The sequence below is a fragment of the Puntigrus tetrazona genome, chromosome 7 (genome assembly GCF_018831695.1).
Source record: "Puntigrus tetrazona isolate hp1 chromosome 7, ASM1883169v1, whole genome shotgun sequence".
Lineage (NCBI taxonomy): Eukaryota > Metazoa > Chordata > Actinopteri > Cypriniformes > Cyprinidae > Puntigrus > Puntigrus tetrazona.
The window spans coordinates 15,578,411-15,722,589 of record NC_056705.1 but is presented as its reverse complement, the minus strand read 5'-3'; the positions used below and the strand labels follow the sequence as shown (position 1 = coordinate 15,722,589).

Genomic DNA, 144,179 nt, shown 5'->3' with positions numbered 1-144,179 from the left:
ACACAGGTCAAGTTTGTGGGATAACACAAACGACTGCTGAATGTTTGAACATTCACTAACTCTCATGAAACATTTCAGAGAGAATACCACTGGTTTTACTGTATGAGCTGCACAATTCATTCAATAAACAAGATTCTGATATGTCAAAAGCATCTATTAAAGCATTCCATGGATATCAACTTTTTCTATTTAAACACATTTTTTCAACTGTATATGTTGTGACTCCTGCATGCATCAAAGATGGTAATGCCTGATAAACATCGACTTGAGCTATGTAATGAACAAAATGTTTGCTTTTTTGTTGAAGATCAATTCAGTGTTTATCTGGCATTACTGTCTAGGATACTCTCAAGAAAATAACAATAACAAATGAAAAAGAAGTGTTGTTAAGATTTAAATATTGATTTTCAATCTATTTAATGTACATCACAAATGCTTTATTGATTATATCAGGACCATTAATCAGATCCACAATTTGACCTCGCATTGAACTGCAGGGATCTAACAGTTCAATTTATTTGAAGTGACAGCTTAGCTGGTTGTAATGTGATGAGCATATTCTAATAAACTGATGTCATTTATAAAAATTTGCATCTAAAGGGTTTTTAAGCGAATTATCCGCATCTGTGAAACAGTTAAATTAAGTATTATAGGAACACAGTGTTACTTATTTAGTTGTTTATTTAACAGGGACAATGCAGAATGCAGATTGCAGATGTTCTACATACACTCCTTTGAAGGTGGCTAATTTTCAGACTACAGTTCTCAGGGTTTTTATATATATATATATATATATATATATATATATATATATATATATATATATATATATATATATATATATATATATATATATATATATATATATATAACTAAATTGTATGCAATTTACCCAAATAAAATTTTAATTAAAAATCTGTTGATTTAAATTACATTAAGGGTAAATAATTGAAAGATCTGCACAGCTACAGCAGATAAAAACAAAAAAATATTAAGATGAATTATGCAGATGCTGATCAAATCGTACTCATAAAACAAACAGAGATGAAAGACATAATGGGACTGATAACTAAAGTCTGAAAACAAGTCAACAAATGCTGGCACATTGATTGATGTGCTTCCTATCATTGGAAAAAATAATTCCCATACAGATTATCCCTTATTGCAATTCATTTGATTTTGTTTTTCAGACAAATATAAAAAGACAGGTCGTGCAGACAATCAGAGTGGCTATGCTTCGGGTGCCTACAATAAGCATTTAAATGCAAATATGTCTGATGCACAAAGAACCTGCAACTTCTGTCAGTGGCAACATAATCAACCTGCAATTGTCTCCTGACTCTGAGTCATTTCCAGTGACAAGGTCTAAGCAGCAAGCATCTGTATTCAAATTACCGCACTATTTAAGGCCGCAGTCTGTGCAGGGATATTTTTCCTACGGTAAGTCGTGCTGAAAGTCAATCATATGGTGAATTAAACCAGAATGGAATCAATTGATCCAGAAAAGATCAGGTTACAACCAGGCCTGGCGGTTATGTGCAAATTATTTGTGTTGTTCTTGTTCAGACGCAGGAGTGTGTGTACGGCAATGTCCCATTTTTTAAATATTACATTTGCAACTGAATTGAAATCTTCACGGTTCGTATTCTCTATGAATGAACAGAGACAATTTAGATGAAGAGACGTGGTCAAGAACACAGATGAAGAAAAAGGAATTGTGTGCAGTACTTCCATCAGAAGAATAGAAGAAACCTTAGTTAAGTATGCCAAGAGAGGCCTTGGTTCCCCAAGGATGGGTTTTGTGGTATGTTAAATCTGAAAAATATTTCAGGTCTCGATATGAATGATGGAATAACAAAAAAGAGGTTACGACTCATCGGTACTTGCATTCTTCATGCACAAGTTCACTTTTAATTCTTTTACCAGCAAGCAGGGAGGAGCGCATTGTGCTCTAGGGTTTTGACCGGTGGCTTCACGAAAATCCAGAAGCATTCTGCCGTGTTTTTTCAGGAAGAGCAAAAATAAAGAAAAAAATCTGCTTTTTTTTTACTTTTAAATTACATCTTAAAGTTCAAGAGCATGATCAAATTCCTGCTTTAACTATGTTTGATATGGTTCAATAGGGCATCTGTTCTGTGAAGAAGATAAAATAATTCATGATGATTTTTATTTTTTGCATACATTTTCTCTCTTACAAAGTCTTACATCAAGAATGTCAGCATATATGTAAATCTTTAACCCTAAGAAAAAAAATGTTCTCTTTTAACAATTTTCTCTTAACAAATGACTATTAAAATCACCTCAAAATCCACAATCACTGAGCATATGCAAACAAATTCATTAATTACAGAAAAAAAAAATTTCTTCGTTCTTAATTTATTAAAGAGGAAAATGATTTAAAAGATGGACACAAATCTCAGTTGACAGGACTGGGAGTCGCTCGGTTTCGCTCTCTCAGCTCTCTCCCCTATAAGCTACAGCTTCGTACAGATTGTACGAGAGAGAAAGAGCTCCTCTCTTCTCCACGGTTCCCTTCTTCCCCCCCTCGGAGAAAACAAATGTAGTGTTTGAGTCACTGATCGGTGGTGTAATTGAGTTTAACACTCTTTTTCTGCAGGAAAAAAAAGAGTCTTTGAAATGAGGAGGTCAAATTACCTCTCCAGTCAGGCAATAAATAAGTCAAACAAGGTAAGGGCTCCTGCCAGCATATTTTAGTGCAGAATTCAATTAGTGAAAAACAAGAGATGCGTGGTTCTTCAGTTAGCTATTAGATGCACGTCCTTTCCCATGATGCTCTCATTCTGCACGAGGCAATCAGGCTGGAGTACACCGCTGATGGAGGACGGCTTTAAAGAAATCCACTCCGTTCCAGCGAATGTGGGGGGGCTTGGCGAAATTACAGCTCACATGACCAGTGCAGGCAAGTCGAAGGGTGAGTTTATTGTTGCTCTTTCTATGCCCTCTCAGAACAAGCCAGACAGCTATGATCTACCAAGCCTAATATTGTTAGAAAGCAACGATCCAAATAAAAAGTGCTGAAACTGGTGTTAAAGGGATAGTCTGGCCAAAATGTAAATTTTGTCATCAATTATGTGTTGTTCCAAACCTGTATGTGTTTAGTTTTGTTGATTTTTTTTTCATTTGAGAAACTTAAATAAGATTTTGTGTTCTTTTGGGCTGCACAAACTCTCTTCGTAAGGGAATAAAATCAATTAAATTAAACTAACTTTTATGTTGTGCTGAAGAACGAAATAATCACTTCGAAGGGATACTCTACATTAGTCACTACGAAGTCTAAAAATGGACAGGCATAGTGTGTGGCATAATATATCATTTTTTTCCATTATGGAGCCGATATATGGGGCAGTTTCCATTGATTTTAGCACGGGAGTGCTCAGTTCTGTGACGCACGTCAAGTGTGTACTTGACCGCGCTTGGACAACGTATAGAATTTAAAAGCAAGCTGGGCCGCAGACAAAAACGCACATACACAAACCCGCACTGCAACACACCCAACTGGCTACAATGTCGCCTTTGTGACATAATGCTCCTTGCACAGTGGATTTTTGGAAAATAATCCAAATTTTCCTATTCTACGTATCCAGCAATAACATCTGACATCACAGGTCCAACCATATGCCCTGTGGTGCTCGTGCACATTTTGCATTTTCTCAGCACGTAGGGGGGGTAAAAGAAACACTGTAAAATGGTTATTATATTCCAATCATGCCCAAGGAACTTATTACCGCATGGCACAGACCACATGAAACCCGAGGAACCTTAAGGAACACTGAAGAACCCCAATGCGCAAAACAACAAACAGTTGAAAAGCTAACAAAAAAAAAGAAAAAAGGAAACAGAAGAAAGGAAAAACAATCACCACAACCATGTGCATTTGTGAGATCTGTTTCTCTTATGAGAAACTTTTACTCCAAGGTCCGAGAATGTGTGTCAAACACAGGTGCCGGGAGATGAGAAGCTCCCCTGGTGTTGATACGCACACGCTCTTCAGCACCGTTGGCCGATGATGGCAACATGAGGTTAACATTATCAGCGGTGAAAGCGCGACAGGTGGGTCACATGAAAGGTCTCTAATTTTCTCTCGCTGGCGGGACACATGGTTCATATTATTCTCTAGAAAAGCTGACAACGCTCCAATGAAAATATCAGGAGGCTTTCACCAGCACTACTGTTCGCCACATACTATTTTCAAATGTATCTTAGATTATGTAGCAATGTAAATTTTCCCTCCCTACTGGGCTTCGAAGGGTAAATTCGGAGGAAAGCTGAAGCGTAAATAAATAAATGTGGGGAATTGAGGAGGCATGTGGGAAGGTGCCTAAGCGCAGGGGACGATGTGAATACAACACGACACAAGCTAAACACACGATTGACTCCTGCACCTTCTGTTCCAGCTTTCTCGAGAGTCGTGAGCGAGGTCGACTTGATTAGTGCTCACAAGACGAGGAACTCAAAGAAATGTAGATAATTAGAACAGGAGAAATTAGCCTTCACCTGAAACATCTGCACTTCTCTGCTGTTTACGTGGCATATGTGTACGTGCATGCTGAAAGAATTCCATCTGTATATAATATGGTAAAAGTTGATGCGGCGCTGCTTCTATTTTGTGCAGCTCACAACAGAGCCGAGGCTCAAGTGCACAACAACACAGGCGTGAATTTTTTGAAGTGAGGTGAAAATACGACTCTTTTCTAAAGTCTGTGAAAAGGCTGCAAGATAAGCAGCATTTAGCCATAAATTCAGAGTCGGTCCTAAGCTTTTTTATGTATAGCTCGCCGAGCGCAAAACCATGCCCTGCTGAAATCAAAAGCGGTAATAGTCAGGTTAGCCACTGTCATTCTAAGAGGGAAGTCGGTTGTGAAATTGTAAAATTGTGAGGCTCTCGCTGTCTATTTCACAGCCTACATATTATGAACGCTCGCTGAAATGATTTATAAAATAGAGGCTATCACATGGCAGCCAGTGTTTGAGGCTCACAGAGGTGAGGGGAGAAAAGGCTCAAGCAATCCTAATCTGCCTGCTGAAGACGGCTGCTAATAATACGCTCCTTTATCTCCTTTGCTTAAACAGTGCATACCTTGAAGTTCACAAAAACGTGTGATACTCATCGAGCTCTCCAAGTGCAACAGAGTGGAGAGAGAGAGCAAGAAAGAGAGAGAAAGAGAAAGAGAGATAGAGGACAAGGCCTTGCCATTTCCCCTTCACATTCCTCGCAGATTCAAGTCCAATTTGCTCTGAAAGTCCTCTGCATTAAGCCTGCATGCCTGACTGATAGAATATGAAAACAAGAGTCAAACTCTGTCCATTCCTCACTTGTTTTCTACCCATTCATAATCAGCAGCCGTTGTACATTGACGGAACTAAATCAGACGCTTCAAACTAGAGAGGGGAAGAAATTTACCCTTGAGATATTCAGTTTAAACCTTATGTTAATAAAAAGAATTGTGGTTGAATTGTGGCTTTGGTATAAATAATATATAAAAATATCGTTTGCACTCTCAAAGAAAAAGTGGGAAATATTTAACTTTGGAAGTACAGCCCTAGTCATTTTTTTGTAATGTACTTTTAACTTCCAAACAGCTAGACATTTTTTTACATCTACTGTTGTGAATAGCGCTGCATTACAGGGTTAAGAGAGAAGCTGAACATTAATGGGCCGATATCTGTATGCATATTTTCTGCCCAATAGCTAAAGCTGAAAGGGCCCAGATGAAATCTGTGTGGTAAAGATGATATCATAGCATTGTGGTTGCACAGCAGTCTGGCAGAAACATACCTCACTCCAGAGAGAGAGAGGAGAAAAAAACTAAACTCTAAATAATATTTCTCCTTGCCGTTCCCATTTGAATATTCATCCCGTTTCCACGTCCCCAGAAACTCTTCTAATCAGAGTCACTTCCCCTTTAATCACTGGGGCTGTAATTATGATTTGATAAAGCATTTTAGCGCACTCTTCAGTGTCACTCACATATCTATGCTTGGAATACCGTATTAAGAGCTGTCAGCCCTTAAGGGGAGCACTTCCCAAACAGTGCTGATCCAAATATGGCAAACACGCCCATCGGCTCTAATTGAAATTATTACAGGTTTGAACATGCTAACGCTACAGCTAATGTTTCCCCTGAAAGCGTGCAAGTCGAGGGGAAAGCAATGAGTCTAGCAGACTCAGCTAAGACTCCTCTACTTCCCTCTGATGTGCAGTAATTGTTTAAACCTGAGTGGAAATGGCTGAGTGCCTTTTTTCGCCGTACGCCAACAAAAAAAAAAGAAAAAGAAAAGAGAAACAGCCCTGTGTAGCACTTTCCTATTCTGCTCTTGCTTTCTAATTCCGTCCAACACAAGGATTGAAGGAACAGCCTCTCTGGTTCCATGTTCATCTTGGAAGAGCGAACGTTCGAGGATGATCGTTGACCACAAGTTGATAATGATGACGATTTAATTAGAAGCCTCTCTCTGGTCTGGAGTCGGCCCAAACTCCTCCACCCTGCAGATGGAATAAATTTAGCAACAGTGAAGAAGAGTAGGGCCATCTTTTGCTCCTTTCTTCCACCACTCCCTTCCCCCTCACAACTTCTCTTTCTTGTCATCTAAGTACCACCTCCAATCAGAGACAGAAAACATTCTTCCCCTCTGACACCGCACCGCAAGTCGTTCGTGCGCCATCATCGTTCAAGCTTGCATTCCCTTTGCGCGCATGCGCCTCAACGCTCTACAATTACCAACATGTGGCACTCTGAAATATTAATATAATGCTTAAATAATGCTAAAACAACATTATAATAGCAGAAGCTGCTAAAAAAAGGTCCAGGAGGAGAGGAGTGCTTTCAAGGTAACAGCGGGAGCAGTTCTCGGCTCCAGTACCAAATGGAACAAGGCAAAAAGAACTGGCTCTAGTGACGACCAGTGTTTTGGAGAAAATGTCTCATTTGCATCCTGGCAGGCCCTGGGGGTTTAGTTTAGCCCTGTGTCATAGTTTCGGTTTCTTTCCTGCTAGAGAAACAATGTGTGCTATGAGTACGCTCTTTTCAGCTGCAGGCCCGTGACGGAGCGCTGCAGGACGACTGTCAGTGGAAAAAGGGTGGTGGGGCTGTAAATATGCCAGGATCTTTCTTTATTCCAGCTTTTTGTAGAAATTGTATGTTCCTGAATGCTGGCCTGCGATGAGTGAGCGCTGGTATGCTGGTAGATGTCAAGAAAATGCATGTGAGGAAAAAAACGCAAGATTTTCTCCATTATTTTAACAGCCATCATATACATGTATATAAGCTCACCACATTAGAGCTCACTTATTCAGCTTGACTTGGCTTTAGCTTTAGATGAGTCCTTTGACACCGGTGACTACTCATAAGAAAAATCAAGACTTAAATTATGTTCGTAGCCCTTCTTGCCCAAAGATTTAACATGACAAACTAATGGAAAAGAAGGTCGATTTTTTAATTCAATTTCAATTTGTTTTCCACCCCTCCACAAGAAAATATTCACTTTTTCCAGTCTGGTGTTTTCACTTTGGTGTGGTTAATATATCCTGGCATAGCCAAAAAGAGAGCGGAAGAGAAAAGACTTCACTTTGAATATACTGCAGGATTAAACTGAAGCCACACTAAGTTAAGGCACACAAAATTACTTCAGTTCAATTTATTAAGTTCGAATTACGAATTAAGTCAGAGTTCACTAAGTCTTAAGTAAAAGATGCAACTTGCATGAATGGAACTGAGTATAGTTCAAACTACTTTGTTAAGATTTTATCATTGTCACACAAAATTCCTGAGCACCTGGATTCATATTAAAAGGACGGGGTGGTGGTGGGCTTGTCACTTTTTAAACCAAGCAGTGTTCTGTTGGTGAACCTGTCAAATTATTGTAATCAATCTGAACCTGAGAGACATTTGCGTGGGGAATTTTTTGGAGTACAAAATCCACACCACACAGATTTCTGCTGAAATGACTGTAAATGTGACTGCAGGATCTTCTGAAACCCCTTTTCACTCCATAGAGCAGAAAGTCCCAGCTCCACAGCCACGTCTCTGAATTAAAACATCGTGACATCATTAGCGGCTGCGTCCCTTCACGTGGAGACCACTCAGACAAGCAGCTCTCTAAACTGAAGGCAAGAATGGCAGATCACGCTAACATACAGCCACGCACACTCTCTCATCACATTAGCTGCTGTCACCACTTGACCCGTCATCAAAGGCTGTTCATGGACACATCCATAACGGTAGTCAAGTGCTTTCTCTCTGTCTGCCTGTTTACTGCTGCGCTACATCTTATTCCACTGACAGTCAGGTAGTAGCGCCTTTCACTTCTTCAGAAAGAACGAGAGAAGGAGATAAGTGAGCGCGTGTGTGTGAGAGAGAGAAAGAAAACACTTGCGGTTTGGTCTGCTGAAGCCATTTTCTCGTGACGCACATGTACATCGACGGCAGAGAGTCTTTAAAACTGCGAGCGGGTGCACATAATCGCAGAATAAGGAAACAAAAGGGGCTGGTTTTCAGAAATACTTCAGCTGAACTACTGTCAGACACACAGCCGCAGAATTCCTCGCCTCTCCTTAGCAACCTCCTTTGTCACTTTAATTTGCTTCTGGCTTTATGCATCTCGAGTTTCCATACATACAGTACACGCACAAAATAACTGTGGGAGATGTGATTTTGGCGTCTAATATTTCCACAAAATTTTCCAGACTTTCATATGTCCTATCAACTAGCATAATGAGTCTGCAATTAGCTACCAGCTTCAGTATTTCATCATTCTAGAGAACTCTTATTATCATAAAATACAAAAAAATGCTTAAGAAGACAGCAACAGGCTCTCTTTCAAAAAACAGAATAATCCACGACGATTCAAATGTCTTTTTGTCTTGTCAGTAACTCTGCTCTGAACTGCAGGGTGGATGTTTTTTTAACCAAAATATATCTATATTATATGATTGAAACACTCATTCCAGACACAACTTTTAATCTTTTTAATCACGCGTGTACTAAAGAGCGGGATAGAGGGCAGTTTGACAGCTTGATCCTACTTGCTCACATCTGATCTAATGGCACAGCATTCAAAGTGGGCGGAGTCTTCTGCTGGGGGCCGTACAGATCCCTTTGTAATGGAAAACATAGCATCTTAGGTTAATGATCAATTATTCGCTACTACGAAAGGCTGGGATTATCACAAATCCTGTTCTTAAAAAAAAAACGCCTAGCTCCCAACAAGAGCCTGATTCCCTTAATCTGTGTTTGACAAAGATTTAGGCAACACAGTACACTTTCACCATAAGATGGTGTAATATGAAATTTATGATCTGAACAAAAAGGTTTACATGGTTTTTAAAGCAGCATTTTTGTAGTAAAGCGATAAACACTGAATTGGGTGTTTAGCGGAGATTCAGACATAAATGTTACAGGGAATTACTAACTTTTAATTATAACAGTTTACTATTTATGAAATTTACCCATCAATACATGTCATTCATACCCCAATAAACCTGATGAAATCAGCAGCTTTCCTCATGCTTCTTCTTATTAATAATAAAAAAAAATGAACAAGAAGCCAATGCAAAATCATAGAACTTTCCAGTTATTTTTACGATGCCTATAAAACACATCATACAGACCTTTCAGCAACTGCAATAGTGAATTCCTTCTCCCCCCACAAAAAAATAAAAAAAATTAAATATAGAGCAACTGATCTGCCGTTCAGCAATATTTTCTACTAACTAGTTTGAGGACGAAAATGTTGAAGGGAAAAAAGCAAGAACAATTGCGAGCAGGGAAGGACTAGTCCTAAACACAGAGTCCATATCAAAAGATTTATTCTCATTATTTATTCATGCACCAATTAAAGGTTAAACATGTGCCAAAGCCTGTGTGTCAGAGAGCAGCTGTAGCGAGCGAGAGCGAGAGAGAGAAGGCCACAACAAGAAGGTTAAGGAAAAAGCAAACTAACTTTGTCTTGAAATGGTTTTGGCCTGGAGACAAGCTCTCCACAAAAGAGCACGGACTGGCATAAACATTTGTACAAAATTATAAGTGCATTTGGAGACGCATGCAGGAGTCAACCGCCTGCACACGGTTCCCCGCGCTCGCTCTCTCCCAGCAAACCCTCCACCCCAGAGCGCGTGTGTGTATACGGGCTCCAAACCACTGCATTTTAATTACTGCCAGCAAGCACAGCAAACCCCTTTGAAATGGAAATGGACCCAGAATCTTCCTCTGCACCGCAGAAATCTTCTTCTGATTTGAAAAAAAAAAAAACAATATGCTACACCACAGCCTAGACCTGATAATGCTGATTATAACCACCATAAAGCCAGTGTCAACAACCTCAAGCTCCCAGAGATCCCTAGCATTAAATCTACATATTCATGTATGCTTAGAAAAGAGCTATAGGAGAAAATATTCAATACTATCGAAGGTATATTCGTGATGCACCTAAGTATATTGTGCTAGCACATCCTGTTATCAAGCAAGTGCTGTGAGAAGATGAGGAAAAGAATGCATTTAGTAATATTTTGATGTGAAAAGCTTCTGTGTCTCCGCTTTATTGTGCAGAATCGGGCCGTAGGTGAGCATGTGTTTTCAGTAGTGGGCAAAAAGCATGCCCTTCGTTTTCAAAGGGTGTCCAAGACATCAAAGACGCATTCAGTTTTTTTATTCTCGCCTCATTGTAATGTCTAGACCTGAGGTTGCAAACGGGCAAAAAGCTATAAAAATTTTGTAAGAGGAAAAAGGCCTTTTTAGAGTGGACGGTCGCTGAAAGACACGGCCATATGTATTGGCATTTCACAAGGCCTCCTGAGCTATAGCTTCGCTATCTTTTTTTCAGATGCAAGACTGCAATTTGGGCGTGTTGTTAAGCCACAGATAAGTATAGGTTGGATAATTTGTACTTGCGCTGGAGGAAAGAAATACTTAAGTCCTAATGTTAAAGGTCTTCACAAGACTACAAATCTATTTATTTGCTATCTGTCATTTGATTGTTCCAGCTTTGATTTGATTTTAGTGTGTCCAGGGTCGGCATTCCTGCCTATGTTAATCGTTAAATCATAGAAGATACTGCCCCGGGGATCTGGAGCAGCTGTCAGCGTGCCATCTTCATTGATGACAATGGATCTGTCATTCTGTACGAAGGCAGCGAACGGCTGCGTGTGCTGCGTGCATTCAAACGTCAGCATGTGTACAAACACGGCCGGTTCAAAAAATTAAAATAATGTCATACGTGCAGTCTGAAAATCGCCTGCAAGAAAATGCCACCTTTCTTCTGTCTTCCCTGCTTTGCTAATTAGTAGCCTAAACTTACTATAATTAAAAGTGCAGCAAAGCTTCAATAACACATTCCAGAAACTTGAGAGATTCTGCCACAAAAGGAAAAAAAAAGCCTTCTAATAAACATGTTGCCATCGGTTTTGATCATTGTTGAAATATTCCACAGCAAATTAGCTAACACTTATAAAGACAGATGTCACAACATGTGCTGCCACATTTCCTCCTCATGCATTCCTCCCCTACGGCTGGCGTGCTGCTTACCTTTACCAGGCCTGCTGTTGTTTACCTCCAGTGTTGTTTATCATTAGGATTCTGCTGGCACTGTTCTAACCCCTCCAATACAAGACACAGGCAGACGAGATTTATACCTGAGCATCTTCCACTAAATACTAAATATAATACCGGCTTTTATGCACTACAGCATAAACATTTTTTTTTAACTATTATAAATTAATAAGATAAAACATTATTTTGAAATCGAAAATTGTGTCTGATAAGAACGTGATTGTTCGTGAATAAACAGCTGGAGATCCAAAAAATATATTTTTTAAATCGTTACACTTTGTTCTCACACTGTATAAATCCACATAAGATGTATAAATATCACTTCAACGTTAAAGATGAATTCCTCCACTAAAGTGAGAAACGATAATGCAAATATGTAAATAACAAACCTTTGCGATAAAAAATAAGTAAATGCTGGTTAAAAAACAGATAAAAACTCTAAATTGCTGGTAGAGAAATCTGAGACAATATTGCACAAGTACTAAAACATATGGCAGACAACCTCTGGAAACAACAGACTGTGGCACATGAAAGAGAATTATTCAAAGTTCATTTACTGTCCAGATTTTAGGACTGATAATGCATTCGACTGGTGCCAGTTTGCAATTAATTTCTCCAAAGAAGCAATCACAAGTCCCTTCATAACAGAGCTAAACATATGCAGCTGAACTTACAATACACTGCATGCAGAGAAAAGCTATTCCCTTATTCAAAAAATAAATGAATTAATAAAAATTAACGGTAATAATAATAGCACCGAATAAAAAGGTGTGACTTGTATTATGTACCTGCAAAATTAGGAGAACCGGTAAAACACATAATAAGGAATAATGTTTTAGCAAAAAAAAAAAAAAAAAAAAATGTTTTAGGGATAATGCTTTAGGGGGAAAAAAACTGCATGCATTTAAAGATTAAATTAAATGCATTTCAGTGGCATGAAATTACAGTCACTGCTTAAAGTCTCATATCGACTCTCTGCAACAGTCTTTTAACAATTCAGATTTAGAGATAAATAAATGTAATGCTTTAATTTAAAAAAAAAGGAGAACTGTAGCTGTACACTGTAGATGATCTAAAACTAAAATTAAGCTACAAGATTGAGTTAGAAAAAAAAATACAACCCAACTTCACACAGTTCAAGTGTTAAAATACATATTCCAGCTGTCAATATCTAGTCTATTCAAATTCAAGCGAGGCATCGCAGAGCACAATACGGTCCAAATCTCTGAACTTACTGGCACCATAAGCGTTCGTCTGCGATCTGTCGGTATCTGCTCGCCGGATCCAGTTAGGAAATGTTCTTTGCTTGCACAAAACCACAAGTTCCTCCCCAAATCCACGGGCAGAAGGTCCTGGAAAAAAAAACAAACAACAGAGATCGTCATTATCTCACACGCTTTAATCCCAGGCAAAATGAAACTGCGTCTATCTGTGTGATATCGTTGTGAAACTGCACATAAACCTTCATTCATAGTTCATTTCTGGCCAAAGAAAAAAAAAGGCATGCGGGAAAATCCAGCATGTGCATGGAAAATAAGGTTGAATGAAAACAGCGTTTAAACTTTAAACAGCGAGCCGTAAAGTTTGAACAAAAAAAAATATAGTTTACACCGATGCGTGCGTTTGTGGAGCGTAAATAATGAAAGAGGGGGGATTTTCATAAGTTCGCACCTTAAATTTTGTATTTGCAAATAACGCGTTTAAACGATTTTCGCATTTTGGTGAATTAACAAGCGTGTGTATTTTCAATGCATGACTTCAGAATAAGTGCATAAACGTAAGGGACAGGCAACAGACACCCTTTCTTAAAGGCAGTGAATAAATCTATCTCTATTGAGTGCAGCATATCCCTGTATAGCAATCAGGACAATGTGCTGAACCGGCAGTCTAATTATAAATGTTCCATTGGACTCCAGTGCCATCTTACCTTATGAGGGAACAGCTAACAGCAACTGCTCAAAACAAAATGCCATTACGGGCTCAACTTCACCCCAACAGAGGGACAAGCCAAGGGGATTGTTTTTCAAACAGCCCCCTCTCACTTAAGACAAGAATGTATTATTAGACACCCGGTTATTCTTACAGACTGGACACAATTTCGGGAGAGAAAAACTAGCGAAGTTAAGCTGTGTTTAATTAAGGTGTCCGGTTGCGTCCCTGCGCGAGAACAACAAAGCTTTTGTGTTTATGCCCTGACGTTTAAAAAGCCAAAAAAAAAGGAAAGCGTTCAGCTTTCTAGCGCCGGGAAAGTGTTGAACAATAAGTAACGCGCGCGCTTTAATTTTTGTGATATTTTAAATGACCCGGCTGACGTCTGGGGGGCTTCAGTGGTGTTTTAAAAAACCTTGCAGTTCCGTCACACGGCGTTCTGTGTCGTGTTCCGTATTAAAATATTATCGCATCTCGTGCAGCAGTCGAAAAGAGCTTATCTTGTGTCTACGAGGGTCTACTTTTGGGAAACACCCATGAGATGATGGGCTATCTGTGTCCCACAGACCGAGTTCACACACATTGCGCTCCATTTGTCCTCTCAATACCTCATGGCACTGTTTCTGGAAATCTCAAAAGCATCACGCAGCGCAAAACCAAAAAACAGTGGCAGAATAAGAATAAACGCTAACGCGAAGTGTAAATTGCATAGGACGCCAAATGAACGTTACAGGGTTTTGCTGCAATTATTTTGGAGTAGAAATTAAGCGCGGATGTCATTTTAAACAACTCTCTAATTTAGCTGTGTAAAGTTTTTTCGCCTGCCCTTTTGGGTTTACTATTAAAACGACAAACGAGTGAACAAACGTCAGGTATTTTTAGTAAGTGTCTAAATAGCTGAAAAATAAAATGTTACGCATTCTCATCAAATAAATAATCACGTAACAATTTCCGGAGTTCACTTACTTTCGGTCTGAATGCAGTGTGTTTCAAAGCACCGGGTTTTTTTTTCAAGCTGGGAGACTAAAGGGAGTCTGCTCTTCCAAGTTGCTCATTGTCTCTAAATGGATCAGCTTTGGATGAGTACTTCATTTTAATTTATGGCTTAAGCATTCTTCAAAGGTCAATATGCCTGACCTCGAGCGAAAGTTGAGAAACAATTCCCATGCTTGCGTAAGAACAATTTTGCCTTCAAACAATTTTTCTTTAAGTTACCTCTCTGACGGACAGCAGATGTATCCGATCTTAAATTCGCAAAGCACATCTGTTTTCATAAAAGACAAACTTAAAACGACGTCGAGTGGGATTTTTGCCAGTACTGTACCTATAGCGGCGCTTTTCCCGTTATTGTCAATGAATAGTACCGCTCTGTGGACAAAAGTGAAATTGCCTCCCGTGCAGGGAACTTATCCGCCGTCCGGATGACAACTACGGGCTATCTATTACTCAGAAATAAAACTAATTAAACAGCACCGCATCCGAGGTAATAAGCATACGGACGCTGTTAGTAATCAGACCTGCGCGCTTAATTATTGTTTCCGTTCGGCGCGTGCGTTTGCGAGCAAGCCGCACTACAATAGTTCAACAGCGGACAACGAAGTACAGACAAAACATTATAACGACCGGGGTAACATAAAACATCCACTTAGTTCGTGTCGGTTGAACTTTTTTCTTTTAGTCGTCGAGATTTTTGCAGTTTTTTAGGACGAAAAAAGCTCCTAATTGCTCCTCGTCACATCGGCGTACGGAGTCTCGCGCGTCACTCCTCGCTGAAAATGACCGTCAAGACAAATATCGATCCTGGACAAGCCGTGCGTTTCAAATAGTTTGGACATCTCCCTTAAAGCCTCTGTCGCGAAAGCCTTAATGCATCAGCGCGTTAGCCGCGGCGTTACGACGCGAAACGGCGATAAACGCGACACGACGGAGACACACGAAAATCACAGACGACAGGTTACCAATGATAAAAGTTTACCTTGATGTGAGCAGGGTACCAAAAACAAGCGCTCGTCTTCGCCGTATCCCGTTATCGGTATTAAAAGAGGTTAAAATAATGCGCGCTGATGTGTAGTAGCAGAGAAAGAAGAAAAAAAAAACTGAAGTGTATCGCTTCCACTGACCGTAGAGGGAATCCCGCTTTGGCTGTGTGAAGTTGAACTGTCAAAACTGCTGAGAGCAGTTGTAAGTATATTTATCGCGCTTTTTCCTCTCTACTCTAAAACAGAAGCGACAGAAGACGATGGTTACTGCTGTCAATCTTGGCAATCAATGCAAGCGGCCATGTCGCAAGTATTCAAAGCATTTCCCGTCGTGCAACATCAGAAAGTGAGTGGCCAGGGCATTGATCTGAGGAAAGAGGCAGGGCTCCCCCTCCCAGACAACACGAGAGAGAGAGAGAGAGAGAGAGAGAGAGAGAGAGAGAGAGAGAGAGAGAGAGAGAGAAATGAGTCTTTAACGGGGTGGGGTAGAATAGTGGAGATTGTGAGAAGGGAAAAAAAGTCAGAGCTCAGGTGATACATTTTAAAACACCAGGAGCTACATTCGAGTTATATATATAGTAGGCTATTTAGGATATGAATATATAAGATATCTATACAAGTCTTTTTAAATATAGTTATTGTTATGTAAATTCCACATAAAAGCAACATTACCAGGCTGCTTGCGATCATTCACGCGTCGTTTTTTAAAGTTAAGTTTTTGCGATATTTGGTTATAAACAAAAATCACTTAAAAGGTAGGCATTATTTGCATTTTAAACAGTGCATGGGCTACTTCTTGCTGATCAAGTAAATGGCTTATCTTTGATAATTTTTTTTTTTTTTTTTTTTACCGAACTCTATGTTAATTCTGTCGTACTGAATTAAGCTGAAGCTGCTCAGGATGCCTGTCAATAAACTTGGAATATAAACATGGACGTATGAAAGAGAAAATGTATAAATGGGTGTTTTTCCTCCACTGTGTTACTCTACTTTTGTGGAAAAAACACGTCGAACTAAGTTTAAGCGACGGCAAGCCTCTTTCTTTTTTTATTAGGAGTAAGAAATCAGTCAGTAGTATTATAATTATAAAAAAAAAATAAAAAAAAGAAAGATAGCCATAGACAAACTTGGTCTGCTTCAGAGAAATTGTCCTGCGAGCACTCTGGTAGAATTTGGAGTTACCTAAACTAAACCAGTCCTCACTGCAGATGGAAAATCCTAACATGTCCTTCACGCAGACGTTTATATTGATATTAAATTGAAAAATGGTCCATGTAGTTTCGCTAAAAGAATGATTGCTGCGTCTATTTATCCAACACACGTTCGTCTTAAAAGACTGTAAAACGATGTTTTACACCTGGAACGATTACTAAAGTTAGTATTGTGCCAAAAACCAAAGGCCATCTCAGGTCACTCCACAAAACCGAATGCAGAAGGTTAGTGTCTGTTGAAACAGCACCATGTTTGGGAGAATGTTTCAGTTATTACAGCAAATTATTTGATCGATATATTGATGCATTATAGAGACTGGGCATCCTAAACTCTTCACCTTTTGTGACACATTGGATCTAGGCTACTGGGAAATAATCATATTGTCTAATAAACGCAAAAAAAAAAAAAAAAAAAAAAAAAAAAAAATTACATTGTATTACAAATTAATTTCACGGAGACAAGCATGGATTCAACCATAGCATTCGCATTCAGGTAACCGATTTTGAAATGTTCACAGATGTTTTACAGCAGTTTAACTTGATTTACTCCTGTAATGAATGATTAAAAAAACATATATTTAACATAACAGAGTTTGATCTGTTTTAAGATGTAAAACGGTTTTCCTTACGCCGCTATATAAATATTTAAGAAGTTCCCAATGAAGTGCCTGAACAAAATCCTTTCACTACGGAGGCGTTCCTCTCCAAACAACTTTATTTTAAACGATTCGCTATATAATTACATTTGATTTAAGTTGTGAAGAAACTGTTCGCTCCTGAAACTGACACAGTTTGGATCAGATGAGTTTGGGCATTGACATGTACAGCGCACTTTAGGAATGCAGGTAACGCGGTCAATGAATAAAAAAAAAAAAAATCTACGACACTGACAGACATATGCAGAAATCGTAAACTGTAAATGCAGCCCGGATCGACACATACAATGGCAGGTAGCAAAAAGTCAGTAGTAAATGAAAAAGTAAATAAACGCATCTGTAATAAGTGTGAACTGTCGCGTTTTTTAAATGTAGCTAATTGCGCGCATCCTATTTTAAACGCGTGGGGTTTTTTTGTTGCTTAAAATATCAATACGAAATTAAACAATAGACACACAATACGATGTTGTACTTACAATGATAAGGGCAGATGCAGAAGAAAATGCTGTTTGTTAACTGAAGAGTCACACAGGGCTAAAGAGAGGGGGAGAGGGGGAGAGAGGGAGGGAGGAAGAGAGAGAGAGAGAGAGAGAGAGAGAGAGAGAGAGAGAGAGAGAGAGAGAGAGAGAGAGAGAGAGAGAGAGAGAGAGAGAGAGAGGATTAAGGATGTAGAGGGCATGCCAGAATAGATATCCTTTCACAACATCTCATCACATCTGTTCTGGCTCTTGTCTGTCTTTCATTTTCACATTCCCTTTTTTCCTGAGAAAAATCCTATCCACGCGTCACATCTTCATCCCCAGATACACCAAAGAGAAGATTAATTATTCAAACAAAGCATTGCCTTCAAGGCAATAACGCCAGAGCGCTGAAACTTTTCTCTTCCAGAGCCCGTTCCAGCTGACACCGAAAGCATTTCCCAAATACTGTAAAACAATGTCGGAGTCAAAAGTTTCCCATTTTCAAACAGCTGTAATTATTAGCCCGCTTTTAAATGTTAAACTCGTTAGGCTGTAGGAAATTTCAGATTAATACGTAATGGTGCAGGCATACTCTCTGACTCGTTCGGAGACGTGATACGCCGACGTTCTCACACAAGCTGAGAAAATGTAAACAGGCACGTTCAAAGTGCCACCGCGCAAACACTTCATAAAATACAAAAAAAAAATGCAGCCAACAGTCTTTTAAGACAAGTGTTTCCCTGAAGATAAACACATTTGCGTCTCAAGGTTGTGTCTCAAAACCTAGTGAACCGCCTCACCAGACAGCATTTTTAGGAGGTAAGTGTATTCACCGTCTATAGGTAGGTGGCTCAAACGATTTTGAGAGACCCTCGCAGACATTTAGTAGACATCTGGTAGCTATTATTTAACCGTTAAATTTTAGAATACATTTTGGTGTTATTTTTTTTTGACGCTTATTAGGTGTTGAAAGGAGCGTCTTACTTTTAACGCTCGGCGCCGCGCTGAATAGTGACTCCTGCAGAAGGCAGGTAGCGTCAGGTAGACGCCGCTCACCCATGTGTAGGACTAATGCGCCACCTATCGGTTGCTCGAGGAATTGCACCAGATTCAGTGATTTTGTCAAGCGGGGGGTTCTTAAATCAACCCTTGTTTTTTTTTTGTTTTTTTAAGTTAACGGTTAGGGTTAAGCTCCGGCACGACCCTCAAACACAATTTTATTTATTATTTTGCGTTTGTTTTTTTCTTAAGTGTTATCAAAAAAAAAAATGCAAATGAAAAACGCAAGTGGCTGCTAGTCACCTTATTCAGTAGAGGACCTACTGCACCAGTAAGTCTTAATTAAAAGAGAAATTCTGACTAATGAGTTTCAGCAAATTGCAAATCCGATAAAGTCGATGTGTAAAAGACCACCAAACGTATTAGAGAGCTGTAATAAAACTTCTTTTAAAACCAAATTCTATTCATGAATAAATTGTAAGTTTGTTTTATTTAATCCTTGGTTATTGCTTCTGATGTAGTTTGGCCTTGACTGCGCAAAACAGTCACTCAAATACTTATAGGTTTTAACAAGGACATGATTCATTTTCGTCTCTCTAATAGCGTTCAGGTCTTAACTAATTAGCTCCAAACAAATGTATAAGTTCTTTTTTGCGGTGCCTTTGACAAAATATAAAAATCACAAGGTCTTTTTCTGAACTATGAGCATGTAATTAAGCAGTTCGCGGTGTTAGAGAGCGGGTTCAAGCCTGTAGGTCTGGTCTGGACCAATGTTCTGTCCAGCTCGTTAGAGAAAGAGGCAGCATTCATCACATTAGCATATCATGAAATGCTTTGATGCATCGTGAAATTCAAGCCTAGCCTATTAATATTTTAAAAAGGCCTGCATAAAAATCAACATTTTTGTTACATTAAATTAACATGTGTTCTTCTCCAGTTCTGCATGTTTAATTAGGCCGCACTCTTCTGTCAAAGGAAATATGGAGGCTGCCATATGATTTGCTGTGATTACTTGAGAACCAGCAAACAACACTTCACAAATATATTTGTCTGGTAGATTCAAATGACTCACAGAGGATGCGCGCATACGAGAGGCCTCTATTAAAATCTCATTTCAGACATTTCCATATCTGCAGGAGCCATGGAAATACGTCTGATGTGTTTAATTAATGAGCGATACATTTTTAGCCGAAATCTACAGAACCGTGTCTTGTGTTGCTCCGTGAGATTTAACACCGGATGAAGACTCTCCAAAACATTTCCTATTTGAACCATGCGCGAAACAGCCCTGTTGTACAGTCCAGAGGGTTTCGGCATCACTCGGGGTCTGTGTAAAAAAAAAAGAGAGAAAATGACAAACTGCAACCCATTATGTGGCAGGAAACACAGGATGAGGTATTTTAAATGTCAGTGGTTGGAAACCCCAATCCATTATTACCTTTTGAAGAGTTTATGAGCATTTTAATTAAATATATAAGTATTCAACAAACGGACATGTGCATAGGATTTTTTTTCCAAACAACCTAATGATGATCTTCAATATTAATGCTTCGTGTGTAAATGGCCCACTGAATCATTACGCATGTACAAAGCTAAAGATAAGTAAAATTACACATTTAAATAGTTAGTTCACATCAAAATGCAAATTCTGAAATCATCACTCACTCTCAAGTCGTTCGAAACCTGTACGGCGCTCTTCTGTGGAACACAGTAGAAGATATATTGTAAGAAGCAAATCTGTGAAATGACAGAAAAGGTACTGGCAGCTCATTTTTGATTTTAATGAGCAAAACGGCGATAAAAATACAGAAAATTGAAAAATGAATATAGTACATAAATTACATTTAACACTGTGCCCTATTTGTTCTTTTTTAAATAATACAAATAAATAGGCTCTAAGCAACATTGGACCCCAAGGACTTTATTTTAGTTAGTGGAGGGAAAAAATGTGAATTTATGGATAAAGTAAACACAGTAACATCACTGCTGTATATATACAAAAACACACACACACACACACACACACACACACACACACACACACACAAACACACTTGTCTTGTATGATCAATCATAAAAGAAACAAAAAGAGCAGAGCATAGCTATTGTCTTTCAGAAAGTGTTTTAAAATGGCTCGGATAAGTGTTAAAATGTAAGTTGTTTAGTGAGAACAGTAGGCTACATTCACGAGATTTTTCAAACATTTGCCCTGAAAAAGACTCTTTAAAGATCTGTTTTGTTCTGTAAGCACAATCTTTCTGTGAGATTACAAAGCGAGAGAATAATGGCAGAAGAGCGTTGTGAAAGCGGTCATTATAAATCAAGCATGCTCCTCAAGGTCAAACATAAAATGGTTTTGTGACTTTGAGTCAGAGGACAAAGCTCTCTATCTTCCACATACTCCAGGATACAGTTAGCACAACAATCTCTGACAGGCCCCTTATAGGAAGCAAGAACAGCCAAGAAAGCATTGCACTTTTACAGTAAAGTTATGTAATTAAAACATGCCTCGTTTGCATACATGCAAATCAGCCCGGTCCCATTTGGATCTGCAAAGTGGGACGCTCTGTTCTCATTTGCTGACCTAAATATCACTTGTCACTCTACATTTCATCAGAGTTTTTATTAGTATTATCATTTATATTTCCTTTTAAGTTAACAAGGAACAGTTGATTGATTAAATGTTTAAAGAAAGCGCCATGACAGAGGGCCTCGGCTTCTTTACTCCAGGACGGTTTATGAATATGTTCTTTCCAATTAGTGTAAATCTACATAAATGCAAATCTAAATGATGAAGTCCCAGATCCCCTGTCGAGTCTTTGGAATTTGATCTGACTTTGATCAAACACCAATGGTGCAAGACTTCGTCCAAGTTTTACATTGGGACAAATCAACTTACCCTGTGTGTCTGATCTGACAAATGAAGGTTCAAGGTTCAAACACAGTGATAGCAAAACATTTCTGGTCAGATTCGACTATCGATCCTTAACCGTGCCTTTACGAACCGAAGCTAACTTTAAAGCGAAAGGCTATTAATATTGACCCTGGAAGAGAATTTTCAATGCAGCAACCCGGAGCCTTTGTTAATGGAGGGTAGATATGCACACGATCTTCCCATCCAGTCTGAAAAGCCCCTTCAGAAACGTGTAGCGCAGAGCTGGTGCAGAACACTAGAAGCTTTAGGTGAGCCTCATTAAATGGTTTCATCAATGATTAATTGGCAGGTTTCGCAAACACAGCAAGAAAACGGAGCCAAAGTGTTGTGTTTTTCTGCCTTGAGACAGTGCTTTGCTTTAATTTGATGTGAGAGGTGCAGCAAAAAGGCTTCCTGAAGTTAAAAGAACTGTTGGATCAACTGAAAAGCCCAAGGACATTTACCTCATTTATGTTTACAAAAAGCCCAATTTACTGTAGGTATTGTAAATGCCGGGCATTTAGGGAAAACGTCTCATTGCTTTGTTTGCGCACAGCACTTTTTACACACGCAGGAGTAATCGTTTGTCTGGAACAATTGCGTTTTCTCTCTCATCTCGTTCACTTGTTTGAATCGGAAAGCCGACGCGTTACTCTCGGCGAATATTAACATCTTTATTGTTGTCGAGAACAAACAAAGGCTGCTTGACATTTTAGATCGCGGGTAAATCTTTGCTCTGCTGCACTACTGAAGCTGTGGCGGGACTCTGAGGTATTATCCGCCTACATTCTGTTCCAGTTTTATCTATTCTTCTGTTAGATATGCAGGAATGTGTATAAAAGAACACTGAATGATGTTGAGCCGACCTCCTCAATTATTCAGCATCTCTCTCCGAAAATATAGATAGTAAATCAATGGTGATAAAAGAGCATAAGATACCATTTTGGATTCAAAGTACCTTTTGTATTAGAATCTCAGCCTCCCTTAGGTGAATGCATAAGTCAGATGCAGGCGTTATGAGAATCCCTGCAGTGTTGGGAACGCCATGTCGAAACAACACGAAGTCTTAAAACACAGTAATTGTGTGCCTTTGAATTATTAGCGCCCGAAGAGACGTGGCTGGATCCAGAGAGGAGTGAATTCGTGATTTCGTAGCTGGTTTGTTGGGTGCACACAATGGATATGGCAGCTAAGTCTAAGAGTAAGGGAAAGAAAATGATTGAGTGAAGGACAGGTGCATGGAAATCATTACGGGGGATATGCTACTCGCCTGATGTCTAACGTGAAGGATCGTCCAACTCAATACGCTCCTACACATCCAGGTTTGACTACAGCGTGACCCGTTCCACAATCTGGAGGAGCTTCGGGGTCTGGAGAGAAACTGAAACTAGTTCAGAGACACCAGAAAGGGATTCTTCATTCTCACGGAAGTTACAAAGATACTTTATTTGTATCGGCTACATTTGACTACGTGTACAAGTCAACGACTGAACAGTGAATGACTAAACAATTATTCTATGTCCTTATTTTCAAAATTATTAATTATAATAAATTATTCGAAATAATTATAATTAAAAATATCTACCCACGGCAATACGCATTATGATACCATTTCACAAAAGTAAAAAAAAAAAAAAAAAACAGTTTGGGTCAATAAGACTATTTAATAAGACTCAATAAGGTTTTTTTAAGAAAACCTTTAAAAACTATGCCTAAATATATGTAATACAGATTTATAATCTGTTTATAATATATAAAACATTTATTTAAAAAAACAAATGTGGTCATTTATAAAACATCTAGGCTTCCAGTGTTTTTATGGCTTCTTCTGATTAAAAAAAGACTCTTGAATTGCATATTACATTTTATCATAATGAGCCAAATTCTGTCGTGCTGCCAAAATACTGCAAAAACCAGGCCGAATTTTGTGCATCAACTTCATAGCATGCTTTCGTCCACGCACTAGGTTCACGGATTGTATTGTGCCTTTGACCTTACAGGGGCCATCTGCGGTGTGTCACTTCTACATGCTCTTTGTGAGCTGTTTTATCTCTGTTTATTCCACAGCTGGGCAGCCGTTCTCTCTCCGCCGCTGAAGCTTTGTCAGGCTCGATTCAAGAAAGCAAAGAACAGAGCTTTTTGTCAGGCTGTCAAACTCCAGGGTCAACTTAGCTTTCGTCCCTAAGACAAAGCGGGAGTAGTTCAAAACCGCTCCGGCCGCTCAGATTTCACTTTGAAACAGGTGGCCATTTACAGAATGGAATCATTTGAGCCACTCCAAAACACATCATGTTTTGACAAATTTATGGAGACTCGTAGAGAAATGCTGCGCACAGTTTCACGCTAATTAATTCAGTCACTTCTAGACATTTAGTAAACAGTCGCCTCCAATTCACCAGAGAGCATTTGGAGTAGTCCTGTGGAGAGAACACCACCCAGATTCATGTCAATATTGACAAATAGTCTATACTCAACTGCATATTTGTAAATGATTCTTGGCATAGACTACAGCTCTTGCCACGGACATTATTGCTGAAAATCCCCACAATCCTCCTGAGAGTTATCACATTTGGTTGGGGCGGTGAATAAAGAGCAATATTTTTTCCCCCCGCAATCTCTTCAATCTATCACTCATTCATTTATTCAAATGAAGGACATTTATAGTATTCAACTTTAAATACAGCATTCCTTCCGCATTTCCAAGGAACTTCTATTCTATGCTAAATAACACGTATTCATGCAAGAATTGAATTACATCGCTGACACAATAGGACCTGTGACGCGCCACAACTTTGGTATGGAAACACGCAGAAGATACTCAAATGAATTGGATTGAACAAAGGTTAAATGTTTTTCAAACGCTCAATGTCACTGAAGCCTTGGACGACAAAGCGTCTAAATACAGTTGTAGGCGTACATACATTTGTGTCTTTAAACTTCTTTGAACGAGGGTGAAATATTTTGTGCCGCATTAGTGCCTGAGACATTCAGTGCATTTAACAGAACAGGACAGAATTTGCATAATGGGTTTTTTCTTATTCTCTTTGAAATCCAGAGTGCGGAATAACAAATGTATATGAAATAGCAGCCAAACATCAATAAATGGAAATGCCACAATTCTCTGTGGATGGTCTTGGGTGGATTTCTGCTGGAGGAGGAAAAACAGCCCGCTTATTGCAAAATAAGCAGAAAAGCGGATGTGATCAAACTCATGCCCACCAGGCTCGCTAATGCACACACACACACACATACACACACACACACTGTATAGCCCACCTCTCACTTCTTCTAATCAGATGCAGTGAGATGTGGCAGCTCCTGCTGGGGAGCTATGGGAGGAGCAGCATGTCTCACAGGTGCTTTCAAAGAACAAGATACAGCAGTGGAGAGACTGTAATTACTCTCCAATTACAGATAAAGATCTCACTCGAGGGCTGCAACACAAAGTATCCTAACAGCCGTGCAGACCCACTCACACTACGACTTAAAAAAAGTCCAATCAAGAGCGTCTTAGGAAGTGTCCTTTGCAGGTACAATGATAATCACCATCATGCAAAGGATGCTTTTTAATTGCTGTGGTTTTCGTACTGACTCACTAACAGATAAACAAAAGTGCCATTGAGATGTGGGGTTGAGGGAAACAAGAATTATTTTTATATATATGTATGTATGTATGCATGCACACATACATTGTATATGTAAAGTGTGTGCGTTAATACAGTACTTAAAATACATATTCTACGAAACGTTGAATATATTAAACACGCTATATCATTCGTTTTCATTTTAATAAATATATTCGTGCGGAAAGATGCATTTATGTATGCATATGTGTGCAAATCAAAAAAAGTAAAAAGCTGTGCGAAATTAAAATCCTTTATCTTTATTACGTCTTACAAGAGAAAGAGATCAAAACGCTTAATGCACATTTTAAAGGAAATCCTTGAAGCAGTGACAAGAGCACATTTCACATTTATGGGTAAAAACCTTTGTTCCGTATAAAAAATAAGAGGTTGTTACAGAACTCGAATGGAAAAGGAATTTCAAAATGAGGTTCTCTCCGCATGTCCTTATATTTTATTCTTTTATTTTTATTCTTTTAACTGAATATGTGTGAAAGAAATAAAACACAAGGTGAGATCAGAAAATATTCACACAACGTGTAATTTCGAATTACTTTGCGAGACCGAAGTTGACGATTGTTTAATGTGATGCAAATGTAAAACCTCCAAATCATTTCATAAATTCCTTATGTGACATCATTTTTCTTTCGAAGCCGAAAAACTTCAAATTCTTTTCTCTCTTTCCTTCATTTTTTGAGAACAAAAACAGAATAAAAGACAAAAAGCTTGTTAATATCTTTAATATTTACAGTTTCTTTTAAAAAAGTATGTGACATTTCCCTCCCCGACCCCTTCCCCACAAATCCTGTCTGAAAATATTATTTAATGTTATTTTTTTTCCTTAACTTTGTCAACAAAAATAAAATGCATTTGGCAAGCTAACTGGAAACTGGCAGTGCTGGATACATAAAAATAATATTTCAAGTGATTTGGTGTAAGAATATCATCTGAATTGACAAAATACAATCGACATGACATTTCTGTACCGTTCATGTTCATAATGCGTTACACATGTATAATACTTTTTTTTTTTTTTGTTGCCATTACGTTACCGTTGTTTTCAAACTGAACTCCGTCCAAACATCTGTCTTGCCTCGAGAAGTAAAACATGAGCTTTGAATGTTCTCTACAATACGGTGCATATTAAAAGTGCAGTAATGTATATAAAATGGCTCTCTATATCTGGGTTATCATGGTTAGATTTTGTACAGCATATGCACAGCAGTTTCCACAGCAAAAAGTCCATATCAAATAATAGCTCTACAAAAATGCATTTCAGAAGTGAGTTCCCATGTGAGTCCAAAAGTGCGCTAAGGTCATCTCTAAGTATGAGCGATGTGATTCGACAAGCTGAGTTTAAGTTCGTTGGGGTTTTCAGAATGGGACAGCACCTCAATATCCAGACACAGCTTTGGCTGGAAAAGAGATAAAGAGCAAGAGATGAGAAATGTGAAGAAATAAAGCAAAACAATATAATAAGTAGAGCGTGCTAAAGTAATACTTTCTTCATTGCTAAAACAGAAAAAAAAGTTGATTAAAACCCATATGCTGCAGGTAGCTACATAGCGAGATTTTAAATACAATTTCTCATTTCATTTCATTTAGCTAGCAAAGTTGTTTTGACACTGTATTTTCCCTAGTGTAGTCTCTTCAACTGAACTGTAAATATTGTTTTTATAACCCAAGAATTACCTTACTAAATAGTAGACAGGTAAACACTCTCCACCCTCCTTCTCTCTGTGCAGCATGTTACATAGAGAAAATGCTGAGTTAAACACACTTAAACACATGCATGTTCACGACACATGCAGCATGCAGCCTACTTTCATACAAATGCTGCTGAAACAGCAGAATAACACGGCCAGCTCAGGCATTCACTGATTAAATGGATTGGCTAATAAACGTGTAAAATGTAAAGTTATGCACGGACTCAAATTTTTAGTGTAGTTTAATATAACCTCATCACTGTCCAACAAAGTACGGTACTAATCATGTAAGATCATGTATATATATATATATGTATATATATATATATATATATATATGTGTGTGTGTGTGTGTGTATATATATATATATATATATATTACCTTAAAAAAAATATATTTTTATATATATATATATATATATATATATATATATATATATATATAATACTAACTAAATATTGCTGTTAATGAGGTGTTTCAGTTTCATTTTTTGCGATATTTGGGGCATGTCTATATATGGTTTAAAACATGATTTTGTTATTTTCTATCTAGAAAAAAAGACATCTGTAATCAATTTATTTATTTAAATTTCAGCATATATACATTTATGATGATATTGCAGTCTAAAACCATAACCGCGATCAAGATTTCTAAGGCAAAACTAGCTACATTCATTTTTTGTGCTGCTTTTAAGACCAAAAAATGTACCGTATTTGTGGACAGTGCAACATATACTGCATATAATAGCTTATACTTGATTTGGGGCCGTGCTGAGAAGCAGAACACCCAATGCAGGTGGAGGTCATGCTCTTTCACGAACTGCACTAAAGAATAGCTTCGGAGAGATGCACACAGAGCTAAAGTGTCAATGGGCTGGGTTTATCCTTCCTTCATTCTGCTGTTTATTTCAGTGAGTCACAGTCATCGAAACACTAAAGCTCTTTGCAGATTACAGATGGCAAAGCAAGTGGTGTTTGGCAACACAACAGCATATGCTGCCTTTGCGATGCCCTGAGTCTTTGTTAATTACAAACAATTCACAAAAGACAGCATTTGTTTATGGCTGCTTAGCCTTATCGGCACACAAAAAGCCAATCTGCGCACAATTCACACACCTCTCCGTCTCCAGATGTGGAGGCAGTTGTTAGAGGGGGGCCAATTACAGAAGTTACGAAATACTGCGGCACAAGCCCCGACGAAGCACAATCATGCAGCATGCAGACAGAAAAGGTGCCAAAACACGCAGGGAACAATTAGCAAAAGCACATTTGCGTGCTAAATGCTCAGCAGTTAGTTCTTACTTTGTTTTTTCTCTGATTAGACAAAGGTGTAGTGAAATCCATTGCTCAAGGGAGAGGGAACAGACTGAGCCGTAGAGACGGCAACGGGAGCAGGGGGAGGAAGAGGAGGAGGTGGAGGAGGCTGAGGGAGTGAGGTGGGACTGTTAACCGGCGGTGAGGCTGAAGCACAAACAGGAACACAGGAGTGTAGTAACACACAGGGAGCTAGTGGCACAGTTCACACTACAAAGTGAGTGAGTGCACGGCGTTCTGAGGACATCAGGGATATTCATCAATGCAAACTTAACTAGCCTTAACTACTATGTACGACGTGCTTTTTGTGTTTGTATTGTATTGTGAAACACTTTTGCTGCTATCGAGGTGGGATGCGGGTTAGGGACCGGTTTGGTGGTATGGGTAGGTTTAAGGATGGGTTAAGTGGTTAGGGATGGGTCAGTAGTGTAACTATAAAAGTAACTGCAGAAATGATTTACATGTGTATGTGTGCAGTAAGATAATTGGACCAATTTTAAATTGTAAGTACATAGTAGTGAAGGCCACCTAATATAAAGTGGGGCTGAATATTATTTCACCATTCATCACTTCCGTGCCACTGCAAACCTGAACGACTTCCATTCTTCAATGTAACACAAAAAAGGACCTTTTTTTTTGTTTTCGAATAACATCGAATAACAATTTATTGAGAATAATAGACTAAAATCATTTAAAGTGATGTCAAATCTTAGCAAGCCTTTCGAACAGTTATTCATTTTCATCTGACTCAAGTTCAGCTCACTGAGAAGAATATCCTCAGCTAATAATGACTTTGGTTTGCTCTTCGTTTGACTTTAGAACATTAGGAACATAGCACATAAGTCACAGACCAATGATGGTGCTTTTGCATACTTACTGAAGATTACAGATTACTCCTTTTTTTTCCTTGTTTAAAAATAAAGTCATATGGGTTTGGAACGATATGAGCATTTTCATTTCTGGGCAACTATTCCTTTAACCAAGTTGGTCTACCAGCGTTAACCAGGACGTCCTTGGCTCCTCCAGCTAATAGTCCACCGAAACCAGTTTGGACCGGTTGGTATCAATTTTAGCTACATCTGGCTTTTTAAACCATTTATATTTATGGAACAGACAAGACAAAAACAAAGGGTTAGCGGAACCAGGCAGTGTCTCAAGTCGACGCGTGTTGCCCACATGCACACTACAATTGTTAAGAAAATGTACTTAAATGCCATAGTTTTTTTAGACGATTTCTCTCAGCACTCATAAACTCTAAATAAATTCTCAAAGTGGTGCTGAGGGTGATCAAAACCCTGACCTTTCTTCACAAATGAGATCCCTCACATGAGGTATCCTGACATGCTCACCAGTGGAAACACTGTGATAATTGTTGACTACTGCCAGCCTCGCACATTATTATCCATCAAGTCAGGACGAATTGACTGTAAATCTGTGTGACTAAGAGAGACACGCTGCACCCTGTCTGAAGGTTAGACCTGGCAGTGTGAGTGAGGCCTCTGTAAGAAGTAAAGATGAAACGATGGTGTGCTTTTATGCCAGTTCAGAAAGATGTTCAAAGTGCTGCCACGGGATGCAGAGTGAACAAGCCCCAGCGCATATTCAACTGGGTCATTGATCGGCTCTGAAAAAAATGGCCTCATCAAGAGATTCCTCCCAGCCTGAAAGATCCGACATGTCTCCCAATTAGCAAGCATCTTTACTCGTCAGATCTGCGCTAATAAGGAATAATGTTCAGTTATTAACGTTGCGGCTGATAGGCTTGGCTTTGCTCTTTCTTCTTCCTCATCACGCCTCCAAAGCCGATGTTTTGAAACAGGGTGGACCGTTTCTCCCAATATTCACAGTTAATCTGTAGTTGTCAGTGTGATTATTTAGGAACTTTTATTGACACAGTCAGATTTGCATTACAAATAACAATTTCTAAAGTGTTTTCTTCACATTTACCTTGATCTTTTCAGAGTATCTGAACTTGTCAAGGTGTACCACAGAGCATATCTGAAATCAGTCTATTCAAATGGAGCTCTGGCAGTCATACAGGTGCGAACTGTTGATTGTATGTTATTATGGGACTCTCTATCAGCGTCCTTAGCCTCAGCATGCATTGTGCACACTGAACTCCTTGTCCTTGCCCTTTAAAAAGACTTGTGCTTTTAACAATAAGTTTTGTCCGTGTAAGTTTTGTAAAACATAGTATGTGCTTCCATAGAAAACAGAGTGCATCAACAAGATAATTTCAGATATCAGTAAGAATTTAATAAATCGGTTTAGGATTGTGGTGATGCCGCTGGTTAGTTTACCTGCCACTTGTTTGCTCTTGAGCGAGGCCTCTGATGCTAAGGCATAGGACATGGTGATGATTCTCTCTTGCTCCTGTAGAGCTGAGTCTATGTCCGGCAGCACCGGCTTGTCTACAGCTGCTGGAGCAGGTATATTCTGGACACTTATACGCGCACAAAAAAACAATTACATTAGAGTAAACTCAGAGAAAAGTGTAACAGAAATGTTAGTTTGAAATAAATAGGAACAACTATTTCCAACATAAGACATAATTCTTGATCACCAGATCAGTATATTAGAAGGATAATGTGACATTGATGACTGCTTTGCCATCACAAGAATAAAATGCAATTTATTAAACACTAAACAGTTTTTTTATAAATTGGAAAAATATTTTAGAATACTGTTTTACAGTATTTTTGATCAAACCCCAATCTTCTGAATGCTTGTATATATAATCGCAAGAAAACATCTATAAAATGGCAATAAGAGCAGCTGTGTTAAATGAGAGTGATCTGCCAGTACCTAGACTTAGCCAGGATGCTCTTGATTCTTTCCACTTTACGATGTCTGGCCTCCATTTCCTGAGGGCTGAGGGGCTCTTCTGGATCCATGTCCACATAGCGCTCAGGGATGGCAACCTTCTGTGGCTTTGACAGCTGTACAGTAATTGAGAACAAACATACACTTGATCACTTAATACTGAAATCTAACATCCAGTCATTTAAGCAGAATATTTTTTGTCCATACTACAAAAAGTTACTATAAAAAGAATTTGCTCCCTGTTGTGTGATTTCAAACCAACATGACTTTCAAAAAAGAAAAGGATCAGTGTATTAAGTACCGGCTCACTCAACATTAACATTTACTGCATCTATAACTAAAAAGCAACATCTATAAAGCAAAATCACATGGTGACTGAGGCCTTGTTATGTCAGAATCTTCTTTTTTTGTGTAAACTAGCCCTTTAAGCAGTAGGTTTACCTCTTTGCTGAGGTCCAGCTGGTAGTCCAAAGGCTCTAGATCTAGTTCTCTCATGGGTGTGCTGCTCAGAGTGAGCCATTCGTCTGAATGAGAGCGCTGTCTCTCTTTGTGCTCGACTGGTCTCTCTTCACCCTGCACGGCCCGCTCCAGAAGCTGCAAATCAAAGTCCTGCTCTCTCCTCCACTGAAGGCACACAAACACATAGAGCCCTGAAATCTAGACCTCACATACATCTCGGAGCACGAAAATGTAATATTTCGGTTTTGAAATGGTTTTCACATGATTTATAGGACAGGTAACGCATAGAATAACATTTCCAGTTACACTGGGACAGATGTGACAGATTTTGTGACCAAGCTAAAATGACCTCTGTGCTTCACTTATAAACTTACATCCAACATTCATTCTTTACATGAAATAAAATGTTTAAAGAGGACAGCCCTACACATAAACAACAGACAAAACTGGGTTAAACTGCAACCTTGAGCGTAATGGTATATTGTCCCAGTGTGCTCCTGTACCTCTGTACCTTGCACAAGTGATTGGACTGATTGTTTGTGAAGTGTCTCATGTTCAAGCTCTCAAACCGTAGCGTACAGCACTCCTGCAAGCCAAGAAAGACGCAATAAAATGCTCCATCTGTGACTTCATTTACATGCTTCATTCCCGGGCTTTATTGTGCTTACTGAAAAAAAATAAACCAGTGTGTCGTGAAATAAACTGTGGTTTCACAATCACAAGTAAAGAGAAAAAGAACAATTGCCTTCTTTTACTGTTTTACTAGCAAAGTGTTTATTCATGTGCAAAAACCTACATAAAAGGTAAAGCAGAGCTGTGCAATTGATTTTCTTTTTGCAAATTATGCTACAATCTGCTGTTATATTATTATGAACATACAAGTGATTAAAGAAAAACGTGCTCAGCAAGTAGTACAATTATAAACAAATAAGTCATTCATACATTACCCAGTTCATTGTGTACACATTCAATACATTTTGGTAAAACAAGATGTAAAACTCTAAACATATTCAATAAAAAAGCCAGATAAGCTGAGACAAGTTGTAAAATCATGTTTTGTAGAATGACAATAAAAAAAAACAAAAAATGATCATGTAATTTATGCTGTGCACTCAAATTGCAATGATTTTGCAGGTTTTGTAAGACTTATTATTAGAAAGCTGGATATGAAAAGTGAAACTGGGTGACATTAGTGTAAAACAAAAGAATAAATGAGTGAGGTAAGCACAACGGAGTCTGGTTTCACATTTCAGTTATGCTCTTATTATTGCGGTTGAGTGATGAACAGCTAAAAGGTTTGAGAGCTTGAGCTTGAAATTTAGTTTAGATTATGAGCCCACTAATACAGCAGACCCCAAACCCTATAACTTAAGAGCATTAGGTTATTGTTATAGAGATGTTAAAGAGCATTTTGATGTTAGTCTTGGCTTTTGCCTATTAAAGACCCGTAAGTAAAAGCACACTACTTTGATTCACTATCCCAGAAGAACATGGAAGCTGCTCCCTTAAGGAGCCATGTCCCAAAGTTAAAATTAAACACTCAAACAAGTCATTAAAACATTTTGAAACTACATTAAGAGTGAGAATCAGTAGCATATCAACTTTCCTTATTAATCCTCTAAACACATTAGTCCATGTCTTTCTTCGGCAAATAGCTTAACTCCCATCGGTTCTTATTCTGTAGCCCATCCATGTGGCTCAGCAACATATAATAAAATCTCTCACGTCTCCTTCTGCAACACCTACGCGCTTACCTGCGGCAGACACTACTTCACAAAAATGCTGATCGTGTTAACGCCAAATCTTACAGTTCTCCATCAAAACACTGTAAATAGCTGAATGTGCATTTATGTCATGGCGATAGTTCTCTCTGGAGGATAATGTGTCATTGTGCTCTAACGTACTGATCCTAGGTCTGCAGACACAGGTCTGGATGTGGAGGAGGAGGAAGCACGAGACGAAGATGCCTGCCGCTCGCCCTGGCTGAGCGTTCTCTTGCGCTCCCGTACGAGGGCCTTTTGGTGCCGCTTCATCCTTTCCAGCTGTTCTTCGGCGCTCATGCGGCCGCGCTGCTGCACGGGTTCCCCAGAGTACAGCCGCTCCAAGGCACTCTTTGGTCTCTCCTAAGAGACACCAGTGAACGTGTAAATAATGCTGAAACAAACTGCACCAAAGACCAGTGTGGCGAGAGAAAAATCAAAGAGAGAAATGTGAACAATTTGCAGAAGGGAGAAGGGGAAGGAAAAAGAAAAAGGTTAAAACAGAGACCACTTAGGACATATCTGCTTATGCCTACAGTTTTTGCATGTAGTATTGCAATATACTGTATTTACTGTTTTATTTTTATTTTTTCTTAATTGCACGTCCATTGAACATTTTGAGTTTGAGTATTTAACTTTTGTTAAAAAGGAAATTAACTTCTATTAAGGAAAGATGAATTAAATTCTATAAACACTATCTATCACTCTATCTATTAAAGAAGGCTGAACATTTTTTTCTCAAAAATATACTTCATACTTCAAAATATTAATATTTTAGTTTATTTATAATTAAATAAATACAGTCTTTGTTAGCATAAGGGATACTTTTCAAAAACATTCATTCATTTTGTAAAATTCGTAAAATTCATTCGTTCATTTATAAAAGTTTTGATACATTTTCAAAATTCATGTTTTTTTCATTCTGCATTCCAATTAATCTCAATCAAACCTCCATTTGGTTATTCTGATTAGGTTAAAAACAAAAATACATCTAACTAACACAAGAATACAATAAAAACATGATTAAAAATAATTAAATAATTTAAAAAATGAAATAAAAGTAAGAGTTGCAAAAAGTCTTCAGATATGTCTATTTATGCATATATATATATATATATATATATATATATATATATATATATATATATATATATATATATATATATACACACACACACACACACACACACATATAATTTAATAAAATTGAACTGCTTTTTGTATGAGTGTAAAACAGTCAGTCAGAAAGAGAGAAGCAGAAGGAGAAAATAAAGTATCAGGAATAGAGGAGTTAATTTTGAAGCTCTGCTGTGCTCATTTCTGTTAACATTTTCTGCATGAATCCATCAGGGTGGGAGACACACACTGTGTTCACAGTCTGCATGGCAACACTACCGCAGTAATTCATTCGCAAAGTACAGTCTGGCCCAAGCCCACACTGGCTGCTTTTATTTCATGTGCTCAGCGGTTTGTACTGCTGCTGCATCTAATCAACCTGCTGTTTGTCAGCTCTGCCAAAGCAAACTATGACAGACTCTTTATGTCCCCCTGCCTCTCAACAGACACTTTCAGGACTTGTTTGGCTTCCTACCTTCAAGCTTGTGGTGGTGAGTCCTCTTCTGATGGTGACAAATGATGAAATGTTTGATGACTGGTTCAGTCTTGAAGATGAGCCTGTCAAACCTAACAGAAGTTTAACTGGATTAGGCAAATCTAATAGGATTCTAATAAAATCCTCTCTAAAATCCAGAGCTGGGAGTTCATACTTTCAAACAGCATTGTTAATTGTCAGCTGGGCAGTCTGATGTCACATTCACACTTGGTACACTTGCTTAATTGGATTTCTTCAACTACAGCATGGTCACTTTTGGCCATGTGGACTTATTTAAAGCACACATTTTAGTATGTCTACTAACAACACCCAGCAGCACGCAGACTACCATTTAAAGGTTTGGGGTCTGTAAAATTGTTGCTAATGTCTTTGAAAGAAGTCTCCAACTCCCAACTGTTCACCAAGGCTGAATTTACTTAATCAAAAATACAGAAAAAATCCCTCAAGGAATTGGCTGTATTGCTTAATTTGTGCCTAGAAACAGTGATACATATTTTAAGGACATTTTAACAACTATTCAAAATTTTACGGAATTTCTTTTTACTTTCACTTTTACTCAATTAAATGTGCCCTTGCTGAATAAAAGTAGTAATACCTTCAAAAAAATCATAATGACCCCAACATTTTGAACAGCAGCGCATCAAGCGAAAATTTTGTCATGAACTTTTTCACCACAGCATCGTTTCCAATCATGTACAGTATTGTGTTAAACATGATTCTGAAATGAAAACAACAGTGGTGGAAAAGATAAATTTGCAGCATTTTTGGTTACTTTGTAATGTTAAGTCTAAATTCATTTCTTGATTCTTATGTGGCGTAAACACACACAATTAAACATTACTTCAAAATGTGCAGAATTTGTCAAAATTTCAGCTCCCACTGGGAATGACGGAAATTGGGAAACAAGTCCACAAGCTACAACAAGAACATACAAAACAACTATCATCAATTTACTAATGGACTGTTTTATCCCCCTTTCCAAACAAGTGCTGTACACTAGCGCAGACTTGAGTCTGTGTGACATGTACAAGTCTGTGTGTACCTCTGTTTGGTAGAGTTTGGTAGCCACTGTCACGGCTCAAGCCACCAACTGCCAGCAGTTCAGGCTCACTCAGGAACGCTCGTATCTCAACCTGCGGAGCCACGAAAATAAAAATCGGAGGTATATTGACATTTTACCATATACACAGATGAAAACTGGCTCACTGAGTGGCACAAACCTTATGGTCTCCATTAGGGTACTGTCCGGTCTCCCGATCACGTTTCCGCTCATCAGACTGTCGTTTCAGGCCCCGGACTGATGTGTGGCGGATGACCGAGGTCTCTTTGGGGAGAGGGGGCACAGCCGGGGGGTGTTCGTCTGGACTGTAAAGTTGAGGAAGAGGGGGTCTGGGTGGAGCATCTTCTTCAGGCTGCATTATGTAAACGTGAAACTTCCATAAATACAGGTACATGAACTGAAGAAGCATCATGATTACACGTATGAACTGGGTTTCACTCACTCACCCATTTTGGCTTGTGCACTGTATGTAAGAGCTGCAAGGGCTGCTGGGTTGACAGCACAGGGCTGAGATGGGGGCTGGGCTGAGCAGTTTTCAGTTCACCCATGGATGGGCTCACAGAGAGAGAAGGCACTGCGGACAATGACGCTGAAGGCACGAGTTTCCTCTCTGAGTCAGGCAAATATTCCACCCATAGATATCATATGGGTAAAAAAAAAAAAGATTATCAGTTGCATCTGTATGCAGTAAGTGGCGTTGCATGTGGTGCTGTTTGACCTCAGTACCTCGGTCTGGGTTCCAGTGCATGGGGGTGATGGCAGGCAGAGGCCCACTCTCACCTGGATTACGAACAGAGTCAATGGTCACTTTGTAGTTGGCTTTGCTGGAGCTCAGGCCTGCAAGCACGTCCTCAATTCGCCACAGCTCTTTCCTCAGCTGAGATTTCTCCTGCTGCAGTAGCACAGAACAGAATCATTTTTATTCATTTAGAATTAAATAAAATAGATTAAACTTGAATAAAATAGCATACTTCAGTATTTAAGCAAATATCCTGTATTTAGCCAAACAGGAAATATTTCTGTAATTATATAAAACTCAATATAATATTCGATACACAAATAAAGTATTAAATTTAATTAAAGTTATTTAAATTAAGTTAATCTTAAGAAGCTATGAATGTAACATTATGCTTACGGTTTTCTCAGTATATATTACATTCAATATAAAATTAGTTTCTATCAGTTTATTAATATAATGTATTATACTATAATATATTAGAGAACAACAATTTCTTCAATAGAACCTAAAAGCTAAAAATGAGAGCAGAACAGAATAGAATAGAAAAAAGTACCTTTATACCACTGCAATAATTCTTTAAAAAATATGACAACCCTAAGGCTTGTCTTTGATTTTCTAAGAGGCAAATTTAGAGCTCAAAGGGGCACTGAAGAAAGGATAGGATTTTCTCTTATTTGTATTTTCAGAACAAGCCATAATTTATTGACTGTGTCTGTGTGTGCTCTCACACAAACACTTGAGAAATCAATAATCTTAGACACTGTATGCCTTGTTCTTACGGCTCTATCACGCTGATCAAAAACTGACATTAGATCTTCGCTCCGACTCCGAGAGCTCCATATCTCTTTCATCACTTTGTTCTTTCTCTATCAATTACCGGACTGAGAGATGCATGCTGAATAGAAAAGAAGGCTGACACGGTTTAACATGTTCTGATACACTTTGCTGCTCAAACAGTATTGATACTTTAGTTTGGAAGAGCACATTATAAAGAGATAAAAGCTGAAATACAATTTTGGGCTTTAGAAAATATTGGGTCTCATCTTTTAACTGGTTTTGACCTGAGAGAGAGCACTGTAGGTCATCTGGTCTTGAAGGGCTGAACGCAGTCTGTCCACATCTCTCTCCAATTGGCTGTAGTCTGCCCAAGCGTTCTCCATCTCCTGTTCAACATAGAAAAAGTCTCATTAGGAGTGCAATGAGCTAAACGTGATATTAGTGTTTAATGGACATTCTTCAGTCTTCTGCGAGTGTCCTCACCGTGGACACCTGTGAGATGTCCGCTCTGATGTGGACCACGTCCTCCCGTAACAGTTTCTGTTGATAGGCAATCTTCTCTGCATGGGAGGGCTGATCCTGGTACTGCTCCATCTGCTGATGGGAAACATCCAGAACTGACTCGAGCTTGTCCTAGATTTGGGTGAGAAGTTAGCAGATTAACAGAACAACTGTTCTGAGATATGACTGTCGTCTTCTGTGATTAACTTTCTGAGATAATTCTAGAAACAGCATTCCACTGAGGTCTAAATTTTGCTAAATTCTGACTATATTGTCAAAAAAAGATATATCATGGTGAAGTCATCTCACTATATTTGGTTAGAACAGATTAAATAGAAATAGATCTTCAAGCTAACAATTGCCCAATTACTGATGTGACAAACCACATTTCTATTGGTAACACTTTATTTTACAGTTACACCTATTGATTATCAGCATGCATATTACCAGAATATTAGCCATTTATTAGTGCTAAATAAGCACATATTAATGCCTTATTCTACAAGACCTTATTCTGCATCCCTAATCCTACACAACACCTAAACATAACAACAACCTTACTAACTATAAATAAGAAAAACTAATTTTTTGAGGGAAAAGTCGTAATTAATAGTTATTATTGTGTTATTGTCTAAAAATGTTATTATTGTTTTTTTTTTGTAACATTAACATTATCCTTACAGTCACTTTGGATTAATTAAATACATCCTTGCTAAGTAAAAGGGTAACAGTTTACTTTAAGCCTTTATGTATAATGCATTATAAAGGCTTATTAAAGGGGATAATACATTATAATTATTCATAATATGCATTGTAATACATTATATATTGTCATAAATAATTATAACCAAATTTAAAATGTATAATGTAAAAATGAATCGATAAGCATTATAAAGTATTAACTCTGGTTACAGTTATTCAATGCATAAAGTGCATTACAAGGCATAAATTATTATACTAAATTTCTAATGGATTACAGATAAAAGCTTTAAGTGTTACCAATAAAAATATTTTCAATAAAAATCTCCAAGCTTTTAAATGGTAGTGCATGCAGCCTAAATGATATGAAATGACAATTATAATTTCTGCCACAATTTGGGTAGCCCTGCCGAAAACTGAATGACCTTTACCATTCGGTTGATAGACCCAGTTAGAATACTTATTTAATATAAGGGAAAAAACAAAGCACCTTATCTTCTTTGAGTGTGCGTATCCTGGCCTCCAGCTCCTGTAGGATCTTGTCTTGCTCACATAACCTACTAAGCTTTACCTGGAAAAGCAATCACAAGCAGCAATAAAACATGGTCACCAAACAGAGGCCATGACTGAACTGAATCCATTATCACATACAAACATATCAAACACAGGGCCGACGGAATACATTCTTCCACTATTCCATATTCAACATTTCCCACTATTGAAGATATCCATTAGCATAAACTCCAAGCACCCAAGACAATTCTGGTGTCATTATTTGCAGAAACAAACAGCATTTTCTCAGCGAAAAATGGGTTAGAGTACGTGTGCAAGTGTGGGAGAGACATAAGCTGCAGAAGTGCCTTGTTTACAGTCTTCTTCACACTGCCTGTTTATTCTCCGCTGTTTATCATTCCCTCCGATTAATTATTAAGCTGTTATTATTTTACAGCCATATACTGTTGTTTTAACAACATGAAATATTCATCACGCAGATAAATCCACCAACAAAATTCTTATAAATTGTTAAACTGAAACAATGTTAATGATGAAAAGCCAGGACTTCCAGATTATTTACCTCCAATCAAACGAAAAACAGTGAGAGCACTGGAGTACAAAAATCAAACTGAAAAATTTACAAGCCCAAAGTATAAAACTCCCATTGCATGTATTTTTCTCTTTAAATTGAGCATTGAATATAAAAAACCCTCGTCAATAATTTCAATTTCTTCCTGACACTGAGAGAGAGCTTGCTTCTCCCCACAGCGTGTACCACCGCCTCACTCTGATGCCTGTGTTTACTTGCACAAATTTAGGCTTGACTAACAGCTTTCTGTGCAAAGCAAAGAGAGATCGAGAGGGGAGACGTGGCTCAAATATCGGGCTTTAATCAACAGAGAACAGAACTTACATCTATGTCACTTTCAGCTATTTTAACCGGCCGAGGTGGTCGATCTTTAAGCGAGTCGCGTCCAGTGACCTGTTGACAAAATGCAAAAGCTCACACACTTTCCGAAACATAAGCATCGACATCAAGACTAAGAAGCTGTAAGGTTGCACCAATCAAGCAACCATTAAGACTGCACAGCCTACTGACAAAGGGTTGTCGAAATCATACAAACAAACTGCGCTTTAGCAAACTCATAACATCTCGAGATGAACAAAACAAAAACAACGGAAAAACAAACCAACACTCTTTTTGGAAGCTCTGCAACGTGTTTACATACAAACAGCAACTGGGGTATTTGGGGAGAGCCGCAACGATCCACCCAAAGCGCTGCTCTTGATTTGGCAAGGTATCAATACTTTTCATCAGTGGTGAACTTGACATGAACCATGTGGGAGTGAAGCCTACAACAAGCTGCAACCCACTGAAAGACTATCATTTAGTGATAAACAGGGGTTAGCTAAAGGATATTTTATAAGTAAGAGCAGCTGTCTGTAAACGTTCGCTCATTAACAGAAAACCTCAGACCCTAGGGTAATTCCTTGATGCCTAATGTCTTCATGGAAATAAATTAGCGAAGCCTTTATATAATGCAACTGCTATAACAATCCCTCATCAGAGCAGTATTGATATTTTACCTAAAGAACAACCTTGGGTGTCCTTGAAAAAAAAATTAAGCTCTCAAATGACTCATTTCCACTAAGAGGTACGGTTCGATACAGTACGGCACGGTACACAATTATGTATGTTTCCATTGTGAATGGTATCAAAATAGCGAACGTATCACTTTTTGGATACTTAGCACAGGAAAGGGTTATATTTAACTTTGCATAATTATTTTGAACTTTACAGTAGTACAGTGCTGACTTTTTTTGTTTTTGTCTTTCCTCTTACCCCTCTTATACTTGGCTATTATTGTTCATTAAAACTGCGTTCTACAACGTTCTCTCATACAAGACGTCTATTAAGAAGGGCACCAAAGGCAGTAAAAACGCAAGCTGGATTAGCGTGTTCTGTACCGAATCATACCGTCTCGTACTGTACTGACCCGTACCTCTCCATTGAAACAAGCCAAAAGCAGCACATGCTCATAGGAATGACTCTGCAGAGCAACGGTTTACATCACCACAGCAGGTGAAGGCATGAAATGGTCACATTTGGTTACACACAACATCCTTACATTCAGACAGAACGCACTGTGTACCGAATAGATGAGAGGTTCAATACTTTTCATCTGTTTGAAATGAAGATAAAAGGGTTTTTGTGAACCGTGGGTATAAATTTAGGCAATGTATACATTTGAATTATGAATTAATAATTAAAGCAGGTGATGTGCTCCATATCAAACAGGATCGGAAAAGTCTGTGAACATAAAAGGTAAAAGTGACAAAAGTGGGTAAACTCTATACAAGAGCTCTAAAGGCCACTGATGCCACTGAACATACGAAAAACAACCCAGAATCAGATTCTGGTAACACTTTACAGTAAGGTTCATTAGTTAACATTGGTTAAAAACATTAGTAAACATTAACTGAGAATGAACAATACTTCTACAGAATTTATTAATCTTAGTTAAATTCAGCATTTACTAATGCATTATTACAATCACAAGTTCTTTTTGCTAACATTAATGAATGCACTAAGGCGAATAAAGAATGAGCAACTGCATTTTCATTAACTAACAATAACAAAGATTAATAAATAGTGTAATAAATGCATTGTTCATAATGCTTGTTCATAATAAATTAACTAATGCTAACAAATAACGCCTTATTGTAAAGTGTTACCCAGATTCTAGCCAAATCATCCAAGCATCTGCAAAGACTTTTATTGCTAAACTGCAGCATAAAATCAGATTTTTAGCAGGAAAGCTTAAAATCACACATTGCTCTCTGTGAATATTGACTGATGTAAATTTATTTAATCATCGATTTCAAAATTCACTCTACACATCCTTCAGGGTTAGAGAGCAGGGCAGCTGTTATAGAGAATAAGGAGAGGGGGAAAATCAGGAAGAATTTATGCCTTGAGGAGAGAGGGAGAAGATGAGAGGAGGAGGTAGGTGAAGGCAGATCCACTAGAGCCCACCTTCAGGTCTAGATACTCCAGGTCCTTCTTCAGCTGGATGTAAGTGTCATCTGCCTTTAAACGGGAAATGAAGAAACAGGTCACATGACACATGGTTGAGAGTATAACGTGCACGACTGAGACTGATTTTCATGCACACTGTAAATCCAAATGCTGTGCAAGTGCATGTTATAGTGATGGTTATTTCAAAATAATGGTTATTTAAAAAATACACTGCTGTTCAAAAGAAGAAATTAACACAATTTTTAGCATACAATGTAAGACCATTTAGCGAAGGTGCATTTAACTGATTCAAAGTAACAATAAAGATATTTATAACGTTGCAAAAGACATTTCTGTGTTGTTGTTTTGTTTTTACTTTATATTCACCACAGATTGCTAAAAATGTCACAGATTCCAAAAAAAAAATGTAAATACTAAATACTCTTATTATTAAATAATAATAAGAAATGTCTCTTGAGCAAATCAGTAGATGTCACGTTCAAGACTGGAGTAACAGCTGCTGGAAATTCTGCTTTACCATCACAGAAAATTACATTTTGAAATATAACAGAAAACACTTATTTTATTATAAATTCTAATAACATTTCAGAATATTAGTGTTTGAACTGTATGTTTGTGAACCCAAAATATGGCTTTCAAATACTTAAGAAAGAAAATGTACTGCTCCCAAACTTCTGAACAGCAATGTACACAATACATTTATTTTGTTCTTTGGTTTTTGTTTTTTTCACAGCAAAAAAAGTAACTGACAATTGCATCTGAAAGATCATTCAGTGTCCCTAAACTTCAGTCTAAACTATAAATGCACTGTGGTAGGGGTCAAAGTTCACTAGATGAAGTATTTTACAACAACACAGCAAATGTTGAAGAATGCTAGTTAATTTTTACTGTGCAACACTATGCACGTATACATATATAGACATACTATATATATGTTTGTAGTGGTTCAGTTGATCATATTGTAGTTTTTGAGTCACAGATCGGATGGTTTTTCAGATTAGTAAATATTTAATTCAGGCATTATATTTAAAGATTTTTTCTGCGCTGTCTGAAACACGTCTCTATGCTTGTGCGTGCTCTGGGTGTGTGCGAGAACAGCATGTGCTTAACAAATTGAGCTCTCTTTCATTTCTTCTTCTTGTCCGTATGTATCACAAATCAACCGCAATCCATAGCAAGCCTTCATTTTCATATTAAACATTTACAAGATAGCATTTACATACAATGAAAATACATAATAATTATAAAAATCATTAACGCACAATAAATAACAAAGTGTCACATTCCACCAACATTCTTGGGGAAGCAACTCTTCCACAGCGACACGGTAGTTGGGGACCTCTGCTGAAACTCATGTACGCCAGAGATCTAGATCTAGAGAGTAGAATGTGTCACAGCTAATGTCTGTTCTATCAAATGTTTACACTAATACTTGTGTAACTTTCTGACATTTCATATCCAAAACTACATATAAACAAGCAAACCAGTGATGGTTTTAATACATTTTCTGTTCATGGAAACATTCGATCATGTGAATGCAGGCAAGTCAACAAGCAACATGCTGTTATCTGAGGAGCAATCTGACGATCCAAAATACAAGAAAGGAAGAATCTACAAAAAAAGTCCAAAAAATGCAAAATGTGCAAGAAAAGATCTTCAAAAACACAAAACAGACTGTTACATTAAATTGCGCAGCCCAAGCTGTAACATTTTATTGCAGACTCCATGCTAACGGAGAGCTAACACCAAACCAACGCAATCAGAACTAATACCAACAGCGTACGATAGTCAGATGAGCACAGTATGGGAGTTAGGAAAGGAGGGCATGATATGCTCAGATGGGAGGGGGCTCAAGGTGGGTTGAGGGGGAAATGTGACCCTCTAACCTGCAAACTGGGGCCCGAGAGGCCGTTGTGCTGGTTCTGCAGGTGTGTGAATGTGTCGCTGCGCACGCTGGCCATCTTGGCCCGGTGTCTCCTGAGCTGGATGAGCAGCAGGGTCAACTCCTCCGGCTGCAGGACAGCGGGGAGATGGGAGAGAAAGCACTTCAGGAGGTGACCACCAGGGCAGCGCCAAGATGTTGTGAATTTTGCCCAATAGAAGTGGAGAAAGGCGAACTGTATCTGCGTGATTTTAATGATACAGCTCAACTCGCTGTCTCAAAACTAAAAAGCAAAAAGCTCCTTGTGGCCAAAATGTCATCTACCAAGCACATCCCCTATTTTTCCTAGATAGTTTGTATGGAAAAATCTACTCTCTAAGGAAGTCTTACCGTTTTTCCATGCAGACTCGGCGCACTGACTGTGTGTGTGATGTATCCCATTGTTGGCATGGATCTTCTCTCTATTTGTGAGGTCTGTAAATACACAGAAGTACCAAAAATGTTTACAGTGAAAATTGAGAACATCGCAGTTCAATCACTATTAATCTCAAATAGATATTGCACATTTTTCAAGTTAATTAAAAGGCAGTTTCAAAGTAGAGCACATTGTACTTATTCATCTGTTCAGTTCAAGCTAAGAAACTGTGTGCTTGATTTCAAATGTGCCAAAGGGCTTTGAGGGTTTGACAGTTTTGCTTAACATACAAAATTCTTCATCTAGGCCCATCGTAGCACCTCAAAAGGACACAAACAACAAGAGATTTAATTAACTACACATAAATTATCTTTAACCTGCTTTCTTAAAATAACATTTGTTTGCTACCAGCAGAGTAGCACTGTAGACTCTGTTTCCAATGCGAATCCCACGGCACTGCATTTTTGCTGTATAATAGGTTTTTTATTTAAATACAAGATCAGAAGAGAGAGACCACTGCTGAGGAGGTTTATAGGGGCTTTGCTTAGCCTTTGGCGAATCTTATCAGCTAAACACAGTCTAGTTATCATCCACAGAGGTATGCTCCACGACAGCAGCTATGAAAACACACTGTACGAAACACAAAAATCTCAACAGAACAGCTCTACGAAACACACTCTAATCTTTGAGATTTGCAGCTGGGTAGTCGATATCACAAGTCTAGCAGTAATATATTGCAGAACTTGCTATATATTACTGCTAAACTTTTGATATCAGTTCTGATGTAGAAATCATCATTTCTTATTCTTTTCTCATTTTTTACATGCACTACTTATGACTTTCAATTAATTAATAAAAATAAGACTTTCGATTAATTAATGAGATACTGCAATATCTGTACTTTTATAAATGCTTGAATACAGTTCAAAAAAGAAAAGAAAAGATACTATGGAACACTCTAAACTTGAAGGCAAACAAGTCATTGAAACTTTTGAAAAACTTGTAACGGTTACAAGCTTTAGCACCTAAAATAGATATTCTCCCACTACTGTTCAAAAGTTCATGAGAATCTTTTAGGTTCCACTTTTATTTATTCAAAAATACAATAAAAACAGTAATATTATTAAATAATAAGACATCTTTATTTTATCATTTAAAATATTTAATTATATATTGTCATTTATTTTAGTTTTTTAATATTTATTTTAGTTTTTACATTTTCATACTTTTTTGTTATAATAAAGCTGAATTTTCAGCAGCATTTACTCCTGTTTTCAGTGTCACATGATCCTCGGGAAATATTTCTCACTATTGTTCTGCTTTATAGTTTTTTGTTTTTTTTTCAAGATTCAAACATTCTCAAATCATGCTAATCATCAAACTAAAAATCACCCTAAAATACTATATTCTCAATTAGCTGTAAATTGTTATGCTGTAATATAATATGTAATGAAGCAATATTTACATTACTTTCACTTGCAGAATTTTAGATTCAGCTGTATATTTTTTGTGGTGTCACTGCACATTGATTGAAGGTCTGTTTTTGACAGCTTCTGTGAATCTTTCTGTTGGAGGCATTTAATTAGTGAGTTCACACGAGTCCTGACGTATGCAGAGCAGAAATGGTAGTGACAGTATGTTAACTTGTAAGAGACACAGAGGCTTCTGTGACTGCTGCCGCGTGTGAACGTGGAGCTGGGAGCAGCGCTCTCATGCGAGGGGGGGGTGTAGCTGGCAGATGCTACTATTTGTCACACAAGCATCTTCAGCGACACACACAAACAAAAATGCTCTCTTTTAACACACCCTCTGCACCTGGAAATCAAGGCCTGATTGAAGACTGTGTGAATCCCGTCACAAAGTCCAAATCAAAGCTTGAGTAAATGGAAAGTCGGTTTTCCCATAACCCTTAATGCCTTTGGTGGTCAACGCGTCTGTGGTTAGAACAAAGAAAAGAACTCACCACAACTAATTTGAAATTGTGAGATTATGTGAACTGCTCCACGTTCCCTACCTTTGAGATCTGGGAACATATTCCTCTGGGAGAACCCAAACTGGGAGTGTCTACGGTGGCGAAGTCATCCAGCGGGCGTACCGTCACCCTGTCTGCGGGCGTGTGGGGCCTACGTGGGGACAAGGACTTGGAGGGGTGGCCGGGTGGGGGTATGTCACATGGTGATGGTGGCACAGATATGGATCGTGGCATTTCCAAAGTAACTCTGAAGGCAGACGTGTCCATGTAGTCAGGGCCGGTGTAGATTGGTGCAGTGGGGCTCCCATGGCGGAACTGCTGGCGCTGCTGCCACTCGTACAGCTGCCACACCATGCCCTCTTTAGTGGCCAATCGCTCATCAGTGGACATACGGAAGTGACTAAGACGGTCGTGGGCATACTTGTAGTCACTAGGCAGGTTGCGGGGCACTGGTGGGGAACTGCCTCCGGAGTGGTGGCGAGTGGTCTTTGGCAACGACTGGTACGTCTCCATCATGACGGACTTAGGCTGGAGAGGTGGTGTCCGTCTGGGTAGGGTGTACTCAGCAGTGGGATGGCTGTAATTTTGATAAAAAAAAAAAAGTTAGCATTCATATACTACACACAGTATTTTTATATTGTTTTAAAATGTTCTGGCCTGAGCTGTAAATTAATTTATTAATTATGTAATTATTTATTTATTGATCACCACTAACAATAATAGCTAATATACTACCTATTATACAAACAATAATGGTTTAATTGTGCCTTATGAACTTTCTGGTGACAATAAGTAACTTTGCACATACACGTCAACTAACTTTCCTAAAAGTTTTAGAGTATTTGTAAACTGGTAGTGTTAGGGTTAGAATAAGTTGGCGTGTTCTTGAAAAGTTACCTATAGTCAATATAATGTCTGTTGGTAGATCATCACAATAAAGAGTTTTGAGAGAAATAATAATCAGACAGTGTACTTATACTCTAATAAAGGTTAGCTGACATGCAGGTGCAAAGTTACTTAGTGTCAACAGAATATTTATAAGGGACCATAATAATAATAATAATAATAATAATAATAATAATAAGTATAGTATATATATATATATATATATATATATATATATATATATATATATATATATATATATATATATATAAAGAATTTCATTTTAATAATATAATAATAATTTACAATTTATAAATTGAAAAAAACCTAAAGGTTAAGGTAACTTAAGGTAAAAGGTTAAAAAAACTGAAGGTAATTTTACAAGGGTGTTTTTCTGTCCCTTTTATTTTAAGTGCAATAGTGTAAATGTTATTACTGGATGGGTTTTACAAACAAAAAGAAGAATGTTTCTACAAGACAAAACACTGCCTTTAATATTAAGTGAGTTTACATCATAACCACTAGTGGGAGCTCCTTCATAAGAAGAATCTATATGTGAACAGAATGGCTTGAGTTCCCAACGTTACATCATTTAATTAGAGTATTACATATAACCCTGTATGCTTTTCAAAATGTTTTCCCCTTATTACAGCACAAACACACAAAACTGACCTTTTGGGGTCTCCTTTCTGCACCTTCACCCAGTGCTCGACCTGAGCCAGCGCAGTTTTTCTTTGTACCTTTTTCTCTGTGTCTGTTCGGGGAACAAGGCCCCTCTTATACACCACGTTCCCGTTCTGATCAGGAGGTATGCCTGTGGGGGGCAGCCCGTTCCTGTGAGTGGGCACTGTAGAACTTGGGCGAGAATGGGCACCTGATTGGGAAATCCCTTCCATCTCCATCTCTCCAGAGGAGATTTGAACAGGATCCTCGAACACTTCCTTGCTGTAAACATAGCAGTCCTCCCCATCTCTCTCCGGCCTCAGCTCTGCCACCTCTACATGTGCTGTCTGCTGGAGGCCCTCGGCCTGGGAGGAGCTTTTAATGCTGCTGCTGAAATGGTTGCTCTGTGGGACTGCATGCTGCTCAGGTTTGAAGCTTCTTTCGGCTTCTCTGTGAAAGGGAAGAAAGTTATGTAATGACCTTCAACATGAGATATAGCTTAAGACTTATTTATGATTATGTATCATTATTAGGAAGCAAATAGCACAGAAGTGAGTTTAGACATTTGCATTAAATCTAAATCTAAATCTATCCTAATTGCAACATGACATTACAAACATATATGACATTCTTTCTTCTGTGAAACATCAAAAGAAAAAATTAGCTTAACATCTGAGCTGTTTCTACTACACACTAAAAGTGGAGTAAAAGTACAAAACTATGCCATAAAAAAAATCATAAAAATTGCTCATGTGACTCATGCACTACTTTATACACTGTATTATAGATACTAATATTTAAAACACTGAGGTCTGTAAGATTTTTGATTTCGATATAATTATCTAATGCTTACCAAAGCAGTATTAATTAGATAAGAAATACAGTAAAACAATAAATATTAAAATAATTTTTAATACAATTTTTTAATACAAAATATAATTTTTATTCAAAACCGAATGCATTAATCCAGTTTTCAGTGTCCACAATCCTTCAGAAATCATTCTAACGTGTTGATTTGCTCAAGATGTTTTTCTTATTACTGTTGAAAGCAGGGGCTGCTTAGTATTTTTACGGAAGCCAAACACTTTTTGTGCCCAGATGAAAACAGATTTGGTTTCAAAATCATTACATAGCTATCAACTATCAATAATTTCATCAGTCCGTTATAGCTATTTAGCTATTGATTTTAAAAGCTTATATTCAATCATACGTTTATATTTAACTATACGTTACCTTTAAAAGTTTATATTCTATTAAACGCATCAAACATTAAAAATCGAATTGACAAGGTAAAGCCACCGCATGCAATACTGTCAATCTATCTCTAGATGGCACTGTTATATTACATTCAAAACCTCCCTCAAACAAATCAAGGGCCTACAGAGAAACCTCAAAACAGTACAGTTCCTCTAACATTGACATTTCACCCCTCACCGTGATCAGACAGGTCATCTGGCATCAGATTGGCAAGCATAGCAATGCTCCACATTTTGTGTAAAAGCATTTGCCTGCAAAATCCGACCAATACAGCCACTACACTAGACCCACCATAAATGACATTATAAACCACCTATAGGGTTATTAACCACCTACTCTACTTTTATGTATACTATAAAAGCCCAGCTATAAGAAAAGCCCCAGGGACAAACCCTCTCTGCACTTGGGGCAGCACATTAACATCACGCCCCGGTCTGAGTGCTGTGTTCTGGGCTGGTGGCCCACAGTCAGCTGGCTGCAGCGTGCCGCAGTGATACTCCTCCCCAGAGCTGCAGTGTCAAAGTGTGCACAACTATGGCACTGTGCCTCTGCACCAGCGCAACAGCAGCAGATGAACTGTTTTCGCTGTACCCCTGATCTATATACATCACCTCAGATACGAGCTTTAACAAAACGTTCACCTAAAAATGTACATTTGCCGAAAATGTACTCGGGCTATTCAAAACGTAGATGAATTAGTTTCTTCATCAGAACAGATTTAGAGAAATGTTGCCTTCGATTACTTACTCACCAGTGTATTGTCTGCGGTGAATGGGTGCCATCAAAATGAGAGCTCAAAGAGTTGATAAAACATCATAATAATCCACAACATAAAGTATTATTGTCAAAAGAATGTTTCTAAGTGAATTTCAAGAAGTTGAGAAGCAGCGAATTCAAAAATACAATGAAGTCAGCACAAAGAGCAAAGCTGCAGTCATATTGAGCCTAGAAAATTACTTTAAACCCCAAAGTCCTGCAAGTAGTGCACTTTTTAGGTTTGCGTATGCTTTGAATTCAGCCAAGATTTCAATTTGTGATGTTTAGACGCTCTTTATAAGATAAATATCTTTGTGCTTTGTGAATTCGCAGTTCAGAGCTCACCAAACTTAAATTTGAGCGCACGGTGAAGGAAAAGGGTTTTTTATTTATCTTTTTTCAAGTGCGTGCCAGCCTCCTGAACGAATACAAATGAATGGAACTCAAAGTCAAGAATGACTTTGACAAAAATGACAAGAATGACAAGAATGAACTCTGATAGATGGCTGACACCATTGGACAGCCTTAACTAAATAATCTTAACAGTGGTGTAGAAACCATTAAGACCACTTCACTTCTAATGTGTATGAAATTCTCATAGCTGTAAATATCAGTCATCACACTACATTACACACAGGCCAAGGCAAAAAAAACATAATATCAAAGAATTAGAAAAAATAAAGTTTAAGTGACTGCAATGAGTGTTAAATAGAGGAAAGTCAAGTGCAAGAAGAAAGCAGTGGAGAGAAAAATCAATACTATACTGAGTTATTTTATCAAAATGTCTAAAAGCCAGTTTTAAAGAAAAAAATGAATAGTATTAACATTTTAATATGACATTTATCAGAGAAAGAATATGTAAGAGAACATAAAGGGACATCTGAGGCATTCAAAGGGGTTTGACTTGACCTTGATGGAGTAAAACACATTACAGTGATATTATTAGGTAATGTTATTTTTCTTGGCCAGGGGTTCTTTTTATTAAAATAAAGTATATTTCTATCAATCCAGCACAACCAGGAAGATATGTTAAGGAAGTTTTTTAATCCACTGGTATATACAATTATTTATTCATTTTTGTATTTTGGATGCTTTTATGTATTTATATGCATTTGCTGTCTGCTTTTCTCGTTTTGTATTATGTCTGACAAATAAAATCGCTATTTGAAAACACATTTAAATGAATAAAAATGTAAGGGTTATCCGGTAAACACACTGATCTTGTTTCTAGACACCAGCCCTGAGAAAAGATTTGCAGCAGCAGGAGGTGACTGACCTCTTCACGCCATGGCTCTGCATCAGTGCAGCCTGGTTCATGGCCCGGATCCAGCCATTCATGTCCTCCTGTGTGTCGGCGCTGAAGAAATAGGTCCTCATGCCACAGTGCTCGGCCTGCGAGCCAATCAGAGAATTCTTATTGTAAATGTAGGAGCGCATTCCCGTGTGGCAGGCCTGAGGGAGAGACAGAAACAGAGGGGACCGTCAGCTATGACCATACATAGAGTTTGCACGTGCATGTGAGGCCCCCGGACCAGCGGGGTCCAGTATTGCTGTGACAGCATCACTGTAGCAAGCTCAGGAGTCATGCTCAACTGGTCTGTTTATTTTGTTCATCAGAGCTGAGGAAATGGCCTTTAAGAGGATTACCAACCAATGATAACTGCATTATCATTGTTACAAATACTACCATGCACTTCAGTCAAATGACCTGCACTAGTGATCTGTACTGTGCAAGCATTTGAGACTTTTGTTGAAAAATAATAAATAATTGTTGTACTGCAGTCAGGCTATGCTTCAGAATATGAAATCAGCCTGGGGCAAAATGCTTATAAAAGAAGTCTACTTCTCAGCAAGGCTGCTTTTATTTGGAAAACAGTAAAAAAATTATAATTTAATAATAAAAAAAAATTAAATAACCATTTATATTTTAATATATGCGATTCTTTGACTAATAAAAAAGTTATAAATTAAAAGCTTAACATATATATGTCAATCTTGATCAATTCAACATCCTTGCTGAATAAAAGTATTAATTTCCCTTATAAAAATGTGACAAACAAATGTGTGGTTTTTTTGAGCTATAAAATCACAATTCTGCTGTACCTGGAAGAAATACATTTGTTATATGGACATTAAGTAATCGGTAACCTTTTACTTTTTTAACCCTGAGGTAGAACTAGGCTTCCATAAAATAAAAACCCATCAATGTCAGAAAATCAGCACCTTTAGCACACAGCAAAGAAATGATAAATCAATAAACTTGAAAATAGAGATGACTGAAATTCTTTTCTATTTATTTCACATATTCCAGGAGTATCATATCATTTACTTCAGCAGAGGGTTTGCACACAAGTGTGTCTGTGCATACCCTCCCTCTCTTCAGTTGGTTATCAAGAGTACACATAAGTGTTCAAATACTTTTTGGGTCAGTTGTATATGCCAAACACCGCACAAATGTTAAACAAACACAATGTTAAAGATGCACACAAATGCTTAATAATACTTACATAAACAAAGCTGTTAATTCTCTTACTCTGTTTAATGCCAGGGTTAACGCCCCCCTCCCAGCCCAGCTAAACTAGCTCCATGCACCTTCTGTTCACTAAATCTGCTACTGCCAAAATGCAACTGTTGGTCTAATCTCTCTGATGGGGGTACGGCCACCACTCACACGTCTAAACGCTTACAAACACTGAGTCCAGCTCAGCGCTTTTGCCAGTCCCACCCAGACCCATTCAGACAGGCGGCAGACCATCCCCTCCACCTCTACGACAACACACACACAGCTTACATCTGGTAACATTGACTCATTCTGTAGAAAGTCAATGCAGGGGCCTTTGGGCTACATCGAAGGTGCTTCTTAATTCACAACTCGACAGCTGCAGCTCTGCTCACGGCACATCTCTTCTGCCTCTCAGGAGTCTATTATCCTGCCTGTCACACACTAATGGCTAAAGCAGCCCCTCCAATATCCGATATTGGCTCCTGAAGTCTCCATATTATCCTACTGTTTTCTCATTGACTTTGTTGCAGTTCTTTGCCCGACAGCACACATGCGTTGACCAGAGAAGTCTATGTGATGTGTGCGTTGTCATCTGAAAAACATATCAGCAAATCTTAACACTCAAAATGATTGACAGACTGTCTAAACAATAGTGTCCTGCATTCTTCTGCAGTTTACAGAACCTAGGGTTGTCAAAGAGACATAGTGATAGAGATAGTGATCTGTAATGACAGAGTAAAACACAAAAAAATGTCCCTATTACAAAAATGCATTTAAATTAATTTAATAAAATATCTTACTCATATATATGCATCAACACATTCAAATATGAATAAACTAAATAAATTTGCAACCACAGAAAGCAAAAACAATGCACAAATCTTGTAACCATTAATAACATATCACGACAAACAATGAGAAATGGAAGACAAAACCTGCGCATGAAAAAAGTGATTTCAGTGCCTGTTGTAATATATCATATATCAGCTGCTGAAGGAAAGCATGTCTGCTGATATATATTCTTCTCACATGCCTGTCTTTAAGAAGTTAATGAACTCAGATTACCCATCTAGTCCTGGGCTTTCATTCAGCGTTATCCCTCTAAGAGGGATATGCAGTAATTAATCAGAGGAATTTGCTCAATCACTCAACTCCTTCAGAGGTTAAAGGAATATTCTGGGTTATTTACTACTTATTATCTATGGACAGTATCTGTGGCACAAAAAGCAATATTCCTAAGGTTGTGAAAAATGACCAAAAACAGAACTATAGTTTAACTGTTATGAAAGAACGCAAAATATTCAACTGTTGCAAAAGAACAGCCATAAAAAAAAGTTACTGTGTTTTTGTATTGTGTATTTAAGTAATGTCCGATATAAAAAAGATTTTTTGTTCGTGGGACAGACAAACGGGATAAATCAAAGTTAAATCTGTGGAATTCAAAATCATGCTACAAATGTTGTCCACATTCTTTGAAGTTAAACATTCAAGACACTGCATACATACATACATACATACAAATGTTTAATTCCAAAACCTATCCTTTGTCTTAATGTCTGTGAGAAATTAACATTTGGTTACACACATATTTTAATAGTACAGAATAACAATTCAGATTTGTTATATATTAAAAGTTTGGGGTCATTGCTTTTATTTAAAGAAATGAATACTTTCATTCAGCCAGGATGCAATAAATTTGTCAAATGTGACAGGAAATGTTATGAATGTTACTATGCTGTTATTTTGAACTTACTATCACAGTTTTCAAAGCTGGTGATAATAAGAAATGCTTCTTGAAAACTAAATCAGAATATCAGAATAATGTCTGTAGAGTAATACCGGCTGAGAATTCAGTTTTGTTGTCACAGCGATAAATTACATTTTAAAATGCACTGAAAATATGAAACATGTAATATTTCACAGTATTATTGTTTTTACTATTTTTAAAGCAACAACATTAAATAAATCTTACCGACCCCAAACTTTTGAACAGTAGTGCATATACATGTAAATGTAACTTATAATTACATTCACACTCAACAATAGACATACTTCACATTATAGTTACAGTACTGAAAAATGACTGACAGCATATGAGTGTAAAAATGTGTGGATGATAACCACCACTGGAAATACTGATGCATGTGATGAAGTGAGAAGAGGAACTGAGCAATGCCAGTCTGCAACAGTCCTTATCTTTACTATGAGTTTTACACATTCATAAAGGCATATCAGCATATCCAATATTCACATCAGGGAGATGAATTGAAAAAAGGGTTGTCGATCTGGCATTGCCTGTTCCTGAGGAAGCAGAATGCATGCTGAAACACATCAATGCACATGAACTATGTGCATTTTTCATTTTCATTTTTCTGCCTAGGAAAATGCCATACACGGGATGGTGATGGAGTGGAGATCCGCTGATAGTAATGAATGGAAATTAAAGTACCTATTCATGCAAGAGGCTGACTCAGGAGACGGCCCTTCCACCAGATGCACCCGGTTCAGCTCCCATAATGCACCAGGTCACAACAGGAAGCAATAGGCCAATAGGAATGAGAGAATAAGAGTGAGTTGTGCAAAAACAGAGGGAGGTGAATCACGGCCTGTGTGAAAAATGTTAACCAAAACTAGAAGATGTGTTGAAATGTCCCCGGTTGTGAAATATCAGTCAGATAAGCAGGGTGAGTGGAAACGCAATTAACATTAGAGGCAGCAAAGCTAAGCAGAAATACGCCACTGGGAGAGCAAAAATACAACACTCCAGAGAACAGGACAAGATGAGTAAACTTTGTAATATTTAATTGCTGCAGATGAATCAATTAAAGCTAAGAATACTAAGCTTGAATTCAAATACATGTTATATAATTTCCTAAATGAAATATAAGGATTCATAACTGCCAACTCCTGTATTCCCAGATCTGACAACTGATTCTCTTTGAAAGCTTGAATACCCCAAAAATTTGGTTTTCAAGCTTTCAAAATACTGCTCATATCACATTTACCATTGTTCTGTGAATTTCCTATGTGCAAAATCCAGGCATTTCATTAGAAATTCACACACAAATTCACAATATTTTCCTCATGCAGATTTGACCAAACTCACTACCGACATTTTTAAAGACAGACAGTTTATTACGAAAAATAAACATGCAAGACTCTTCTTCACATGTACAATATGCAGACAAACTAATTAATTGCCGACTAAGAGAAGGCAGTTAGAGCAGAAAACATTAGACAAACAGCATACCTCGGGGTCTAATTCACATAAAAATAAAGCAGCCAGATGTTCAAATAGCTGCTGGCTAGTTTCACTGATAGAGATCTCCTAACTAACAACCTGCTAATTAACACCCAGAGCGCAAATGAGAGAACAAGGTCTCTCACCTTGCTCTGGAACATTACAGACTGTAGGGCAAGTAAGAGGGAGGATATTAGAAATAGAGTAGATGTATAATTAATCTGCCTGCTGGCACAATAGTCAAACAAATTCCAACACTGGGGAATACGGGCAGGGTAATGGAGTTTGAACGATGCACTGTGTACCCAAAGGGAAGGATGACTGAGCGGAGGAAATGAATGAGCTGCAGTGATGGGATCAAACATTCCTGGAGTATTGTTCTTCAGAAGAGGCTTTGCTTCAGGAGGAGACTGAGGTAGATTAAGCAAAAACGCAAAGCTTGACACAAATTTCAAAGTTAGAGGTTAGCTATCAGTGGAAAAAAACGCCGTTTTTTTTCCACCTCCGTGGTACAGGGGTTTAAGCCAGATTTGATTTTCTAGAGCATTAGGTATATTAGGTAAATGGTTTTAAGACTTCTGGGATATTCCGTTCTTAAACATTATTTCACCGTCCGCCAGACCGCAGTAAATAGTGGGAGGAAGTTTGTGAGGCTCAGTGGAAGCTTGCCAGCCATAGGCCTCACTCAGAGAAGGGTTTAGATAATGACGTTCCCATGTCTGCTCTGTAAAAAAGAACAGGGCTGTGGAAAACTTGGGTGGAAGCTCAGTGCGAATTCCTGTGAGCAAACAGCAGATTCGGTGATGACAACATTGTGATAACAGACATCAAGGGGAACGTTACCAGTTAAAAAGAGATAGGCTTCCTTTAAAAATGCAAAGAATAAGTCATGGGAGGCTGCAAGATAGAGTTTAAGTACATCAAACCATGCTGGTAAATGACACAAAGCTCAAAAAGCCTAAAAAAATGTTGGCATCAGCACTAATTGCATTTAATTAAATATTGTATATACACTTCAGTAATAAAGTTAGTAATGCAGTATAATATATTAACATAGTATTGAAGTGATAGTTTAGCAACAAAAAAAAAAATGATGTCATTAATTGCTCACCGTCAGATATTTCTGATGGATTTCGAGAGCTCTCTGGCCCTCTCAGATCAAAGTGTAAATAATGACAACAGTGTATCCGTGTATAGCGTTCGTGCAACATGACAGCATGCGTTATTTACATATGTGACACTCTCCAAAACAGAGCTATAGGATGACTCGGAGGAGACAAATTGTTGGAAAAAAAGCTGTTATTTTTGTTTTCCTTGCTCTCGGAATGCATCAAAAATATTTCAATTGATGAACGAAGGTCTTACAAGTTTGGAACGACATGATATTAAGTAATTAATATCAGAATTTTCATTTTTGGATGAACTATCTTTTAATAACTACACTGTTTAAGGCCACTAAGCATTTTAATTCATTTTAGTAGTATTTTAACAGCATTTTAATTTATAAGATGATATGAGACATATAAGATGCTTTTAACTTGGCATGCTCTGAGGGTCTTGGGTTCTTCACCTCTGTGACAAGAATATATTAAGAGTTGAGTTTTAATTGAGTACCTTATGAGCTTGTGAGCACCCTAAGCAGAGAAAGCTTACTTAGTTATTTGTCACATTAATCAGTCATCCCCTGACTGCTGCCCACACAACACCACTGATAATATGCCACATCACACAGACTTCCTGAAGGCGTAGTCAATGAAGAGAACGAAGGTGAGCCTACACACAGGAACAGAGTAGCATTAGAATGCAGATTATCATGACGCTCTTACCTTGAAGGCGTACTTGCGGCTGATGTGGTCCTCGGGTCCCACGGGGGAAATTACATAGCTGGGCAGAGGAATGCTTCCCAGAACTGTCTCTTCTCGACTATCTGCGATCATAGTACAGATTTTAGGCGAAAATGTTGGAAAGTGCTTAAGTTACAATTAAGAAATGGTTAGTTGCTTTGTTGGCAATATTATTAAACAGACAGCGAGACTCCACTCTGCCCACCAAAATGATTAAAAAATGTGCTACTTAATGTGAACTGCGTTAAAAAGCATATGATTATTCAACATGATATGTGCAAGCAATAGAGATAAAAACAGAAAATGAAAAACCCTGCTATTAGGTCATAAATTATAGGTACTCTCTTAATAATGTATTAAAGAATTCTTGATTATTGCGCAAAATAATAAGAGATATTTTGTTTTGATATTTGCAACTAATTAAGGCTGAGTATTATAACTCACCTTTATAGTAAAACAGGCAGTAATCAGACAACACAAACCATTTCCTCTTCCACAGTCTCATGCCTGAGCTGTCCTGATGGTGGAAGAACAATAATCAGCTCACAAAATCATTTTCGGCAAATTAAAAAAATTACATAAAAAAAATTAAGAGTCAGTTCAGTACAAACCTATGTAAAGATTATTATTGCCCCTCTGTTTAGACCGAATATTTATTTATATGCTATGTTAAATAGCATGTTCAGTTAATCAGCTTATTGCATGTAGGTCTTAATTTATCAATTTATCATCTAACATCTGAAAATCATTCTGTTCAGATGAAAATCTGATTCTGTAATCACTTGCGTTAGAGTTTCACTTTTGAGGGCCGCACCTGTTTGTAGAGCCATCCTCTCACCACCACTGGGACATTAGGGTTCCTTTTGATGGAATGGTCACGCTTGCCAAAGCAATGCACCTTCCCACTGGGTTTCAAACTCTGCGTTATTTAAAAGAAAAAAGAAAGTCACTTGCTTCATTTAATTTGATAGAAAATGCTGCATACACAGGCATCAGCAAGGCAAAATGGCATCCAAAAGCATTTGGATGTTTGACTTTGCTGTTTTTATGTGCGGCCAAATTGTCAAAAACAATCTGGGACCAATTTATGCTCAAGGAAAACACTTTGACTGCAAAATGCTTACAATAACAACGTTTGTTGCTTTCATTAACCTACAAAGTTCAATTTAACTGAACATTTGTCAACCCAAATGTGCACAGAGTGTTACTTGAGAGTAAAATCAGATTTTTATTTAACAAAAACTTTAAGACACAATGACCAATGCCCACCAGGAGCCTGGTTGTGTGCGTGTGTGTGGTCCTGGTATACCCTACGTTACAATGACAGAATGTCAATATACGGGCAAAATCCAAAATCCTTGTGCAGACATTTTTTTTGGTCCTCGTTTGTTTTATTATTAAAATGCTAAAAGCGTCCTGTGAGGGGTAGTTTTAAGTTGGAGGGCAATAACAGACACAGTTTGTACAGTATAAAAACCATTACACCTATGAAATATGGCATGCATGTGTGTGTGTGTGTGTGTGTGTGTGTGTGTGTGTGCGCAGAGATGAGGGCCTATGGGATTGATCGATCGGTTTGTGAAAGCTCATATGATGCTGACACAGTCCTGTCATTGACAGGCCAGCATCAGACTTTTTACCACACAGTGACAGCCAATGTGTGTCAGACCAGGCCATTAAAACTTTAATGTGTCAAAAACACTCTCTAATAGGGAGAAATATCTGCATATCCACGTTCTCATTACCAGTGAAACTTGAGAAATGTATGTACGCATAGAAAATGTGTTATTATAAACAACATACATGTTATCTAAAAATGTGTGAAAAAAAATGTATGCTTTAAAAATGATATTAATAAAATTGTGCATATACGCGCGATTATTGTAGATAGCTATAAACACCCACTTTTATACAGATATTACTTTTAATTAAATTTACAATACGATTTTATTCATGACATTTTCAAAATGTATTAAAAATTTCAAATGAAAAATGCTTAAAACTGAAATGAATGAATGCTTAAAGCCTGAAATGTAAGAGCTTGTCGGTTCTTCAACTTCTAGTACAGCCCTTATTCTGTAACACCTGGAAAAACTCTATATATGGCAGCGTATGTTAATGTACTAGACCAAGAAAGAGTATTAGTGGCACCAGTAAAACAATTCTGCTGCATTTACACCTAGAGTGTAACTGTGCCACACGCGTTCAGATTTAATTAGCAGGAAGTAGCGAGATGCGTTCTGTGCATTTCTCTATCCCCTGCAGATGTTCTTTGCAGTATTAGCTCATGACCTCTGCACAACGCAGCCGACCTGCACAGGAGATTAAGCCCAGCTTCTCTGGTGCTAGAAAAATCGGTAACCTCTTACACCTTCGACTTGGGTCATTTATCAAAATTGGAGGAATATAGCAAAAATAGATGAGGCTAATTTAGTCTCCCTATTACCTATAAAAACATGATCAGGTTTCAATGATTTAATAAGAGATAAACGCACACACATGTTAGTAATGGTGAGTCTTGCTAGATAATTAGCCAGCTTGGCACTTTCAGGAAACGGAAGTGCTTTGTGTAAATGTTTGCCATTATTGAGAATCGGTACTATGACGGTCTCAGATGAGCAGAAAACGAGGCTGGGCTTCTCACCCTGGATCCTGAGGTGGGGTCCGCAGGGGATGAGGAGATGGCGACAGAGGACTCGCTGACCATACTGGGAGGCCTCGGTTCTGGTGGTGGCTTGGACATGCGTAAATTTGCCCTGAAAAAGTCAGAAATAAAAGACATGATCTTCACCAGGTACAAGGTGTGGTTACTAGTACATGGTGAAATCTTCAGTGAAAAAAGCACATTTTTGTAATTTAACAACCAGCAAAGTAAAGTAAAGCCTGGAGGCACAAAGTGTTCAAGAGAGAAAGAGACTCAAGTAACACATTGACATTTCCTGAGGGCAGACTACTCAGAGACCAGAAGACCTATAAGTCAGTCTATTAATTATTGTATCTGCATACCTACATATTTATACTTTATATCTATATACCAAATTTATGTACTATAAATATCTACCTACCTATACAGTACCTATGTCTATCTATTTATCTACAGTATATATACCTATCTTTTTCTACCTACCTTGCTATATCCACCTACACCTAGCACCTACCTATCTACATACCTATATCCAACTAGAAATGAATGAATGAAAAAGAACTGACTTTCTTCACAAAGATTTTGTCAACATTTTTTTTCATGTTATCTCTGCATAATGCCTAATAGTTAATAGTGGTAAACACTGTATTGCTACTTGTCCAAAAGCGCCACCTAAAATTACAGTGAATTCGAATTTTCATTCAGCACGTCTGCTGCTTTTGTTGCTGTAAGTGTCGTTTATTTTAGTACTTTGTTGGAAAATAACAACAACTTAATTAAAATGATATCTGGAATTATTTGATTGTTTGATTAATAAGTTAAAGAAATAGTTCACCCAAAAAAAAAAAATCACCCCATATTTTACTCGGTTATCATATGTCCTCTGAAGCAAATCAATGGATTTTTTAACAAAAATATTTCTAGTTTTAAAATTGTAGCATAAATTATAACTGACTCTGTGAGAATGCATGATTCGACGTATGATACAACTTACATCATACATCACGTCTTCTATATTTACCAAGATACCTACCTACATAGCTACCTATCCATCCATCCTCCATCCACCTAAATACTTAGCAATCTATTTACCTTCCTACATCCATCTACCCACCTGCTGACCCACCTATCTAGTCACATGATTAATTTGAATTGTAACAGTGTCTCATTTGGAAGCTAGAGAAACCCCATATTTAGCTCATCTTGTTGTGAGCACTCTGTCAATGAGAAGAGCGGAGGAATGCACTGCAGCTAAAGAATGCAGGGTATCTGCAGAAGCCACATTACAAGTCACGGTCAATACACTCAGTCTGACTCTGCATGAGTCTAACGGTTTCACTGGAATAACAGTAAAAGAGAGTGCAAAAAATCTAAAATCATTTTCTCTTTAAATAGGCGTTTAATAATAAATGATTAACCAAATGTTTGTGAAATGCCATAGCCATAATCACTGTGATACAAATGCCTCAATGCCAGGCTGCTTCCTGGAAGTATTTGGGTCAATTTTCCTTTCCTAATAAGGAGAACTGCATAAAAAGCTGCATTAAGATCCAGGGAATGCTAATGTAACATTTCGGGCAAATCAGCAAAGAGAAGAGCAGAACATCAGAGAGAAGGGGGGAATAGAGGACAGAAGAAAGGTGAAACAAACTGTCAGAGCTGCCACTGCAGATAACAAATAAAAAACTTCTTCCATACACCGACAAAGAGAAGTGTCAGATTCAGAGACTGCAGGGAAAGGTATCACCTAGAGCAAACACCACCAGAGAGCTGCACCATTCAACCAGACATTTGACACATTTCTAAATCTCCTTCAAGGAAATGACAAGGTATTTTGGACTGGTACCCAGGAAGCTATAATTCATTGGATAGACAGTTGCCTTTTACTATAAAAGTGCAAAATTAATTTGTTATTGGCTTAATATGATGGTCACTTTGAAAACAAAATAGTATGAGCTTACCAAGAGCCAGAGCCAGAAAGCACAGCCACAGCGTGCCTACAGTCTGTCTGATGCATATTACACACAAAATTGCAAAGCCCTGGCTGAAATAGCCTACTGCAATGGGATTGGCTTGCTCAAGACATCTTGCAGAAATAAGGATGTATAGGTTTTAGGGTTTTTTTTATTTATCAATGTGCCTGGAAACAAAGCTGTTTACAAGGCACCAGACTGCTCACACTTCATTTCTTTTCCCGTTCTTCTACCTTGTAAGCTCTGCTGTGTTTCAGAGCAATACATACTCGTGGCATCTCTGTAAGATAAAAGTTTAATTAGAGGCACTCACTAGCAAAAATCACAGGGGTCTTCCTTACTTCAAGGACTTCAGACGCACTACAAATAACTTAAATGACAGTTCCTAAATGATATGTAGAAAAAAAACAGATTGCATTTGGTGTCTTACTTGCTAGACAGACGTGCTTCCTGTTTAAGTGGTTGAATTAATAGTAAAAGTGCAGCAGACAGTCAAAAGTCTGGCTATACAGGCCTACAGTAAGTGAAATAAAAACAGCACTACTGGTACTCGAGCGTATAATTGAGTCTGTAAAATGTAGTAGACTCTCAGAGGCCTTCAGAGTAGTAACAAAAATCTTTTACTAACAGCTCTGTCTCTCAGGGACACTCTTTTAGAGAATCATCTGAAACTCACACCATCACTGATATTACACAGAAGGTGTGGACACATATGGTGAACTCTGATGTATTAGTGTGTTAAATCTAGAACATGCCAAAGTGAAAAACCTACTGCTCTTAAATCATCAGCTTCATATATCAAATAACACACAGGACGTAAGGGTTTAACTGACCCGATGTGAAGGGAGAAACTTTGGAAAAAGCTGTAATAGTGTACTTGAGCTGTTAATCACAAACTTATAAGTATTTAATAAATTATTAGTATTGTATATTATGTAGATTTAAGTTTAAAATCTACAAACAAAACATTCGGTTATAACTCAATAAAATATAATAAAGCTTTGTCAAAATTATGAATCACATTTGAACCCAAGGCAGTATTTTTTTTTACCACAAATCTACAAATACAAGTGCTGATAATGGAAAATAAACCAGTGAGAAACAGGAATGTATGATGCAACTAAACAAGGTCATCAATCCAAAAAAATAAAAAAAATAAATAAAAAATTGATTATGCTGCTAAAACTCACCAAAGCAAGCAGTTTTCCAAGCCACATGTCAGGCTGACTCCACGCTTTTCATGGGTGCTGGAGCTTACAGTAAAACACAATAACCCTGTCCAAAAACCGACACATGCGCACACACAGACAGCACCTCTACAAAATCATAAACAGTTTTTTTTTTCCTGTGGAATGTGAGAAGTTCCTGCAGTGTGACAAAGTCAGGAGGTGTCTGTGGCCCGTGCACAACATCAAAACAGCAGGAAGCTACAGAAGCATTGTCATGGGAAGAGCTGCGGACTGAAACAACGCTTCTTTCTCCCCCTCATTTTTCACCTCACAAACTGGCTTCCTCCCAAAATTGTTTTGAAGTATGTTTGCACCCTGGGAGTTACTAGTGTTTTATCTTGGCTTCACATTATTTACCTGCACTGTCTTTTGAATGGATGGGCACAGAGGGCCTTTATTTTATGCTGGAGAGATGAGAATGATCCTGGCTGAAGCTAAGCAAGATCTTAGGCTAAAGAAAAAAATTCCCACATTCTGTTCCCAAATGCTCAGTGCTCCACAGAGAGGGAGCCTCAGACCCAATAACCTGGTTAAGCTGCATAATACACAGCATACAGTGGTATATAATGAGCTCTACTTACTTTACATGATGATACAGCAGTTATCAAACTGCTACCAAAAATAACGACAACATAAATGCCAGATTCAGATGCAGTAGTACTTTGTTGAGTACCATGTACTTAGTGATTACTATATTACATAAACCGTGATATTTAATGGTCATTTCTTAGTCACGACTGTATCATAAAAAGAGAAAAAGAAAACAATGACCGACTGCTACATAATAATAAAAAATAATAAAGTAATAAAAAATATAAGTGTTAGAAATATAAATAATATCCAATATGAAATCTATTATATATATATATATATATATATATATATATATATATATATATATATATTACAAACTAATTTTATTTTTTTATTAATATTATATGATATTATATATCAATTAATATTTCATACATTTTCATACTGAAAAACTGTTCATTTATAGAGGAATATTTGAGATATTTTTTAAAAGTGAAATGAACTGTAATAAACACAAACTGAGGATCTGTTAAAAATGTACTTCATTAATTAAGTAGATAAAGTCACCAATAAGTGTTGTATGGAGTTTAGCCATTAGAGAAATGAATAATTCAAACAAAAAGACAGGCAGCCTTTGTGGCAGACAATGCACCATATCCTGGTGTTTGTTGAGATGTGCACTGTGCTCAGATTAGCCATTCAGATCAATAGTACTGCACTACCAGGGGATCAGAACACTTCTATCACTGCACACGTTTCCACTGACATCACCACCAATGGGATCGCAGAACACATTTTAGCCCTTCAGTGAGAAGGGGTGGGAGTATGCAGCGCTATTAAGGGCACTCAGATCAACTGAAATATCAGTATACTACATATTTAGGCAGGGTGTGTCTGTGCCAGTCAACCATAGTAACTACATATTCTCTAGATTTCCCAACATCCAACTTGCTAAAATACATGCATGGCAACATCCTGGTTATGATGAATGATTTTGATAAGACTCTGCTGACATCATGACATATTTCAGGAGGCTTTTCCAAAGGTTCAGCACTTATCACAGCTGTTAGGGTGAGGTTAGTTTCCATAGCTAGATTACTAGAGGAAAAGACAGGGTTGATGGAGAGAGAAGAGCGAATGAGGCCGGACTTGTGCTTAAAATAGCACTTATGAGCAGCCAGGAGTGGTAAGTATTCCAGTTATGTCCTGTAACTTTACTATCTCTCTCTTCTACAAACCACAGGCATTTGAGAGCCCACAGAACCTTAAGAGTCTCGCCGGCTTATCGACACAGCTGCGAGTGACAAACTTCCTCTCTCACTTAACACGTTTGGTCATGACCTTTATCTCTCAGGCACTCAAACAGGTCTGTAAGCTGGTAAACTAATAACTAGATCCCTCTGTGCCACAAAGCTCAAGTGACACTCCAGATGATGGTTAATCTGAGCCTGAACCTGGCACAGGGCCTCCACGCACTGTGCCCCTAATGAGAAGCATCAATCAACCCTGGCAGCAACATTTACTTACCTGTCATCTGTGTGAGAAATGGTCTTCATGGCCGTGTGCGATATTCCTACGAGAGCCCAACATTCTGAATCCATGAGCCCACCTCTATATGGAGAACATGCAGCGCTAATAGGGAAATCGAGGTAGGCGGCTGAACTTCGTAATAGTTTTCACCTGGGTTTATTTCAGCAGGCAGCAGAACATTCAAAATAAACAGCGAACCCTCGGCTCGTTCTTTCCTCTGGCGTTAGCGAGTAACAGAATGAGATCTGTCTCAGTGGGGCGCGTAAATCTGAGCTCTCTTAACCCTCACAGCACTGATGAGGAAGAAATCCCAGCTCAGCTTACTGGCATATGGGAAGGCAGAAATTAATGGGGAGGAAGAGGACAGGAATAGGTGCTGCGGTACACATTTTAATGGAGTAGTAAAGAAAATGAACAATTATTAATATTATAGCAATTTAACTTTGATTTACTGTATATTTATGGTTGATAATGACAAATCATTCATAACAACAAGCCTCCAATTATACTGAACTATTTAGGTTGTTTATTGATTCCATTAACATTCCCCTGGTTCTCTGTTTATTCCTAGTTGGACATGAAAGTATCCGCAGTTTAGCGACTAAATCAAGAACCATTCTGAGTTGACTGATTGATTCCTACCAGTACTTAAGGATGCATTTGAAATAGCATACTCTGAGTAGGTACTCACAAGAGTTCACAAAACACAAAAGTTCTATATAGAATAAATGTAATTCAGATATTGTTATTCGTAGTAAAGCAAATCATTTGTCATATTGTCATTGGCAGTAAAGCAATGCAACTGATGCTGGTAGGTCATATGACATTTGCAATTCCTCCCTCACTGCCTCAGGGGATAGGACAGGACACTTCAGAATCTTGCCAGAAGCAGTATGCAAATATTTTTGTCTACACTGTTTAATTTGGACATACTGCTCTTTTCCCATACCTTTTTACCTATGGAACAAAACTATGTATACTTGGATGCAGCCTAACACTTTGTCCTAACTACATGTGACGCAATGCTCTGACTTGCAAAAAAAGTTATATTTTCCATGTTAATCAGTTTTTGCCCAATTAGCCACGATAGCGTCACACGAAATTTCTCATTTAGAAATGGTTTCTATTTCCGCAATGTTGCGGATGGAACAATAACATGCATACTATGCAGTTTACAATGATTATGTGGTTTATTCAAAGTTAAACGTGTGTAATATGAGTTTAAATATAATTTTGCCTGGCCTTATAGCCAAACTAAAAGCAACAACAGATGTTTTTTACCGCCCACACATGCTTCTGAATCTATTCATTAGTTTGCAAACTGTTCTACATAAGTGTGGGTTTTGTCCCTCATCGTGTTCAATTCAATGTAAAAACTAAAATAGTTTTATGTGCTGTACATTTTTTTATTTATGTATTTATCTAATTTATGTTAGTAATTTAGAACAGGTAGTTTCAAATGATCTTCCCCAACACTGTACCCATCTTCTTTACAGTAAAAAAAAAATACAGATCACCAGATATCTTCAATTCAGATACTATTTAGTCGTGCATCTTCAAGCAAGAAAATGCCTACATCATCTTCACAGGAAAATGCAATAATGGCTATGTCCATCGTTACCATTACCTCTGGACATTTCCAGCCGATTTGCTGATTCCAGCACAGGCATACGATATCAATGGCTCATGAATCATTACTGTCATCACTGTCATCATTACTGTACATCTTATTACTCACAAATCTGTTAAAGAACAATTAAAATATCTTGCAGCTAATCTTTTAATCCAAGGGCCTTAAGAACTTCATAAACATGGCTAACCATACAAATAACCTGCACTGACCTCTTAACCACTTCCTGCAGAGAAAGCAGGAAGTGTGCATCCATTTTATGCAAATAAAAGGAAGAGAAGCACTCACTGGTCGTGTAAAACGAATTCAGTGTTTTCTGAGGAGATGTGTCCCGTCACAGGATGCCTGAACGTCGTCGTCCTCAGGTTGTGGCTGCGTCCAAGAAGAAACGGAGGCAAATAAGGAAAAACAAGAAAGAAAAAAAAAACAAAATGAGCAATGCAATATTAAATGTTTAATTTGGCACTTCCCTCCCCCGCTGTGGGTACTGTAGCCATAAGATCAACATTCTACAGGAATACTCTAAGTTTGAAGGATTCTGACGACTTTTCCGCAGGAGGGCAGAATGTGGGGCAGCGCTGAAGCCTGGCCAAGCCCACTCTTATTATTTAACACAAAGTGTGGGGCTAAGCACAAACCGCTGCAGAAACTTTATTGATTTCAATTACACAGGGTCATTCACTGTTTTAACTAGAGCATTAAAACATCTCACTGTCATCAGGTGTAATAAGACAGAGACAGGGGGCTTCTAAGGGTGAGAGGACTGTGAAATAACACACATAATATGCCTGCTGTCATCAATTCAATTATTCATTCTGTCTTCACACTGCGTGTTTGGCTGAAGGGAAGCGAGTGGTGGTAATTTGATGAGTAAAGAGGATCCCCCCGTGAGTAAATGTGGTCCTATGTGAGGGAAAAAAGGCTCAACCTCAAGTCACTTATCTGCCTATCATCATTTCCATTATGTTATATTAGGTCACTTTGCCTCAGCAACTCTCTGTAGACTCAAGGCTGATAGATACACTTAAAAAAACTGCTTCAGCAATTGTACAGCAAAGCAAAGATGTCCTTCAGAGTAGACAGAGGTTAGAACAGATTTTAAAACTAAAACTAAGCTATATAGTAATATATAACTTTTTTACTACAGTTCAAATCTGTTAACATATCGCTCGACACTTACTGATATTAAAAACTTTTAAATAGAAAAATGTGGGGTTTTTTCAAGCACAGACTTTCAAAAACAATCTGTTTAACACAAAATACATTTCTTCAATTTTTTTTTACTGTGAATGGGCCACAAGAAAAAAAATATTAAGGGAATAAATTAAAACTATAATTAAAACCGCTCTATCCCTAAAGTTTAGTACACCACAAATACAATTACATGTTTTTTTATTACGTACATAATTGTAAGAATGTTTGTAGTATACATAGTATTAAATACATGTAATTAAAATAATTTTTTGTCAATTTATTTTGCACTAGGTTGATGAAACAAGGCCTCAGCAATTAACTGAAGTAAGCCAAGTGCGTGTAAACAAAGGACCAATGGAAATGTGCTAACTGTGTATGCAACTGGTATGCAAATGTTCATACTATTGTAAGTGTACAAATGTTTATTGACAGAGTACAAGGTGACCTTTAGTCCAAGACAACAACAGCACTCAACACTCTGATCTGGAGATGATTAAAGGGTCCACATACAAAGCAAGCAACACTGAATAGAACAGAATTTATTATTCCTCTTGGCACTTAGTTGATTGGAACACAAAACATTAACAGCAAGGGATCATCCCCCAAAAACAGCCTCTCTTACAAGCCTTCCTACAATGGTGCTGGTGGCACGTTCAGCGTGACAAGAAAGCTTAGGCATGCGTCTTTCACTGTACACTGTCAAATTTAACAGGGTGTGGAAAACGTTTTTCTGCCTCTGAGAAATATGTCGTCATACACCCCCAGTGACACAACACTGTCAAGTTCATTCTTTAGTGAACAATCATACCACAGGAATCTGAGGTACACACATCCTCATAAGTTCAGCAGAATGCAAACATATGTCTCCAAACACTACAACAAGCTTTTATCTCTAATTGAACATTTAGTGCATCAGCAAAGTCTGCTGCATAAAAGCTTTTCAGTGACTGCATGAAAGAACACTTGACATGAAAGCATGTATTACAAAGCCTTCACTACAACAGTGGTTTTATGCAGTTCCCGAATAAACGCAACTATCCTGAAGTCAATTCTGCCAACGTATCTGTGTGATTAATGTAATGATCAATATCATCATAACAAACTAAATAAAAATTGTAAATGTGTAATGGAATTTTGTAAAACCTTAATAGCGTTATCAAATACAAAGCGCAACAAAATAAAACCTGCATGAAAACAAACCTAGAATAAATATTGGCAAATAATGCAGCAGAAGTGCTCCTGAAATGCTGCATCCTTGGTTTTGCAGTGAGCATGGTCAGTCCATCATTTTAATGTACGTTAAAAGACCCTCTTCTGAAAGGTTCTTCATCACTACAGGGCTCTTAGCCATTTCTTAGGCAGCCTGACTGAAACCAGGCCTCTCTTTTTTAAGTATGCCATCCACATTGGAAAGGAGACAGCCCACAGACCTGCCATCAGACTTTATTAAATTAAATATTCCAGTTTTTAAAACTTCATGTTCCCAATAGAGTCGATATAAGTTATATAAGAAACTGAATAATATATTCTAATGGATTATAACAGCTTGAATAACAAATTGGATTTCACAAAGTGACTTTAAACCCCAATCATTGTAACGAGATAGAATGCATGGCTCAAAAAACAACAGAGTAAAAAGAAAATGTATATACACATTAATATATGAAAGCTACCATACAGAATAAAAAGAAAGTTCAGTTCAAGTTTAACTCAGATACAAACTTCCAATTGCAAGAAAAAAAGATTTGAAAAGAAATAAAAATGACAAATACAAGTGAAATTATTTTATACAGACTTTTTTCACATCTCACAACATTTATACTCAAAACTGCAAGAAAAAAATTAGCAGGTTCAGTAAAAGAAGTGATAAATAAACCAAGTGCATTTATTTTGTAATTCCATGAAAAAACTAAGCTTCCATGCTACTGACAACACTGCATAAAAACCCTTCACGTCATAACACAACCATGGTAATCTTATTTTTAGACCACCAAACACAACAAAGCATAAGTGCTGATTATCTGAGAAGCAACTCTCTAGGTCACAAATTACAGTAAAACAAACCAGAAGTGAAACAAAACGATGATGCACGCAAGGTACTGTGCCTCGCTCAGTCGTCATCAGCCTGGCAGGCACAGACTGGGGCACCTTCCTGCAATGGGCTACAAAAACACAAGCACATTTCCTCTTTCCCTAGCTTTGTTCCAAAAGCATCATGCCATGCACTTGTTAAACTACATCGGCCATATACAATAGTTTTGCTATTTTCCACCGTTAATTAGTAATCTGCATTCTTTAGCTCTTTTGTTCTCATCATATTACTTCCGAACTACTTGCTACGGAATTCCCTGCATTAGCATTGGAGGATAAACAGAATGGCAAACAGTAGTGCTGTTTGTTTAGCCATGATGCATGCAGCATATGACATTATGAATGATGATTATGAATTAACTCTTGTTCCCGTTGGACTGCTACTTTGTCTTAGTTCTAGAGACAAGAAAATGGTAAGGCATATGATTAATAGGACAAACTAGAGGCGTGTCAACCCCTCATATATATGTTAACGGCATAATATATTGTCACATAGACCATAGATTTTCCTAATAAAACATTAAGGCACACTTTCACAGACAGGATTAGGCCATTGCTCAATTAGGAAATTTAAGTAATTTTATAGACAAAACAAAGGCACTGATATATTTCAAGACCAGTCAGTGCAAGTTTCTTTCAGTGAAAACTGGTCAGACTTACACTTCAGTCTAGGCATAAGCCTTGTCTGTGAAACTGGGGGTAAGAGTAAAAAAAAAAATATAGAAATATGATCAGCATTTAACACACATTATGTCCAGTATTTCAGAAACCACAGGAATGCTGACATTTCAGTGGAAGAAGTTGTGTAGTAGTGCAGTCTGGCCTGTTGATGTTCATTAGATTAAAGTCCACATAGAGAAGAATTACCTCACCTCTCCACTCCCCTAGTACTATGACAGCTCTTCCCTGTGGGATGAACATATCATTTGGCATCTCACAAGAGCCGAACAAACAATTGTGAAACCAAAAGCTATGTTTATATAGAGCTAAAACACCACATTATTTAACAAAACTGCTGATAACAGAACAGCTCTACAAAACATACCCAGATTTCTCCTAGTACTGCAATTCCAGTCATAATGCAGTAAAAAAGACTCTACTGGTACTGCACTGCATCAACAAAAACTTTATGGGGCTTGTCAATGTTTAAGGTCTGTCTCTAAAAAGAGTTTTTGAATTAATATTATTTTATTATTCAGATCATTCAAAATTGGTTTTTAAGAACTGTTTATTGAACATTGGTACTTCAAAATCTTCAAAATGAATCGCTGCAAAACACATTTTTAAAAGTGTGTATTTGAATGTGTGTTTTTCTAGCGGTCACCTTTAATGGCCGTACATGAAAACACTATAAAAAGTAACAGGCACTTTCAATGCCAAATCAAGATAGCATTATCACAAAGCACTATCAAATGTGGTTTCCCAAACTGATTATCCCAATTTTAATTCCCACTCAACACAGTAACACCTTAAAATAGCAAGAGCAAAAATAACAGCACTTAATTTCCAAAAATATTGTTCAACCAGTTTTTAACTTCATATTATCATTGGCACATTCTACTTTCTCTGCTATAAAACGCCTTCCCTTAGCAGCCAGCTAAACAACTAATTTTGTTTTTTAAATAAGGTTTATATTTTGTCACAGCAGAACTGTCATCTAGCAGGCTCTATGAATTTCATAACGAACAAGCTCGGGGTAATTCTGTACCAAATGTACCAAACTGATACTTATCTTAGTATTGAAGGTTAAATGGCTAATCTAGACACTTCATAACTTCAGGCGCACTGTAGGGAAACAGAGCACAGTCACTCTTACGCAAAACATAAAGTTTTAGAGTTCTCATTCAACCACATTTTTAAGTCTTTATCTTTTGCAGAGCATTCCACCCTAAACGTTGTCTCACCTGCAAGAGCGCAGAGTTATCTGCTTCTTCCTGGGCACATTCCAGGTTTCTCTGAAACGGTGGCAGGATGAGAGAATCTGATGGGAAAGTTGATATCCTGCTGAAGTGAAACCGCCAAAGCTCTCCAATCTCCACAAGTTCTCCTGAGAACAGCCTGCCAGGAGTTTCACTCACCGCAAAGTATTTGACAGCCGTTCAGAGATCAAACTCTTTCATGACCAGAACCGAGCTGAGCTACACAGTTTATCAGATCTAGCCCTCTTCTCTCTAACTTTCCCTCCCTCGGTCTCTCCAGCTCCCACCCTCTCTGTCTCTTGCCAAACTACAGCCCATTAATGAGGACGTGAGTGGGCAGAAAACTAAATTGGGAGGAGGTGTTTCTGTCCCAAAATAAATATTTCCCTGAGCTTTATAACCTAAACCAACCTGGTTCTATCGCACTAGCCTGTCACCCTCCCAGAGAGTATCTATTGTTTCTACAGTATTGCCATTTTCTTAGGCAAAAGATAGCACAGATCTGATCGTTTTATTGTTTTGAGAATTTCCTGTGCAAAAATTACAGGCAGTTGCAGGAAAAAGCCCTGAAGTTTTAACAGTGTCACCATTTTTACTGTAAATTGTACCATAATCGACAGCCTGCAGAGGAATGTGTTTCCCCTCTGTTAACCAGAACCTTGTTCTGAGTCAAGGCACACACCACTGCACCTGCGTCAGACTCTCTCCGACAGCATGTTTGCCATTTCAACCTACTGACCAGACCGTGGGCTGTAAATACTATTAGGTTAGCTCACAGAAGATAAAACATGAGGTATGCAGTCCAGAAAAGCAGGTGTTATTTGCACAGCTCCAAAGCAAATATTGAATCAGATTCAAAAAAACCTTCAGCTCAATGGAACAATGGCCTTTACAGACTTATTTCAATTACAAATGTAAAATAGGTTTAAAATGCATTTGGATAGGAAACTACAATGAGTTTGCTTTGATTAATATGTATGTTTGCGTGTAGTACTACAGGATTTGATAAAAAAAAATGGTGCAACAAAAGCACTGAATAAAATAAAGCCTAAGTCAGCAGCAAAATAAACATGCAACTTTGTACAAAACTCATCACATTAGCCATGAGTTTCACTGAGAAATATACTCTACACTATAATAATCTATAGCTTTATGAACATTATATATCTTAGTCAAGATGAGAGAAGAAAAAGATCAATTGTAAGAGGGAGGCACTGTGGGATTTGGTTACTCAGCCTTGCAGTGAATTACTTTAACTGTGCTATTTTTCAAAAGAGGAATTGTCCAATTGTAATTCATTTGCCAAGCTGGATTCACTGGATGATTTTAAAGGTTTTATATAGTGTATTCAAAAAGTCATTTTATAGAGCTCTAGATCCTATTATTCACAAGTAGTTTTTTGTCCCCATATGTTTTGAAGGCTATGGAAGAGTCAAAAAGGGTCTATCAATGAAATAAAAACATACTTCGTCACGCTTCGACACGATTTCGATACACCAAGGAAGAAAACAACACTATGCTTGGTTTCTTTTTATTTATTTTGAACAGACAATAGTACAAATTACTTTTTTCCACCAAGATGTGAAAATCTGAAATATTATATTACATTATGTTATATATAATGTGCAGTACAAGAAATACATTTCTTGAAATTCTTGAAATACATGTATTCATACATGTATTTCAAGAATTTCAAGTCAGGCCTAATGACAATATATCACTATTTAACTATATATATAAAAAATTATGTGCAGATTAATTTATCAGGCTAATCAATTTTTAGAATACTCACACTAAATTATCATGTAATTAAATATTTTTATACTTATTATACATTATTTAAAATATATATTTTATTAATGTAAACTGTAATAACAAAATATTTATTTAGAATATTAATAAATGATAAAAAATTACAGAAGTTTTACAATTAGGGGTGTAAAAAAGTTTTACAAAAAGGGGTAATTGCTGCTACTTTAAGTCTCTACTTTAAGCATATTTTGATTGTGGCACTGAACACCCTGAACCTCCTTTCAGTAAAAGCCCCTAATCTGCTGATCATGATCTCAGCCCTAGTAAAGCCAAAAAAAAAATCTGCTTCAGGTTGCCTTTACCAATGGGCAAAAGAAAACAATCCCTCCCTTCTGACTACCTTAAGCTTTCGTGATACAAAGGAGAGTTTTCCGATGTAAGGACACTTGGCATATAAAAGACCTCACAGGCTCAAATAGGCCTTGGTACAGGGGATTCAGAGCCCACCCTGTTCATTACACAGCACATTTCAAAAGATATCCCCCAGTTCTGAAGAGCACCCCGGCAGAAAGCTAATTAGAGCGGAGTGAAAGAGCAAGAGTCCCGGGACAACAAATGGGAGATTTAGTTGGCCACAAACACAAATACTGTTGTTCGCAGCGCCTGGTTGCTCACAGGCTCAGCTGCAATACCCAGTCCACCGTGCAGCGTGACGGACTGAAGATGATGTACTAAACAACAAGCAGTGAGCGTAAAGAGACAATTAAAACGCAACAAATACGAAAACGTAATTACCGAAATGATTAGGTCAATTTTCTACGCAAACAAACAGTAAAAGGCAGTACAACTACCCCATCACAATTTATAAAATATCAAACCTCTAATTACGCAGAAAATAAACCCACATTTCATTTCAGATGAAACAGATTAAAATGAAAATCTGATCCGACGCTTTGCTCGCTAACAGAGCATTACCATGACAACATTTGCTCTGATGACCTGAAACCCCGGAAAAGCTCGTTCCAGAGCGCCTGGAAGGAAAACTACGGAAAAGTCTTCAGAGTTTGAGAACAGCTAACGAAACAAAAGTTGAAAAAGTTGAACCACTGGCCTTGAAACAGTCAACATCCTCGTTTACAAGGTAGAGCTTCATGCAGTCAGCACTTTTGGTGGGTCTTTTAATAGCCTAATATTAACAAGCCCATCAAACAACTTGTCATTAGTCTGCAAAAAAAGTCTTAGTTAAAAAACTACTAATCAACAATGCGCTATACACACCCCCTTTGTCCATATACCCAGATCTTCACGATGGCCTGAGGGAAAAGATGCACCCGTAGGAATACAGCAGCATCAGCACTTCCATCACTTCACTGGCACAAAATTAGCCTGCTGATAAATATTTATAAAGAACTATTTCACAGCAATTTATCACAGAAATAGCTGTTTTATGGCCACCCAGACAGTCACAATGAAATGAATTTCAAAGGCACTTAGAAGATCAATAGCGACAGCAATTTGTGTTCAGTGAAAAAAAGTTGAAGTTACCAGGAATGAAAAAAGAATGGGGGATCGATAGTGAGTTTTGCAAAATCAGGGGAAACAATTAGTGAAACACGCCCAAACCTGCTTTATCTAAATCAGGAACGGCGACCTGTGCCGGGTTCATTAAGAAAGTGCGCCGACCCCAAAGACAGCCTGCAGCATGCCTCCCGAGTTCATCTCAGCTTGGCACTCAAGCCGCCAGGAAATTTTAGCTCCACTTCTGAAACATTGATTCACATCAGCTAACAGCTCACGTCTCATAGCAGAGGCATAACATTAACAAAAACATCATGTAGCTTTTATGGCTTCGCTAACACGTATGGCAAGATGGGATCTAATGACAGGAGAGACGGAATGAGATGGACATGAGTGGCTTTCACAAGTAATTCTGAGTCAAACAAATGTCAGACAGGCAGAAAAAAACAAATAAAGTCACAAACCATAAAGTTTTCACATCAACCACCCGACAGATGCCATGTCTAGGTTTAGTACCTCGGTATCTGCAGTAATAGCTGCAGGATAAGAGTGACGTGCCCTGAGACTGCAGCAGAGCAGCAATATTTTCTGCCATCTTTTCCTTTCCATGGCTTGAATGCTGTTACATTCTTCACTCTTACAATTTCGTATTATACATGTTGAAAATAGTAGCTGTTTTATGTGTAAACTGTGACATTTTTTTCCCCAGAATTTTTTTCCACATTTTTTTTCCACATAGTTTTACTTTAAAAATTCTATTAAATTCTGTGTTTTGCATTAATTTTCCAGATTCCATTTTAATAGTTTCATTCAATTAATTTATCATTAAAATAACTTAATAATCAAAAGCATCTCTAAATGATTTTATTAAAAAACAAGCAGGATTTATATTTAAAGAGTGGTTTAATATTTACAGACACTAGTCCGTGTGATGTTTTTATTGAAGTGTACAGACTTTTGATTTATCCATCCAAAATTTGGCAAATTCTGTGACATTCTGCATTGTACAGTTTTAAGACCAGACTTTGTGATACCGACCGTCTTTTCCGCATCACAGAATCTTAGGGCCCTACTTATACCACATAGGTGTTAGCACAAGGACAATATTCTTTACAAATGCATTCTCTGGGCAACAATAAGATGCTCAATCTTGACTGTGTGTTGCTTGTAAGTTTAGAATTGAGCGATCGTGGAGCTCGGTGATCTGACGCAGCTAACCAGTAATGACAGAGTGATTGGGCTGCACATTTGTCGCAGTAATAAGAAAGAATGCGGCCTGTAGTCTTAGACAGCCCCAGGCACCACATCACCACTGCCATCCAAAATGAGGCTGTCATAGAGCGAAATTAGAAACGCTGATACTGATTGTAATGCTGCAGATTAAATTCACAGGTGCTTTGGAAATAAAATATCAGATTCTATTAAAATGCAAACACTCTGGCTCATTTTTCTTTGTAAATAGGACTGTTCCTACTTAAGATTTTAAGCCCCCTGTGTGTTTTGTGCTAGCCTGAGAGCACAAACTATAATTCCTTCTTCCGCTAAAAGCCAGGTAATCAACAGCAGCGAGATTCATTTAATGGCTCAGCATCAGGAATACGCACAAACAAAAATTAAAACAACACATTTTTACTATTAAAAAAAATCTGGATATCCCGGGCCCGTATTCATGAAAAATCTTAGTGCTGAGAGTTGCTCCTAGTGACAAAAGTGTAAGACAATTCCTCTTAAAATTAAAGAAAAGATCCTAGTAAAGAAAAAAACTAACTCAGAAAGCGATTTAACCATTAAAAGAGGTCTTAAAGTCTGCAACTGTTAAGTGTATGGACAAGGACTTTTCTTTAGCGGTTTAGAAAATGGATGAAACATGAAGAAGGAGAAGACATGTTTTGCATACAATGAGAGTTAATAAGACGCTACACATTAGATAGTCCAGAGATCATATTTGTGACCAATCTTATTAGAGGCACGCTAACATCTTCGACATCGCACAGAAATGCCACAGTGCCGGGAAGTTGAAAAATGCAACTACGCATCACTGATGATTTGGGTCCATCACAAACCTTCTATAAGAAAAGTGATCACCCAAACAATTACAGCACTTTCAGAAACGTACTGTTTCATTGTTCATTTCCTATAAAATACGTTATGTATGACAGCATAAGGTAAAAGCAACCAATCACAGTCTTCAAATGACTATCCTCCTCATTTACATTATTATAGCTGTCAGATGTGGGTTTCATGTTATCAAACCTATATGCACAAACAGATATGTAAAAACACTGACTTTGTCATCAAAGCATGTGACTGCACCAGTATTCTTGGGATCAGTGATATTTAGAGCGGCCTGCCAGTGACCTGAGAAAATTTTAACCCGAGATTAAATCTGAGATGCAATACCTTCTTTCTGACTTTCGGCGTGAAAATGAGATAAAGATGAGATGATGAGATGAAGAGACAATACATTGTCAGCAGAGTGCTGGAGAGGAAAATATTGCTGTGGCAGTTGTTCTTTGGGCATAAACATGTTTCTGTGGCCTCCACAGAGTCAACATTAGAGCGGCCCTGAGAATGTCTGCAAGGACACGGTCTCAACCTCTGCAAAAGCACAGAGTCATACAGGAAATGCACATTCCTCTCAGACCACGCTCTTACTGCTAATAAGAGCTGTCAACCGCCCATCATACAGACGGCATACAGAGAATGCTAATAGTGTACTTTAAGCTCACCCTCCAACTGAAAACTCCTCACAGATGTGTTTTTTAGGACATTTTGGAGGTCATGAAATGTAAATATGAAATGTTTAAATGACTGGGGTTTAATAAAAAAGGAAGAAGAAATTAACAGGTATATTTTTTATTCAGAAAGAAAGTATTAAATTGATCAATAGTGACAGTAAACAGTTATAATCTTACAAAAGTTTTCAATTGTAAATAAATGCTATTCTTTTAAAAATCGAATTCATCAAAAAACTGCAGAAAAATGTATAATGGTAAGCAGCACATCGCTGACAGTAAAAAATGTTTGCTGAGCACCGAATTAGTATATTAAAATGATTTCAGATTTTTTGAGTAATGGCTTCTGAAAATTCAGTTAAGCCTTGCCAAAACTAAATTACAGAAAATGTTTATATATAAAATATTAATAAAAATAAATGTTATGTTTAAATATTTCACTGCAATTCTAATAAATAAATGCAGCCTTTCTGAGAATAAGATTAACAGAGAATAATAATAATATTTTATTACAGGTGACAGTAAAATTTAAAACTTCTGACTTTCAACTATTTCAGAGTCTAACTCTAGGGAAAATTCAAGTTAAAGAAAAGTAAACCAAGGACAAAATCAAAAGAGCGGCACAGGAAGAATATATTCCCCCTGTCATTGCAGGTCAGATGAAGGCACTGAATTATGTGTGTTTCTGTAACTTCAGACATCTTGTAATCTCAAGTGCTTTGCTTCTGACAAGTATTCTGTGCAGTTTTCAGCTCATCTCTTTAGATTAGAAATGTAAGGTCCTGTGCTATTTTGGGATGCTCTGGAGTTGAGGTTTCGACAGGCAATGGCTTCAGTTCAGCCAAACACTTAACTGCATTTATCACTGATGGTTCTTTTCCAAATGTAAGCAGACTTGTCGCAACGTTAGGCTTCACATTGCAATAAAACAGATTTACAGCATCCCAAATACAGAATTGCCAACACAGCCAGTGCTCAACCATGCTATTTGCCAAAACCGGTAACTATGGTAACACCAGTGATGGGGTTTTAAAAAACGTTTTAACTCAGATCAGCCAAAGAATGACCATTTAGACAGTGACCTCTTATGTTTGGCTGTTAAAACAAATTATTACTTCCTATTATCTAAGTCAACGGGCCATTAGATTTTCTAGTAGTAGCAACGATGCCTTAAACAACCAATTACAGCATGGAAAAAGGGGTAAAAAAATTACAAATCTGCTTTTCCTCAATATAAGGACTACATACTAAACAAACCGCTGATAAAATGCTCAAATATGCTGCATTTAACATCAGGACCTTGTGTTTTTCACTACTGCACAATGCCATCCATTAGACACTGATGCTGTTAGACTAAATCCCCAACGTGGAAGCAGAAGAAAGTTTTTAAATGAAAATACACCAGCCTCAAAGAACAAGCAATGACTCAAACTTAGCTACACATTGTTCTATGTATAGATGACTGTGCTGTACCTGAGCAGCTGTTTTTGGGTTATTTTGAATTTAATTCGAAAAAAAATTTAGCTTTTGGGTGCGATAATGACTGGCCAAAAAAATAGAAAGTGTGCTTCAAATCATTATTACCACGTTTTCTATCATCGTAAGGAATTTCAATTGATCAAAAACTTCTTTTTTTTACTATTTTGTATGTTAACAACCCTTCTCCCCACAGTTAGTGGATCCATTCTGAGCCACAAACACATATAAAAACACAGAGCACATGTTCACATTTGGATTATCTGTTTCATCTCTGGTCTAAATCTAAATCTTTGGGGTGGGGTTGGGGGTTATGAACTTAATCCCTACAGAATCATAAGTCATTCCAGCTTTCAGAATCTTAACTACATCTTGAAAAATCTATGTTATATTGTTGATACTAAAAATGTTCCTTCAGCAATATCCACTACACATAAAGGCCAACACAATCCATTATGTATAAGGAGATGTGGCTCAGTCTAAAGCCCCTGACTCCATGCTCTACGCACTGAACAATAAATAATCACTGAGCTCAAATGGAACTAGCACTAACAAGTCAATTAAAAAAATCAATATATTGCCAACTCACACTAAAGTCACAGAAGCCACAGGACTCTCGTGGTATTACAGGGTAATGTTTGTAGTTGCTGAAACGTTCTAAATAGTCTAATTTTGGATTTTCATCATTTGGAAACGGACCTCACCTTCACTGCATCTACATGAAGTAAAGAGCTGCAGTCTGGCATCTCCTGCTGTTCAGGAGCAGAGGTGAGCTGTAGAACAGACACAGACTCTATTTAACAGGCCCTTAAGGAGATAGACACAGACAGAAAGAAAGCTGTCTGATGTCAGACACAGTATTCATTTCAGTGAGTCTGCCAGAGGTCTTCTACGATTCCTCAAATAAATAAAATAAAAGAGAAAGAGCCCACTCATAGAGATGGGTACTTTATCTTAATTATGAAGATGAAATATGTATTGCTATGACACTAGATACAAGAAGCAGAATTGCAAAACCATGACCGTTGTCAAATGGTGTCTTTAAATCCCTGTCTGCCATTGCTCACACAAACTCACGCCATCTCAGGAAACATTACAGAATGCAGAAGCACTAATAACGCAGTATTTCAATCGTATTTCAATCATATGATTCAAATCATATTTTAATACTGAAATAAAATACTTTTTTTTTTACAACTCCTAATAAGGAGTCCCATATGTAATAAAAGAATATAATCTAAATGTGATATGGCTTGTTTGATTATCAAATAGCAGTTGTAATGTTTCAAACTGAAGAAATGAAGACATTTATTAGTCAAATATTAATATAGCAATCTATCACGATTTTTATTTTTGTGATGCAACCTTACTTTCATTATAAAACTGTGTTTTCCCTTTAGACATGAACTGGCAATTCTGGTAACAAGATCTGTTTCACTTCACGCTAAACTCTACCTAGTATATGATGCAGAGCAAATGTAGCTATGAAACAGTCATGCAAGATTACTGAAGAACAATAAGCATGTGACCTACAGCCAAGACATGTGTTGATACCATAATAGGTAGCATTTCTGGTCTGTTTTAGGTAAAGATTTTAATCATTTTATTATGAATAATCAGTTATTTTTTCCATTGCGAAAAAAAAGATATTTATTGAGAGTGAAAACAGTGTTAAAGGGATATAAAAACAAAACATTCATAATCCTATTCAGATTCAGCTGTTGGCCTTCTGTCACCTCCAAGTCAATACTGTCACAGACACAACACACTGAGCGCCATACACACCAATCCAGTTATAAAACTGCCGGTCTGGTTTTAAAGCATATAGATATGTATTAGCCTTGTGAACACAGTCCGCTCTGACTAAAAACAGCACCGATCAGATAAGGACAGGGACACTGCAGAAAGGTCAGTAAGTGGAATGTTTGAGCTGAACGAGGTCTGATGACTGCAATGTAATAGTTTAGAACAAGGAAATATCAGAAATAAAAAACAAACACATAGTACAGTCAGACCAAAAAATTGTTATTTTGGTATTATCAGCCTATTAAATATTATTTCCTGCTTGATTCTAACTGTTTATACAGCTTTATTTTACTGTACTCTCTCTCTCTCTCTCTCTGAGTTGAATATCCATAATGAGTTGTAATCAGCTAATAAAAGGAGAGCAACCACACGGATGAGTGAGACCTATTCTCAGCTTAGACTGCAGTGAGGAAGACATGCTTTCCTTCCCAGAAGAACCTTTTCTAACATGCACCAGTAACTCAACCTGTGCTTCATTAGTTAAAAGAGCAAATAGAAGTCACCACTGAAACACCAGTGAAGAAGACAATAACCACAGGGTAAGCCAGCGTGACATTAACAGATTACTTTAACAAGTAAAGCTTTAATTGTAAGTGGCCAATCTGATGAACAGACATGAATGTGACAGATTCCTGAAACAGCGGAAAAAACAAACAACATAGAGTGCAGAAAGTATACCTGTCAAATTTGCAAAAAAGTATATATATATATATATATATATATATATATATATATATATATATATATATATATATACACATACAAATGTACATTTTTACTATAAAGCTTCATTTCTTAGTGTCCCTATAGGCCTTCTTAGCCAGTGACATAAAACCAGTACCACAGGCAGCAGAAATGTTGTTTTATGCACTATTTTACACCCAGCACCCCATAACACAGCGCCTGCTAATATAGTGGTTGGCTTTTATGTTGAAGCCCAAAGCACATAAAGTCTAACAAAGATAATAACACTTAATCACATAATTTTCAAGCCGTTTACTGTGAGTAATGTACTATGGAGTAGAGTAAAATAGTGCATGGCACTGCATAAAGCCAAAACAACTGATGCATATGTAGTCAGGACAGCAAAATAAAAGCATTTCAAAGTGGAATGGCATGTCAACTCCAGCTTCCTACTACCCAGGCCCTTTGTTCACAAATAATTCCCTCCCAGGATCTCAACAAAGACATTCTGGAATTTTGGACAATTTCCTGGAATTCCAGATTCCACTGTTAAATCACTTGAAACAAACACAGGTTTCACGATTCTATTCTAGAAATATCAGATCCAGGCCTTTCCTCAAAGGTGTTTTTCTGTCTAAAACCAATGTACCCATGACTGATTGATTGAATTCCCCCCCAGTAAAAACACTCTCTGCAGCTCCTTCCAGGATCCACATTAAGACCCAGTGGCTGTACCACAGATGACGACTGGAAAATGACATGAAGTCTAGGCCAGAGCTGTCACTGGGGTTTCACAGCAGAGGTAACAGGAAGGGCAGCCAGAGGGGGGAATGATAAATAGATAGGGTTTATTTTTTCATAACCTGCTCTGTGACACCAAGACCCTTTTGACATCATAACAATGAGCAGGTCAAACAGTATAATGACAGAGCAGGCAGGTTAAAACTGTGAAAATGCAACAGTGTAAAAATAAAGGTAAATAATGTAATAAGATCATTTAAGCAATGTCAAGGCATGAGACTATATTTAAGAGATTATATCAATGGGACCAATAATCCATTGTAACTTAAGTATATTAAATATGTTCACTGCATGTTAAAGTTCTTAAAAAGTTATTTATGGATGATACAAACTATATATATCTTATAAGGAATTATTTATGCATTGCACTGCATTAAAACACCCTTATAATGCATTATAAACACAAGCTTCGAAGAAAATTTCACCAAACTGGTTGTTTTTTTTAATAACTTGCTTAAAATGTAAAATAACATTTAGCTATCATGGCAGACCAATGGTAGGCAGGTGAGTGAAAACGTATTGAAAACAATATCTATTTTTACAATTCCTTAATAAAGCTATAATAAAAAGATGATAATAAAGCTACCTTAATAACTCTTCTCTAAAATTAAAAAAGTGCAATTAAATCTTTGTTTGTAACAATAATTAACAGGCCTGTGATATACAAAGAAGAGAATTCAGGAAACAGTTTAGCAAATATGTGGTTGCGAGAAAGATTCAATGAGAAATGTGTGTAAGTAGCGAAACAAGAAAGATAATCTCAGCTTGATTCTCACTAGATTTGCCTCCATATCCCAGGAGTATCTCATGGCTGTATCAATAAACCAGAAGCCTGAACAGATCCCACGCAGAATGTTCCGCAAATGACCCTTGAATATTTCACTTGCATAATTCAAACGATCAAAGCGGATACAAGCAGAGAGCACACAGCTACAGCAAGCGTGAACAACCACATGCTGTATTCCTAAAGGAAAGCTTTGAGTCAACATCAGCAGTGTATTAAAAGCTTAACAGTACCATCCTAACGTTAACCACCATGACGGGACAGTTGTCGACTTTCGCGTCTAAATTGTACGCAACATGCATAAGTCAGTGTAACTGATTCAGGTCTAGATCTGCGGATCTGTGTTTCTGAAGCTGGAGAAACAGAGCAGATACACACCTGTGCGGCACATTGCAGGAGAGCTGCTCGGATTCAGGGATGTGCTCAGAATAACTCGCCCGGTTCCACATGCTTGCCGCAGGTCTGCTAGCTTACGAAAACACTCCTCTGAGCGGAGCACAGCTGCTGTTACTGCTGCAGACAAGCACTGCCCAGCTCACGAGTTTCATTTAAACGGCCTTCCCGCTCCCGGGATCTCCCACTCACCGAGAGACACGGGGGGGGGATGGGGATGGAGCACAAGCAGCTAGCATGCACATCAAAACACACAAGCGCAAGAGCGTTCCACCTCTGCTGCACCTCGTACTCTTTCACGCTCACGTTCGTCACGGTGAAATGACGAGAGGGTCTCTATATACTGCGGAACAGGAGACGGCGGCGACATTAGCGGAGATTGGGATGATAGAGATGCAAGATGAGGAAAAAGAGAAGGGTAAAAGGACACAGAGTGGGAGGCGGGAAGGGAAAGAAATTAAATGAGACAGTGATAAAAGGGATGAGACTCAAGATTGAAGTAGGCAGGGAGCAAAAAGGTTGAGACAAAGAGAGAAAAGAACTGATTAAAATAGACAGAAGGAGAGAAGAAGAAAAAAGCCCTTTTAAAAGAACAAAAAGGCACGTTTAAAGCCGCAGAGTAAGGGAACTGGCACGGCTCCAACTGGCGAGACTGATTATAGGCTGTGCAAATGGGCGCTATCAGCTAATGAAAGAGCGGCTGCAGGTGAAGGATGAGTCTCGAGCTATGAGGAAATCCACAGGCACCGGCTCTTCGCTCCTTGTGCTCGTCACAATCCCCAATGAAGAAACCCTCTCGTACCCCGGGTCCCGTTCAGTTCCCACAGCCCAGAAGTAAAATGAGATTCAGTGAGCATCCACAAGTATGAGGTCCGGCCCTCAATTACAGTGAGGTCCAAATGTCTGAAAAACGACACTGAAAATTAGGGACTCAATATTATAGATCAAACCTGATAGTTTCAGGACTACACCAATAAAACAATGAAATATTATTATGTAAAATGACAAAAGAATCCAAGGTCACATAACAAAATAAGCAAAAAGAAATGAACCAGTCATGCTATTTTAAAACCATAACAGATTAATTAGTGGCGGTTTTTCGTAGAGTGTAAGTCTCCAACAAGGATCAATATTAGGGACCATTTTCTAATTATTGATCTATTTCTAGCTTTCTCACACAATTATACTGAAAGTTCAATATGCTACAGTAAAACTTAACATGCACTTGCATTTTAATAATAACATTTAACATATTTACTCACCCAATATGCCATGCTAGATGAATGTTTTTTTTTTTTAATCCATATAATTTGAATGGACATCTGCCACAAAGCTGACACTTAAACCACACAAAGCAAACACAGTGGTAATTTATAAAACACCAGTGGAAACAAACGATACTTTTAAAAAAAAAAGAATATATTTTATGGTATTATTTAGCTACAAAACATGGCCAAGTGTCATGTGCCCATTTGCTTGACACATATGTCAACACACTGTGAAGGGTAATATAAATAATTTACAGAAACTGATTATTTCGATTTTTCAGTGAAAAAAAAAAAAACTGAAACACTTATGGAACTCAGCTCAGTCTTTTGGTCCCCATAGTATGTCATTTTGAATGCAAGGCAAGTTGCACTATAACTGGCAAAGGGCAGAAGAGGGAAAATGATAGGAGGATCTCATCTGGTTGAATTATGAAGGATGCTCAATCATGCACATGCTTCTGGCACTCACCTGAGTGAGTAATTAAAATCAAACATCACATATGCCGCTCACTAAACCCATTACTGTCTTATAGCCCAAGGGGACCTTCAGCCATTAGCAAGGTGGCAGCCTCCTCCATATCCATGCTGCATAAGGCGCTAATTTATAAGTAATTACACAGCAAATGAGAGGTTATGAAGCAATTACCTCAACATGTATGTGGCATAAAACACATTCTTCAAATTACATACAGTTCCTTGTAATAATATTACTTTAAAAATGTTTTCAACTTTTCTGTAATTAAAAAGGATTCATTTTCTCCTTTCCAATTTTGTAAAATGAATGGTAACTCAGGAGATGCTATGGGGACTGGCAGTCCAAAAAAAGTTTTTATTCAAATAAAATGTACATGAATTTCAAATACATTTCTTAGTAAAATCTAATGACAATAATGCCAAGTTATGGCACTTTAAAGGAAGCAAAAACATCCGACCATTTATATAAAATTCACATCACCAAGGTGAAAAATTTAAATGGTTCAATATCGGGTTTACAATAAAATACAAATTCAAGCTTTTCAGAATTAAAAACGAACATTTGTCCATTCACATGGTGACTGTCCCATATTTCCTTAAATGTACTTAATTACCTAGAGAGAGTTTGTAACATTTCTATGATTTATTTTTTTAAATGACCAAAAAACTTTAGATCCTTCCAGGTTTTCAGGTATACATTACATTTTCTCTCTCGAACCATACTTCATTTGTCATGCTTATCATTAAATCAGCCTTGAGTTGCCCTCCACTGACATCTGATGTCTGGCAAAGCAAGTTGCAGATCTATACTCTTGTATGCCATGATGAAATCCCCAAATGCTTCCTTGATAAGCTTACTTTAAAATTCAACAGAGGTTCCCTGCTGTTCCCATCATCATCTGAATGCAAACACCTTGCCATTAAAAAAAGTGGATACGAGTGCTTACAAAATGCCAGCAAATGTAATAAGAACATAATACTGTTTTGCTTTTTTTGCAAATTAGACCTCTGTGATGTGTCAGGCAGTACACATAAAAAAAGATCGGTCAGTGCCAGAAATTGTTTGGGTACAAGGGTAGTTGTCTGACAACAGGAAATAGGAAATGAATCATCTGAAAATATTCCGCTTAAAGCCCTTGACTTAGACGCTACTGTCATACAGTCATTCCAAGAAGATGACTTAATCACAATTATTACAGAATAAGCTTCATTCTCACATCCAACAGTGTCAATATAAAAACATTATGTTGTTAAATTTAAGTCCCACAACCATGAAATTGTTTTGAATTTATTTAGTTTCAACACTTAATAAATGCAAAACATCTCATTTTACTTTGGCAGAAATATATCTGGAACATTTTTACAATTAAAGATATTTTAGAGTGTGTCCATCAATTTCATTTTAAAAGATAAACTTAAAATAAGTTCAGACGTCATATTAACATACTGAATCCATTCTTGTTCAAATGAGCATTTTACACTCATGCAATCCACATTAAGTGTTAAATAAACAGATAATGGTTCCATTTTTGAAACTATATGATATATTAACCACTGCCATAGCCTTAACAGATTTCACAGCATCTTTTCGAAACTTTATTGGCTAACCAGTTAAGCTGTGGTAATACTGAGCTATAATGATAAAATCATCACTGCTTTAGACAATCTTTAGAATAAAGCAATTTAGTCATTTGGTAATTAATGATCCTTTGTTAAATATAATCTCCTGAGTCGACATCTTCCTGTCGATAAAACCCTGATGGGAAATGACAGAGTTGTATGGTACTCACCACTTATTTGGCCTTGAAGACCTAAGGACACGCCACAAAAGACACAACTATGCACAAGTGTTATCTTCAGTTTCTCTTAAGTATATGCCCCAAGAAGGTCAGGATATCGGAAGATGAACTTTATCCACAAATGGTTGTTCTCTCCTCCTTTATGTATCTTCTGGCACGTGCTTTTAGCATCCAAGAAGACTAATAGTTCTGAGCTTCACAGCTATCCAAACTCACTGAAATGTTACTGAAGGTATATGCCAGAATGTCTCATGTGCCAAAAATATCCTGGTGCTAATTGCTCATATGACCTCTGTTTGCTCCAGTCTCTTCCCACAAACCCCCCAGCCTGTCTGTAGAGGGTGTGGAGTACAGAGTTGGATGGGCGAAATTAGTGCTGGATCAGCCTGAACTGAGCCGCCCCCAGTCACCCAGAGTCAGCCCGTCAGCACCTTCTCAATCTCCCTCGTGAGCCTCTACAGGATGAGAGGAACAGAAAAGAGGTCTCATCCCTAAATTGAGCAGAGAATGAAGGGTCTGACCATACGCCCCCCATCCTCAGTGGTCTCACGTTACACCTGCTGCAGGGTTATCCATAGTGTGCCGCTTCAAATCAGCAGTAACTGATGAGCTTGCTGTCCAGATGCAACCAGAACCCGCATTTGTCTCTGCCTTCAGGTTTATCAACTGATGCAGAAGGGGAAAATGCAAATTCTGCACTAAATAATATTTGTGACCCACTAAAGAAACTGTACCATATAAACCAATAAATTCTATATAACTTCGAGAGAAAATCTGTTTGCATTCCTATTAATCTCAACAAAACCTCTTGGAAGTACACAAATTAAAACCTGCTGTTTTTGACCATCAGCACACAACTAAAAGTAAAAAACCTAATAAAAAATACAATTAATAAAAAAATGACTACAAACAAACCCACAATAAAATATCAATAATACAATATAATATATAATATAGTTAGTACTGTCAAACAAATAATCGTAATTAATCACATCCAAAAAAAGAGTTTTCATTTACATAATTCTTTAAATTTTTTATACAATTGGCTAAGTGGTTAATGCACCATTGCTTAAAAAAATATTAATTTCTCAAAACCTGTCTATCTATCTATCTATCTATCTATCTAATCTATCTATCTCTGTCTGTCTTAATGACTCCAACAATAGTTTAATTTACATTGTTAATTCAGAATGCCAAAGCTTTTTTTGTCCAAATGGTGTAGTTCCAAGCATTTACCTGCAGGTCTCAAACTACTTTGACATCTTGATATAATATAGAAGGGGAATTAATCAAAACCAAATAACAAAAGAAATGAGAAAGGAACTCAGATCAATTATAAAAAGCAGATGGACTTGTTAAAATGCATCGCTGCACTAAGCCAAAGTTTAGAGCCAGGACAGACATGGCAACAAAATCCTTGATGGTCTACTATCAGTCATGTAAACATTAAAGGATAAATAGTAAGAGAAAAAAATCTGAGATTATCCAAGATTACTTTTTAGGGTATGGGAAAACACAGGCTAACTCTATTTTAAATTCAATAAATTGGATATAAATTATAAATGAGGAAAAGGGAAAAGCCTCTGCAAGCTGTCCGTTTAAATCCTGAATAAGAGTCGGTCCATTGAAAGGAAACTAATCCCCCCTCTCTGGGGCCGTCCACGTGTGACCTATGAAAGTCAAAGATTCAACAGCATTCCCTGGTGGTTGTCTCGAGCACAGCAGAATGTTACTACATTCCACACCACAACTCTCATGCTGCTCTGGCCCAGCAGAGGATCATTGACTCTGACAGAAATAACTTCATTCTCTCACTGTAGATATTTCATCCAGGCTTTAATGTGGGCAAGGTGGGAAACTGCTGTAGCTTAGAGCCGGGGCTGTTTGTCCTGTGATCGGTCCTGACAGAGTGAGTTAAGAATGTGTGTGGAGGTTAAAGATGATGGCTCTGAGAGAGCTGCGCTCAAAATTTGCACAATTTGTTATTAAGCATTTACATATATTTGAATTTATATTTGAAAATAATATTTTTTACAAATGTACTCTGATTACTTAGAATCAATATAAATATGTTGACTGTCGAAACTATTAGAATTAATCCGTTAAAACTTATGAATAGCGTTTTTTAGTCAGATCAAATGAGTTTAATTGCACGAAATTGGTTTTCATACAAATGCAATCGTTTGCCATCCTCCAGTCAGTAGGTGGCGGTACTGCACAATGACGTGTCTAAAGTGGCTTTGGTACTGCACATGTAAATTCACAAAAATCTTCACCAGAAGCATTCCCCTGAATCTCCTCACCATTTTGCATTGGAGCAGCCTGCATCATAATCTGTCTGCAAGGTAAGATATAGCTTAACTGTACCCAGTGTATATTATTTGACAGATTTCATTGTGTGCAGGTATTATTTGGTTGATATCGTATTACACTAATATCAATGCACAGACTATCGTTTATTTCACGATTTGAAAAATAATAGCATATTTGCAGCTGTCACAAATGGATAGCAATAAGATTCAGACAAAATAATGGGAAGATGCCTGACGAATAAAACTTCCTAAAGACCCGTTTCTTTTGGTTTAAGCTTATGCTTATATCCATTGTGTCCTGTAAGCTCTTTCATTTGCTGCGGTCATCATATCAGTATTTTATTTTCCGAGTTGTGTATTCTGAATTGTCTAGCTCACCGAGTGCAACCATTTTATGTCACACTTCCCACAGTCCAAAATATGTATAAAATGATTTACGTTATTTTAAGTCATAATACCCAGGGTTCCCTTAGGTTCTCCAGTTCCATTAGAATTCTCTCCTCCTAATATAGGTAATATAGTTCACAATAACTGGCTATACATTTAATTCTTTTATACTGCCAGGCTATAAAGGTCACTATCTGGATTACAAACATAATGTTTAGGGATTGATTCATTACTTGAAGTGATTCATATGTTTCTGGCATGTTGTGTATTTGGCAACAATTATTTTTGTAGCCCTAACAATCATGTTCTTGTGTCAATTTAAGTGTTAAAAGTTTCAAATGTAGATGTAGAATTAGGGCTGGACGATATGGTCAAAACTTACAATCACAACAAAATTCGTAATTGCGGTCGATACGATATTATTCCAATATCGATATAAACAATATTTTAAAAAGCCTTATAATAAGAAAATTAAAGTGTTTTTGACCTTGCATGCATGTCTTAAATGCATCTGTTGTTTAGGACTCACAAAACCAAAATATGAACCTTTCATACCCCATGATAGGGGCACTTTAAGTGTCCTCGACAATAAGCACAAAAAAGTACATGAGAAAATAAGTTCCAATATAACTGAGCAACATTTCTACACTAATAACAACTTATAAAATGTACTGTTCACACTACAGTATGTCATTCTTCCCACACAATCTATGCTGCAGACATGAATGATAGTTTAAATACTGTGGCTTAATGAGGCGTGGTATTACTTTAAGCAATCAGACTTAACATTGTCACCTGGTGGACAATAAAGTAGACAAAAAAAGGAGATATGAGTTATGGACTAAAACTAACGCAAGTGTAAGCTGAGCAAATCATATTACAAAGGAGCATGGTGAGCTCACCAAAAATGATTAAAAATATATATATATATATTACTATTATTATTATTATTATTATTATTATTATTATTAAAGAGACTCCTATAGCTCCAAGAATAGCCTTGAAACCACACAGATGCATATTAAATGCAGTATTCACAGCACCCTACTCTTTTCGACATGCAATTACTACTCACATTTTATTTAAAAAAATGTACAAATCTAGTTCCGGTCATTATAATGTTATAAACAACATGACTGAATGAATAGCATAGCATGCAATTTAACAGCAGGCTGATCATTTCAACTCAAAGTGCAGTGTTAGTGCGGCTGTGTGTTTTTGAACGTCTGGGCAACTTCACCGTTCGCTGTGGAGCCTTGTGGTCATGGGCAGGAGCTCTGCCACACAAAACTACGCAAGCACGCTTTTACTCGCTGATTTGAGAAGACATGTATGCTTCCTCCGCCTTCTGAGATGCATTTTTTTGTTTAGAGAAATACTGTTGACTCAGCATATCTGTTCCGCTAATACTGATTGGTTCATGTTTCTCCTCTCAGCTTCCTAGAATCAATTATCAGATGCTTTGAGAAAAAAGGTTGGTGTTCCTACAACACACTGCCAGCAAGAACTCTGTAAATCATGTCTTTAAATCACTCTAACACAGGACACAGCACAACAAAACACTAAAGTCCTGCCCCAACAACAACTCACTTGCAGGAAGACTGCTCTCTCAAAAGTTACTTGGATAATTCCCAGTTAGTGCGACTTCCTGCAAAAGGAAATTAATGTTTTTCTGGATTGATGACCTTCCTAAGAAAGCAATACCGCATTCACCTGCCTCCTCTGACAATGCATCCTCCTGAGAGTGTCTATGATTTAGACTAATTACACATATGGTCCAGTGTAATGTTTTCTTTGAGGAGTCAAAGCAGCAGTCATCAATAGCTTTAAAAAAGACAAATGGTCCTCCGCACCATTTTAGAGAGCACATATTGATTTTTTTTTTATTCATCTGGGCTACTTCTACGTAAAATACAGCCCAGACTATTTATGGTATCAAAATGTTAAAAGCCTAATTTGGAAATGCTGTTCACACTTAAAGAGAAAAACATTCAATACAAAAACATAAACCGCACCTTTTGTATAAAAACACCACGTACGACCCAGTCATTCGGATTAAACTAAATATTTGAGGCTTTTCTTCAAACACGCACAGCATAAGACTGTGAAGATCATAGTTCGATAACAAAACCCTGAGTATTAGCCAGTGGAATTTCCTTTTCCTTTAAAAAAAAGGAGGCCAGCTTCATGGTCTGAAAAGCATAATTCCTCATTCTAAACCCCGCAGACTGAAATGGCTGGATCAGAGGGGAAAACACATTGTTTACAAGTTCAAGTCATCTCAGCAACTTCTTTTATGTCTGAAATTATAGCGAGAGAAAACTGCAGTTCTGCAGTCCATTTGCTGAATCTCTCCTGACAAAACGCTGCAGGAGGACTGACATCTGTGTTCAGTTAAACAAAAATATATCAAACTTTCCAGGACTAGGCTTTTTGAGTCAACTTCAGTGTTTTTTTTATTGTTAACTTTTACTAAATCTACTAAGTCAGATGCAGTTTGACTTGTCATATTTAACTCTCCAACCCATAAATGTGTCTAAGGTATAAGAAGTCATTTTACACAAGAAATAGTTAAATACTTTTCATTAATTAAAATATAGTTTTAATTGGCAACCAACTAAAGTAAAATAAGCTTAAGGAAAAAAAAACAAGCTTTAATAAGAAAAAAAAATTGTTACAAAAAAAGTTTAACTGAATTACAATTAAAATAAAGAAATAAAATACAAATTTAAATATTAAATTAAAATATTAAAGAAAAGTAACAGTACATAAACTAACATCAGGGAATCTGAGAAATAATCATTTATAGACAGAATTGATTCATTCTGATCTTACACAGCTGTTTACTTTGTCATTGAGTATCAAAACTATTAACCTACTGTGTATAATATAATCATTACCTTTCCTCCACTGATGTTGTTTCATCCTCTTCCTCTCTGATAGTCTCCAGTTCAAGCTCTGTCTCCTCACGAGCAACATCCTGCTTGTTTACACAGCCCAGCGGCAGGCAGCTGCACGAGGTACCCATGCTGGCACTGGCTCTAGCATCTCTACGGCCCCTGTGTCTGCTGTTTCTCCGGTCTACAAACTTTCTCATATAGTGTGACTTGCATAGTTAGATCTCAGACACATTTATGAATTCAGTGTGGGCTGGAGGGTTAAATACGACAAGTCAAACTGCATCTGACTGAATGGTCCTGGTGACATACTGCAAAACATAAGCAGCCACTGTCCCTTCTCTCAATCCCTTCATTGTCTTTCCTCTGTCCTTTCCCTCTCGTCAATGCTCTGTTATTACACTCAGTCCCATTTGTTTCAACTAACACAAACAATGTGTTTTTAAGCCTGTCGTGGCTTTCATTTGTCACGGAAGATGTGACGGTACCATAGCACTTTGTATCTGGTGCCTATTTCTTTCTCAAAGGAAGTGACATACGGTGTCTGGACAATATAGATTGCTTGAGGCTACAATACAACAGTTGTAAGCAGAAAATCAGCACGACTGGTCTCCTACGCTGCAGATTAGATCAGAATGTGGCTGAGAGCTGCCCTCTGGCAAGTCATTTAAACTGGACTGGGTACTCCAAGGTTGTGTGTGATTCATTTTGATTTCACAATATGAATTGAATTTGGGTTGCATAGGATGCTGAAAAAGTCAATGTCAAACAATGTCCCACAACACATCAATACATTGATACTGTATGTTGAATAAAATCAGGTTATAAAATACCTAACATTCATATCTGAGGTCAGTACGTTTAATTAATTAATTAGTTAGTTTCAATATTTTTTAAATAATGCATTTATTTCTTTATTGTTTATTTTTCTTAATTTGCAGTTATGACTTTGAAAAGACCCCAGCAACCCTAAAGCATATTCTGGTAGGTTGTAAAACCAGCCTCACCCAAGGCAGGTACACGTGGAGACACAACCAGGTTCTCAAGTGTTTAGCCAACAAGATTGAGAACAGGAGGGTATCCATTAATGCCCGACCCTTCAATAAGCAGTGCGCGCCAACACCTACTATCCTTTGTTCGAGATGGGGACAAATGGAGAATTTGCTCATCAATCCCTGATTTAAGCCCATTAAACATGTCCAGAGATTGGCAGATGAAAGTGGATATGGATCAAAAGCTCACCTTCCGACCACCCTGAGACCAGACTCCTGCCATCTTGCCTACATTATCAAACTTACAGTACCCCGGGAGGATGCTGAGGAAGTTTATGAGTGGAAGAAATTGCAATACTCCGACTTAGTATTGCTGAGGCAGAGAACAGGGGCTGGAAGATAAAGGTGCGCCCAGTGGAGCAGGGGTATAGGGGCTTTGTAGCCAAGTCAACATCAAAGACCCGAAGACACCGCAGAGAGGACTAGTCACTGGCTCTGGAAGAAAAGGAGTGACACCAGCTGGGCTGCTAAGGCAAATAGCTAACCATGTGACACACACCCAGGCCTGATCATCCGTATAGGGCATCTTGTGATGAATGGCCAAAACGCCCTGTGAGGCTGAGGTACACAACTGATGATGTGTCCTGATGGTAAAGCCGCAGCCATTTTTCTTCAAGAACTCCCTATTTTTGATCAGTATCGGTGCAACACCAGGGACTGTAACATCTAGTCCTTTGATATTGAATTTTAATACTTTCATAGATTAATTCATCAAAAGTGACAGTAAAAACATATATAATGTTACAGAAATGTCTAGATTAAATAAATGTTGTTCTTTTGAACTTTAATGAACTTTTTGTTCAAAGAATACAGAAAAATGTGTCACCGTTTGCACAACTGAACTGTTAAACCAGTACAGTAAATCAGCATAATGAAAATAGCTGTTTTAAACTGTACTAATATTTCACAGTATTAGTATTAGTATGTATTGTATTTTTGATCAAATAAATACTGAATGGAGTGAAGTTCTCTATAAAAAAATGTGTGTCTATATATATTCTTATGACGCTATCTGAAAATAATGAGAACATACTGTCATGCACATTGCGTGAAAATGTTTTAGACATATAATAGGCATAGTCTGAATAATGCCTATAATTAAATAAATAATAAAGAAATAAATATTTTATGTTGCACAACTCGAATCCTTCATTTGTGAAACTCCAATTCAACACATTTATCTTTCTGTCATTCTGATTCAAATTCCACTTCAACCTCCTGTGAAACATGGCCAATTCAATTGTAATTCCTGCTCATGAATGGAAAGGAAGCCAATTCTTGCATTTTTCCTAACCCTGTACCGCTGAAGGCAATCAGTCATGCCTGGATTCATAAGCAGACCCCCCACATTTGCTGGTGAGATACAAATAACGCGATTTCCACAAGATAAATGATTCATGCTGCAGGTAGTTCAAAAGGAGCACTTCTCTTTTTTTCTCATGTGCAGTTCAGTCCACTGCGGCTCCACTGCGCACAGCCCCCACCGCAACAGGAAAACATTAAGCAGTCCCATCACAGCGAAAGGCTCCTGCCTCACTGAAAAACGCAGCATAATCACTTTATCCCCTATTCTCTTCAGAGAAAGAGGGTAAGGGGGAAAGAGAGAGAGAGAGAGGTAATACTGGCACAAACATGCTGTCTCATAATGCCTCATGCGTATGCTGAGAAACATCTGAGGGATCAAACAGAGCTAGTGAACAAGTCAGAACTCCTCGGATTTCAAATCAATCTAACTGAAGTGAACATCTGCTACCGAGTAAGCATCCATCCTATGTAAACATTATAGTATGAAGCAGCTGAGCGAAATAAGCCAAAAAGAGCTACTGCACCTAAAATATTTGCAAAACCTTGCTTTCGCTGCAATATTTTGTCTGACGTACTGTGACGAAGCACAACCACTGCACTGAGGTTGACTACAAATGTGAGCCAATCACATGTAGGAATTTCACAAAGGAAACAAACACAGTTCAGTGGAGAGGATGTCAAGTAAAGGTCACACACATACACAGTATTCCTGACACGGCCAAAAAAAGTCTAATAATGCACAGCTATAACCAAAATCACACACCAGACAGAAAATACATCAAGTAACTGATGAATAAACTGATGAAGTGTTTATGTGACTGTATTTGCTTTATCTAAACACTCGGGAGGGCATTATTTGTTAAGTGGGCAACATCTTCCAGTTGAGTAAAAGAAGATAATGAAAGAGGTCAGAAATATTATTTTACAGACTAAAGGCTTGCACAAAGAGTTTGAAAAGCCTAAATAAATAAAGGGGATCAAATTTTCATTTTTTGAGATAAGAGTACTATTAAAACCCAAGAGAGCTCTTGGATTTCATCACAAATATCTGTAAGGGCGAGTTATTACAACAGAATTTTCATTTTTGGCTGAACAACCCCAAAGGCAGAATCGTAATAATACTTAAAAAAAAACAGTATTTGCACTGGAACCACTTAGTGAATTTGTTTGCTGGCTGCCACAGTAACGGTAATAAGCTAAGGAATTCCTTTAAAGTACTTGTTTTGCATACGAGAAAACGTGCTTTTATAATTTTGTGGACAAAATCCTCGGAATTTAATCTTTTTTCAATGCAGCTAACCTTGCGTTGCTTCACGCCATCTTCCCACTCATTAACTATGACAGGACCTTTACTGCAAAAAGACAAACGCTGCGACACTCTGAAGTAATAAAACCAACTTTTAAAACTATTTTCAGATTTTTCTAATTATATTGTTGGCTTTGAAAATATGTAAATACGCATATGGCCAGTAGACCGCTGTAACCCTTCTAGCCTTAACCACAAATCAGACCGAAGAGAAGATTAACTTCGGTCGACTTAAATTTAATGTGGTACGTTCCACGATTTAAATAAAATACTTTGATAATTCATTTTCATTTTGTGCTTTATGTAAATATAAAAAAGAAAATTGGTTCACAAGTTTGAATTGAGGCAATACAGTGAATTTAAAAAGCAATTTAAAAAGCAATTAGAAAAAAAATTCTTCCATTTCTTCTGTCAATAGTTTTTTGATGCCATGTTGCTGCTGCTGTTTTTTTTACTTCTGGTGGCCTCAACCCAAGCCGTGCTGCAGTTCAGATATTTAGCACGCTAGATATTTGTTTGTCATTGGCAAAGCGCCTGCGATGCGTCTCTGAATAGTTCACACATTAAGCGCCGATCACCTCGTGGTTTTCCCCCGATTACAGACGTTAACTTAAAACACTATAGTGTGAACTATCTTTTAATCCTGTCTTGCCACATATCTTCTCTAAAGGGAGGGATAAGCGGGGAACCAGCCGTTGGTTGCAATTCGAAATCTCGACCACTAGATGCCACTAAAATTTACAAGCTGCTCGTTTAACTCTGAAGAAAATCAGGACGTTCTGGTCCATCCTAATAGGTCTCCAGGTTAAATTATAATTACAATATCTAGAGTAAAGAATGTAATTAATATCCAAAACATGACAGTTTTATGCAAAAACAGCCTGGAGAATGAGTGTATTTTCACTACATTTCAAAGCGGTGTGACAGCAGCTAATGTAGCATGACTCTACACCATCAAAAAATAAAAAGTCAAAAGGTCTTTTTGCAGGATGAGGAAGTTTTGTCTCTGTAATAAAGGTAAGAGACATAAAAACATATCTTCACAGGAACAGTGATGTGTGGAGGGGGACCGCTGGTTTGGCACAAGTGCTGCTTCACTGACATTGCTGGGAGATGGTGCCTATAGGGAAATCCATCCTCTTTAATCAACATTTAAAGTGTTTTGCCTCCACTCTACCGAAACACATCATGGTTAATTAACTGATGGCGTCCCAAGAACTGCAGGAGGCTGAACCAATAGTGGGGGGTGGGCTCAACACACCGTGAGCGGATCTGGAGAGAAAGGGCAATAGAGGTAAAAATACCAAAAACTGAAATTCTACATTTTTTCCCAAGAGTTCCAACTGTGGGAGTGTAGGAGAGCTGGTGTTTGGGAATCTGATTCTCTGTAGGCGGTCAATTTAGGGCTACAGTCTCATGGAAATACAACACTTCCACTGCAGCTCCAGTGGGATGTAAACCCAAATGACAAAAAGGATATTGTCCCAATAGGACACCATTGTGTCTAAATGCCTTTGGGGAGATATAGAATTGCACAAATTCAGTACAGAATGACTTTTCTGAGTATCCGTTGGCTTTTTGGAGTGGAAAAACTGGGAAATCCACATTGCAAACTTTTCCAATCCACTGGTGCTTTTCACACATGCTAATGGCTGTTTACATGTTTCCAAAGTAAATCAGATATAATCTATAATCTATAATCTATCATTAGAAGTGAATACAAATATTAATTCCTTCCCGAAAAAAATACAGAGCACAAACTTTTGAATGGTAGTGTATGTTCTCAAGAGGAGGCTATATTCTTCCTGCAACAGTGCTCATGTAAATGAGTTCGATTTTACTACGGCCGCTCACACTCAACAGTCCCACCATTGTGTTGCCTCCTCTTATTTCCAAAAACCTGCTGCACAAGCAGCGGCTGTTGTCACGGCAGCGACATGCAGACTTGGCCTGAGCTCAGGCTGTTGGATGAGCAGTGAAGTGAAAGAAGGGGGTCTGGAGTGGGGGGTACATCTCAAACAGAGTCAACATAGATCTTATCATCACGATAGACAACATATTTCATTTCATGTGAATGAAACGGCAACAAAAATACACCTTTCCAAAGAAACATTGATGTGAGACTCAAACAACTTTACCTAGAACAATTTCTATTCCGAGTAACCTGAGAAACGTGCTCTGAGATAAAATATTAAAGTAACTGACACAGGAATTGTTAGTCACTTTAAGATCCTGTCACACTCAAGCAAGCAAACTCGATCTTAATATTCTATTTCGCTTCTGTTACAGTAAACACAGGTTCACATGGGTTTGCCAGAGATTCGCTAAAACACTGCCTACCCAGCTACCTCTAAATTTCAATCTGTGTAAGTAAACCAAAATATTTTGCAAGAGAGTCTCTGTTAAACGCTTGTTAAAAATATATTTTATACAACTGGACACACTTTAAATCTCTTCCTCCACAACAGTACTGCTAACTGCAGCAAGAGAGTGTTGCAGCAAGCAAAACACAGCTAAACATTTTAAAAATCGTGAAAAGAAAAGTGAAAATTATGAACTCCCCGTGGGACCCAACACAAAACTTGCAAGAGCCAGGTTGTTTTACCTTTACTGGGCAGTCAAAATAAATCAGCTCCCACCATCCCACAATTTGGGTCTCTGTCGTTTTGCTTTTTTATAGAAATAAAAATGAAACTCATAGCTTTACTATTTGCAGACACAATTCAAACATGTTACTTTCATACCTCTGTTTCTTTATAATTACTTCAAAATCAATGTTAAAATTCATGCATTTAAATACATGATCTTACCGGGCATGTTGAATGATGAATACTTAATGATGAATGCATTAAATAATTTAATGCACAGTTAGCTGTAGATGACATAAATGACATTTGTATTCTTAGATTTAACAGTTGGTTGGTTTGTTTGTTTATTTACTTATTTGTTTATAGTTTTTATGTAACATTACTAATACTAATAATAATAAAGTTATATAGAAATAATAAAATGCTCAGTTCAGTCTCAAGCATTACTGTTATGTTGGTCCATACAAAGCGTACAAGGACGTCAATGTTTTCATAAATCATGAGAAAATCAAACTAAAAACATACCCATAAACAAACCAAACTGAGTATGGTTTGCTTCTGTGTCCTTTTAGTGGGATGTGAGATAACATTTTTGTTCACATAAACAACCATAACCGCTCTAAGAGTATTTGTAGTGCTCAAACAAGGGTGTGAATACATCCTTAAAGTAGCCCAATTCCATGGAAAAACATGGACTTGACAACCCTGCATCGAACATGAGGAAATAAAGTCAGAACTTCAATTTATAGGTGATCTAAACTCACAACACAATTTCAGCAGTCATTCTTGTATCTTCTGAAGCTGCTGTAATTAATCCATCCCCACAATCAAGAGAATGCTGAAATACTGCCTATTGGTCAGTAATAAGCCAAGGGCAATGGTTTAACTATAGAATATCACAGCACGCACTAATTAAGACCTCTGTCCACTGACCTGTCAATATGAGTCCTTGGTAATATGAAGGACAGACAGTCACTCTGATAAACAACACTGACCCTCAAACCCTTCTGAAAAGCTGCTGAAGCGAGACAGATGTGGAGTGGAAAGGACAACTCCTGCACATCCACCATTCCTCACACGTCTGATCGTCCTGGCTGGAGCAGAGGCCTGCTGAGACCTCCTGCCATTCACTATCGGAGGCTTCAATGCAGGCTACAGAGATGAATCACCTTGACTCTTTATGACTCAGCCAAACCCTTCTGATGTACACTGCATTCAATAAAGCATCCCTCACGCTCAGCTGACCTTTGAGGACCTTTCAGAGATCGTTTGTCCTGAGTCACAACCTTCTACTAAAGTCACATAGGTCATGCTACAAAACAGCTGTATGTGTTCCTTATTTATTTACGTGTTAAAATTGTGATGAAAAATGTATGAAAATAATTGTCTCTAATGCTGATGCAAATTCAATAAAATACTGTAATGGTGTGAATATTATGACAATTTAATTTTTAAATAATTTAAATGTAATTTAATTTAATTTAATTTTCAATATCTATTACTCTTGTCCTTATAATCACATGATTCTTCATTGATTCAAAACAATCTATTATACAGTTATGCATCTTATAATCTATTCATATGAAACTGCATAATTATAACACTAACGGAAAAAATATGCTTTAATTTAAGACTGGAAAAGACACCTGTTTCAAAAAATGATCACTTTTAAAGTCAACCCAAAATCCACCTTCAGTCTTCTCTCCAGCATACAGTGATGGAGAACATGTGCCTCTGTTATTGGCAGCAATGTCTCAAAATGAGTGGGAACATCTAAGATGCTTTCCCCCCATTCATATCGCTTAATTAGATGAAGGCTGGATGGGTACAGACACAAAGTAAATCCATTAGCTATACATTTTATGGGGCTTATTAAATGTTTGGCATAATTCAAGCCTGCAGTATATCAAATATAATTTGGATAATAATCCAGTATGCCGGATACAGAGCAGTCCCTTATGAACCACAAAAATAATAATCACATCAGCAGAAATGATGGTCTCTGAGAGTGCCTAATGTAACCCAAGCATGCTTTGTCTCAAGGACAGTCTGAGCATCACTCTCACCCTATTCCCTTGTGCTCCACATTTAATAACATTCAGTACTCTACACTATGCAGTCTATAGCCATTAATGTTGATTTATAAAATTACAAGGGAAGAAATGAAAAAAATATTTTTTCTGAAGTTTGAAGTGAGGGAATACACACACCATTTTCCTGACACAAATGGTGCACGCTAAATTCTTTGGCATAAGTAAGTCAAATAACCAGTATGCAATGCAATTTAAACCACGAAATAGACACATTAAAGGGCTGGTAGGCACAAGCCATGCCTAAAAAGGTATAAATAGGCAACAAGCGGCCTTTCCTATTTTAGCATTTTTCAACTAAAATAACAATCGGCTGCCTTTTCTAGCCCGTTAACACAAAATGACACAAAGACAATGTCCAGCAGGATCAAAACAGGAACCGTAATGTCATTTAGCCCACAAATAAGTGCATTACTTTACAGTCTTGACATTTCAGCTCTCTAAGGCCTCTGAGCTGCACTGTTCAGTATTTGACTGTGCCCAGACGTAGCACAATGAGTCCCTTCACATGGCCCACAATAAAACTGTCAGCAATAACACATTTCTAAAATCATTTTCTTTGACCTTTAAAACACCCCCTCTCACTATAGCAGCTTTGACGAGATGCAGTTTTCTGGACAGACACCAGTAGAGCATTAAACTAACAAATAAACAGCTTTATGGGAAAGTGGCGTTATTTAGATGCAAAGCAGAGAGCAAGACACACATGGGCTACGTTGGTGGCGTTTTGAGATAACTGGGTGATTACTGTGATATTCTCAAAGGTAGATCTGTCAGATCTAGCGGCTGCCTGATATTTTGGCATCTGTGCGCAATGAGACTCATGTTGAATAAAACAACTTATGCGCAAAACAAAGAAACAATACATCATGAAAAATTTTAATAATAAAACTGGGTTACCAAAAGCTCCATCCAATACGACCAAATTTTTAACAGCCCTGTTCCGTCACTGTAGGATTATGCACTTTATATTTACTCTGGTGAATGAATTCAAGGGCTCTCCAAAGCGAATACTGAAAATAAGCCACAAGTAAACATTTGTTTCACTGCAATCCTGCAGCAAGTCATTGCATGGTAATTGTGCAGAAGACGGGCTCTTTACCATTCAGACAGAAATCCGCAAGGAAAAAATCTTATCTAGCAGCTTCACATTGTCTCTCATTCACTCCTGCTGCCTCAATTAGTTTGTTAATATTGCACTGTGCAGCATAAAGTGCAATCACATCGGTTGTTTACTGGCAGCTGTCTTGTTGATTTCTCAATTTAATTAAACAAGCCAGTGCGTGCTTATGATTTACTGAAGTACTGCAAACAAACTCTTACTGTATATTTCAGATGGAACAGGTCATACAATGAAGGACAGTGAATGAGATACGTTGACTGTGATGGTGGTAGTCTGGTTGTGGTTTCCACATTAGCAGAGCCGAATGGGTAAAGTGACTTTGGAGAGCAGAGCCACCACGAATTGGATGTGTGATCGCACCATACATCTCTGTCATTCCACGGGCATATGGGCACACGCACGTACACACGTACAGACAGGGTACAACATCCGCTAAACGGGGAAGGTTAAGGTCCATTGCCATACATGAGAAGAATTTTAATGGGAAAATCCATCCTTTCTTGCTGGGCAATGCCCTTCGTTTCCTCCATTAAGTGGGCACAGAGAGGGATAATGGGCTGCATGGGTGACTGTAAACAGTAGCGAGGGCTCTATAATTAACTAGTATTGCTGCAAAGACAATGGCGAACGGTTCTGCTGTCACAGTTAAGAACTCTTTGTCATCATGTAGCTTAGGACAAAGCCATTATCAACTGTCTAATCTAAAGCCAACTAGACAGGTAAAGCTGCAAGACAAAAATGCAGTGCTGATACAAGCAATAAGCAATTGTAAGTATGGCAATGATCTGACATTCTACCAAACTATAGCAAGGTTAAAAATCGCGTTAAAGTAATGAAATGTTTAAATAATGCAATGCCGAAATATTTCTCATATTCTAACTTGAATAAAATCCATTTCAGAGGAAAGACTGAAAATAGAATCTACTGGTTCCAAGGGAAATCATCTTTCAGAGCATGAGCTGGTTCGTTAATACGAAAGTATTTATTACAATTACACTGAATTATCTTGGGAAACCTTACATAGGGAACAGCTGCAATGTTCACGACATCTAATTGCAGGGAGGATATTAGATATTTTGCTTTAATTTCTGTAATATTCATACTACCGAAGCATCTTTAGAGAGGCTTTGTTTAAAAACTGATCACACCACAAAAGGAAGAGCACGGTGTCAAGATCTATGTAAGAAATTACTGACTGTGCCAAGCCACACATTCTGTCAAATTCGGGACAAATAGGCAACGTGCTATACAGCAGCACTAACCACAGCCCCAGAGGCACTCCAATACTCTCACGCTTATTCGCACCAATTTTATGGGATTGCATCCTCTCTAAGTTCTGCCTGCCACTGTCATTGAAAATGATTAGTGTCCTAGCAGCAATTTTTTTTTTTTTCAGGCAGCTCCCTAAGCAGTGCTCCTCTCCCTGCCACAGTCCACTTCATCTCACTTTTGCCACTCACTATCTATATGTGAGTCTCCTCACCTGCTGGACATGGTGGAGAAGGATGTTGACGAACAGACTGGATGTGCAAATAGAGAGATAAGATGGGTAGATAGAAACAGACAAACTAGAATAAGAATAATGAACATTTCTAAATATGCTTTTTATTTTACCTTGCCATTAAATTGCAAAAAAAAAAACAGTTGCTGGGAAAATGCTAACGTTTAAGAGAGAGATATTATTTCAAGTTGTGGAAATGCTACTGTGTGTGTGTGTGTGTGTGTGTGTGTGTGTGTGTGTGTGTGTGTGTGTGTGTGTGTGTGTGTGTGTGTGTGTGTGTGTGTGTGTGGAGCAAATCAGAATGCAAATATTAAATTTGTTACAGAAATGTAACAATCGTTTACAGTTAGAGAAGGATGGATGAATAGAGATAGACATATATATAGAGATGGATGTGAAATATATATATATATATATATATATATATATATATATATATATATATATATATATATATATATATATATATATATATATATAGTGACACTGATGAATAAATAAAATAAATAAATGACAATTAGATGGATCGCAGACAGTTAACTGTTAACTGGACAACCCAACAGGCAAACAAACTAATAGCTGGCAACCATTCGCCCCATAATTTAGGTCGAAGAGTAAATCAACAGTAATCATTGAGTCAAACCTCTGCCTGGATTCAGTTATCAGGTAGCAGACAGCGGACACTGATCAGCGCGAGAGGCGAGAGAGAGTGATCGCTCGTTGGGGAGGGCTTTGCGGTTGCACTCGCATCCCCGCGGTCTCACAAGGACACAATCAGAAATGTACTATCGCTTACTTTATAAAGTAGCTGGCGCCTTCCTCGGTGAAGCCCTCTTCCCATCCCCGCGGTAAATCTACGAGGAGAGAAATATTTGTACAAAACTCCATTAAGTTCTTAATGAAACAGAAAGTAGCCAGCCATCAGTTATGCAGAGGACGTGTTTCCACAGTTCACTTTAAACACATGTCCCGCAGTATCCGACTAAGGGTGCAAAGTTTAGACTAGAAAGCATAGTTTGTTACCGTACCTGATCGTATCATGTGTCCTGAGTTGACAGGTTCACCAGTGCGGGGATGGAGCCAAGTAGTGCTGCGAGTTTTGTCGCTGGAAAACAGAAACACCTGTTACGAGACCCATCGGGAAAGGTGCGGATTCACCAGAACCACGATCAAATGCAACGACTGCGATTAAACCCTTCGTAGGCTGCTTACTTGATGAAAAATACCCTGCCATCCCTGCACACTCCGTAGGACCAGTGCTCAGGTAGTGTGTCCCGCCCGAGCGGAGCCGCCATGATCCCGGTTTAAAGTGAGAGCTGCGCCGCAGAGTTTCCAGGGAATCGGACAGTCCGATAATCACCACTAGGGCTGCACTGCTGTTAAAGGGGCAGGCCAAACTTGGAGAAAGTCTTTGTCCCAGTTATAAGCCGACAAAAAAAGAAACAGGGCATCATTAATCAGGCGGGATGTTGATGCTGGGAGTGCACAGATGTCGCCGACGAAATTCTAGCTTTTATTAAACCAAAGCCAATTCTGTAAGAGTGTGACTTCACGCAGATCGAGTTACACTTAGAAACCAAAGACAGATTAACATTCCCGCAAGTCACACGCGCATTCTGAAACAGTCGGATACTTGTTTTTACCTTGCAAGATTTGTAATAAAGCCAGACTCCATTTGGACATGTGTTGTTGTGTTGCGGTCATGACAACAGCCTTCACTGATTTGAGCTTTTTGGCAAGTCACAGTGGCTAATGATTTAAATGACAATAGTACGAAGTGAGTGATTATTTTAGTCAGGTTAGGCCTGTCTGTAAGGCAAACGTTTCTCCTGCGTGTTTCCCAGCCAAAAATATCCGACTGAGAAAACATATCTTGCGGAATAAACATTTTTTTCTTGAGTCCTAGACATGCTGAGGAAGTCTTGTTGGCTCCCTGCTGACAAAGACAGCATAAAGTTGCTTTGTTTACATTTTCGCGCCACTTTTCGAGATCCGCGCGTGCAGCTCGAAAATATTGAGTCGTTTGATTACCTTTAAATATAGGTATCTAGACAAGACTATTATTATTATTTAGCTATCCAGGTATGTTATTGATATTTAATTAATGCTCAGTGGTAGTCGATCATATGCAAGAGAAACTTTAAAAAGTGTGTAAACTAACGTTAATTGCGTCTCATTTTATATTTCAGAGCACTCCTATACTTAAATATACCTAATAAATAAATGTAATGAATAATTGGTTATCTGATTTAATATTAACTAACCGGGCTATCCAAAGCATTTGCTGGTAAATGGACACATGAGCTTGAGCTAATATTTGGACAAGAATACGCTTCCTCACAGAAAGCAAACGTGCCAATACGTCAGGACTTAAAGAGAAATCTCTGACACGAAACTCATACCTAAAGACTCTCCCATACATTCTTGATCATAACCGCAGAAACACACCCGGTCAAACTTCTCACTAAGGCAGGGCAGAGTCACTACAAAAGAAACAATCCAACTGCAACAACAGCTGATTATCCTTCCACTAGGCCATGCTATTTATAGCCATCTACAGTCTGTAGTCTGGCTGACAGTTGACTGTTGACCTTATACTGTAAAATATCTCCTTTTTCTTTATGAGTGTTTAAAAAAATGTGCATAAACAGGGTGAGTTAATTCTTTTTGCAAATGAAATGTCTTCAAATATTCAGTAATTCTATCTTTTGTGTGTGTGTGTGTGTGTGTGTGTGTGTGTGTGTGTGTGTGTGTGTGTGTGTGTCAGTGTGTGTGTGTGTGTGTGTCTGTCTGTTATGGTGTTATGGTGGAGACCTAAAACTGAGGACTCACAGATTCTAGGGGACTTTTGAGCAAAAAGTTTGAGCAAAATTGAGCAAAGAAGCTAATAAAAACCATTACGCCTATAGACAGTCCCCACAAGGATAGCTCAACAGACATGTGTGTGAAAAGTTTCTATATATACTCTTATGTTTCAAAAAAGAGAACATTTACCTGTACTTTTTAGGGAGTGAATGAAATGGGAAATAAACTAAAGTGATTAATAGTGAGATTATATATGAGTCCAGTTCAAACAGCAGGTGGGGATATTTCACAAATGCTATTAGTGGTTATTGTTCTATGGGAACAGCGAGCTTAAATTCATAACTGTGCTCTGGAAATAAACCCCAAAAAGCCATGCTAAAGTAAATGTGTTTTATTACTAATGTCATTGTACGATTCTCAGTAAGCCATTATCAAATTCTAGACAATTCCCCCTGTGATCGTGAAAATAGAGATTTACACTCAAAAACTGTTCAAGTGTTCAGCTGGTCATGCAAGTTAATTAATTATGTTAATAGGAAATCGGTTCGGTGTAAAACAAAGGCACTTTTGTATGGTAAAGGAGAGAGTCTTGCTCTTGCTCAGAGCGCACCTCTAAAGGTCATTCTGTGCAGGCAGCAGTTAATATGGAAGGTCATGGTGTTTGTTCTTGTTTGTGTGTGTACCAGGGTGAATAAAAATGACACAGCTGAGGATTTCAATCTATCAGCTCTATCACTTATGACCGCCTTTGGTCGCACTGAGGATGAGCCATCTCAACCATGACATTACAATAATGCTTACGCTGCGCCAAACTGGACTGGTCTTCTCAAGCCAACCATAAATTTCATCCTAGTATAAGAGGCACTGCTCAGTGTCACGCTACATGTGTCAGTGTACCACAAGACAATGACTGTATTACAGTGAAATAAATTATATTTAGTGTAATTATTATTAATAAATTGTCATCATAAGATTAGTGTGTGTGTGTGTGTGTGTCATGCACTAATTGCTGTGCATTTTAAAAAGCTTACAATAAACATTACTTCATGTTCAGTGTGTGCATTTAGTGTTTTCATAGAAATATCAACATGATTTTGTCATGAAATGACATTTACCTGTTCCTAAAGCAGTTGCATAAAAATGCATTTTTACCAAATATACAAAGTAACACAAATTTTCAATATTGATATTCATATTAGAATGCTTTATGAAAGATCATGGGACACTGCAGTATGTCATCACTTATTATCCCTGGAATATATATTAACTATTAAAATACACGTTCAAATAAAAAACAATTATTTTAAATTATATTTCACAGTATTACAGTTTTTACTGTACAAAAAAAAATCCTACTAAAGTTTTCAAAAGAATGTTGTTGCAGGACGAGGAAAATATGTTGATCCAGGAACATATCAGACTTGGTAAAAACATATGAACTGGCTGGGATAAAGGCCTGGAGTAATGGGATTTTTGTGAACCATTTCCCTTGAACAAACAGGAATCGTTCCCTTGTATCGCTGATTTACACTCTGTTTTTACACTCCGTTCTCGCCAATTGGCTCCAGTTGTGTATCTACATCAAACACTTGAGAGCTGTATAAATATTTTAGCACAGAATCCCTTTGGAGTTGGGGGAACTTTTGGCGGCAAGTCTTTTGTTGGTTTGATGCAACATAACCCCCCAAGGATGACTTAAGCTCCAACAGAAGAGACCTCGACGAAACAAAGGAAAAATATGACTGTGGCTGCAGTAATATTTGCTACAAAGGCAACAGCTGTGGGTTTATTTCTCTTTATTTTCTGACAAATCATTTACACTCTTTTACTGATCTTAATAATAAAGCATTCGGCTGCAAGCATTTCTCCCACTGTTGTAATGCATATATAATAGGCTGAATTATTTCGAAAGAAGACACCGGCATTCGTATTCTGGACCCCTAAAATTCTTGTTCATGTAAAAATGAAACAAAAATGACATCTGCAGAGGGCACTTTGATATTGTGTCAGCGGTTTCGCACAGCCGAGTCCCTTGGCTTTGACTGACACTTTTTTAGAGGCGGTCGAGTTGATTTGGGAGTAGCAGTCTGTGACTGACAGGACCCTAACCCTGGGCACGCGCACACCGGCACCGTGGGACCTGACCGCGTTCCGTGTTGTGACCCAAGTCCGCCTGAATAAAACGCCATATGCCTCCAACTGAGGCACAGCACACGTCCGGCTAATAAGCTTGTTTGAATTAGGGGCTTTCTGTAATACCGGTTAAAAGGTCTTCCGTCTATTCTTCTTGTCCCTCGCCTTCGGTAACGGGGTGCAGTCCTCCGCAGCTCTGCAGTATTGTACTGCTGATGGTTTCCTCGCCGCTGCCAGCAGCTCACGGTGCTGCAAGGTGACTCAGTGTATACTTTTCTCTCTTAGGAGAGGTTCACACAGAGGCGTCTGCAGTTGCAGAATAAAGCGGTCCGCAATAGGCGATTTCAGTCGCAAATACAAGCGCGCGCTAAACGGCGTCAGTGAGTCATATGATATTATGTAGCCCGCACATCTACAGGGAAATCACTGCAGGAGCCTACGGTTTCTGGAAAGTGTACGTTATTTAATGTCACACTTTACAATACCTCATCTCAGTGACGTGACCTCTATTAGCACTAAATGATTTCTAATCAAACTGAAAACGTTGTTCATAACGGACCGCCAGAGCTTTTCAGAAGCTGCTTAAAGCGATGATGTAAAGGCTCTTTGAATAAAAGCCAGACTCCATTATTGAACAAATGTACAAAGTTTTTAAAGCATACAAAATGTGCCGGTTATGAAAGGCTGACTAAAAGCGTCCGTAACCAAGAATTTAATTTCACGTTTGTCTAATGTCCATTAGCTTTGGGTTTTTTTCTTTCGTCTTTTTAATACCCTGTACACCAGATGATTATTTTTAATAGATTCTTTTCTACGGCACTGATTCATGAAGTGGATTTTTTATCATCTATATCACGTTTTAAATGGTGAGTGAATGCTGACCTCTAGCGGACAAGTCACTTACTTCAGTGTATCCTTTACAATGAACCGCTTTCTCCAAGGCTTCTCTGTATTGAGTCGTCACTAATCTTAATCTAATTTAATAACTTCCTTACAATAATTGGCATTTTCTTACACTAATAACACTCAGCTAGCAAACATTATAGAGCCTTATAGAGCCAAGCATATATTCATTTTCATGAACCAGTACAGGGCTGTTTATTAAATAAGCCAGGCTTATTTCAATCAGTACTTTTCTGAACCAAAACAGTAAATCACACTAACTGGAAAAAAAAAAAACGGGGCAATTTGGCAAACCTGTTTTATGAAAGAGGTTCAAGATGCACAAATGTGATTTTTTCTGATTAAAAAAAACAAAACAAAAAAAAACAAAATATTAGAAAACTTTAATCTGGGTGTTAGCTAGACATACAGTTAGATCTTTGTCCATTCAAACGTAACACCCATTAGACAATAGCTAATATATAAACACCTTTTTTGAACAATTTAATTTATTATTCTTAGTGTACACTGTCAATAAATTCAATGCACAAAATGCTAGCCATAATTTTAATGTCTGAAATTATGTAAGAGAAAAGAGCAATGTGAATATTCGGTTATGATGGATTCTCAAAAAGACGTTTACATGACAGAATTCAGACACGCGTCCCAATGTATTCCACACAATGCAACTTAAGAAAACCAGTCTCACAGAAACAACTGAATTGATCCAAATATTTTTATTTGTCCAAAAACTGCAAATTTATGCCACCAGTGCAGAAGCTGTGGAGGATTCACTGTGGATGAAAACACACAAAATCAGATAAATTTAGGAAAAACACATTTTGAAAGAAAGGCAAAGCAGTTTTTTGTGTGAAGGGGACTGGCAGTGCTGGCACAAAAAAGCCAAACTGCTAATTTACCTCCAACCTTTATCTAGCACATAAGAAATATCTCAGTTCTTACAAGCAAAGAAAGGGACAATGAAATGTGCATTAATTCCTGATGGAATTATTTGTAATGTCATAAAACAAGTAAAACAAACACTCACTACTTCCAGTTGGGGGCAAGTACTCTCTTGGTCTTGTAGTAGCGGGCAAGCCTGTGGATTCTGCTCTCAACCAGAATCAGGCGGAACTTAGCATCCTTGTCCTGCAAGAAGACACGTGACAATGAGGAGCCATTGGACTGATTTTTCCATAAATCTTCAAAAATCACCATGTGCACTTCAAAGCAGCAAGTACATGATCAAATGTGAACAACTGCTTTATTACCTTTCTGTTCCTTTCCAAGTGCTTCCTCACAGCGACAGCCTTCTTGATGAGGTGGTAGAGATCCTCAGGCAGGTCAGGGGCCAGACCTTTGGACTTCAGGATCCTAAGGATCTTGTTGCCAGTGACAAAACGCACCTGAGCAACACCATGGGAATCCCTCAGGATCACACCTAATGAGAAAATGGCAGGAGATGTTAGGTCCATAATTAAATTGTGCAGACAAACAATACAGATATGCGTCAATACACATCTAATCCACAAATATCAAAATTCATGATAGAAAAAAAAGCATCTATAAAAATTTAGCAAAGATATTCTCATCAGTATTCACTTTAACTGGAATGCAGCTAGCAAATGGGCCTCCGCTGAAACCATTTTACTCATTAACTGATTTCAAACATGTCTTTTCATGATCCCTGGGAAAAAAATAAGGCTATAAATATCTGAAATTGTTATACAATGGGCCTGGCTGCACTTAAAATTCATTTGACGTCCATAAAAACTTACCAATCTGTGAGGGAGTCAGACCCTTTTTGGCCAATTTGAAGATTTGCTCTTTAACATCATCGGATGTCAGCTTGAGCCACTAAAATACAAAACAATTGACAATCAGTCTTGTAGATTTAGAACGCCATTATTGTAACAAAACTCTGAATCAATGGACTTACTGTTGGGACACTTCGTCTATACGGCAGCGCAGACTGGGACAAGCCCTTGCTTAAAAAAAAAAAGAACATTTAACAGTTAAATACATTTTTCACAATGAAACAGTAAACTACAATCTCCCTTGTCCATTAATAAGCCACACTGTAAACAATAACTGTAAACATTAACAGGCAATAAATAAAGCCTAAGTCCGTGAACAGAAGGGTAAGTTATCCTAAAACTAAACTGACTTTGAAATAAGGGTTTGACTATTAAATGTTCTGATAAATGCATAAAACGTTTAGGACGTGGTCTGATCAGCCCTAACGAACCGTCGAACGCATCCGGTACACAAACGTAGGTTATGTTAAACTAAACGATGTGACACGACAACAATCGGAGCGTACAGATCAACCGTGTGTGAAATGAATCGGCGTGTAAAGCTCGTTCATGAGCCCATCCTGCAGCGCCTCACTCTACATGTGCTGCCGAACGAGGAGGGAACGTGGGACTCGATGTACTTCTTAAAATCTCCTTTCTAACTCCAAAGGAAACCGTATTTGAGACTCAGCCTATGCTATGAATAATTAACAGTACATTAGGGACGGTAGTGTGACCTATAGAACGCGTTTTTAGCGTAAAATAAACATTTACCCAGGAGCGTGCATACGACCCATGATGGCGGGTTTGAGAGCGAGGAAGAGAAAGACAGAGCCGAGGCCGAGCGGAAGTGAAGTACGGAGGCGGAAGTGATGTCAAATATACCTTCCTGTCTGTCCGTTGATTTCATGATCTTTAACTTGAGTATTTTCCTTTTCCCATTTTCTTTGAGACTTTTGTTTAATACGTTAAATATGGTAGTTTTACATTATTGTTGTTTTTGTTGTTCTTTTTTTCAATAATTTAATTTTGTTTTCTGCCATCCATTTCTGTCATCAATAGTTCAGATATTTGCTCATTACATTTTACACAAAATAAATGTAAATTACATATTTTTAAAATTCAGAAATTATATTTATATTAAGTCTCTTCTTTCTCGAATTTCGAATAAACATTCTGCGTTTTCATCTAAAACGGTTATTTGCGTACTGTAATATTGTAATCCTATTGTAATATTTCCAGTTGACCAATGTGATGTAATTTTTGTGATGTGTTTTTTTTTTTTTTTTTTTTTTTTGTTTGTTTTGTCTGTTTTCAGTTTTTCAACATTTGGTTTATTACCGTCCTATTATACGTGTTGTCGTTTGATAAAAAAAAAAAAAAAAAAAAAAAACAATTCTTTTCTTATCCACCGGCTGGTGGCGCTATAAGAAAAGCCCTACTACTGTAATCATGCTATAGAAATAGAATAAACGCGTAGAACAGTAGCATCCAACGGCGTTACATAATGGGCGGAGCTTAGCGGCTCGATAAATAATAATTCTGCTATTTAAAACTTTTCAGCGTGTACATATCTATTTAAGCTTATTGTTGTCATTAAATGGAATTTAATCAATATCCAAACTTTATTATTCAAACATACGCACATAGTTCTCATCTGTCACCCATTACATTTTTCAGCGATGGTCAGGATGGACCAATCGCATGCGTTGGGGATGAATAAACAATGGTTTTAAAATATTTTGTATAGATGTTCCTCGGAAACTATCCTGTTCGTATGAAACGTACTAACCGTTCTAAGCAAAATTTTGAAACTTAAAGTGTACAAATGGTTTAAAAGAAAAGATCACGAGATCTTAATGCGACTCAACGGAGGATTCGCTATCTGGGCCCCCAGGCGCCCTCTTCCGGAAGCCTTATGTATGTGTCTTAGGAAAGAACATCACGAAACCCCAATGAGTAAGTCTAGCGCTGTGCTTGATCTACGTGGACGAGCTCTCTGTCTCCTCCTGCTGCTCTGCTCCGTTAGCTGGCTAGCTGCTCCGAATTCGTTTCTGTAAGTCACCATCATCAGTCCAAGATAGCGGACAGTCAGGAAGCCAGCGGTAATGAAAGGAAGCAGAAAACACCCGAGATAGCTCGATAGAAATCAATCTGACACCGTAAGTGCCATTATTTAATTGCGAATTGCCTTAACCCAAATACAGCATCCACTATTCAACTTTTCAATAATAAAATGTCCAGCGAGTTTCGCTCTAATGTCTGGCATAGACTGCACTGTCAAATGAAAGCTAACGAAATTAGCCTCTACGTACCGAGATCAGACCTCTTTTCGCAACACATTTCTGTAATGCAACATAGCTTGCCAAAACCACGTATATTTTGAGCGTCGCTTTAATACAGCGACCCGCTAACTGCCTGCTAATGTCGTTCATCCTTAGTAACGGGTTTATTGGAGAGCTGATCTGCCAATCATTGGCCGTGTCTAAAGCCCTACTGAGCTGCCTACCTAGACCCCTGTTCGAATTGTGATGCCGAAAACATTTCAATCTAAATCTTCAGCTTCGCATGCGATTGCCAAATATGGTAGTCTGCTGACTAGGGTTTGCGACATAACCAGAAAGTATCGCTATCTAATATGATAGAGCCGTCATCTGCGTCTAATGTTTCTTATATACGTGTGCTGATTTTTCCAGATGTCCTATTTAAAGGGGCTCCTCACCAGCTGCCTTGTGTTAGCCAGTGTGATGTCCTGGGCCAAGGCAGTGCCAATAAGCATAGATAAAACTAAGGTGAAGCTCCCAGAGGAAACAGTCAAAGAGCCTCCCAGAGTGTGGTAAGATATATTTGATGAGCTAATTACATAACAAGCTTTGGATGCAAGTTTTAGCAAGTAGTCTTGGAGTGTGAGGAAGCGTACACGTTCGTGCTTATTTCGGTCACAATTCTGAAAGCATTTACTTCTTTTGGAGAAAAAAAAAAGCACACCATTGTATCCAATACGTATCATTCATATTTGTAGGACACCGGACTGCATTATGACCGTTATCTCAGGGAAGTTATCGATTTCCTTGAAAAAGATCAACATTTTAGAGATAAGCTTCATAACACAGACATGGAAGATATAAAGGTAAGAAACAACAAGGCTTAATTTCTGTTGTGTTGTACGATACAAAGGTCGCACAGAGCTAATCTGTTTGTCCCTGCTGATTTCAGCAAGGGAAGTTGGCTAAAGAGCTTGACTTTGTCAGCCACCATGTGAGAACCAAGCTGGACGAACTTAAAAGGCAAGAGGTCAGCCGTCTGAGAACCCTGATCAAAGCCAAGCAAGATATTGAAGGAGGGAATGGTAAGAAAGGCTGTAAAAATAGTTACAGTTTTTGTGTACAGTTACATAGTTAAAGTGCTTGTGGTATTTCTCCTATGCAGGTGTAACTGCATATTAATAAACTGAGCAGACCATAAAAACCAAATGGCTCTTCAGAACGTTCTCTGAACAGTTCTCTCTCATGTTTATCAGATATTGCAGTAGATCACCAGGCATTACTCAAACAGTTTGAATATCTGAACCACATGAACCCACACACATTTGAAGTTGAGGATCTGGACAGACTCATCAAATCGGTACGTCATTACTCAAACTGTTGCCCAGCTTCTATAATATTTAATTCAATTCTGTAGCTGTCACTTTAAATGCTTAAATGTTTCCTTTAGGTAAACCTTAAGTTCAAGAATGAAGCTGCCAAATATATTTAGCATTTAGAGTATACTTCTTATTGCATAATACTCTGTTGACACTAATAATTGTCTGTGCTGGTTGAAAATATGAACTAGGTCCTACAAATACATGCAAGGATTTCTGCAATCTTCTATATGCAATAAGAACATCATGTAATTACTTCGTTTTAAATCCAAGATCCAAGAAACATCTCATGGCTATTTTGGTTCTTTTCGCATTCATAAGATAACTAAAGATGAAAACATGTCAAGCAAATACATTTCAGTCATACTTGTAATCTTGCGATATAGGCTACAAAAGATCTGGAGAACTACGACAAGGAACGGCATGAAGAATTTAAAAGGTACGAGATGATGAAAGAGCACGAGAGACGGGAACACCTGAAGACACTTGATGAGGAGGGCCGGAAGAAAGAAGAGGAGCACTATGAGGAGATGAAGAAGAAACACGCTGACCACCCTAAAGTCAATCACCCTGTAAGTCAGCACGTATTAACCTATCTTGACGTTTGTGATTTAATTGAGAATATGCTCATGTTTTTTGGATGTTCTGTTATGTAGGGTAGCAAGGATCAACTCAAAGAAGTGTGGGAAGAGGCTGATGGACTGGACCCTGAAGATTTTGACCCCAAAACATTCTTCAACCTGCATGGTAAAATATGAGAGCTTGAGAGCTTAGATGAGTCCTGGATGTGAGAATGCTAAAATGACATACTTAATATTGCTTCATATTTTTCGTATTGCAGACACAAACGGAGATGGATTCTTTGATGAACAAGAGCTGGAAGCCCTGTTCACGAAAGAGGTATGCAGCATAAACATGTAGTAATTGTGGTTATAACATGCTCTGATTCTTTGATTCTCTGATTTAAGTTGGAGAAGATCTATGATCCAACTAATGAAGAAGACGACATGGTTGAAATGGAGGAGGAGAGGCTCCGAATGAGAGAACATGTCATGAACGAGGTTAAATGATTATATTAATAGGTCAGATCTCTGTATGACTTGATTGACAAATCATTTTTCTAAATCTGTAGTCTTCTGGCTTTTACAGGTTGACTCTAATAAAGACAGACTGGTGTCCTTAGATGAGTTTCTGGTTGCCACAAGAAAAAAAGAGTTTCTTGAACCAGACAGCTGGGAAGTGAGTACGGTCACATGCTTAACAGATATTTAGACCGTTGCTTAATACCCACTAATTCGTGCTTTCATGTTGGATGATTGCCTAGTAGCTCGGTCTTTAATTAATAAGGAACAACTTAATAATTATCTTGGATGACCCCAGACTCTAGAACAGAACCAGGCATATACCGAAGAAGAGATGAGAGAGTTTGAAGAGCAGTTGGCCAGGCAGGAGGAAGACTTAAATCTGAAAGCAGCTGACCTTCAGAAGCAGAGAGAGGATCTGGAGCGGCAGCAGGAGCAGCTCAATGCTCAGAAAATAGAACTGCAGCAGGTGACTGAACTGACTTATCTCATACCTGCTCACTGAATTCAAAACAAAACAAAACAAGAAGAGTCGTTTAAAATGAGTAAATGTTCTGTGCATCTTCCTTATCAGGCTGTGGAGCATATGGAGCGGTTAAAAACGCAGAAGGTTCCACCTCCATCTGAGATGCAATGTAAGTAATACTTTCACTTCAGACATATAGCCAGATACATGTGAAGGTTACATAGGCTGGCTATTCTTCCACTGGGTTTTAAACGTGTAATGCACTGACATGTTATTGTAGGTTTACAGTATTGTGAAGACGGTTAAAGAAACATTATATCAGTTATATGTATACAGTGGTTTAACATGGTTTCCAATGTCATGGCTGCATGTCGTTAAAGCACAAAACACTTTAAACAAATAAATCAATGATATTAAAAACAGACACACCATTATTCCAAAATATGCTTGAATTTTAAATTTTAACATTTAAATTGAAAACTAAACATGTATTTTAGCAGTGACATTTCTGACGATACATTTTTAACCTTTAAACATTACATTTCAATCTAACATGCTTAATGTAAAACGTTTAAATGTAACTCATTGTCAATGTAACATTCTTGGCAAATGCACTAGAGATTTAGACATTGAATTCAAGTGTAACTTGTTATTTATTTGAGCAATTATACAAAACACTATCTTTAATCTTTTATAACAGTGGAAGGCAATGCTGTCCCTGAGTCTCTAGGACATGACCAGCCCCCTGTGCCCCCTGAGCACCAGCCTCAGCCCCCAGGACACCAAGATATCACTCTAGAACAACACCATGACGTACCCTTAAATCAGCAGGATCTAGGACAGGAACACCAAAATATACCCCAAGAAAACCAGCCACTGCCTCCAGGACACAACAGTCCACCCCATGATTCTCCACAGATGCCCCTTGACCACAACAACGTGCCATAGAACGGTCATATGGAGTTTCCTGCGTGATCGTGTGGAAAACTGATCCAGCACCAGAGACTTCAACAAACAGTACCTCCTGCCCAGTCAATGATTACCTGCGTTTTGTGTGCTGCAGTTTTAACTAGTTTGAAATTGGCTGGTTTTGTAAGCATAATACATTTAATGCAGACTTTGCAGTTTGATATAAGTGAGTTTGATTTCTTTTTGTTATTGAAAATATCTTTTTCATATGTTGTGGATATTTTATTTTCCAGCACAGTGGATTGGATGTGTGTACGCTTTCGTTTTGCACATATATTTTTCTGAAATTTTAATGGCCATGAAAAGCTACTTTAAACCTAGTTGTGTGGTATCAGAATATTGTTGAATTGTACTGGAAGTTTTTAATTGATTAGGGCTACTCTGGAGTTTAAATGTTGCTTACAGTGGGAACTTTGAGAGTAAGGTCAATAAAAAAAAAATCTATTTGAAAACATTTTCTTTTGTGAACAGCTAACATGACATGCAATTACTTATGGTAAATAAATAGTGCAAGATCAGGACAAATTAAGCCTGGTGAGGAAAGGGAATATGCAATTTCTGGAGAATTTAAAAACACAAATGTGAAGCATTTACCAGTATGTATTTTTACAAATCCGTTTACATTATTTCTGTTCAATTAGTATATTTAGTTGAATCAATTAGTATAAAGTTGAATTGTTTAAATGAGCATTTTTACATTGTTATTATTTATGGTATTGTACTATAATGGTGTTAATTTTTTTTAAAAGTTGTAAAATTGTATATAACTTTACACCAAAAAATGGAAATAATGCTATTCAACACACTTAACTGCTTACAACGTCTGCCCATATTATTGAAACTTGTCTCCTGAGCGTGACTTGTTCTGAAAACTCGCTTCGCAGGTTTCCTGTTACATATTTAACCCGTCAAAAATAATTTTTGATCATGATATCAATCAAGCTCATAAAAGTGTAATATGACTTCAAAGAAAATTCTTTCTGCTCATTTCATATTATCGCTCTTATGGGTATAAATAACTTTTAAAGTGTCTTGTCCTTCAAAAATCATTTATTAGTTAGCATCAATTCTAATCAACATTGATTGGAAGAAATACAATGAAGCAGTCATTCAGCCACATACAGTACAATGCATTTCCTGTAAACCATTTGGCTGAGCCAAAAAAAAAAAAATCACGTTACAATACAGTACGTACAAGTAAATTTTTCACATTCACTTAACAGTTCGTTTGGCCAAAAACTAAGTGCCTTTGGTATACGGTGTACTTCACATTCATAATCTAGCGGCTGTTGCCAGCTACTAAGTCGTCATTCCACCAAGCTCAATTAAAATCCAGACACCCATAATCAAAGGCACGTGTTCTGTCTCAAATGGGTAAAGGCTGTGCGATAGCATATGATTGAGAGAAAGCTTTGAGAGCTCTGAGCAATTACAGTGCTGGGAGTGCTATAGTCTCATTGATACTGTATTTTTCCCAAAACCATTGGTTGTGTCCTTACTTGCTAAGATGCGGTCATCTAACTACATGGTCTGGAGTTGCACGGCTCGTGTTTGAGAGTCCAAACGGATGGAGAAGATAAAAGGGTGGAACAGGGCTGATAATGGCTAAAGGACTGGGTTTAGCTGGTCTGTTGGGCAGCCATGGGACCCATTCCTCTGCTGGACCGATACGATCCCCCTCGTCCTGAAACCCAAATACATCAGAAAATCAATGTGGAGTTAAATAGTCTAGTCGCATTCAATGATGTTTTAGGGCCAATTACAATGAGCACTTTCCACGCTTTTCAAACGGCATTCTGTTCATACAACACCTATTAAATATATACATTATGTATCTTATACCACAAGTATTAAAAGCAAACCAATAAACTCCAAAACCACAACAACTGATATACATCAAAACTCTATATATCATTTAAATACTCTCACAGCTGGACTGTAGTGCAAAGGTCAGGCTGTTCTAAACTAGAAAAAAAAAAAAGTAAAAGCAAAATTATATTATAGAGATGAAAAGCACTGCAAATTTAATAAATGCAAACCATCTTAAGCAGCAATTAGAGCAAATGTCAGGAGCAACAAATATTCTCAACAGGATTCTCTGAAATAGTTACATGACAGCGAATATTTGTTTTATTCTTTTAGCTTCCCTAAAATTATGCACAATCCAACAAATAGCTGTCACACAAGATTATTAAAGAGCTATATTTTGAGGCAAACTATGCTATATTTGGCAGTATAATTTGCCATGGCAATTTGCCACAATCACCCTCATCATTCCAAACCCATATTTCTTCTTCCGATCAAGGAAATATTTTTCCAGGATTTTATTGTACATCATTTTTATACAGTGAAAGTGTATGGACCCTGTATCAGAACTGACCGAACAAATGACTTATATTTAGCTTTTAAAGTAAACAATGTATTTCTGTCATGATCACAACTGACAATTGTACACAAAGAAGTGGCAATATGGTAATAAATACAGGTTTGGAACAACAGAACATTTTTAATAAACAATTCTTTGGCTTTACAGAAGCAGAAAAAGCAGTGCATTGGGTATGGACTGATTTGGAGCATCATAGATCACGGAGGCAACCTTATGGCCATTTTGTTGCATTAGTGATTTGCACCCAATTAAAACAAAACTCTTAATCTTGTTGGAAAGCAGGATATAGTACATGACGCAAGAGGCAGAAAAGCAAACAGCAGAGTTGCAGAAAAAACCGACCGATAAGCGGACCAATCACCTGCCTCCCCTTAAGAAGACTACAGTCAACCTTCAACCTTCAACACTTTAATAGACAAAGGGTCACAGGACAGGTGAGAGGATTTGAGCATGGAGAGCAAAAAGAAAGCAGCGGCAGACAAGCAGGTAATGCAACACATCTTTATTGAAACATTCTCTCAAGGAGTGACATGAGCATACAAAGGGCAGGACAGCTGAAAAAAAACTCTTCAAATGAAATGGGGTGAACAAAAAAACAAAACAAAAACAAACAATTAATGCCTTCAGTACCCTATACACAGGCAAGAACCAAGTATGGGAAGGAGGGGGGGCAGGCCAGCAAAATATCAAAAACACTCCTATGGTTTGAAACCGACAGTGGCAGTTATCTTTTTGCATTTCATTTTATAAAAAAAATAAATTAATGAAAATCTTTCAAGTTTACAGGAATATCTATGTTTTAAACATGACCTGGCTGAAAAATCACAACACTGACAGTTTCAGCTCTCCGTTGTGCCTCTGTAAAACACATTAGTATATTAAAACTATCAAAGCGGGCTTACTTGAATTAATAAGCCGAAAATAACAAAAACAAAACAAAACCACTGATAGGAGTAAAAATATGGGCTGGGGGAAACATTCTCAATAACTGAATGTTCAAAGTGGCCAAAAAGAAACAAGTCTTCCCAAAAAATTTTAGGATCGCATCGCTTGAGCATTACCTCGAGAGCAACCTCGAGGTCCCTGGGTGGTTCCTCGCTTGAAGCTTTGCTGATATCCATCCTGACAAGAAAACACACAGGACATTAAAACATACTCTATTAAGGTAACGCATGTGTGACTTCTCAATTCTCCACAAATGCGGATTGTTTTTGTTTCTCTGAAGTTACCCGTTGGTAGGTGTTGTTGGAATAATCTCGTGGAGTGTTGAACTGAGTTTGACCGTATCCGGTGTTTGGAGTGTTGGGGAATGGAGCGCGATACCCATCGTATCCGCCTAAACATTACACATACAAAAGTTTGTGATACTTCACACTGGTCACGTTCAGATTTTACATTAGATTTCAGACTACCCTGTCTTGTCTCACCTCTAAATCCATTTGATGGTCCACGGTAACCGTTCAAAGCCCCTCTGGGATTTCTGGGTCCAGCTCGTGGCATTGCTCTGTTGCTGTAAAAGGACTGTCCCGGCCGCCCAAACCCTGTGCCCTGCCCCGAGGGCTGCTGAGATGCAGTCTGGTGTCCCCCTGCTGACGGAATACCTTGGTCTTGAGAATGGAAAGCGCCAACTACAAAAAAACAAAACAAAACACAATTTTACGAACCAATCCGTAATACAACCCCTGGCAAAAAGTATGGAATCACCAGTCTTGGACAAGCCCTCATTCAGACATTTCATTCTGTAGAACAAACTCAGATCACAAACATGAAACAATCATGAAGTCATTCCAAAGTGCAACTTCTTGGCATTCAGAAACACTAAAAGAAATGAAGCAAAAACATTGTGATAGTCAACAAATGATACTTGTATAGAGCAAGCACAGGGAAAAAAATATGGAATCATTCAATTCTGAGGAAAAAAATATGGACTCATTAAATTCTGAGGAAAAAATAAGGATTCATTCAGTCAATTTCCTTTCCTTAATTGTGCACCTATCTCAGATTAGATCTGCTCGTTAGTCTGCAGTTAAAAGCATTGCAGTTATCACACCTTGGAGGGCTGCTAGACCAAGTGGATTGGCAAGAGTCATGGCTCCAACAAGTGAGATGTCTCTTGAAACCAAAGGATTGTCAAACTTCTTGAAGAAGGTAACTCTTCACGCATGGTTGCCAAAGATGTGGGCTGTTCACAGTCAGCTGTATCTAAGATATGGACCAAGTACAAACAGCATGGGAAGGTTCTTAAAGCCAAGCATACTGGTAGACCAACGAAGACATCCAAGCGTCAAGACAGAAAACTGAAGGACATATGTCTTGAAAACCAAAAATGCACAACAAAACAAATGAACAATAAATGGGAGGAAGCTGGAGTCAATGTATGTGACCGACCTGTGAGAAATCGCCTAAAGAAAAAGCTAAAAGAAAACCATCACTGACACCTAAACAGAAAAGAACAAGACTGCGATGGGCTAAGGAGAAGCAATCATGGACTGTGGATGACTGGATGAAGGTTATCTTCAGTGATGAGTCACGAATCTGCATTGGACAAGGTGATGATGCTGGAACTTTTGTTTGGTGCCGTTCCAGTGAGATTTACAAGGAAGACTGCCTAAAGAAAACATCCAAATTTCCACAGTCCTTGATGATATGGGGCTGCATGTCAGGCAAAGGCACTGGGGAGATGCTGTGGTTACCTCTTCAATAAATGCACAAGTTTACATTGACATTTTGGACAGTTTTCTTATCCCTTCAATAGAAAAGATGTTTGGGGATGATGAAATTATTTTCCAAGATGACAATGCATCGTGCCATAGAGCAAAAACTGTGAAAGCATTCCTTGGAGAAAGACGCATCCAGTCAATGTCATGGCCTGCAAATAGTCCAGATCTCAACCCAATTGAAAATCTGTGGTGGAAATTGAAAAAAATGGTCCACGGCAAGGCTCCGACCTGCAAAGCTGATCTGGCAGCTGCAATCAAAGAGAGTTGGCACCAGATTGATGAAGAATACTGAGACTGCAAGCTGTTATAAAAGCCAGAGGTGGTGCAACTAAATACTAGTGATATGATTTGACTGGTTTTTGTTTGTCTGTTTTTCATGATTCCATATTTTTTTCCTCAGAATTGAATGATTCCATATTTTTTTCCCTGTGCTTGCTCTATACAAGTATCATTTGTTGACTATCACAATGTTTTTGCTTCATTTCTTTTAGTGTTTCTGAATGTCAAGAAGTTGCACTTTGGAATGACTTCATGATTGTTTCATGTTTGTGATCTGAGTTTGTTCTACAGAATGAAATGTCTGAATGAGGGCTCGTCCAAGACTGGTGATTCCATACTTTTTGCCAGGGGTTGTAGTAGTTTACACTTAAAAGCAATAAAATGGCACAAAAGTAGCAACAATTCTCTTACCTGACTGAAGGGCTTCTTGAGGCATTTCCTGCTGCTCAGCTGGAAGGGTGCCTTGTGCGCTGAAGCCTTGACCGTAGCTACTCTGATACTGGCTGGAAATCTTCTGAGAATCCATCTCACTGGTTGGAGGAACTGGAGCGTTCATATTGAATACCTGATGGAGGAGAGAATACATGTAAGCATATCCAAAACTAGCATGTGGCTTGTTGGAAGATCACCTTTATTTGGACGCATTATGCCAAATCAGCCACTAAGGCTGTTTTCATGGCACAAACTGGATTTAATAAATTAGCTAAAACAAGCGATTAGACATTTAAAAGGAGATAAGGACAAACAAATAGAACTTACACCAAGATATAAATACACATTGCTTTGGTGAACTAACTGATGCTTTACTAAACATCCTTTAGAAAACATTTTAGGCATGTTCTCTGACTGACAGTAACTGCTCATCCATAAATTATATACAACAGACTTGAACGTGAAAAACTCAAAAGGTTCATAACCTTTTAAAACAAAACAAGCCTGTTAAGGGCCATTCACACAGAATGCATCCTTGCATGTAAAAACGCTAGATGCGGGGCAGTGGAAAGAAAAATTGTTATTAATTGTTACCGCTTGCTTGTGAGACACTGCAAAAGGTGCAAGATGGGAGCAGAACATTTAAATGTGTCCGTGTAACACTTAGAAAACATAGAAAACAAACTGAAAAAACACAATGCAATACAAAAATGTGTTCTTCGTGAATGGCCCCTTACACAGCATGAAAAACAAAACAGAAGCTGAATGGAGAGACAAACTCTGAGGGGGTGAGTTTGGAGAGGGTGGGGTAGACAGGTTGAGGCCTACCGCTTGCATGGACTGGAATGGAGCTGCGTTAACGTTGATGCCACTGTGAAGGGGTTTGGAGACAGGCTGAAACACCTGGGGCTGAGAGGAAGGGGTGGGGGTCTGCTCAGAAGACAGGGGCATGGAGACCTAGGGTGCATATCCTACATCACTCACATATCTAAGCCATAGTGTACACACAGCATCTGCCAAACCACTGCGGTGTGCGCCGTTACCTGCAGCGGGTCAATGGAGTCCGTCTGTGGCCGCGGTTCAGAGCTATGAGGGGGTTGATAGAGAGGGGGTGTGGAGGAGTAGGCCTCTTTTGGAGCCGAGACCATGGGGACCTGAAAGGCCAAACAAGAGTTTTAGGACAGCCATTTTAGACAGAAACCACTTGAAAGCATGTTTCTGTTGATTGAACTTACTTGTGTGGGTTCAGGCTGCACAGAAAGAGCACTGTGTTGGGGTAGTCGAGATTCTGTATGAGCCAAAAAAAAAAAAAAAAATGACAAGAGCAACATTGAAGCGTAGCATTTTAGGATATTACTGTAGTAGTACACATACAGACAAAAGCATTTACCAATTTTAAAACCATGGGATACAACAGACATGAAGACATGGGTCATGTTCTTTTTCAGTACTCTGTTTTGGTGCTAAGTTTCTACTATAGTAGAATGCAACATCCAGTAGATGACGTTTACTTGCTCTCATTGACTATCACAGGTATCACGTCACAGGCAGCAGGATATCAATATCAGATTGTACTTTAAATTCAGATTGCACTAAATCAAGTTACATCAACCTAACTGTAAGTACAAGCTTTTCCATAACTTAATTACAGAATATTACACAGGTATAAGCACCTTAAAATAAAGTGTATCAAGACTGCACTTAAAGATTAAGTAGCTATGTAAGATAAGAATTCTTTATTTGACATTGCATCGTTATGCCAACGCTACAAACAATAATAACAGCAATGCAGATGTTGTCTTAAAACAGGAAAACATATTGCCGTTGAGCTAGATTATTATGGATTTCGTTTTATGAAGCATCTGTGGCTTTATTCTGTGCTGCTGTCTCCGCTGCTTTCGAAACTCAAAGAGGTGTGTATACTAGCAGTAAATTGTCTTTTTCTGCTTGCCTTGCAGTTCGCAACAGCACAAGCTTGTTTCTGCGTATTTTCTACAAAAATGACTGACGAGTTGCGTTTTACGTTAAGTAAGAATTCCTGCTTTTTAGAGCAAACTATTAAAATCTGTATACCAACCTGGTGGACAGACCATCTGCGCAGGTTTCATGGGCTGGGCCGACACAATAGCAGGATCTAGAGGCGGTCCTTCAAACTCCAGCATGGAGTCCTATGTGACATTAAAGGTGAGTTAGAAAAGACCTCTGCAACCCTTAAAGTGCAATGAAAGATAAAATGAATTTACCTGCATGAAGTTAAAGGTACCCTGCATTTGAGCCATGAGATCTTGGACTGCCTGCTTTCGGACCACGGGATCTGTTGCAGGGGGAGGGAGGACGGCGTTCAGTGTGTGTGGCTCTGAGCTGACCAGAGCCGGGCTCATGGTTGCAGGTGGCTGCTGTGGTTGCTGGAGGGCAGTAACTGCCTAAAAAAAAGCAATGTTCACAGTGTAACTACCATTTAGTCAAAGGTTAACAACAATTCTGGTCCTTTTTTGACAGGTCTACTACACCTGAGAACTTGTGTTCCACTCTGCTCCTTGTTCTTTGTCACTGCTGCTGTAAGAAGCTTCTGGAATGAACTGTCTGTTTACAAACTATAAAGGAAAAAGAAGTACGGGTCATTAGGAACATGACTAAAGTTGTGAAGTTTTGTTTTTCACATAAAGCACTCATAAAACAAGGTTTTTCCCACTGCACTTAACATCGGTCTAAACTCCATTGTTAATACTGCATGTAGAGGAAAGTATCACACTTGTAATTCAGAATTATATTCATTTACTTTTATTACGTTATAACCATAAAAAGAATCCCTCCCGTTTTTGCTAAACTTGTGCTAGCACGTTTCAGCTAAATGCTTAGCAGCACGCACTAGCATTCTCAGCCCTGTCAAAATAAAAGTTCGGAATCATTTGGCCAAACAGAAAAAAAGTTTGTAATGTAATGTGTGTTAAATGAAAAGCAGCAATATGACCCAGGATTCCATTCACATGGGATTTACAATGACCCAGTATGGATTATCTCAAGGATAAAAAGCCCTTGAAAATGTGGCAATATCAATTCACACCTCTGTTGCTTCAACCTCAATAGTTTCTGTGTATTCTTGAGTGGTTCCCTCTGTGAAAAGACAAGAACATCAATGTGAGCCGTCAGCCGTGTGAGGAAGCATTTCTTCGCTCTGAAATTTTGCTTTGTTTTTACCTGGCTCAGTGGGGCGTTCCTCGCTCTCTGAAGACTCTGCTGCTGCTGCTGCTGCTGCCCCAATCTCCTCTTCACACACTCCATTCTGATGTGTTTGAGCACGATCAAAGTATCCACTTAGCAGCATCTTGTCTAAGCTTTCCTTAAGGGCTTTGTCTGTGTTCAAAACACAAAAAACAGGTTAACATAAGGAGTTAAAGTTTTGCAAGGTTTGCTCGCAGCTGTTAACTACACCATTTGGGCTCAAAAGGCATTTTTCTTCACTGCATGTAACTTCAATGTAGCCCACAAATACTGAAAAAATATCAGCAAACAAGGTCTCATCTGCTGAGTCTGCACAATCTGATACTATCATGATTCCCACCCTCTCTGCAGGGAAATGCAGGCAGGCCCTGTCCATCATTAAAACCTCCAGCAGAGAGGCTTTGTGCAGACCACTGGCTGCCTGCCCAGCTGCTGACGTGGGTCACAAGTCAGCACGAAGCATTGCTGACCCTCACGGGGCTGAGACAGAGCACAGCTTTCAAAAGCCATGGCAAGTGCCACCATTCATAGAGAGGCCAAGATAGGGATGGCCCAATTGGTATTCAAACTCACTGGAGAGCAAATATTGGATTGATTATACAAGGATAGCTCAAAACCATTCTGACATTTGTAAACACAATTTTAAAAAAACCTGATAAAAATGGAATCTTTTTAACTTTCATGAAACAACCTCAAACTTACTCTTGCGTTACCAAAAATCAGATTCACTGAAGCTATGACTAGCTCAAGAGGCCAAGATCACAACCGACTCCCTCACAGAACTGTAAAACATTTTTGGATTAAAAAGTCCCACATTCCTAAAATGTACTTCACTCAATTGCCAATTGACCCTGTCAGATCTATTTTTCTTCAATAATAAAAATCGAATAGATTTTTCATAAATATTAATTGTTCTTTAATAAATAAATGGCACTCTTAAAAAATCCATACATTAAAAGAGACATATTTTTACCAATAATTAATTCCTACATGTGTATATATATATAGGAGCAATTGTATGGCTAAATACAATCCAACATTGCTTACATGTGGTTCCAGCCACAGCTTTATCTCTTCCTTCCAAAAGCTCCCACAAATGCACGGATGCTTCCTCAAACTGCTCGGCCAACCTGTAATCAAAACTCATTTTGGTAAAGATATTACAACATGCTAAATTTACTAACCCAGATTAAAAGAACAGGATAAATGAACAGTCCTCACCTTACGCTAGAGTCTCGCTCGGGCCCAATTAGCTTGTAGAACTCGTCTAGGCCCGTTAGCTCCGACTCCGTGAGTACGGGGGCGTCCCCACTGGACTGAGTCAGGTCCTGCCTCACGCTTTCCTCCCCCAACTGCTCCAGCAGGTACTGCACCTCCAGTACTGCTTTCAGTCGCTTGCGCTCCACCTCCTCCCTCTTCATCTGCTCCCGTCTTGCCGCCTTTTTCACTGTTTTCTGAACCTACGAGAACAACAATCAAAACATTTTTAGATAAACCAAAGCAAGGTGCTGTCCCACAGCATTTATGCTTTGTGTGGACAAAAATATTGCATTGCATCAACGGTTTTAGGCTAGGTAGTAGGAGTTAAAGTGAACGTGGATGCTGAAATGAAACTGAGGCTGGGCGCCAAGTACAAAACGGGGTCATGTTAGGTAAACTTCAATCAGAAACACACACATACCTCCACATTTAAAGCCAGGAAGCTCTTCTGCAACTCACGGGCAAAGTCCAAGTTGTGAGCCACCTCCGGAGCTTTAGATAAAGCCTCCTACACATATGAAAAAGAAGAATACGTATTTAAGAAATTAAGGAACAGCTGCTGATATATGTGAGCACAAAGGACTAGAATTAAATAGAATATTGCACATACCAGCTGATCCTGGTTGAGACGTTCTCCTTTGTCCTTCCTTGTCTGGTAATCATCCAGCTTGCTCTTGTTAATGGTGAGGAGTGCAATGCAGATTAAAACGCAAATTCAACATAACTCATCAGATGCAAGCATCTTTATGTCAAGTTGTCAATTTACACTATATTACTGGTTGAGGCTCATGGTAAACTAAAACACCACTCATGTATTATTTTTAGAAGCATTCGTTAACTGCATTAATTAATGCATTATACTTAATAATAACAGAAATAACAGAAACCCAGATTGCAGTCTTACAGAAAACCCCCCCAAAATGACAAAATTTGGAAATTCAACAGACACAAATGACATTCAATGTACATTAAATCAATCATGATTTGCTGTTATCACCAAAATATTGACAGGTTTTTATGCTAATCTGCATTATATTACTGGATTGTGTACTGGCAAAAGTATTAGTGAAGCATTGGAGAAATCTAAACACAAATTACTTTAGAATTACATGATAAACTGTGCTCAATATTCCCAGTACTGGTATATTAAGTAAATAGGGTCAAGCTTGATTTCAACGATTTCAAGTTACCTTTTTCTTGTCCATGTTGCGAACCTTCTTGTCAATTACACCAAGTACTTGCTTGAGGGCTTCAGATGGCGCAGAGGCCAAATCCGGACTGGAGGAGTGAACAGCATTGACGCCAGTGGTCACTGATGGCATCTGTAAAGATAAAGTCAAAGAATGTGTGTTATTTTGCTCAGATGGTAATAACAGTTAAGATTTGCTAAATTATAACCTTCATAATGCAATCATATTCAATCTAAGATATTTTAATGATATACCATCTACACAGGTCAAAAAGAATAAGATTTAGCTTTTCTAAAAATAGTCAAAATCTAAACCTGCTTTTATGGTCCAGAGAGCAAACAAAGGTCTATCAGTTAGGAATACCCAGAAACCCCCCCATCTGATTAGGATGAACCTGAATTTTCCCAATCCATCGGTTCTGATTTAACCGGACTGACACTCATCCACAGTACATCAGAAAGAGAAAGACATTTTTGCAGCATTTTTGGTGTAATTCCGCGTAATCTTAAAAATCTTTTAAGTCCAGCAGACTAAAATCTTTCTTCTTGGCCGGATGGTCAGACTGCTGGCCAGCAGTACATCCCTTGAGCTCTATTAGCAGCACGCAACACGCAACGCAGCATACAACAGAACAAATGAGCAATCAGCTATCACATAACACACAGACGTAAACGTAAAAACCAAAAAAAGCGCTGTTAGGTAATCGTACTTTAATCGCGTGCTAGTGGATTCTCTAAGTTAGCGGACTGCGAGCGTTAGCCGCTAGCTTCAGCTGGTCATCGCTTTCATGGATGCAGAACACTGACAATCCTTATGATGGTAGCGTCTTACCTTTACTTTCAATATTTTGAAAGATATATTTGTATAATACAGTTGGATTTCAGTGTTTTAGATGTTATTTTCTGTAAGTACAACAGACGCTCCCCGGCAACTCCAGCAGCTCCGCGAGTTTCGTCTTAACAATGCAGAAGCGCTGAAGGACCCTTATAGGTGTCTCTGTGTGTGCCTGAACTCATCTCCAAAAGCAGGTACAATTTAGAAATAGGTTTATAAAGAAGTTGACTTTTTGTTCAAATATTACACACACGCGCGCGCGCGCGCACGCACGCGCACACACATATGTATATGTATTTTAACAATATATAATGTATAATGTCTATATATATATATATATATATATATATATATATATATATATATATATATATATATATATATATATATATATGAATTTAGAATACCCAATAAATATCTTTTTTAGGCAGGTGTGAAAAATGCTGTAAACAAAGAATGCTTTCAAAAAATGAAGTGTTAAACATTTATTAAAAGAACAAAATGCAAGGAATTAACAAAAGAGAAATCTAAATCAAATCAGTATTTTGTGTGACCACCCTTTGTCAAGAGCAGCAATTCTTCTAAGTACAGTTTTTGAAGGAAATCGGTTGGTAGGTTGTGCCAAACATCTTGGAGAACTAACCATAGATCTCACATCCTTCTGTCTCCCAGACACACTCAATGATGTTGAGATCAGGGCTCTGTAGGGGACATGCCATCACTTCCATTACTTCCAACTCAATTTGCAGAAATGCAGCCCCAAACGTTCAAGGAACCTCCACCATGATTCACTGTTTCCTGCAGACACACATTATTGTACCGCTCTCCAACTCTTCTGCAAACAAACTGCCTTGTGCTACAGCCAAATATTTCACATTTTGACCAGAGCTTTTTCTGCACCCCAGTTCCTATGTTTTCGTGCATACTTCAGTTGCTTGGCCTTGTTCCCACATCGGAGATATGGCTTTTTGGCTGCAATTCTTCCATGAAGACCACTTCTGGACAGACTTCTCCAGACAGTAGATGGGTGTACCAAAATCCCACTGGTTTCTGCCAGTTCTGAGCTGATGGCACTGCTGGACATCTTCCGATATCAAAGGATAATAAGCTTGATGTGTCTTTCATCTGCTCCACTAAGTTCTTTGGCCAACCACTGCGTCTACAATCCTCAACGTTGCCAGTTTCTTTGTGCTTCTTTAAAAGAGCTTGAACAGCACATCTTGAAACCCAGTCTGCTTTGAAATCTTTGACTGGGAGAGACCTTGTTGGACCTTGTTGGAGAGACCAGAGTTTGACTGTTTCTCACCCAGTTTTAAGCCTCCTACACAGCTGTTTCTATTTCAGTTCATGACTGGGTTTCAACCTGCGTGTGACATTGATGATCAGCAGCACTTATTTGGTAAAATTGGTTGATTATACACCTCACTTTGTGCAAGTTTTCGATTTTTCTTTCTTTTTGCTCACTTTGCGTTTTGTAATTGTAAATTGTAATTGTAAATTGACAAAAAAAAGCATTCTGAAAGTATTCACCTGCCTAAAACCTTTGCACAGTACTGTGTATATATATATATATATATATATATATATATATATATATATATATATATATACTGTATACACACACACACACACACAATAAAAAAATACAATACATAGGCTATATTTACTATTGTTGTTGCTTGTGTGTGCAGCTGGTATTTATCACGTTAGAATTAAAAAAAAAAAAAAAAAAAAAAAACCGTAAAGGGTTTTCTTTCAGTCATTTCAATGTTAAAGCATTGCAAAACTAAAGTAAACAATGAAATAAAAATGGTTTAAAATCATAACATGCATCAGTTGTATAATAATTTAGAAAATGTCAAATTATAAGTATTAAGTTAATATACAATAAATGTCTAAACATATTTCACCTCAAAAGTTTGGCAGTGCTACAAAAAAAAAACAAAAAAAACTGTGTTATTAGGTTTCCTCCACTAGAGGCCAGACACAGACTGGAGCTGTGCAGTGATTCAAGCAAAAGCTCTGTGAACATTTCTCATCGATTTTACAAGCTTCTGTGACAAATAACCAATTTGGTGTGTAAGCCAAAGTAAAACACTTTCCACCACGGCAATATCCTTCACACAGACACTAATATTTGATATATATTATCATCAGTTTAATGTCTAAGGATAACACAAAACATGTATTATTATGATATCTGTTCACAGATGATGTAATTCAGTGGCTTGAAATATTAGATATCTTCTATAAAAATCATGTCTTGCTTTATGTGCAGGGATACTCTCTTTCCTGATTCGGTATGTCTGATGGCCACAAGCTTAAGTTGCCCCGCCATTTAGTGTGCTATAGTCTCGCCGCAAAGTGGGGTGGTAAGACAACCCTTTCGTCTAAGGAATAAGGAATTTATTTGCACTGACGGGAAAGGGGACTTTTTTTAGCGAGACTGTAAAAAATGACAACCAAGAGTGATGTAGCCACCCACAAACATGCAAGGCTGCACACATGCATGTGTCTCTCATGTATGGCCTCCTGAAATGAATCTTTTATGTGGATGTCTGTGTTCTCTGAATAATTATCTTTGCTTTATCGGTCAAAATCCCCGATCAGCCCCAATATTTGCACAGCTACGTCAGGCTGTGCTTGTGTCTTGCCTAAATATCTGGGTCTGGCACCATCAAGATTAATGATGCTTTATTGAAGCGCTAGTAAGCTTCTTTCACTGTCCCACATGTCTCCCAAAAGCTTTTCAAAAGAGTTCGTTTCTGCATCTTTAATACAAGAGTTCTTTTCTTAAAAATGAACCCCACTGACTAATCTCTAGATATCATATTTTCCATGGCAAATTATGAATTGACACTGTGAGAGAACTATACCGTCCCACTAATGTAATGTCTATAATGCTATATAAATCACTCTATAGAGCTCAAAGCTCAAAGATGATCCCGTCAGGGGATTTGAACAGCTCTGTGTCTCTTCCATGATTCGGTAATTTATGTTTTTGTTATTCTTCGGTATGGTCTGGTTTTGGCTCGCCATTTCTTACAGTCTCATCTCTGAAGAAGACTGCATGAGATATAAAAAGCTGTGTGTGGGATTTACTGTCGTTATTGACATCAGCACATTATTTATGGTTCGATCATGCACATAGAATTTGTAGACAAACTCGATTGCAATTCTGGCACATTGCAGCTAGGCATATATTTTTAGTGATTTAGGGAAATAGTGTGAGTGGTGAAGAAAACTGTCTCTATTAGGAATTACATAAGTTTTAACTTGTGACAGACATGAAGAGCTAATATAGAACCAAAACATGTATAAGTTATTTATATTTTATATGGCATTTTCACAAATTTTTATTATTTTGCAGGTGATAACATTCTAAGACAGGGGTGTTCGGTTTTGGTGTTCTTTTTTATGGTGGATAGAGAGACAAATAATTAATAGAATAAACATTTGTATTATTATAATTATTGATATACTGCCATTTAAAATTATGGGGTCATGACTGCTTTCAACATTCATAATAATAAAAATGTGCCAGATAAGTGAAATGATTTCTGAACGATCACGCGATAAGACTGGACAAACCGAGTAACAAATTAAGCTTCACAAGCCTGAATATTTTGCTGACTTGAATAATTTTTTGTATTATTTATATTTAATTTTCACAGACATTAATCTGAGATCAAACTGTGATTGGTGTACTACAGTGATAAAAGAGTGTCACTACGGTCCATAGACACCAAAAAAAGAAGGATCATCTTCATTAGCCCTCCTTCATTCATTTAGCTATCTCATTCTCACTAATACTAGCCGACGGGAGAGATATGCAGACTGGAAGATAATTGCGTCCATGGTTGCCGTCGCCGCCATGTTATTTCATTTGTGTGTGAGGTCCCAGAGAGCATTTAAATCTGTCGTAGTCAGGAGTGGAAGAGATGGCAGCAAAAGACACAAACAAATGGTAAGCGTTTGGATTGTGAAAAGATCCCAACCACATCAAAGAGCTCGATTACTGGTCTCTCTGCACAGTTGATGAGCCCAGAAAAAAGTAAAGTGAAAGCTGGGGTGAAAAAAGAAAAGAGAAACGCAAAGTCATTGAGGCCACTCCTAGCAAGCGTCTTGGAAGCAAGACTCGATGATGGCCCACAAATCTCCAGGCAGAGTAGTGACATATGGAGCTACAAACAGACTGACGCTGATCCTGAGCCAGGAGCAGCATCTCAGATGCGGAGAGTTATGACGGCAATCAGCACTGTGTCCAAAAATGTTTGCTTCATGCTTCACATGGGAGACGAGAGACAGAGAATGACAGAGACATCGTAGCAAGTTCAAAAATTCCGAGTTTGTTCAGAAAATCATAAACCAGTTCTCTGTTTTGATTACAGTGAAGATTTTCAGTGTTGCCTACAATTGTGTCCACCTGTTAAAATACTGTCCTTGAAAAAACTGGCCTCAAACCTGAACACAAATGCACAAGCCAAACATGGATTTGCTTGAATACAATAATCACTGGAGTTCATCAGACTAATATGCTGCCATGTGAGAGCTGTTTTCATCTTAGCAACCTGAATGTAAACAGAGAAGAAACCTCTAATAAACTGCATGAGAATGTCTGGATTCAATGCCCGTTCCATTCACCCGAAATCCCCTTAATCATATCAAAGTAGTACCAGTCCCATTACAGCATCCATGCGCGTGTATATACTGAAGACGTCAAGTCGCACACCTAGGCGTCAGGCAGAATGGTAAAATAATCTTGAACAGATTAAACAGTAGATGGCGCTAATCTCTCAAAAGACACAAATTATGTAGGATTACTGCAGGGTAAAGATTGCTATCGTCATAAAAAGAAAATAAATGTTAAAACATACATATTGTATGAATGAACTGTTACTGGCACATACAAGATACTGTACATCGACCAGTGCTTCTTAACTGGGGCCCTCAAAGGGACCTACAAACTTTAAAATCAGGTAAAACAACAAAAAATAGAGATAATTCACTGAATTATGAATTAGTTCTGCAATTATTTGAATATCGATGTGGACACTAGAGGTTCTTCTAGTGAAAAAAAGGCTAAGAACCACTGCATTATATTTTTACATTTAATAAACATTTAATAAAGACTTTCATGCCAAATACATTTTTTGGTATTCAAGATATTATATCAGTGTGTTCCTTGATAATGAAACCTGCGACCTCTGTGTTGCTAACACCAACTGTACTACCAGCAGAGATAAGAGGAAAAAATAAACAGGTCAGGGAAAGAGGATTTTGCTTAACGCTGACTAACAGAAACGTTGTAATGATGAGAAGCAGATAACAGAACACAACCTGTCTGTCACGACCCAGAAAACAGTAAGAACTTCCTGCATATCAGTCAAATCTATACACATCAGAATGGCTGTGATTCGGCTTCAGGTAAAGACAGCTGTGCCGATATCTCAGGAAATCAACACATTATGAAAGTAAGTGCATTTATAGTACAAAATAAAAAGTTGCTGATATGTATTTACCCTGCCAATAAAATCATTTCTAAACTAAATCAAACCATGATCAATCATTCCCAAGCATTGTTTCCAATGGATGAGTGTCAGATTTGCTTAATTTGAATTGGTTGAGTAAACAATTCAATGACCCACTCGAAATTATGTTTTATGACATACTCAAAAATGATCATAAACCACCTTCTGGTGTAACAATGTAATATGTTCTGTATTTCCACTAAAACCTCAAGCTTTCATTATTCTTCCATAATAAACTGCAGTAGAAGCAATCCCTTTTTGTCTATAATGTGTAATAATATTGTATATTCTATATATTTCAAATATAGTGAACATAGAATGTTATAGATTATACTAAAACAAATCCCAATGAGTTTCTGAAGCTTCAAGGTTTTAAAAATGGGATTGTATTAATATTTCAGTGTCTTGCTGTTTGACACTTCTCATTTAGATATAAATATGTGCTTAGTTTTCTCGCAAATTTCATACACTGCACTACCCGAAACTGCAGTGGCCGCTGAGGTAAAATGTAAAAGCTGCTTCATATGAACGCTAAAAAAATTCTTAGTCAATAACTAAACATCTGAACTAAACAAGAGATCCAGCTTCTCATATTATAACACATATATGCTCTGCCCCACTCAGCGAACACTCTGTGAACACTGGCTGTCATTTAGGCTATAGTTCAGTGGCTTGAGCTTCAGGAGATCCATTCCTTTTGACACCTCGGCAGAACTGTGACCGTCTGCTCGCAGTCTGAGGAAGAGGAGGGAGTTGACTGCGCCGTCCAGGGCCAAGCTCTTCTCTTCAGATGTGGGCCGCTGAGTAATGGCCATACATCCTTCAGCACTCCTCTGCCTGCACAGTCTGCCCGTATTAAAGACATGCAGTGGATTTATTGGTTGAAAAACCACAGGGGCCCCACAAACACTTCGGCTGAAGCCTTGCTCCCGCTGCACTGCAGACCAGCGCTGGAATTCACCAGATGCCCCTCTGATTCTGCTCTCTCTTCTTCATCCGTTCTCTCAGCGTCCATCCATGCCTCACTCTCCTTTTCCATCTTTCCTCTCAGTCTGTCCACTTCACCCCCATTGACCTGCCATCCATCTGGACCTGTCCTCTTATCTGTTTGCATTACTGGCAGCGTAGCGCGAATGGTTTTAATACATATCTATGTTCTCATATTCTTTTATTATATTTATCTCTTTGTGTTTTCTTTAATCTGCTGTGGTTTGTTCTTTCCTCATAATCCACCAATTCAAGCTTTCAATAAAATTTAGACCTCAAGAAATTGCTTGGTGTCAGTCCAGGACTACAATATCATGCCTTTTAGTCGGTTAAAGACAAAGTGATCTGAGAGCATTTCATAGAAAAAATGTTGTAGTGAAGAATGAATGAATAGTTTTGCAGTTGATGATGAGCACACTATGCATTTAAAGCTGAAAGACTTGAATACAAACAAAAAAGGTTTAAGTTTAGTTTCCGCTCATTTAGAGTGTTATTACGTTACATTACAAGAAGATATTACACTATATTTTTGTTGATTATGGAAAAGGGGTAACACTTTATTTTATGGTCACACCTATTAGTTGCTTATTAGCATGCATTTTACTAGAATATTAGCCATTTATTAATGCTAATTAAGCATGACCTTATTCTACATTCCTAATTTTGCAGAATACCTAAATTAACAACTACCTTACTAATTATTAATAAGCAGCAAATTAGGAATTTATTGAGGGAAAAGTTGTAGTTCATAGTTAACAAGTGCTACCTATATATAAGTGTTAATGAAAAAGATTACTTTTGTCCTTTTGTTAAAAGATGAACAATGACAGAGAATAATAAGGAAAAGAGCATTTGAACCTGAAACATTTTTCTTGACACATTTATAATGTTACAAAACAATTTTTTTTACTTTCATTCTGGCAGAGAATCTTGAAAAATATATCTATTTTCACAAAAAAAGGCCACAGCTGTTTTGAACTGTGATAAATCAGTATTAGCATGATTTCTGAAGGATCATGTGACAAAAGAAATGGCTACAGAATATGTATCTTTCTCATCACAGAGATACATTCCAATAGAAATATATTAAAACAGAAATTGATTCTTTTGCATTTAAACAATATTTCACACTATTACTGTTTTTACGGTAATAAAAACATAAGACATTGTACTGCCTTTAAACTCTCCTTTAAAGATAGTGTATGATTTTTTTATTTATACTTCAGCCAATCCAAACTCTGCCCAGACAGTGCATTATTGAGTCTGTGGGTGTCCAGATGTCACTGCATCCAGCTGTGGGGGTCACGACCACTAATAATTATGGACATTCATCAGGGTGCATATCCGTCCATGCGCAGGTGGAAACAAGCTCATGGTCAGCTAGCTTTTTTTTGTTAATGTTCCACTTTTTGGTTCTTTATTTACTTGCCCTTTCTCTTTCTGTGTGAGGATGTTTACCCATATGGGAGAGAGGAGCTGTATTTGGTGCCAAGATTGAAATCAAAGAGAGAAATATTCTTTTCCCCAGGAGGGACCAGAAAGAGAGACAGAACGGCAAACGAGACGGAGAGAGAGGGAGAATGAAGGCGCTCTGACTAGACGTCTGCTCGCCAGCTGCAATGAATGCAGATCTGCTCTTCAACACTTCTCAGGGGTCTTCCAACACCTCAACAATCCGGTCAGCTCTCTGTCCCTGGTGGTCCTGTTTGTCACCAGTGTAGACTTACATGCATGCTGACTGCACGATTTCAATCAGCCATTTTCCATTTGCTATTTAATGAAAGGTCTTCGCTCGCAGCTATGATTCACAACATGTGTCATGTAAACTTCAGTGACACTTTATTTCCTTGTAGTGCACACATGGTGAGATAACAGCCTGGGAGAGGATAAAACTTAAATAACAAAGGCATTTCACTCTTAATAGAAGCACCTATTTTATTAGAGATGGCTAGATTTCTTTGTTACTGTGGAAAATGTTGTTGAAGACTTGGAGCGCCATTTGGGACTTTTAATGTGCATGGACTCCAGGCTTAAATGAAAGTACTACAGTGCTTTAAAGGCGATCATCACCGTAAGGTTGTTAAGACACTCAAAGTTTGCCAGATGAGCTGAGAGTGGTTTTAGTCCCCCACGTGCCCTGCACTTTTCATCCGTGGCTCGACCGCATACTTTCCACTGGCAGTAAAAGTGGAGCAACTGACATTATAGAAAGGGAACACTTCATTGCGGGCGCATGGTGAAAACCTTGATCTCAGACTAGGGTCACACTGGCCCACCTGTACATTAAGAATCTGTCACATTAAAACATTGTGAACATCTCACACGCTATATCGTGAACTGCATAACAGACCACTTGCTACATATCATACATATATATAAGCATTTGTCTAGCTCTGTGGTAATCTACATTGATACCTTTTTCGTCTAGAAATGAGATGAAAATGTCCATTCAAAACTGTGTAATAGATATATACATCTGAAATGTAACATTCTGATTTAACTGCCATACGTTCTAAAGGGTCGAACAAAAGCGCTTCAAATTGATTCAAAACTGTTTGCAATTAATAAATAGCACACATTTATGCCAGAAAACTGCTCATGAATGAATGCTGATTAATTATAGCAATGTTTACTTTACAATGTTTATATGATAATGTGTTTAAGACTGTTGCAAGAATGCATATTTCGTCTCCCCCTTGAACGAAAGCCGGCAAATAAGAATTCCGGTGTATTTTGGTTTTGTTTTGGAGATTACAGTCACAGGAAGGAAAGACTAAGCACGTTATTTGATATTATTCACAAAGATTTTACTCTCAGTATCATTATAGTTAACTAGAAGCATTAGGCCCTGATGTGCACAGAATTGAGCTCTATTTTGTGTCTCTGTGCACTTGAATTGTCATTGTTAATACACACACAATTCTGACAGTTACGTAAATTTAGTCATGTTTTCAAGTAACCGTTGTGCGATACTTAAATGCTTCATTGCATTACACTATAACCAAACTATTGCAATATTATCAGCTGTTGCCAAAATTTTTAGCTCAACAAAGTAATTGGAAAATTCTAAGGGAAATTAGATTTTTAAAGTCACTGAATTCAGAAAGCTATTGCGCTGATAACAAGGAAATAGCTGCAGTATGTTACTATTCATTAAATACTTTCATTTTATTCAAATTTTCATTCCATATATTGAAACGTTTGTTTAATATATTCAAGTTTCAGTCAAAATATTCAAACTTTCATTCCATATAATAAGGTTTCTTTCTCTCCATTTATTGAGACTTTCTTTCAATTTATTCAAACTACATATTATAAATACCATAATTTCCTGAAAATAATGTAAAAAAAGTTTCAACTTAAGAACATACTTTGAACTTTCTATTCATCAGTGAATCCTAAAAAAAACGAAATGAAGAAAGCAATGAAAAAAAAAAACACAAAAATACTGAACAGCACAGCTGTTTTCAATTCTGATGAGCATCAACATTTAATCTTTGGGACACTTTTAGTGTTATTATGTAAAAATTAGAACAACAGAAGATGAAAATTCAGCTTTACCCTAGAAGGAACTATATATTTTTAAATATATTAAAACGGAAAAGTTATTTTAAATTGTGATAATATTGCACAATATTATAGTTTTTATTTTTTAAATAATTCGTGCACACTACTGGTCAGAGGTTTTAGAATAATTATGATTTATAATGTTTTTGGAAGTTTCTAACGTTCACCAAGGTTGCATTTATTTGGTAAAAATAGAGCAAAAAGAGTAATAAAAACATCACTCTGTGCCTGACACACAGGATTCCAGCTGTTGTTACTGCTTCACATATTATGAATTCTGGTGTGGTGAGCTACTGAAGAGTTGTAGAGCAGATCCGTGCTGGAGATGTGAGTCACTAATGTGTGTGCACGTGTGCTCACCTCCTCCTCTCTACCACACCTCCCTTCTGAGGGAGACCCACACTCACTCACTCATTCCTCAATCTCTCAGTTACTGCAGCTGATCTTCTCCCTTTGAAGCAGTCTCTCAGGACTGAGACCGACACAAAGCAGACTTTTTCTTCTGTGAAGCCGTGGAGTTACAGAAGCAGCGAATTCGTCTCCTGTGACCGGGAGAGAGCAAGAGAAACCATCTTGAGTCATCAATGCAAATAAGTCCATTTAGCGTCCGCATATCAAAATGAACACAATAAAAATATGTGGTATTATTTATTTATTTAAAGTTCAAAAATGTCAAAATGCAAGCTTTTTTGCACGCTACTCGGAAGCCAACGTCAGACAAGCTGCTCTAATGTTCATATGATTCAGAAGGAAAACCAAAAATCTGTTTATGTATACATTGTGTACATTTCAACTCAAAGGGCGTGCAACCTTTGACCTTGGATCCTTTTCTTGTGTAGCGTGACTGGCTGTAGTTTGGACTAAAATGCACTTGGCGCTCAGACGTGAGGTGATATTGCATCTACTCTGGGGGGTTATGCACTGAACAGCGCTTGTTGCTGTACAGAATTCACACAAACTTGATCTTATCTCGCAGTACGAAACCTGAGCACACCCGTCAGGCTGCTAAAACAGAGCAAAGCACAGAGGGCATTCTGGGAACTCCTGGGACGCTCTTTCTTGAGCGAGGAGCTTCCCAGGTGTCTAGAGTCATGTGACATCACTTGAGCTGGGTTTTCACAGTCAGCTGCCACTCAAGATCGCAATGCCCTTCAAGGTTGGATTAGGAACTAATATCAGCTGCAAGCTTCTATATCACGTGCCACTGATTCATTAATAATGGAAATGGAAATAAAAAACCTGAAATGTAGTGATATTTCTTTTGGAAAATAATCAGCTATAACAAAATAAATAAATAAAAAATCACATAAAAATTTTTTAAAAATATATACAATATATATACAAAAAATATAAAACACAATTGCTTATTATGTGCATATTTATTGGGCCAAAAAAATACAATACAATATGAAAAAACAAAATCTCCTATTGATAGTGAGATGATTACATTTAACTAGTGATGCATTCTGAATTTGAAGTTTGTTTGTTTAGTTTTTTATTTTTAACCCCTTGTTTTCACCTAAATGTCCTCAATGTACCTTGGAAATAGGAGTGATCAACGTGTAAATATCAAAACAGTCATTCATAAAGTCTAGGAATGACTTGTAATTCAAAAGGCCACATGAGATTGAGGAAAAAAAAGCCAGACACAAGGATCTATGCTTGAGAGGACAGGATAAGTCAAAATAAAAGTTGTTAACAAAAGGACTTCTTTAAAGCATTCAAGAATTTCATCAAACTCTTTCCACTCTACAGAGAAACAGATGGCGTCCACCATGTTTACTCTGAATTCAGATGAAAATCAGTTTAGATGGAAATCTAAACCCAAACTTGGAGCAGAATCGCTTGCACTACAGGTCCATGTTTGTCTTTAGGCTTTATGGAGGGTTTTAAGCTCCCACTGTTACCTAGGGTGAAATCTATCCATATTGGAAAAGCAAAATAGGAACTGATGAAGAGATAACAGAAATGGACATTTCATCCAAACAACATAAACTGGAAACATGTTTGGATGTCTCCTCCTTCCTGCTGAATGTGATGGTATCGGCCAATCACAATTACGTCAGGATGAGCATTCAGCCAAAATTCCGATCTATCTTTGTAACAAGACCAGGGAGAAAATGGGAAATGGATGAACTTCGAAGGAATGGAATCAATACATAGCTGTATAAAAATGATTCCACTTTGCAGTGACAGTGGATCAAAGTTTTGCTGGTTAGTGTGGTCCAGTCAGCCCCTGCTGGTACAAGCTGAAACTACAGCACCATTGAGAGAAATATAAATCATTCGCCATTGAAGAACATTCACATAACTTTGGATTGTGATTACAAAAACACAAAAAAAACAAAAACAAAAATAGCTTAGTATTAGGAGCAATCTGATTCATGAGTACGCATGTTCATGTTGTAATACCTGTGTTATTATACGCATTTGTCATGAAAAACCATATAAAACTGTACACACACATATACTCATCAAAATTTTTTAAAAGCTGCAGTAGAATAAATCCACTGTCTGTGCAGTTTGGTGCAGATTTTGATTGGCTATTGATTAAATAAATGCAGTCTATCTAAATTTAATTACTATTTTTTCATTATTTCAAACTTTTAAGTAGAACACCTTACAATATGTTGTATTATGTTTAGTGTAATATTTTATTACTATAAAAATAATATTTTATAATAGTTATATATACAGTATATATTATAAAGCTTTCATATTTTTCCATGAAACTTTTCCCCATGCATCACAGGCCCAAATCTGAACTCATTTGCTTAGTTAAAATAATAAAAAAAAAATACATTTCATTGTCTGAGTAATGGAACAGGAAACCAAATTTAGATCCCAAAAGTTTTTGCGTTTGGCGAGAGAGCGTCCGTGAACAGTGGTACACATGTATGTCAGATTTTAGACTTCAGCAAAAGTCATACCCACATGCCGCAGTGGTATCTGTCACTAAAGAGTCTCTGGAGTCTGTCACTTTATTTGCAGAGAAAGTTCAGTAATGAGGCAAGTTTAATTCAATCAACCCGGGCCTGTTGCTGAACTCCTGGCAAAACATAAACCCTTCATCCTCCCAGCAGGTTTAAGGTTGAAATGACAAAAACAACCCCGTGTCCTTCTCCACCCAGCCCAGGCAAAGCAGGGCAGCAGACTGTGGCTTACTAATGGGCATGTGGCTCGACATGCCAGGGCTCTGTGGACAATCTAAGGTCAGCTGGCCGATTGAGTGTGATGATTCAAACAGAGCTCTGCGTTACAGCACGGTAAGAGACACGAGCGATCCAGACGTGCAGAACACCCCCACAGGCCACAGGGGTCACCGAGTATGACACGACATGGGTGATCTTGGGAGACGCCTTGTCAAGATTACTTCAGATTGATACCGTTGAAATGAACATGACACCAAAACAGTGCAGCAGGTCTCGAGGTTTACTTCAGAGCACGAAGAATGGCATATA

At 37.9% G+C, this 144,179-nt stretch overlaps 5 protein-coding genes and 1 non-coding gene across 30 annotated transcripts in view; 1 reads left to right on the top strand and 5 right to left on the bottom strand.

Annotated features, from left to right (window-relative positions):
• sox6 (SRY-box transcription factor 6) overlaps nucleotides 1-15,831 on the bottom strand; it is a 143,508-nt gene extending 127,677 nt beyond the window's left edge. For 4 of the 7 annotated variants that reach the window (XM_043244134.1, XM_043244138.1, XM_043244142.1 and 1 more), the window contains exons 1-2: nucleotides 15,469-15,831; nucleotides 12,800-12,916 (exon numbers count right to left, since the gene is read on the bottom strand). The gene's annotated coding sequence lies outside the window, so the exon portion shown is untranslated. Of the gene's footprint in view, nucleotides 1-12,799; nucleotides 12,917-13,491; nucleotides 13,730-14,459; nucleotides 14,612-15,468 lie in introns of those variants that run through there. The other 3 variants (XM_043244135.1, XM_043244136.1, XM_043244137.1) reach the window with 3 other exon arrangements.
• A 10,229-nt stretch (nucleotides 15,832-26,060) lies between these two features.
• plekha7b (pleckstrin homology domain containing, family A member 7b) lies at nucleotides 26,061-105,906 on the bottom strand. Of its 16 annotated transcripts, none has more exons than XM_043243810.1 (30): nucleotides 105,747-105,906; nucleotides 105,563-105,639; nucleotides 105,331-105,388; nucleotides 67,568-67,651; nucleotides 60,384-60,495; nucleotides 58,554-58,658; nucleotides 58,184-58,256; nucleotides 57,722-57,822; nucleotides 51,428-51,603; nucleotides 48,148-48,588; nucleotides 46,633-47,167; nucleotides 44,594-44,677; nucleotides 44,208-44,333; nucleotides 42,256-42,372; nucleotides 40,195-40,263; nucleotides 39,277-39,357; nucleotides 38,070-38,219; nucleotides 37,871-37,972; nucleotides 36,797-36,962; nucleotides 36,517-36,680; nucleotides 36,231-36,422; nucleotides 36,053-36,143; nucleotides 34,990-35,081; nucleotides 33,543-33,761; nucleotides 31,621-31,803; nucleotides 31,162-31,295; nucleotides 30,657-30,799; nucleotides 28,345-28,503; nucleotides 27,029-27,073; nucleotides 26,061-26,751 (listed from the first exon to the last, which is right to left on the bottom strand). In XM_043243810.1, exons 1-28 carry the CDS (start codon nucleotides 105,827-105,829, stop codon nucleotides 28,361-28,363), a joined length of 4,101 nt encoding a protein of 1,366 aa, XP_043099745.1. In that variant the 5' UTR covers nucleotides 105,830-105,906; the 3' UTR covers nucleotides 26,061-26,751; nucleotides 27,029-27,073; nucleotides 28,345-28,360. The 16 variants fall into 16 exon arrangements, with proteins under 16 accessions (XP_043099745.1, XP_043099747.1, XP_043099750.1 ...); XM_043243812.1 differs by having other exon boundaries at nucleotides 36,851-36,962; nucleotides 105,747-105,903; XM_043243815.1 differs by having other exon boundaries at nucleotides 42,319-42,372; nucleotides 105,747-105,903.
• A 5,166-nt stretch (nucleotides 105,907-111,072) lies between these two features.
• rps13 (ribosomal protein S13) lies at nucleotides 111,073-113,035 on the bottom strand. The gene is made up of 6 exons (XM_043243250.1): nucleotides 112,925-113,035; nucleotides 112,294-112,342; nucleotides 112,133-112,211; nucleotides 111,626-111,795; nucleotides 111,403-111,503; nucleotides 111,073-111,148 (listed from the first exon to the last, which is right to left on the bottom strand). Exons 1-6 carry the CDS (start codon nucleotides 112,945-112,947, stop codon nucleotides 111,115-111,117), a joined length of 456 nt encoding a protein of 151 aa, XP_043099185.1. The 5' UTR covers nucleotides 112,948-113,035; the 3' UTR covers nucleotides 111,073-111,114.
• LOC122349839 lies at nucleotides 111,219-111,347 on the bottom strand. The gene has a single exon (XR_006251532.1). It is a non-coding gene; the product is annotated as a small nucleolar RNA SNORA19 (small nucleolar RNA).
• A 1,109-nt stretch (nucleotides 113,036-114,144) lies between the features above and the next one.
• Nucleotides 114,145-118,762, top strand: nucb2a (nucleobindin 2a). Of its 2 annotated transcripts, XM_043244078.1 has the most exons (14): nucleotides 114,145-114,312; nucleotides 114,847-114,981; nucleotides 115,041-115,046; nucleotides 115,173-115,280; nucleotides 115,367-115,499; nucleotides 115,671-115,774; nucleotides 116,180-116,365; nucleotides 116,450-116,540; nucleotides 116,635-116,693; nucleotides 116,762-116,854; nucleotides 116,943-117,032; nucleotides 117,174-117,344; nucleotides 117,450-117,510; nucleotides 118,042-118,762. In XM_043244078.1, exons 2-14 carry the CDS (start codon nucleotides 114,847-114,849, stop codon nucleotides 118,287-118,289), a joined length of 1,485 nt encoding a protein of 494 aa, XP_043100013.1. In that variant the 5' UTR covers nucleotides 114,145-114,312; the 3' UTR covers nucleotides 118,290-118,762. The 2 variants fall into 2 exon arrangements, with proteins under 2 accessions (XP_043100013.1, XP_043100012.1); XM_043244077.1 differs by lacking the exon at nucleotides 115,041-115,046 and having other exon boundaries at nucleotides 114,146-114,312; nucleotides 114,847-114,986.
• Nucleotides 118,639-130,788, bottom strand: caprin1a (cell cycle associated protein 1a). Of its 3 annotated transcripts, none has more exons than XM_043244074.1 (19): nucleotides 130,631-130,788; nucleotides 129,800-129,931; nucleotides 129,220-129,282; nucleotides 129,031-129,117; nucleotides 128,571-128,809; nucleotides 128,397-128,479; nucleotides 127,326-127,481; nucleotides 127,192-127,241; nucleotides 126,638-126,721; nucleotides 126,371-126,550; nucleotides 126,205-126,295; nucleotides 125,363-125,415; nucleotides 125,171-125,281; nucleotides 124,956-125,084; nucleotides 124,107-124,260; nucleotides 122,124-122,324; nucleotides 121,926-122,032; nucleotides 121,758-121,818; nucleotides 118,639-119,994 (listed from the first exon to the last, which is right to left on the bottom strand). In XM_043244074.1, exons 2-19 carry the CDS (start codon nucleotides 129,929-129,931, stop codon nucleotides 119,930-119,932), a joined length of 2,046 nt encoding a protein of 681 aa, XP_043100009.1. In that variant the 5' UTR covers nucleotides 130,631-130,788; the 3' UTR covers nucleotides 118,639-119,929. The 3 variants fall into 3 exon arrangements, with proteins under 3 accessions (XP_043100009.1, XP_043100010.1, XP_043100011.1); XM_043244075.1 differs by having other exon boundaries at nucleotides 130,509-130,782; XM_043244076.1 differs by lacking the exon at nucleotides 124,956-125,084.
• Nucleotides 130,789-144,179: the final 13,391 nt, after the last annotated feature.

Excerpts from the sequence above, each read along its gene's own strand:
- plekha7b (XM_043243810.1), bottom strand. The coding sequence starts at position 105,829 with ATGGCGGCTCCGCTCGGGCGGGACACACTACCTGAGCACTGGTCCTAC. Across the intron at positions 58,257-58,553 it reads GAGGATGGCTCTACAAACAG|GACAGCTCAGGCATGAGACT; the intron begins GTGCGGCCCTCA and ends TTCCACCATCAG. Across the intron at positions 30,800-31,161 it reads AGCATCCTGGCTAAGTCTAG|TGTCCAGAATATACCTGCTC; the intron begins GTACTGGCAGAT and ends TGCGCGTATAAG.
- rps13 (XM_043243250.1), bottom strand. The coding sequence starts at position 112,947 with ATGGGTCGTATGCACGCTCCTGG. Across the intron at positions 111,796-112,132 it reads TCTGACTCCCTCACAGATTG|GTGTGATCCTGAGGGATTCC; the intron begins GTAAGTTTTTAT and ends TTTTCTCATTAG. Across the intron at positions 111,504-111,625 it reads ACTTGGAAAGGAACAGAAAG|GACAAGGATGCTAAGTTCCG; the intron begins GTAATAAAGCAG and ends GTCTTCTTGCAG.
- nucb2a (XM_043244078.1), top strand. The coding sequence starts at position 114,847 with ATGTCCTATTTAAAGGGGCTCCTCACCAGCTGCCTTGTGTTAGCCAGT. Across the intron at positions 116,694-116,761 it reads AAGCCCTGTTCACGAAAGAG|TTGGAGAAGATCTATGATCC; the intron begins GTATGCAGCATA and ends CTCTGATTTAAG. Across the intron at positions 116,855-116,942 it reads GAGAACATGTCATGAACGAG|GTTGACTCTAATAAAGACAG; the intron begins GTTAAATGATTA and ends TGGCTTTTACAG.
- caprin1a (XM_043244074.1), bottom strand. The coding sequence starts at position 129,931 with ATGCCATCAGTGACCACTGGCGTCAATGCTGTTCACTCCTCCAGTCCG. Across the intron at positions 127,482-128,396 it reads AGCTGTGGCTGGAACCACAT|ACAAAGCCCTTAAGGAAAGC; the intron begins GTAAGCAATGTT and ends TTTTGAACACAG. Across the intron at positions 122,033-122,123 it reads ACCATCAAATGGATTTAGAG|GCGGATACGATGGGTATCGC; the intron begins GTGAGACAAGAC and ends TGTAATGTTTAG.